General features: G+C 44.3%; 6 protein-coding genes, 3 long non-coding RNA genes and 3 pseudogenes across 16 annotated transcripts; 6 read left to right on the top strand and 6 right to left on the bottom strand.

Annotated features, from left to right (window-relative positions):
- Positions 1–6,496: 6,496 nt before the first annotated feature.
- Positions 6,497–16,482, bottom strand: LOC115206091 (bifunctional polynucleotide phosphatase/kinase). Of its 3 annotated transcripts, none has more exons than XM_029772681.1 (18): positions 12,341–12,447; positions 11,900–12,023; positions 11,535–11,581; positions 11,127–11,414; positions 10,671–10,937; positions 10,330–10,409; positions 10,130–10,187; positions 9,887–9,994; positions 9,685–9,756; positions 9,220–9,268; positions 8,984–9,054; positions 8,583–8,675; positions 8,361–8,457; positions 8,220–8,281; positions 8,022–8,131; positions 7,751–7,838; positions 7,407–7,474; positions 6,497–7,092 (listed from the first exon to the last, which is right to left on the bottom strand). In XM_029772681.1, exons 2-18 carry the CDS (start codon positions 12,021–12,023, stop codon positions 6,972–6,974), a joined length of 1,803 nt encoding a protein of 600 aa, XP_029628541.1. In that variant the 5' UTR covers positions 12,341–12,447; the 3' UTR covers positions 6,497–6,971. The 3 variants fall into 3 exon arrangements, with proteins under 3 accessions (XP_029628541.1, XP_029628539.1, XP_029628540.1); XM_029772679.1 differs by lacking the exon at positions 12,341–12,447 and adding an exon at positions 16,404–16,482 and having other exon boundaries at positions 6,589–7,092; XM_029772680.1 differs by lacking the exon at positions 12,341–12,447 and adding an exon at positions 16,071–16,170 and having other exon boundaries at positions 6,589–7,092.
- Positions 16,385–27,391, top strand: LOC115206090 (TRPM8 channel-associated factor homolog). 4 transcript variants are annotated; one of them, XM_029772674.1, is made up of 10 exons: positions 16,385–16,520; positions 19,529–19,582; positions 21,580–21,684; positions 21,896–22,551; positions 22,819–23,810; positions 24,066–24,160; positions 24,323–24,536; positions 25,434–25,670; positions 26,125–26,462; positions 26,647–27,391. In XM_029772674.1, exons 4-10 carry the CDS (start codon positions 21,920–21,922, stop codon positions 26,887–26,889), a joined length of 2,751 nt encoding a protein of 916 aa, XP_029628534.1. In that variant the 5' UTR covers positions 16,385–16,520; positions 19,529–19,582; positions 21,580–21,684; positions 21,896–21,919; the 3' UTR covers positions 26,890–27,391. The 4 variants fall into 4 exon arrangements, with proteins under 4 accessions (XP_029628534.1, XP_029628538.1, XP_029628536.1 ...); XM_029772678.1 differs by having other exon boundaries at positions 16,437–16,520; positions 19,537–19,582; XM_029772676.1 differs by lacking the exon at positions 16,385–16,520 and adding an exon at positions 17,435–18,586.
- Positions 27,384–29,238, bottom strand: LOC115206092 (endonuclease domain-containing 1 protein-like; annotated as a pseudogene).
- A 17,088-nt stretch (positions 29,239–46,326) lies between these two features.
- On the top strand, positions 46,327–53,172 carry LOC115206093 (uncharacterized). Its single transcript, XR_003880739.1, has 4 exons — positions 46,327–46,634; positions 46,995–47,218; positions 47,480–47,482; positions 53,138–53,172. It is a non-coding gene; the product is annotated as an uncharacterized LOC115206093 (long non-coding RNA).
- A 3,491-nt stretch (positions 53,173–56,663) lies between these two features.
- Positions 56,664–63,649, top strand: LOC115206095 (TRPM8 channel-associated factor homolog). 2 transcript variants are annotated; one of them, XM_029772685.1, is made up of 8 exons: positions 56,664–56,751; positions 58,489–59,144; positions 59,414–60,405; positions 60,661–60,755; positions 60,926–61,139; positions 62,025–62,261; positions 62,716–63,053; positions 63,238–63,649. In XM_029772685.1, the coding sequence occupies exons 2-8, from the start codon at positions 58,513–58,515 to the stop codon at positions 63,478–63,480; spliced, it is 2,751 nt and encodes a 916-aa protein (XP_029628545.1). In that variant the 5' UTR covers positions 56,664–56,751; positions 58,489–58,512; the 3' UTR covers positions 63,481–63,649. The 2 variants fall into 2 exon arrangements, with proteins under 2 accessions (XP_029628545.1, XP_029628546.1); XM_029772686.1 differs by lacking the exon at positions 56,664–56,751 and adding an exon at positions 57,777–57,851.
- Positions 57,374–57,742, bottom strand: LOC115206099 (uncharacterized). The gene is made up of 2 exons (XR_003880740.1): positions 57,686–57,742; positions 57,374–57,556 (listed from the first exon to the last, which is right to left on the bottom strand). It is a non-coding gene; the product is annotated as an uncharacterized LOC115206099 (long non-coding RNA).
- A 321-nt stretch (positions 63,650–63,970) lies between the features above and the next one.
- LOC115206097 (endonuclease domain-containing 1 protein-like) lies at positions 63,971–65,816 on the bottom strand. The gene is made up of 3 exons (XM_029772687.1): positions 65,300–65,816; positions 64,896–65,052; positions 63,971–64,543 (listed from the first exon to the last, which is right to left on the bottom strand). Exons 1-3 carry the CDS (start codon positions 65,594–65,596, stop codon positions 64,149–64,151), a joined length of 849 nt encoding a protein of 282 aa, XP_029628547.1. The 5' UTR covers positions 65,597–65,816; the 3' UTR covers positions 63,971–64,148.
- Positions 65,817–91,032: 25,216 nt separating this feature from the next.
- LOC115206096 (TRPM8 channel-associated factor homolog) lies at positions 91,033–100,695 on the top strand (annotated as a pseudogene).
- Positions 100,696–101,036: 341 nt separating this feature from the next.
- Positions 101,037–108,297, bottom strand: LOC115206786 (endonuclease domain-containing 1 protein-like; annotated as a pseudogene).
- A 17,411-nt stretch (positions 108,298–125,708) lies between these two features.
- LOC115206100 (uncharacterized) lies at positions 125,709–127,010 on the top strand. Its single transcript, XR_003880741.1, has 2 exons — positions 125,709–126,261; positions 126,786–127,010. It is a non-coding gene; the product is annotated as an uncharacterized LOC115206100 (long non-coding RNA).
- Positions 127,011–128,078: 1,068 nt separating this feature from the next.
- On the top strand, positions 128,079–138,096 carry LOC115206094 (TRPM8 channel-associated factor homolog). Of its 2 annotated transcripts, XM_029772682.1 has the most exons (9): positions 128,079–128,124; positions 130,302–130,406; positions 132,145–132,800; positions 133,070–134,061; positions 134,317–134,411; positions 134,574–134,787; positions 136,142–136,378; positions 136,832–137,169; positions 137,352–138,096. In XM_029772682.1, the coding sequence occupies exons 3-9, from the start codon at positions 132,169–132,171 to the stop codon at positions 137,592–137,594; spliced, it is 2,751 nt and encodes a 916-aa protein (XP_029628542.1). In that variant the 5' UTR covers positions 128,079–128,124; positions 130,302–130,406; positions 132,145–132,168; the 3' UTR covers positions 137,595–138,096. The 2 variants fall into 2 exon arrangements, with proteins under 2 accessions (XP_029628542.1, XP_029628544.1); XM_029772684.1 differs by lacking the exons at positions 128,079–128,124; positions 130,302–130,406 and adding an exon at positions 131,425–131,506.
- On the bottom strand, positions 138,085–139,926 carry LOC115206098 (endonuclease domain-containing 1 protein-like). Its single transcript, XM_029772688.1, has 3 exons — positions 139,411–139,926; positions 139,007–139,163; positions 138,085–138,657 (listed from the first exon to the last, which is right to left on the bottom strand). Exons 1-3 carry the CDS (start codon positions 139,705–139,707, stop codon positions 138,263–138,265), a joined length of 849 nt encoding a protein of 282 aa, XP_029628548.1. The 5' UTR covers positions 139,708–139,926; the 3' UTR covers positions 138,085–138,262.
- Positions 139,927–142,268: the final 2,342 nt, after the last annotated feature.

The raw sequence follows: 142,268 nt of genomic DNA on the forward strand, positions 1-142,268 counted from the left end.
ACAGATTTCCACCGGTCTAATGTCCATTGCTCATGCTTCTTGGCCCAAGCAAGTCTCTTCTTATTGGTGTCCTTTAGTAGTGGTTTCTTTGCAGCAATTCGACCATGAAGGCCTGATTCACACAGTCTCCTCTGAACAGTTGATGTTGAAATGTGTCCGTTACCTGAACTCTGTGAAGCATTTATTTGGGCCGCAATTTCTGAGGCTGGTAACTCTAATGAACTTATCTTCTGCAGCAGAGGTAACTCTGGGTCTTCCTTTCCTGTGGCGGTCCTCATGAGAGCCAGTTTCATCATATCGCTTGATGGTTTTAGTGACTGCACTTTAAGAAACGTTCAAAGTTCTTGAAATTTTACGTATTGACTGACCTTCATGTCTTAAAGTAATGAAGGATTGTCGATTCTCTTTGCTTATTTGAGCTGCTCTTGCCATGATATTGGCTTGGTCTTTTACCAAATAGGGCTATTTTCTGTATACCACCACTACCAGTCTGCCAGTCACATTCTGTTAAAAGTCCCATAAAGCACACACATCTCTGGGTCGCTTCTCTTTTCAGTTCGCTGCAGCTAGCGACTGGAACGAGCTGCAACAAACACTCAAACTGGACAGTTTTATCTCAGTCTCTTCATTCAAAGACTCAGTCGTAGACACTCTTACTGACATTTGTGACTGCTTTGCATGATGTCTTGTTGTCTCTACCTTCATGCCCTTTGTACTGTTGTCTGTGCCAAATAATGTTTGTACCATGTTTTGTGCTGCTACCATGTTGTTTTCATTTTGTGTTGCTACCATGCTGTGTTCTCATGTGTTGCTGCCTTGCTATGTTGTTGTCTTAGGTCTCTCTTTTTGTAGTGTTGTGTTGTCTCTCTTGTTGTGATGTGTGTTTTGTCCTATATTTATATATACAGTTGAAGTCGGAAGTTTACATACACTTAGGTTGGAGCCATTAAAACTCGTTTCTCAACCACTCCACAAATTTCTTGTTAACAAACTATAGTTTTGGCAAGTCGGTTTGGACATCTACTTTGTGCATGACACAAGTAATTTTTCCAACAATTGTTTACAGACAGATTATTTCACTTATAATTCACTGTATCACAATTCCAGTGGGTCAACAATGTACATACACTACGTTGACTGTGCCTTTAAACAGCTTGGAAAATTCCAGAAAATTAGGCCATGGCTTTAGAAGCTTCTGATAGGCTAATTTACATAATTTCAGTCAATTGGAGGTGTACCTGTGGATGTATTTCAAGGCCTACCGTCAAACTCAGTGCCTCTTTGCTTGACATTTGACATCATGGGAAAATCGAAAGAAATCAGCCAAGACCTCAGAAAAAGAATTGTAGACCTCCAAATGTCTGGTTCATCCTTGGGAGCAATTTCCAAATGCCTGAAGGTACCACGTTCATCTGTACAAACAATAGTATGCAAGTATAAACACCATGGGACCACGCAGCCGTCATATCGCACAGGAAGGAGACGCGTTCTGTCTCCTAGAAAGGAACGTATTTTGGTGCAAAAAGTGCAAATCAATCACAGAACAACAGCAAAGGACCTTGTGAAGATGCTGGAGGAAACAGGTACAAAAGTATCTATATCCACAGTAAAAGGAGTCCTATATTGACATAACCTGAAAGGCCGCTCAGCAAGGAAGAAGCCACTGCTCCAAAACCGCCTTAAAAAAGCCAGACTACGGTTTGCAGCTGCACATGGTGACAAAGATTGTACTTTTTGGAGAAATGTCCTCTGGTCTGATGAAACAAAAATAGAACTGTTTGGCCATAATGACCATTGTTATGTTTGGAGGAAAAAGGGGGAGGCTTGCAAACCGAAGAACACCATCCCAACCGTGAAGCACGGGGGTGGCAGCATCATGTTGTGGGGGTGCTTTGCTGCAGGAGGGACTGGTGAACTTCACAAAATAGATGGCATCATGAGGTAGGAAAATTATGTGGATATATTGAAGCAACATCTCAAGACATCAGTCAGGAAGTTAAAGCTTGGTCGCAAATGGGTCTTCCAAATGGACAATGACCCCAAGCATAATTCCAAAGTTGTAGCAAAATGGCTTAAAAACAACAAAGTCAAGGTATTGGAGTGGCATCACAAAGCCCTGACCTCAATCCTATAGAAAATTTGTGGGCAGAACTGAAAAAGCGTGTGCGAGCAAGGAGGCCTACAATCCTGATTCAGTTACATCAGCTCTGTCAGGAGGAATGGGACAAAATGCACCCTACTTATTGTGGGAAGCTTGTGGAAGGCTACCCAAAACGTTTGACCCAAGTTAAACAATTTAAAGGCAATGCTACCAAATACTAATTGAGTGTATGTAAACTTCTGACCCACTGGGAACATGATGAAAGAAATAAAAGCTGAAATAAATCATTCTCTCTACTATTATTCTGACATTTCACATTATCAAAATAAAGTGGTGATCCTAACTGACCTAAGACAGGGAATTTTTACTAGGATTAAATGTCAGGAATTGTGAAAAACTGGGTTTAAATGTATTTGGCTAAGGTGTATGTAAACTTCAGACTTCAACTGTATATATATATATTTATTTATTTTTATCCCAGCCCCCGTCCCCGCAGGAGGCCTTTTGGTAGGCCATCATTGTAAATAAGAATTTGTTCTTAACTGACTTGCCTAGATAAATAAAGGTTAAATAAAATAAAATACCTTGTCACAACACAACTGATTGGCTCAAACGCAATAAGAAGGAAAGAAATTAATTGAAATACATTCCAGGTGATTATCCAGGTGATTATCTCATGAAGCTGGTTGAGAGAATTCCAAGAGTGTGCAAAGCTGTCATCAAGGCAAAGGGTGGCTACTTTGAAGAATATAAAATATAAAATATATTTTGATTTGTTTAACACTTTTTTGGTTATTACATGATTCCATATGTGTTATTTCATAGTTTGATGTCTTCACTATTATTCTACAATGTAGAAAATAGTAAAAATAAAGAAAAACCCTTGAATGAGCAGGTGTGTCCAAACTTTTGACTAGTACTGTATGTCTATATTTCAGTCACGTGTCTGTATTTCAGTAATGTGTGTGGGTCGTTCCACCGACTAGGTGCCTTTGAAGAAGTGTAACTTGGTCCAAAAAAACTTTGGATTTCACCTATTTTTTACATTTTGTCATGAAGAGCACATGTTCAACTTCATAAAAAACAAGGTTTCCCATCTGAAGATGTTAAATAAAAAAATGTCAATTGTAAGGACCTGTTAAAAGTGCCAAATAAAGTAACAGGGTTGATCGTAACAGGGTTGACCGTAACAAGGTGGATGATTTCATCTTAAATCAGTCATAAATCCCCTTGTGACAGGGGGAAAGGGAGCTTGTTGTGTGCAACAGGGAGTGGCAATTTAACGATTTCTAGCCTGCCTATCTATGAATAACAGGGTAGACCTGTTATGCTCGATCCACTCAGTTTTCTGACACTAAACACCAGAAAATGGCCAAAAATAGTAGAACCAGCTCACCTGCTTTTACATGATTTGACTATTAGATGTTCAATGTTTCTTTAAAAAAAAAAAAAATTTAAAAGGAAGCTTTCACCATATAAAAACAAGAGTTCAGTTCACGTCACAGGGTTGACCTTAAAATGAGGAACATTAGCAAGTATTTATTCATTAAAAAAATGGATTTATTGAATTCCCGATGTGGTCTATATTAAAGGGCACTTTATTTAATATAACAGGCTTTTAAAATGCAATATTGGTGCACAATTGCTACGTAAAATATCAAAGTGACTGTATTTCAGTAATGTGTCTGTATTTCAGTAATATGTGACTATATTTCAGTGATATTCCTGTATTTCAGTGACAAGTGCATTTTATAATTTTTTTAAAAACAAATTCTGTTTTAAATTCTTTGTATGTGGTATATTTAGCATTAGAATGGCAGAACCAGGTAGAATGAAGTCAAAAATGTAATAGTGATGACACAAAAGTGTTTGGATCCACCAAGAAAGGCTAAACCAGACCGTGGCATGTGAATGTCATCACTGTAAGCCTTATTTAACATAACATGAAAGACTGTACCCAATAAACACTATCAAAGACATACCTAAATACAGTACCAATAAATCTACAGTAAAACGAAATCCTCCATTCATCCCTCTACTCTCAGGTTCAGACTGGCGCTAAGTCTGAGACCTGCCAAGGCTCCATCGGGACCCAGAACTGGATCCTGACCACAGCTCACTGCTTTTCTGCCATCAGATTTTAGGAGAAAGTGGACCAAGAAAAAGTGACTGTGAAGCATGGTCAGTACCCTACCTAATTGCACATTGGTCTCTGCATTGACCTCAAAATGTTTATGGGTCATTTGGCAATGTGTCTGCCCATTTAGAAATACCAATCTATAACACAGATTATAGATAACAGATAACTGATTATTTCGATCAGACTAGTGATTATTCAGATTATTAAAAAGGTGATGTCTATTCTGCCTTTCATCCCTAAGTAATGCTTACTAGTAAGTATCAAACTCATGCCAATGTCCCCCAGGTTATGAAGGAAAGGTGGTAGCGAAGGTGTTGTCTGTAATCCCGCACCCACAGTACAACATTGATGGACTCAGCAACAAGAACGTGAAAGACTTCTATGACTACAACATTGCTCTGGTTAAGGTTGAAACAATCAAGCTGTCATGGACAGCAAGGTGGGTTGAACAGCAACACTAGCTCATGAAATAATTCCTTTATGAATCGCTCTCATTCCAAACCACCACGATTCCATCTACTTGGCCAAATCATTCACCAGCAATGACATTGTTACGCACTGTTACAATATTAACATGAGTACTTTATTGCACTCTATTCTTGTGTAACTACATGACTTCTTGTACCTCCCGGTGTTGTTTATCTGGTATGTGTTCTCTACAGGCCCATCTCCTTGACGTGTACCAAGCCCGCCAGCCGAGCCATGAAGATGAGTCCCAACTCTGTGAACAACACGGTCAGATGACTGCTCCTCCTCCTCAACAAGTAGACGGAATGCAATAACTTTTTAGCTTGACAAGCCCAACTCAACTAGTTATCCAAGTTGAACTCGTTCCTGATAGAGCAAAAACAATCACAGTACTGCTGGACATGACAGGTGTCATCCACCCATGAATCAGATCATGTCTAGGCTTGACTCAAGTTCTATGTCGAGTATATACACCCACCACCCCGTTCATGAAAATGGATCGCTCAGGCAGTGAATGACGTGGCCGTTGCTTGCTATATAAAGCAGGCAGACTGGCATTGAGGCATTCAGTTACTGTTCGATTGAACGTTAGAATGGGCAAAGTGACCTAAGCGACGTTGAGCGCGGGGTGATCTTTCCAGTACCAAACCAAAAACATATGGTCAGCGGCAGTCCTGTGGGCGAAACAGCTCGTTGATGTGAGTGGTTGAATAAATAAACTGCCAAGTGTATGACAACTGGTTAGTGTGTGTGTCTGCAGAAAGAACCCTGCTATGCCTGGAGGAGACCGGAGCCTACTTCATCAACAATGGGTCTACAGTCAAGGATGCGAAACGCAAGCAAACACACATTCATACAGGGAGAAGGTCAGCGGTGCTCAACAACCAAACACATTCACAAAGGTCATAGGTCAAATCTAACAGGCCTTCTACAGTGTAATCTCTATCGTTGGCTCTACATTTAACACTATTTGTATATGAAGAGTGAACAGTTGTACAACTGTACTTTGTAAATACGTTTTGTTTGTCTTCATGTACTGTATGCCTGTAAATGTCTAATTGATGTGCATGTTTGTGAAGGGTGGAGTGTTAATTAGCAGCACCATTGTTTGATGCTCCTATTTGCAGAGGAGGCCTGACTGTATTAAACAGGCTGAGAACACACTTCTAACTCCTCACAATGCAACTTTGAATGAATACGTGCCAGACAGGTTTCTCTGTTCGGGCGGATCATATAGATGCTGTAACGTGCAAAGGTATGTTTGTAGGAATACACAATGGGAAGCCACATTACACAACTCGGAACACATACATTCATATACAAATAATATGATAAACCTTTATATTATTCTCATGCATGATATGATCCAACTTTTCCCAACAAGTGACTCTGAAGGCGCTCTGTTCCTTCTTAACACACTGCGGTATTTTCAAGTGAGGAACTCCCCTTCCACTAAATCTTCTCCATGATAAGCATACAGAACAATCCACCGGTATCTGGTGTTTGGTTCCATTAGGCAAAGCTGAGTCTACTTTTTGTATGACTCTATTCAATGACCAGGCATAACTGGAATGAATCCACACCCGCAGTTCTATTCGATCTTTCCTGCAGGCTGGAGTAGTGAGCTGGGACACCAAGAATGTGTGTGAAGCCCAAGACAGAAGTAACAGGCCCCCTCCTGATGCAAGGGACTTCCACATTAGTGCCATGGCTAAAACAGCACCTGGGGAAGGAGTTGGAGTTTCTACCCATGTGGGCGGCTGAGTTTCAACTAGGATTGTCATGAAAAGCTTCAAATATTGCTTTATGGTGGCATACTAGCAGAAAAACATGCATTCAGTTTCCCTACTTTACAGAATAGGATCCATTGTAAAACAAATGAAATTAATAACAATTTATTAAAATAGACAATTAATAAAACATTGCTCATGGTTTTTTACTTTTTAGGCTTTCTGGAAACAAGTACTGTATATCTGACCAGAAAACATGATACGAAAATATGAAACTCAAGCCAATCAAACAAAAATACTGATGTGTGCTGTCTGCTGTGGTTACATTCAGTTAAAACATCTGCACCTTCAAAATGTATGTAGCGTAATAGCAATGATTTGTTGATTAGCAGAAGGAAACTAAATAGTTTGTCTACATACAGCCACAGCATAGAAAAATGTTGGACTGGTACGACTGCAAGATTATTTTCCTGAAATGACTCTGCACCAATAACAATCTGATGAATCTTAGGTTAGGATCCCAGCCACCCAATCAGCCTTCAGAGAACTGCCTGAAGAGGGCCTCTGATTGGCTGTCTGTAAAGGTTGGAACAAAATGAACTTGCAGGATTTCTGAAAAGCCTTCCGAGAGACTGGGTGCCACAAACTTCTTCCTGTGTGGAGAGAAAGTCTGTTCAAAGTGGGAAAATACATTCAGACATGCATTTATTTTACATGACATACGTATATGCTGCGTTTATACAGGCAACCCAATTCTGGTCAAAAGACCAATTAGTGGAAAAAGATCAATCAGATCAGCTCTTTTGCCAAAAGATGAGAATTAGGCTGGCTCTGTAAACACAGCCATAAAGACATATTTGTTATATTAGTGTGCTCTGATCCTTTCAACCCAATGTAGAAGCCAGTGAATCCCTACTTTGAGAATGTGATGCTGTGAAGTCCCTTGATAATATCCAGTGTCACTTACTTGTAACTGTGGAAGATCATGTCATTGACTTTGAGGTGCTTAGTGGTGGAGGGGGCCATCTCACGGAACTGTACAGCACAGGAAGAGCCCAATAATGAACAACACTATGCATCAGGGCAGTACATCAGAGCCTATATTGAACAGGGTGTATCTCATGGCCTGTACATTATAAGGTTTAAGAAGTGTACATTGAACCAGATGGTTGTCGTTTAAGTCCCAGGTTGGGCTATTCTGTGTGAACGATCAGGTCGCAAGTTCGCGTCACCCTCTACTCTGAACTGATGAAGAATTAATCATGTGTAGTCTGGTATATACAGTTCAGTAGAGGGAGAGAGGAAACCTACTCTGTTGTTGTGCTTGGCCTGCTCCAGGGAGGCAGAGAAGTTGAAGCACCGACAGGACACACCCAAACTCTGGCTGACGTCAACATACCTGGAGGGGGACAGCGGATAGAATTTACATGCTATTCCCTACAAACACACTCAATCAAATGTCTCTGGTTTGGTTCATGCATGTAGCAGATTTACCACTCTCTGATATGCAAGTGGCTTAGGTTGCTCATGAACTGCAAACCAAAAGTGCTCCACACACTAGTAGGAGCACAGAGACGGGTACCGTTTGCGAGACTCAGGGTCTGGGTTGGTGTTATCCACCGCCACGCTGCGCCCCTCCTTCAGAGCCCGCTCACAGGCCGAAACACAGCTCTGCCATGAGCCCAGGGTGTCCTGACAAACACAGGTCAGGTCAGTGTGTGTATATGCGTGTGTGTGTGTGTGGATGTTAAGAGAGCCAACAGCACACTGATCCACTCACCCTGTTGACGTACACGTAACCTTTGGGGACGATGTGTGTGTGGAAAAAGGTTGATTTCCCGGCTGGATAAAAAAAGGGATAGGGTCGTTAGTAAAGAGAGAGGGAGGATGGCAGAAAAATAAGGAATGCACGTCCACTTACAAGCAGGGAAACCCACGGCAATGATTACTTCCTGCTTAGTGGAGGTGAGGGAGGCACTGGGCGGGTCATATAGACGGGCGTTAGAGTCACATTTCCTCTGGAGAGAGACACACACACACAGTCAGATGTGCAAGTGCACACACATACATACAGAGGCTTCAAAAGCTTCACATACGTATTCTGTGCAGACAGAATACCACAGATATCCACCCGGTTACTCACAGGGTCAAATGGAGGAAGACTGAAGGGGGCGGTCTTCCAGCCCAGGAAGAACTCCTCTGGAGTGTGGAACTGCAGTCCAAGGTTCAGAGCAAACTAGTCGAGGTCGAGAGAGAGAGAGAAATCAGCGTCAGGCATTATTAAGATATGCAATGCCTGCAGGTACAACACCTGGTCATAAACTTTATCTACACCATAGCAAGAATGACCTTTCATACAGTCAGTAGACACAGAACATTATTCTCTGCCGATTTGTCTCTAATGAGTTTTATTATATTGAAATTCCTAATTTCAACCCACTATTTGGGACATTTTTGTGTTTGGTGTGTATGAAGATGCGCTGGAACTAGAGGTCAGGACAGACCGGTGAACAAGTGAACAGAGGTTAGTACAGGTCCTCTCACCAGTCGGTCACTGCAGGAGAAGTCCTTCTTCTTCTTGCCAGGAGCCCAGTTAACAGGCCGTCCCGCTGCGTCTGTGGCAGAGGAGAGAGAAAGTTCTCAGGCTCTCAGGTGCTGGACTGCGAGTTCATCAAACGTGACCATAAGCAGCACATCACTTACAAGAGTCAGGATAAGAATAGGCTAAGTAAGAGGAAGATGTTACGTTGCTATGGGTTGTTCTGTTGTTGTTGACTCACCTCCCACATAGAGACTCTGGCTTTTGTCTACAGCCACACCGCCATTTTCCTGCGAGAGGAAAAACATGTTGAACCATGTTTGTAGTTTGGGGGGGGGGGGTTGGGAGCAATACATTTCTAGCTGGAAGCAGATGGACAAATTTCTATTCCCATTCTATTTCCCACACCATGTCCTTGTTGAAGTATGAAAATGTAAACACTCACTATTGTAAATTTCTCTGGATAAGAGTGTCTGCTAAATGACTTAAATGTAATGTAAATGTTGAAGCAGTGACTGGTCTATGTCATGACTCACCAGGGTAATGTGGCTGAGTGGATGACAAACAACTAGACAATGCTAAAGGGAGCTGGCTTTGTGAACCTGTTGCGACACACCTGTGTTGAGGTGGTTTGTAGGACACAATCATCATCTACATGTAATCCCTATTCACAATGTCTGATATGATGAGTGCCTTATGGTCTCACCTTCTCACACAGGTGCTCCCACATCCCCATCACTGGCTTCCTGTAGATCCCAGGACCAGACGCCACAAAGACCTGAGACACACACACAGTTAAAAGGTGTCCACATCTGAATTACACACAATAAAACACTGACAAACACATAGATACAATAGTGAATCTGCTTTCAAGCGCCATCTGTGTGTTTAAATGTTTCTTGACTGACCTGTACGGGGAGCTGTAATGTCTTCAGAATGTTCTCCACTTTAGACTTGAAGTCCTCAGGCTTCAGTTTCCCCCTAGATATACCCATCTGATTAGTGAAAAACACAACCTGGGAGGGGCAACAGAGACATCGTTAGCTATTCATCAAGCCACATATTACCATTAAAAGGATGGATAAGAAATATTTCTCATAGAACAGCTTTGCCGTGTCCATGCTTGACAATACATGCATGTTCGCTTCTACCTTGTAGCCTTTCTTTAATAAGCTGGCCAGTTTGGGTTGGATCTCAGGGAAGAGAACCCTGTAAAGGAGATAAGAGAACAAATAAAGGCAAGGAAATGACTCAAGTCAAGAGATGAGGAAGAGGGATGAGGAGAGAGCAAGCAAAGTGAGAGGAGGCCATACGCAAAGCCGGAACTTGACAGAACAGCAGACTGACTGACCTCCAGTCATCTGGGCTGGTGGGAAACACTTTTCCAGAATTGGTGGTGATGATACACCCGTCAATGTCGAATCCAGCAATCTGGACCAGAAACAAAGATGGGTCGGCTTTAAAATGATGTTACTAAAAGTAATTGTGTTTGTACTGCTTGGTTGAAAGCAAACTTCGACACAATTAGATTGTTGGTGGAAACAATATGTTCAAAGCGCTCAAATGTAGGCCTAAAACGTTTTCATCCTTGGATGGACAAAGTAAAATTATATTCAGCATCTCATTCAAACAACAGACTCATTGGCTTAAATCAAATATTGAGTTTTACAGAATTACCTAGTTAGCTCTTACCTTGGTGCTTCCAGTGACGCCAACAGCAGTGTAGAGCATGAGGTTTCCAATCTGCTGCCAGTGGCTTCGAGAACAGGCTGAGACTGATGCCTGCTGCTGGACACCGTCTCTGCTAGCCCCTGAAGCCCTCTCAGACATCTCCTGGAGCTGTCGGAGCTTCTCCTCAGCAAGCTTCTCAGCCTCGTCCTCACCCCCACTGTCTGAGCCTGTAGTCCTCCTACGCTTCTCCTGCGGGTCCTCCTCAGAACTGTGTGGCCTCTTGGATGCCTGCGTGAAAACCAAAAATGCAACCATGGTCAAACTAAACTTCACATAAATTGGAGGTTGGCGTTGAGAAAACATGGTGTATTTTGAACAGTTGAAGTGATACGTTAGGTCCTTTTGGTTACTGTAAATATTGCTAGACAAATTAAAATGCATGCCATTTCCTCAGTTAAGATGAACATGTTCTCATACCTTCTTGGGAGAGGAAGCAAAAAAGTATTGGATGCTGTGTTTGGGACCTGTGCTTTGAACCTCCCTCCCTCTGTCGTTCTTTCCTCCTTTCGTCTTATCCAATGCTTTCAACCTTTCTACAACCTTCCCCTTATGGGCAGAGGATGAGGAGGTTTCGTTGGAAGCAGAGAACTGCACTCTGAAGGGGTGGCTCTGGTTAACCAGGTAGAGGGTGCTGTCATGGGTCAGTCGGCCAGACTGGCCTCTACCAAGACTCTCACTGCCCAAGGATGAGGGGTTGGGACCAAGCTGAAGAGGAAAACTATACTTTGATAGCAGTTACAGACAGGTTAAGCAGTAGTGTTGAGTGTAAAACTAAGATAAGAGAGCGTTGGCCTCAACAACAGGCACAATGTAATAATTTCATACCTGTGTTACAAGTACCTCCTTGTCTGCATAACAGGCCACCAGCTTCACTAGAAGGAATATGACACATTTTAGATAGTTGTGCAGTTTAGATAGCTGGCTGGAGTGATCCCACCGGACACCGCATTTAAAAAGCAGCATCCCAATAATCTCTCCTTTCTCCTGAAGCCTACACTCATTCACTACTCTTCACACATTTAAACACATTGAATTGGTGTACACATGGGCTAGAGGGAGTTTCCATATTCCATTCATTTCTTTTTAAATTCATGAAGGAAAGTGAACAGGTGCACACTTTGGGAGGTAAGATAAATAATTAGAACATGGCCATTGGTACATATTTAACGTTAGCTAGCTAGTCCTCTTACCCTGGTGTCGGGAGCACTTCTTGTCAATAACTCCAGTCTCTGGACCACGACCTAGGATCACGGCTCGGCCATCGGCTAGTGTGACACGAGCGCCGGATGCACTGAGTAATGTGCACTGCTGCATCTGCAAAGACAAGAGACAGTAGGATGTAGGGAAAAACAAATAACGTAAGGTGTCCATAACATATCGGTTTACAATGGGTGTAACATTAATTAGGCATGTCAAATGTTGCTTAAGTCAAGAGCCGAGCAGCAATTCTAAACGTAACTTTACGAAGTGTTGAACGATTATAGCTAGCTTTATAAGTTAAAAAGCTAGCTACTGGCTAGCCATGTATGAGTAAGAGGATTCTTCTCTTCTAAATCATCCATGGTTAAAAGCCAAAGCCAAGCTTTGCATGGTGAACACATCCACATCAGTCATTCAAAAGTGTACTCAACGTTTTCAGTTCACAATCACAACCAGACAAGAGCAGGAATGGAATATTGCCGAGAAATAGGCGGAACACTTTAAAGGTTGCACGTTCCAATTTTCATTGGTCCGTCACAAAAACACTTTCGTTTAGAAACATCCATCTCATATTTGATTCCGACCCTAGTCTGGGCTTGTCTTTCCCCATGTTAATTGGGATAAACTCCTAAAATAGATTCTATGGGAAACAGGTTAGATTGTATACGTTTTGTTCTATGAGATGATCATCAGCTAATGTCACTTTTTGTGAATTTTCAAGAATGTATGTTGTAAAAAAAAAGCACAAAGGCTCATAATTCATTAAGGTCATGTTAATTGACTGCTATTATCTCATAGGACAAAACTTATAAGATCTCCGAAACCTGTGTTAACCTCAGACCTTATTTTCAGCATTTATTCAAAAACCCTATTCTTTCCCCATTCAATTTCCCCATAGGGATTGCTGAACGAACCTGAGGTAATTTATTCCGGGTTTAGGACTAAAGGTGTCGAGCTCGATTGTGTTGGGAAGAAAAGTGCAAGCATCACCTTGAAATGTAAGATTAAGGGCTCAATTCAATCCAACCCACATTGCAGTATTTACGCAGTAGCTCTTTTTCCAGTGGTCAAATTAACTCACAGATTGGGTCTTGGTTACTGTATAAAAACCTACAACTACAACCAGGGTGACCCTCTCACAGGTATGCTTTCACTTTTTCAAATTAGAAGTGTGTGGGCACGGGTTTAATATAGAAATAAAGGACTTTTTTTTAAGAACATAAAAAGATATCTGCCCCATGTGGGATTAGAACTCACAATTGTTTTAGCAGACTGCACCACCAGTCATAGCATTTGGGAAACAAATACAACTATTTCTTGTTAAAATGGATGTAGCTACGACTATAGACGTATAATCCTCATCCTCCTTGACATAGTAGAGCATATTTATAGGATATGTTTCTTCATTTGTAACATTGTGTGATTTCAGTGGTAGCACCACAGGTCCAAGATGTGATGGGGGATAGGCTAACCCAGTGGTTCTCAAACCTCTCGTTGTGGACCCCCAGCCGGTTCATGTATTTGATCTATTACAGAACTAGCACACCTGATTAAATGTGTCAACTAACCCTTGATTAGGTGGATCAGGTGAACTAGTTCAGGGCTAAAACAAAATTATTACATGTCTGAGGTCCCTGAGGAGAACCACTGGGCTAACCTAACCAGGTAAAACTAGTTGGAGGGTATGACATAGTAATACATCAGCTGTAAAACTGTTTTATATAGGCTATGATGGGACCATATTTTTTCTAATCAGGTCATATGTTTTTTTTTTTATAGACAACAACTGATTGGACAATAGAACTAACAGGGCTGAGTTTTCTTTATGCAGGGTTACATTGTGTTGGCCTTTGCATCTGTAATTAAAAAGTTAATCACACAGTATGTCATCACTATTGTGTTGATTGATTAATTTCAGTCAATAATTTTGGATTGATAAGGTCTAGGTAGCCTAGCCACACAAAGTTTGTTCACATTCTCTTAAAACAAATACAGGCCTATTTTAGGCTATAAATACATGACTTCACTGCTTCGTTTCCCCTGGCCAGAGGGGATCAGAGCGCATAGGCTTCTCTAGGCTACCTGCAGCTGTGGTTGTTATCAGTAGGCTACAGTTGATCAAACTGAAGCACAGATTAATTGTGCAAGGGTTGGCACATCATGAGGCAAATCACTATTTTAGGCAAATCACTACAATCACTATTTTAGTAGTTATTCAAAGTAAATAAGGCATACTTTTCTGACTGCTGAATTCCAGTGGGGGAAAAAGTACCCAATTGTCATACTTGAGTAAAAGTAATACCTTAATAGAAAATGTAAAAGTGAAAGTCACCCAGTAAAATACTACTTGAGTAAAAGTCTTTAAGTATTTGGCTTAAAATATACTTAAGTATGAAAAGTAAATGTAATTGATAAAATGTACTTAAGTATCAAAAGTAAAAGTATAAAATCATTTCAAAGTCCTTATATTAAGCAAACCAGACGGTATCATTTTATAGTATTTTTTAAATGTATTTGTGGATAGCCAGGGGCACACTCCAACACTCAGACATAATTTACAAACAAAGCATATGTTTAGTGAGTCCACCAGATAAGAGGCTGTAGGGATGACAAGGGATGTTCTTTTGATAAGTGTGTGAATTAAACATTTTATTGTCCTGCTATAAGCATTGAAAATGTAATAAGTACTTTTGGTTGTCAGGGGAAATGTATGAAAAAAAAGTATATCATTTTCTTTGGGAATGTAGTGAAGTAAAAGTTGTAAAAAATATAAAGAGTAAAGTACAGATACCCCCCAAAAAACTACTTAAGTAGTACTTTCAAGTATTTTTACACCACTGCTGAATACCAATACTTCGCAAAGCAACTGCTCTCTACAGTACGTATCCCCTCTTGATCTCGCATTATTCTCTCTTACATAGCAGGCGTAAAAGAATCAGACCAGACAAGTAACCACGCAATCGATTATGGTCATTGTAGTTAATAATCACGTTTTCTGCACTATGTAGAACATTGGCCTTTTGGAAACTACAACTCCCTATTACATTGCACAGTTCGGGCATGATCGGATCTATTTCTGCAGCGCAATGTGCATTGAGCTCACAGAAAGGAACGAAATGAAATTCAAATAATTTAACTGACGTCAGTCAATTATTTGTTTAAAAACGTAAAAATAACCTACATTTAGGTTAATCCCTCAGCACAATGAGTTGGTTTAGGGGAAGAGTTCGCTAAAAGGGTTACATTTAGGGGAAGGGTTAGTTAACATGCCTAAAGCAACCTATTTTATTTGAGCGTACCGGATTCACGTTTACTATGTTACGTCTAGTCTATGTGCCCATCTGTGAGATGAGGTTGAAATCACGATTTCATTTCAGTGGTAGAGTTGAACAGATATGGGGCAAGATGTGCTAGATTTACTACTATAATAAATATAACCTTTGCAAGAACTGTCAAAAAGACCAGAATTGATGTGTTTGACTAAAACTAAGCCTAAAACATCAGGTATTTTTTTCATTAAATTTAGTCTCGAAAGGGTAGGTATAATTTGTGGAATGTTCCAACAGGAATATGTTCCAAAAACGTCGTAAAGTACAAGGTTGCCAACAAACAACGCATACAAAGTATCACGATCAATTCACCTAGCTAACTAGCTGCCGAATAGGAAACAACTCACCACGTAGCTTATTCTTAATGTTTGTCCATAGGCTACCAGAGTGAAGACAGAATTTTTTTCGGAATAAACGTGGTGAGTGACAAATTTAATGAAATAGCCCACTCCCTAACTTTGTATGCGTTGTTGTCGGCAACCGTGTTATTTACGAAGCTTCTGGAACAGATTCCTGTTGGAACGTTCCACAAATTATACCCACCCCTCTTGAAACGTTAGAAATCAATGTTTTTTGTTTGGCCTTCATTTTAGGGAGACATGCGTATGTCCATTACAGTGGAATTGCCCATGTACATTAACTTGGATAGTCAGATGTCTGTTTTGATAAACCTATTTTTGGGGGGCAGGCAGGGTATTCTAATAGCCCATCTGGTAGTCCCTGTTATAATCCGAGAGTGGAAGACACTCATGTCTAACATGTAGGCGCAACGTTTCCGAACAGTCCCCCATTAGTCAGGATGTTGAATAAACTTCATGTGGATTTACTCTACCTGGTTTCCGCTGATTGTGTCCGTATGTCGGAGGTAATCAGAGCCAAAATATCCACAGGAAATGTTATTAACTCGACTTTCAGTAACTGGTCTGTATGGTTCTGTCGATTTGTATTTTCAGTTTGTTGTTTCAATTCAACACTTGTACAATTTGTAAACAATTGCTGAGTCTAACCGAGCTACAGACCGAAAGTTGCCGACTTTTAATTGGCAGTAAGACTTTTAATTTATAGTAAACTGCAAGGAAACGTGCTTCGGTCGACGACAATGTTCGTTTACATTCGGCTATTGTTTACATAATGTGCAATGCGTCAGGAGACTGAAAATACTTACCGGAAATACAAGCTGACAGCCAGACCAGTGCCCCAAAAAGTCTGGTTGATAGTTCTTTCCTGCGGACATTTTATCTCCACTTCCTTTCGTCAAAAGGACAAACAGCACAGACAACTGGTAAGATAAGTATACATATAATTGTATTCAACATTCTCGCTTGTAGAGACTCATGCGTCTTTTTTAGGGCGACTTTTTTTCCCAGTCTGATTGATTTATTGCACCAGAATTGATGTGTTTGACTAAAACTAAGCCTAAAACATCAGGTATCTATCTGTTCATGGGGGGCGGTACAGAGTCAATGTGCGAGGGCACCAGTTAGTCGAGGTAATTGAGGTAATGTAGGTAGGGTTATTAGATTATTACATGTAGGTAGGGTTATTAAAGTTACTTATGCATATATAATAATAGAGTAGCAGCAGTGTAAAAAGGGGGGGGGGGGGCAATGCAAATAGTCTGGGTAGCCATTTGATTAGATGTTCAGGAGTCTTATGGCTTGGGGGGTAGAAGCTGTTTAGAAGCCTCTTGGACCTAGACTTGGCGCTCCGGTACCGCTTGCCGTGCGGTAGCAGAGAGAACAGGCTATGACTAGGGTGGCTGGAGTCTTTGACAATTTTTAGGGCCTTCCTCTGACACCGCCTGGTATAGAGGTCCTGGATGGCAGGAAGCTTGGCCCCAGTGGACCATGTTAATTTGTTGGTGATGTGGACACCAAAGAACTTGAAGCTCTCAACCTGAACCACTACAGCCCCGTCGATGAGAATGGGAGCGTGCTCAGTCCTCCTTTTCCCATAGTCCACCCTTACCACCTGGGGTGGCCCAGGATCCAGTAGCAGAGGTTTAGTCCCAGGGTTCTTAGCTTAGTTATGAGCTTTGAGGGCACTATGGTGTTGAACGCTGAGCTATAGTCAATGAATAGCATGCTGACATAGGTGTTCCTTTTGCCCAGGTGTGAAAGGGCAGTGTGGAGTGCAATAGAGATTGCGTCATCTGTGGATCTGTTGGGCAGGTATGCAAATTGGAGTGGGTCTAGGTTTTCTGGGATAATGGTGTTGATGTGAGCCAAATACTGAGCTCTTGAACTTTAAATTGAATTCAAGCCATAATTTGAGTTTGACGACCATCACAGTTAAAGTTACGTTTCTTACTGTATTTTTTTTTCTTATTTCAATTAGTTTGGTGGTTTACCGAACATCACTTTTCCACTTTGTTAAACTTCAAGCAAGTTCAGCGAAGACTAGCTAGCAAGAAATCAGTGTTAGCTAGCTCGTAACATTAGCTGGAAGCTAGCAAAATGTAGAGGGAGCTGTCGTAACCGAGGTAGATACTCTCAACTATATGGAAGATTTTGACACTCCCCCAGAAGTAACGGTACCGACGTCGGAGTAAATTCGTTTTCGGTACAGGTGTCCAATAACCCCTTCGAAACCCCCCAACCTGAAGAGATTACGAGGAAGTGACGCCAGGCAGACTCAACCACCCCAGCCTATCACCAACGAAGGCACTCCAGGGTTTAAACAAGACATTTGACGAACAAGCTATTCGGTTGAATGGCTTTAATGAGAGGATTCATAAAAAGACCCTCTAAATTGCAGACGTTTCCAAAACGACAGATTTGAATGTAGCAGGCATTAAGGGTATCACCACTGTTGAAAAATTACATTGATGCCCTGACAAAAGAAAACAAGGAGTTGCGCATAAGCCAGTGCTGAACAGGACCGATACAAGCGCAGATGGGGGCTGAGACTGAACGGTTACCTGAAACTGATGGTGAGAATATCAGAGGGCTTGTGCTTGTCATTATTGGGACGTTTGTTCCATATCACTCTGCTACCCTGAACATCGCGGTATATGTTGTACACAGTCTCGGAAACAAGAGAAAGGAGAAGAACAGACAGGTCATCATTATGTTTGCGTTGAGCGGTTGAGGAACGTGAGAGACGAGGTTTGGAGAGCTGCGAAGCTGGCGCCGATCTGCAGGGAGAAAGGCATGCGCTTTGCAGAAGAATTGAGCAAGCGCGACAGGGATGCCCGTGCGAAGCTGTGGCCACAAGTCGATGAGGAGAGACGCAGGTGGTAAAAGCATTCTTTCACCAGGGGTTTGCTGTCATTGACCGCCGCAGGGTGGAGGCACGTGACTGACTGATTCACGCTTTACGAGTTGAAGCCGTATACTTTTTCAACTGGTGAGTTTATTCATGCAATCGTTTATCTGAACACGGCATATAGGTGATATTGCGTAGGGCGGTAATGTTTGCAGTGGCGAGTTTTGGATGTGAGCATTAACCAACGTAAGCATACTAAGTGTGGTTTTTGTTCGTCATTTTGTTTCAAGATCGATATTATTATGTAAGTACATCTCCATTTATTTTTAATATGGCTTGATTAGCCTTCAGATATGTATTTATTTTAAGTTTGAGAGTTCAATTGAAGATGTAAACTATTGATATAAGATGTGTTATTACACGATCTATCCATTTATTTTCCTTTGTATGGTCGTTACTGTTCGTCAAGTTAATTTTGATGGGCATATGCTACTTTAATATTATTCAGGGTCCCTGTTTATTTAACTCTTTTTCTAGGATACTCTTCAATATTTATCTTTCCTTTTTATCCTTGAACACCAAGGGTTTACGTAACAATATAAAACGCAAGGCAATTTTTAGTTTTTGTAAAGATTCATTAAAGGCCAATTGTTTTTTATTTCTAGAGACACATTCCTCAGATGCTGACTTAAAATGTGGTGACAAGATCATTTTTAGCCATGGCTCATCTCATTCTGCTGGTGTGGCAATACTTTTCAGACGTTTTCCAGGTACAGTTTGAGAAAGCAGGTGTGATGATGAGGGTCACTGGATATCTATTGTTTTTGAATATAAAGGGTCACGTTACATATTGGTAAATATGTATGGTTATAACATACAGTAAAAAAAAAAGTATCTTCTAATATCTAGTAAAGTCTTAACTGAGTTAAAAACAAATATTCAACAGATATCATTATTGTTGGAGGTGATCATGTTGTTCCTGATGACTGGATGGATAGGTATCCCACCAAGCATTCAGCCTATTGTGTCAGGAATCCCGCTTCCTGAGTCTGTTTTCTGCCTGAGCTGACTTTTTTTGTTTAGGGTTCCAGGCGACGAAGCTAGGCGGGACAAGGTGCCTTCATCCGATTGAGAAAGGTAAAAAAAAAACACAGGCTAGGAATAGTATTTCATCCATTTATGTAAATGACACTATCTGATGATCTTGAAGTGATTAATAAGAAAATACACTCTTTCTACAGTACGCTGTATCAATCTCATCTTTCGGAAGGCGACTTGGATTCCTTTTCTTTGGTTTCAGTTAATATCTCTGTTAAGCCTATAGAAGAAAGGTTTAAGAAACTGTGATTCTGATATAGATATGACTGAGTTGGACCAAGCAATTAAACAAATGCCTATAGGTAAATCTCCTGCACCGGATGGTCTGACTCCTGAATTCTATTGACATTTCTGGCTTGATATTAGAGAGTTATTGCTTTCGGTCTACAAAGAGGGTATTGTTAATGCTATCTTACCACCTTCTTTGAGACAGGGACTAATAGTTCTTATTCCCAAACCAAAGAATGACTCTTTTTACCTGGACACCAATTACATTGTTGGCAACTGGCTATAAGTTACTAGCCCATGTCTATGCCAAACGTTTCAGATAGAGACTCTTTAAACAGCGATAATAGGATTAATTCCATAAGAGTTTCATGAAGTCAGTGGCTGCAACGTGATATCTCAATTTTGGGTTGCATTATTTTGTCCAAGACTGATTGTTTATCTAGAATCATATACCCAAGTCAGTCCCTTTTTCTTTCTTCTAATAACATTTTTTTTAAGTCAATTCTGTAATATTTAGATTTGTTTGGAGGAATACAACACGTTATATTCAGAAATCTCAATTTGTGAAAGACAAGATCGTGGAGGTTAACAGGCTATTGATTTTTAGTTGTTAGTGGGTACTTTTAGAATGAAATGGTTGAATTTATGTCTGTCTAATCCTATTTCTATGTGGTATCATATCCCTAACAGTCAATTTAATAAACTTGGTGGACTTGAGAATTCCTAATGAAATGGGACTTTGACCCTCCAAAATTACCTGTGAAATTGTCAAAGTTTCACCAGCAAATTGTATTTGCCTGGAAAATGATATTCACGCACAATTTTTCACTCCACAAAACATTGATTTGGAATAATAGAGTCATTTTAAAATGAATAGGAAATCCATTTTCAAAGGCCTTTGGTTTGACAAGGGTATTACTTTTGTATGTGATTTGTTAGACAACACTGGGGAGTTTCTGCCGTTTGATGAGTTCATTGGTAAATTTCAGGTTAATATTAGTCAGAGAGAATATATTTATGGTTTGCAAAGTAATTCCACTTCCTTTACTTGGACTTATTAAGAACACTTTGTTATATTATGAGGTTGTTCCCTCTTTTCTAAGTTTACAAATGAATGACTTGAACCATTTGGATAAAATATTCAACAATAAGTGGATACGATTGGGAGTTAATTAAGTCATTTTTGGTGATTATAATTCAATATATTGCTATGGAAGTGACCAACCCATGCTATGGTTAAAAACGACTACCTTTTACCTTAATTGTCCAGTTATCCCAAAAGTTAAAGAAACCAATTTTTGAATATTTTCTTACATATGATTAATGATTTCTTGCACAAAATATAACATTTTGACAAAATGCCTTGTTTTTTTTGTTCCTCTGATTCAGAATCTATAGAGCATTTTTTTTTTCATGCCGCCATTCTAGTAAACTATGGCTTGAAATTCATGAATGGTTGTGTATAAAATCTCCAGAATTCCCTAAGTTTACCTTTGATGATGTTAAATGGCATTATGCTTATTCTTGTATTTCTGATCATAACTGTTTTATTAACATTATTATTGTTATTTTTGCAATAAATAAAACAAATAAGCATTAGGCAACCCTTCTGGTATCTGACGGACTCCACCCATGTGAGCACGCTATAAGCTATTCATACAGACTCACTGTTGACAGATGCCTCCCTTTCCCCTGCCCCGCCTTGTCTGCTCAGGTCACAGTTGCCAGTCATTGGCCACACACACACCCCTCCCCTTTCCTTTCGCTTGGTTTGCTGATATGATGATCTCTTTATTCCCTTCATTCAGACTGTATGCTAAGTGGAATGTAACACAGCTTGCTGCTCTGCTCGCTCTGAACTCCATTTTCCTCTTGATTCTGATCTTCAGCGGTTGGTTTTCCTTTGTATCTAGGTAGGTTTTACAGATGCCTTCGTTTGTTCTGAACTATTTATCATACTTTTGTTGTAGAGATTACCGCAACGTAAAATTCAGAAACTTGTTTTTGTCATAACAACAGTTTAAAGAGTTAAATGCATGTACATGGACTGTCAGCCTCCAGTACAATACTGTTTAATATATATCTGTCTTTTAAAATCCTTTTTTTCTTCTCCATCACCTACAGGATCGTCAGCATACTGACTAAGCCATGACCCAAACCAACATGTCCCGTGAGGAGGCCTACACTGCCCTGATGAGGGGGGTCAAGGAGCTGGACCTCAGCGGACCAAACATACCCAGCAACTTAGTTCTGATCGGCGACCAAGCCTTCCCACTGGCCATGAACGCCTGTGGCCAGGTCCTGATGGCTGCCTCATTCTACGGCCGAGGCCGTGTGGTGGTGCTGGGCCACGAGGGCTACCTCACCGCCTTTCCTACCCTAGTGGAGAATGCCCTTACCTGGCTGACAGGCTCCTCCTGTGACAGCACTACCGTGGGCGTCCACCAGAGCTGTAAGGCCTTAGCCGACAACCTCAGCCACTCCAGTCTCCAACCCAAGGTGGGGGGCTTCTGCGAGGGCCTGGGAGTGTATGTGACAGATGCATACTGCGTGGGACCAGAGGTGAAGGAGCTGGTGGGGTTCCTGAAGGTGGGGGGCGGGCTGCTGATTGCTGGTCAGGCGTGGAGCTGGGCGGAAGAACACCCCAAACAGAACACCCTGCTGGGTTTCCCTGGGAACAAGGTTTCCAGCGTGGCTGGCATCTACTTCTCGGAGCACCTTGGGGAGCTGGGTACTCTCCCTGTGCCTCCACAGATCCCTTCCAACTGGCTGGCTGTGGCGTAAGTATTGGGCACTTCATAGAGAGAAGAGAAGGTGGCATATTAATATAGAGATACTGTTGTAAAATGGAAATGTGTACATGGTGTTATTTTGTGCCTCATCACCTCCTAGAACCAGGTGTGAAGAAAACAAAGAAGGGTTTTTATTTAACTCCAGAAATCACCTGGTTAAATAAATGTAAAAAAAAGGGGTTATTTGAGGTATTTTTATGTGTCTAAGTTCTCTTGTCAAATTATACCTACCCTTTCACTCTCTTCTTTCCCTAGGATAGGCAAGGACTTCAAGGATGACCTGGAGTTCCTGCTGGAGGGCGTGACTGAGTTTGATATCCAGGGCGGGGCTATTTGCTCAGAGGTGCTGGTACACGGCCCTCTTGCATTCCCCATCGGCACCACAAAGGACGGCAGGGCCTTTCTGGCCGGGGCATACTACGGCCAGGGCCGAGTCATCGTGATCACCCACGAGGGATACTTGGGCCGAGAGCAGATGTCCCCCTTCATGCTCAATGCTGTGCGCTGGTTAGACGAGGGCCGTAACGGCTTGGTAGGCGTCGTGCCCCAGCTTGGCTCCGCCCACACCCTGCTGAGCAAGTCGGGCCTGCCCTGTGAGAAGAGCGGCTTCAGGAAGGAGCTTAGCGTCTACGTCTGCACCTCCTACAGCGACGCCCAGGCCGATGAAATCCAGGACTTTGTGGCCGAGGGCGGGGGTCTGCTGATCGGGGGCCACGCCTGGTACTGGGCCCAGACAAATCCGGGCCACAACACCATGACAGGGTACGCAGGCAACCACATCCTCAACAAGATGGGCCTCAGCCTGATGGGGAACACTCTGGACGCAGGCTGCTACAAGGCCCCAGTCCCGGGTCAGACCTGCTCCGAGGGCTTCCACTTCCGCCACCTGCTGCGCCGCTTTGCCAGCCACGTGACCCAGGGCGAGACGCTGACGGAGCATGAGGAGGCGGGTCTGAAGAAGCTTGGCAGCGACTGCGCCAATTACCTGCACATGCGGGCGCACGACTGTGCCTCGTACACCTCGGTGCTGGCCATGCTCACTGACGTGCTGAAGGAGACGGGCCTCCCCCAGGTGTGCCACAGCTGCCCGGTGATAAGCGCCAAGGACCACCTTCTGCTCAATGTTGGAGCGGAGGTGTACAAGGTGTGCCAGGATCCAGACGCCCTACTGCCTTACCTGATCAAGGACCAGCCCATGATGCCCGCCTTGTCCAATGCCAGGGTTAGGATCAACTGTAATACAGCAGGTCAGTTAGCTCTCATTTGCACTCTAAAATGGAGGATCATGGGTCTAATGGAGATGGTTTAGTCTTGGGAAGCAATATGAAACACCAGGAGTAATGGCTTTGCTAAAACGGGTGCATGAAAATACCTTTTGCCATAGCTACTCTGCTTATGTGCAAGCCCATTGGTTAGTGTGGGAATACATGTTTCTAACCATACACTCAATATTATTCTATACAGTTGTGTTTGAATATAACCACTGCTTAACATTGTCTTAGGAGGAGAGGAGTGGCTCAGCACTGGTCTGTACCTTTCCCCTGGGATGAGGACGTACATGGCCATGCCACCACAAATCGTCAACCAGGGCTGGAAGGTATCCATTACTGCTTTTTGTTATGTCTTATCATTCTAAAGTCTATTGAATCAAATAATGCTTTATTTGTTTTGAGATCAAGCACTTTAGATGTTGATGCAAAAGCATTTTGTGGATTGATTGATTGATTGACTGACTGACTGATGCCCCGGTTACAATCAGGTCCAGATAGGCTGTCAGACTGACAACATTGGGAATTCGAACGAGCTGAGGCGAGCGCCAGTGGTTCATGAGCGCTTCCCCATAGACTCAGAGATGATGCAGGTGTGGAACCTGTGGGGCGGTCTCCTCTATCTCATCGCCCCTCCTCAGACCCAAGTGGAGGGGGTGGAGGTCATCATTCAGGGGGCTGTGCCGGCCCCCTACTACAAGACTGGTAAGTTGGGTGGGTGGGAGAGGGAGGGAGGGAGGTGGGGCTCTATGATGCATTTTACACTTTAGTCTTGTAATGCAGCCAAGTGATGTATTACAAGGGTGTTACAACTATGAGTTGTTATAACTCACGACGGCTAATAGCAAGTGTTATAATGCGCCAAGTGTGCCATTATTATATGTGCGTGCCTCATAGAAAGTGTTACAGAGAGGGTATTTCAATGAGACTAACCTGGATGAATAACAGGTGAATAAAAGATAATACAAAGTACATACACCATAAAGAGAACAAAGTACATTACTTCATCCAGCCCCCTCATTTACTCATTTACAATATCTCTGTCTGGGAGCCTTTTGACTTCATCCAGGCAGAATTTATCTTTTCACCTCTTTTTTTTATTCATTTCCCAGAGTTGTATTCATGTATTCTGATCTGCTATTCATGTATTCCTAATACATAATTGAGTTGCTTCCTGCTCGCTGTTGCCATTTTGAATGTACGATGATGACGGCTGCCACAGATTAAAGAGGAAATGACAGAGCCTTTGTTCTGCGTGAAACATCTGTACAATACAGAGATACACTACGCTTAGAACAGCGATGCTCTCAGATACTGTGTAATTGCAGCTATGTTACTAAAACTGAACTCCCTGCTGTTATGAGAATTGATTTTCAATGTGCTACTCATCATTGTGGTAGGAAATCACACTGTACCAAATGTTTGTCTGGTAATATTCATCTTGAAGGCCATTTAATGTATGTTGCTCACCTATGCTAGACCGATGGATTTCATGATTGATTATGAAGATGTGCACAGCCTAGTCATAACACTTCGTGAAAATAATAAATTCTGTGAAATGATCCAGGATTTTCCTCCAACCCTTGCCTCTCTCCTCTCTAGGCATGACCACACCTGCAGACTGGGCAGTTCTGCGGACTGCCCCTTCCCCCTGGGCAGAGATGGAGTTTGAGAACATCATCCTGACCGTCCACTCTGACGTGGTCCGAGGTCTGGACCGGCCTGACCTGGTGGCAGCTCTCTGGGATGACATCATGAGGGGGGTAGCTGACCTGGCCTCCATCCCCGCCAAGTTCCCCCGCAAGGAGCGCTTTGTGGCCGACGTCCAGATTTCCCATGGTCAGCGTCTGTTCCTCTAATTTCTTAGCATGGACAAACTGTCATGACTGGAATTGACTATGGTAGGGGACTAGGGATTGTGGAATTGCTGGATATGAACAGGAAAAAGAGAGATTATCTGAAAAGACATTGACCCAAATATTAAAAAAATGTATTTTGAGTCAGGTAGGACAGTCCCTATACAGTTTCTAAGGGAGCGAGTTGTTGTGCTGTAGAAAACGTGTGGTACGCAAGAGTGACCTACACTCTTAGACAAATAGCTTCTATCTAGAACCAAAAAGGGTTCTTCAGCTGTCCTCATAGGAGAACCCTTTTGGTTCCAGGTAGAACCATTTTTGCTTCAATATAGAACCCTATATAGAACCATTTTTTAAAGAGTATACTGGAGTGGACTGCACAACCTCTGCCCTGCAAGTATCCAGACATTGAGCTGACCCTCTCCCCCCACCCACAGGATTCATGCATGCAGGCTACCCTATCATGATACAATCCTCCTCCGCCCCAGACCTGGTGAACCCTGAGGCAGCCCGCAGCTCGGGCCTGTGGGGAGCAATCCACGAGCTGGGCCACAACCAGCAGAGAGGAGTCTGGGAGTTCCCCTCACACACCACTGAGTGCACGTGTAACCTGTGGTCCGTGTACGTGCACGAGGAGGTGTTGGGGGTGAAACGGGATCAGGCCCACCCCAACATGGCGCTGGCCAACCGACAGAGCCGTGCCGAGGGGTACGCTAAAGGGGGCAGGAATCTGGCCAGCTGGGACATGTGGGTGGCACTGGAGACCTACATGCAGGTGACAGGAGATTCTAGTGATGTATACTGTGTAGTACGCCCTGCTGCAGAGTATGTTGTGCACACACCCTACAGTTAGTGCTTGTGAAAGACCGATAGGAAAATATAGATGCTTAAAAAAAGTGACTTTATCTCGGGTTGAGTTTGTGTAAGCAGTTTCTCTTTGTCGTCCTCCTTCCCACCAGCTCCAGGACCAGTTTGGCTGGGACGCCTTCAAGAAGGTGTTTGCTGCCTACCACACCATGCAGAACGTACCCAAGGACAACCAGGGAAAGATGAACCTGTATGCTGAGACCTTCTCCCTTACGGTCAATAGGAACCTGGCTTCCTTCTTCAAGGCCTGGGGCTGGCCCATTGAGCCTGCTACAGAGGAAAAGCTCTCTAACATGCTGGTGTGGAGCGACCACCCTATGACCCAGTATGGTTGAAATATAGAGGAGGTCACCCCCTTATATTGGGGGGTCACAGGTCAGGGATTGCTGGTGAAGGGTAGGTACCGTTTGGTGATGGGTTAAGGTAAAGGAGTGGTGACTACGAGTTTGCTGGCCTGGTGTAGATATGCTACTGCAAGAATCATGGTTGTGTCTGCTGTGCAAAGAAATAAATAATTGTAATGGTTTTTGAAGTCATCACAAAGGGCTGGCTGAGGAGATTGGGGGTCTATTGTTGGCTATAAATGCAGTTGTATATTCTAGTGAACTTCAGAAGAGTCCTTGCAAGTGCCTTATTTATAATAAGTTGGATGTTTTACAGGGACTTTCATTCCAAATGTAGTTACGTGCACAGTAAGGCACCTTATTCTGAAGTCTCATGTGTTTTGATACTGTATACAAAGCTAAAGAAATGTACCTCTTGTTATATACTTTATATTATTCTCACTTATTCCTTGAAAGCATATATAAAGAATAATAAAAGATGTATCTCTCCAAACATAGTTCTTTATTTATCCACTGTAGTTCATGTCATTTTCACAGTAGGAAGCACTTGACTTGGCTGAAAGACTGTTACTGATATGTGAACTGAAGTTTTAGCTCACGTTGCCACTGTCAAATCATGATTAGAAACCCATGAGTGGGAGATACTACTCAGTGTCTCAGTGCGCCTGGCAGTTGTTGTGAAACAACTCCCCTACTGGTGCGTTGGAGTACTGCTGCAGGAAACCGTTGAGCTCCAGCAGTGAGCGCTGGTCCACTCGGTTCTGCTCGGTGTTGAGGGCTGTGGCGCCACCGCTACGGACAGGCTCACCGTTGTTGTCCACACAGCAGTAGGCGTTCCAGATGTACTCTGGGATATTGACGCGTCGGACGTTGTCCTTGACAATCCAGTTGTATGTGGAGGGGATGGCGCCCACCAGCACGTAGGCCTGGGCGCACTGGGCCTTGAACAGGTCGGTGAGCTGGGACTCGTGGCGGACCCAGGCGTTCTGGTTGAGCTTGGGGTTCTGGGGCACCACGTTGGTCAGGGTGAAGGTGGCGTTACGACTGGGGACTTGGGGTTGAAAGGAAGGGGGGTGACCGTGTGAGATTAAGAAGGAGAGAGAAAGAGGAGGAATATACTGTAGGTTTAATAATTTGTCATGAGATTAAATAGTAAGTGTTACAAAGTAGCAATGGTATGTTGAGGCCCACTTGGAGTCAACTTTGAAGCAACGTTGTGTGTTTGCTGGGTTGTGTATATAAACTTGGGTTTACCTTGTACTTAACTTTCAGCTCAATAGTTGACCATCACAGTAGTCCACACTGAACTAAGAAACAATTCTAAGAATCCTAACAACATTGGAATTGAAATGTTGTTGCATGAAATCTGTTCAAAGCAGAGCCGGTATTGTGGAGTAGACTACCTGCATGGTGTCCATTGGGGTTGAGATGGCCACGGTCGAAGCCAGAGTGGGTGTAATCCTCATTGAGTGCCTGTCTCTCGCCCAGGTAAACCCCAGGGTGATCTTTCCCCAGCCAGTACCCGTCCTTCATCTCTGCACCCCACGTAAGGTTCACGAGCTGGGAGGGACAGTAAACTGCTGTTACAACCCCAAGCTTCAGAGCAATTCAAACATAAAATATCATTGATCTTTCTCAACTTTTTAGGCATCTAATAAAAAATGTTCCCCAATTTATTTTGGTGACAATCTGCGTTTTTTAATTTGGGTCACCAACGTAGAGTTATTGATGTGAGTTGTTGAGGAGACTGTCCTATGGCATGTCTGTTTCTAGCCACAGACACATCTGCCCTGTTCTCATGACCCACCTGTGGCTCCACAAACCAGCGCTTCTCCCTGCCTCCTCCGTTGCTGGGCTGGAAGCGGTAGGCTGAATACACAGCAATGCGGTGGTTGGTGTCATACAGCGTGGCAAAGTGGTACCTGTTGTAGAAGCGCTGGCACAGCGGGCAGCGCCGGGGGTGGCAGCACCCCAGCCCGGTACCTTCCCCTGGTAGAAATACTCAACACACTCCGGGATGTCCTCGAAGTTGGCCACCACGTCCCCCTCAACAAGGGACAGGGTTCCAGCCAGGAGAACACACAGAGCTACCGGGACCGTCATTATTGGATGGGACGTTCCTACTTCCTAGCTGATTGCTTTCTCCTCGTGTTCTCTGGTCACGACTAGCTGTGTCTATCCACTCACCTGTCCAGCACCAAGCTGTGCCTCTGAAGTAGAGCCCAATGGTTGAACCCGTATAGCCCGTTTAACCAGCACTGCCCCTTTTAACCTGCTTTTCCACTTGTTACACTCTCATTTCCTCTATCTCTGCCCGCTTGACACTTGAAGGTTACAGGGACTGGATAGATCCAAATGTACATGGTTCTCTCAGGTGGTGTGTATGTGACATAGACCAGCTGTTATGCGTTTGCTGTGTGTACTCTGTTTATCTGCAACTTTTGTAATGCTGTATTTTCGCTGTATTTCATTGGTGGTGAGGAGAACGTTGATGTGAGGAGAACTTGACTTGCTCTGTCAGGCCGTCTGTCTCTCCAGAGTGAGATACAGGGGATATAGTTGGTTTGATATAATGATCGCCGATCTTCAATAGGAAGCCCAGTACTCAGAATTTGGGCACTGAGATTTGTGTATACTGTTTTGTGATTGGAAGGTGTATACAGTACAGTGTGTGTTCATGTTAGTCATCAGTATGATGTCCTTGTGGTGTCATGCCTCCTATACAGGAAGCAGCTGTCTTAACACAAGCAGTCTGCCCTAGGAACAATAACAATCAATACCTATATCAACAAATCTAATTGTATTCATGACATGCACCGAATACAACTGGTGTTGACTACAGTGAAATGCTTGCTTACGAACCTTTCCCAACAAAGCAGAATTTAAAAGGAATAATATATTTTTTTAACTAACACAAGGAATAAAATCAAATACACAAGAATGGAGTTATATACAGGAAGTACCAGATCAATGTGCAACAAAGCATCCTTCTGTCACGCTCACTATCTTCAAACTCCCTGTCATAAATAAGCCAAGGCGCAACGTGCATGGAATTCCACATCCTTTAATCGAAGTGAAACCAAAAACAATACAGAAAGGAAATGGAACGTGGCGTTCTGGGCTGCTCACAGGCAGCTACACAAAAACAAGATCCCACAATCACAGGTGGGAAAAGGCTGCCTAAGTATGATTCCCAATCAGAGACAACAATAGACAGCTGCCTCTAGGAACCACAATCGGCCAAAAACAAAGAAACAGACAACATAGAATGCCCACCCCACATCACACCCTGACCTAATCAAATAGAGAATTAAAACTACTCTCAAAGGTCAGGGCATGACACCTTCACTCATGCTGCCAAACATACCCTCGTAAAACTGACCATCCTACCGATCCTCGACTTCGGTGATGTCACCTATAAAATAGCCTCAAACGCTCTACTCAACAAATTGGATGCAGTCTATCACAGTGCCATCCGTTTTGTCACCAAAGCCCCATATACTACCCACCATTGCGACCTGTACGCTCTCGTTGGTTGGCCCTCGCTTCATACTCGTCGCCAAACCCACTGGCTACAGATTATCTACAAGTCTCTGCTAGGTAAAGCCTCGCCTTATCTCAGCTCACTGGTCACCATAGCAGCACCCACTCGTATCACGCGCTCCAGCCGGTATATCTCACTGGTCACCCCCAAAGCCAATTCCTCATTTGGTCGTCTTTCCTTCCAGTTCTCTGCTGCCAATGACTGGAACGAACTGCAAAAATCTCTGAAGCTGGAGATTCATATCTCCCTCACCAACTATAAGCACCAGCTGTCAGAGCAGCTCACAGATCACTGCACCTGTACGTAGCCCATCTGTAAACAGCCCATCTGTCTACCTACCTCATCCCCATACTGTATTTATTTATTTATCTTGCTCCTTTGCACCCCAGTATCCCTACTTGCACATTCATCTTCTGCACATCTACCATTCCAGTGTTTTAATTGCTATATTATAATTACTTCGCCACCATGGCCTATTTATTGCCTTAACTCCCTTATCTTACCTCATTTGCTCTCTCTGTATATAGACTTTTTGTTTTCTTTTGTTCTACTGTATTATTGACTATGTGTCACGTCCTGACCAGCAGATGGAGCTGTTGTAGTAGTTTTGGGGTCAGGACGTGGCAGTCTTGTGTGTGTGAATGTTCTGTGTTGGTCTTGTGACTCCTGATCAGGAACAGCTGGGGATCGTTGTTCCTGATTGGGAGTCATATATGTAGGAGTATGTTTGTCACTTGCTTTTGTGGGTAGTTGTTTTTGCACTGCGTTTGTAGAGCCTGTAAAACTGTTGCTGTCGTGATCTTTATTGTTTTGTCAAGTGGATGCTATACTCCTTTTTTTGTGAATTCAAAGAATGAGTATCCATATTCCCGCTGCGTCTTGGTCCTCTTCTCTCCAGTACGACATTGTTTGTGACACTATGTTTTTGTTGCACTGCTTTGCTTTATCTTGGCCAGGTCGCAGTTGCAAATGAGAACTTGTTCTCAACTAGGCTACCGGGTTAAATAAAGGTGAAATAAATTAATACATTTAAAAAAGAGGACAGAGGTATTTGATATAAATAAGTACATGAAGGTAGGGTTAAGTGACACTAGGCATTAAGTATAGATAATAAGAATAAAATGAAGAGCAAGCTAGCAGCAGCAAATGAGTGTAAAAGTGTGTGTATGTGAGTTTGTGCTCTGTGTGTGCTCTGTGTGTGTGTGTGTGTGTGTGTGTGTGTGTGAGAGAGAATGTGTCAGGGTTTTATGTGTGTATATGGTGTGTATATAAAGTCTATTGAGTGTGTTGGGCCAGTGCAAGACAGTCAGTGCAGATCGTTTGGGTACCATTAATTGACTATTTAGCTGAGAAATGAAAATCAGAAATTAGATGGCAACGTACAGTGCCAGTCAAACTTCTAAATGACACATACATTTCTCCTTCTGGTCCCAATCTTACAGTAGAGCTTTGAAGTAGTCAAAGCCAATGGCTAAGTCTTGGTTGTGTAACGCTAGTCTCATATGTTGGTTTCCCAGGCAAGGGTCAACCTGGCTAGATTCCTGGTCTGGTCCCACCCACTTGGCACACGCGCTCGCCCACGAACCCCAAGAGTCACGAGAGAAGTCAATGGGGGATGCAGGTCACCAACAGTTTGTGTGTAAATGCATGTGCGTAAGTAAGCAAGAACTATAAAATGACTGTTTTGTTATCCTGACCTCAGAACGTTCTCATGAATAAAGCTACAGAAACCTTTTGCAGAAAGCTGAGTCCTTGCCTAATTATTTAACCCATTGTCTTACCAACCTTGGACATTAGTCAAGGCGAATTGATTATTGATTATTATCATCGAGATATAAAATTCCTTTAACAATTGGTCGTTCGAGCCGGATCTCAAAAACTGCCGCTGTCGTTCCAAAGAGACACCGAAACCGTGCACGGGCGAATGAAAAATCCGTAAATCAAAGACCTGGCCCTTTCTGTGGATTCTTTACAGGCCGGTGGCAAACTGGTACACGACAGAGGTGGTGATGAGATTCAACGAACATTGAAAAACTCAGCTGCAAATAACAAGGTTAGTAAGCTTTATTCATACTTTTGGGGAATAGCACCTGTATGATTACATTAAATAAGGAGTGAGTGATACACCTGTGTGTCTGCATTGCATGATGAATTGAGTGAAGCACCTATAAGTCTGCATTGCATGATGAAATGAGTGAAGCACCTATAGGTCTGCATTGCATGATGAAATGAGGAATACACCTGTATGTCTGCATTGGATGATGGAATAAGGGACACAATTGGGTGTTGGCATTAAATGAGGAAAAGCGATTGATGTGAGAGTGAAAGGCAAAAGCGATTGATGTGAGAGTGAAACGCAAAAGCGATTGATGTGAGAGTGAAAGGCGGGAGCAAGTAGAGGATTTTAATGTACTCTGGGTGTTAGACGCTGTAATTGGTGAATGTTATAGCTAGTGACCTGGCTTCAGAAGTTCACGTGTAGAAAACGGTTTTAAAGGGAATCAAGTATTCTGCGCGAATGGAAGGCAGGAATTAGTTGTAAATTCAAAACGACGAATTCGAAAACGAAGCAGGCCTGGGCAACTGTGGCCACTGCATAAAACTAAACTAGGGCTTATGGTGAGACCTGATAACGTAGCAAAAGGGTCAAAAAACCATAAGGGGATAGTCGGTACCTAAATATTGTTATTTAGGTCTGATATCTATGGGAGAAGTGAGACCTAATATGGCGGAGTGAGAAACAGATATTATTGTCAACAATTACATGAATCAACAGATAAATAGGCTGTTAACTAGGGCTTTACGACCCCTGGAAAATAGTTTATAGTTGCATACCTATGCGACCTAATGTCTGATCGACAGTCCCCTCTATAGATAAAGTTTCGAGAGAGATAGAGTAACTATGCTGGCATGAGTGATTGCATGTGAGGAGAATTCTGTCAACAATCGCGAGAAAAAGACAGGCAGTAAAACCTAAAAATAAAACGGGTTGCAGTGTTTGTCTATGAGTGAGATAAAGACAGGGTTTTAGGATAGATACGTATGATCATTCTAGCAGAATAACTCTATATTGTGAGAAGGAAAATTAATGGGTGTTGATACACATAGAAAACATATTGCTCAAATCAATAGTCGAAATAGAACAAAAAAGCTGTTTTTTTTTTTAAACGTGGTATAGAAACAATTACGAATAATTATTCCCCAAATTCTAGGTTAATAACGAAAACATAGTTAAAATCAACAGTCGCGAAAAAAGCTGGTTTGTTCTTTTAAGCGTGAGATAGAAGCAATGTGTCACATAGCATGCGAATAATTATTCTTCAAGTCTAGCTTAACAACGGTAAATAGCATACACAAAGATTAACAACGAGTACTGATTGTATTTGATCCAGAGTTTTTATAAATTAAAGCACATAGTTTAAGGTTCTTACGAATAATCCTTCTAAAAGACTAGATTGGGAAAACAAGCGAAATAACTAGTACAAACATGGGTAGTAAATCCTCCAAGGAGGTGCAGGAATTTACGGGAGATGAGCGATACATGGAGTTAAATGTTATAAAATAAATATTTATTTCGGTCCAATGTGGAGAAGGAAGTATGAATTTGATGGAAGTTTGGATGTGGAAAAGTTGGGACTAATGGTAAGAAAGATGCATAAGGTATGTGGGGACAAGACAGGGAAACAGCAATGTCGAGGGTAACACATAGCCAGGGTGTGGTTGTCTGAACCCCGCAGAAGAAGGCAAGTGTAGAAAGAGAGAGAGGCAGAGTCAACGGTCGCAGGAGAAAGGCTTAGACATTTACATTGGGGCTATGTTCTGGAAATTGTATCGATAGTACGTGCCTAATTTTACGACTACAGACATTGATAAATAGGGTTATTTGTGAGGAGTCACAATTAGTTCATTAGCATTGTGGTTCAGTGGTTGAATTCTTGCCTGCCATGCGGGGGACCCGGGTTCGGTTCCCAGCCCATGCACCATAGGACTAAACAATAATTAAATTAAATTTATGTTATGACTGGAACCATACGGTTATTAGTGTTTGTTTAAGATAGATAGCTTGTTTAGTTTAAATGGAAAGACAGAGTCGATAAAGTACGTTGTTTGTGGTCTAAATGGCCTGCTTAAAGGATTTATAGAGAATGGGAGTTGTATTTGAATGACAGAATCAAGGAAAAGGCAGTTACTTAAATGTAATGAATTATAAGGAGCGGAAATTAATAATTGCGACAGAATTGTGGCGATATACATTGTCTTTTTTTAACCCTTCGACATTTCATAAGACTATAAGCCAATACCTAGAGAGATTAAAGGACGTGTCCAACGCAAATAGTGGGTTAATAGAACCCCGGTAGTGGATGGATTTGATGCCCCGTATTTTCAGCAATTAAAATGTGCTTTCCTCAGTGGAAAGCGTCCTGAGATAAGTCGTGCCATCAAACAGAACCTCGTAGGGTGGGGGCTAGCAGATCTGAGTGAAGTAAGAGAGGCCAGAAAGGGGGTCGAGACAAATACAGAGAGAACAAGGTCAGGCGCCCACAGCCAGACTCAGAGGAGGGAGGAAGGAAAGGCATGTTCAATCACATAAACCATTGAGGAAGTTTAAAACAAATGATTGGAGGGAGTACAATGGAATTATAAGTATTATTAGGTTTTGTTTATAGTCAACTTTTGGGTTTTTGAATCAGTGTAGTAGGATGAAACGACCAAGTGGTTATTTTATGGAAAAAGAAGCGCTTAGCTCTCTTTGGAAAGAAAAAAAGAATAATTCCTAGGGACATGATATCTTAACCTGTTGGGGGTAGGGGGCAGTATTTACACGGCCGGATATAAAACGTACCCGATTTAATCTGGTTACTACTCCTGCCCAGTAACTAGAATATGCAAATAATTATTGGCTTTGGATAGAAAACACCCTAAAGTTTCTAAAACTGTTTGAATGGTGTCTGTGAGTATAACACAACTCATATGGCAGGCAAAAACCTGAGAAGGTTTCATGCAGGAAGTGGCCTGTCTGACAAGGAGTCGTTCTTCTTGTCTCTGTTAATTGAAGAGTGGGGATCTTAGCTGTAACGTGACACTTCCTACGGCTTCCATAGGCTCTCAGAGCCCGGGAAAAAACTGAACGATGACGAGGCAGCCTCTGGCTGAAACACATAATCGCCTTTGCCAAGTGGCCGATAAGAGGACAAAGGAATTAGGCGCGTGCCTGATTTGACCCCGTGCTGTATTTTCTTTCGGCTGTTTACCTAATTGCAGATTCCCGGTTGGAATATTATCGCTTTTTTACGAGAAAAATTGCATAAAAATTGATTTTAAACAGCGGTTGACATGCTTCGAAGTACGGTAATGAAATATTTAGAAATCTTTTGTCACGAAATGCGCCGTGCGCGTGACCGTTATTTACCATTGGGATAGTGTCTTGAACGCACGAACAAAACGCCGCTGTTGGAACATAACTATGGATTATTTTGGACCAAACCTACATTTGTTATTGAAGTAGAAGTCCTGGGAGTGCATTCTGACGAAGAACAGGAAAGGTAATCAAACTTTTCTAATAGTAAATCTGACTTTGGTGAGTGCTAAACTTGCTGGGTGTCTAAATAGCTAGCCCTGTGATGCCGGGCTATCTACTTAGAATATTGCAAAATGTGCTTTCACCGAAAAGCCATTTTAAAATCGGACATATCGAGTGCATAGAGGAGTTCTGTATCTATAATTCTTAAAATAATTGTTATGCTTTTTGTGAACGTTTATCGTGAGTAATTTAGTAAATTGTTAGTAAATTCATCGGAAGTTTGCGGGGGGTATGCTAGTTCTGAACGTCACATGCTAATGTAAAAAGCTGGTTTTTGATATAAATATGAACTTGATTGAACAAAACATGCATGTATTGTATAACATAATGTCCTAGGTGTGTCATCTGATGAAGATCAAAGGTTAGTGCTGCATTTAGCTGTCTTCTGGGTTTTTGTGACATTATATGCTAGCTTGAAAAATGGGTGTCTGATTATTTCTGGCTGGGTACTCTGCTGACATAATCTAATGTTTTGCTTTCGTTGTAAAGCCTTTTTGAAATCGGACAGTGTGGTTAGATTAACGAGAGTCTTGTCTTTAAATAGCTGTAAAATAGTCATATGTTTGAGAAATTGAAGTAATAGCATTAAGGTATTTGAAAATCGCGCCACAGGATTCAACTGGCTGTTACGTAGGTGGGACGATTTCGTCCCGCCTGCCCTAGAGAGGTTAAAGGGGTACACACATGGCATTTTGGAAGTTTGTTTTCTGAGTTTTAATTAAACACGTGAAATTCTTTTGATAGGGAATGTTCTGGGAACCTGGGATACAAAATGTGGATAAAGTTCTTAGCTTTAATTTGTTTAATGTAGTAAGAAACACGCTTCTGAAAGGGTGGTATGACTTTTGACCCCTCTGGTGGCTTCCCTGTGTGGTCTGATCAGCCACATTGAAAAGCCATTTGGATGGTGAATTTAAGGTCATTGGTGATATTGATTTTAAGGGAATTTGTAGAACTGATAATTATGATGGAGTTAAAGTTCTTAGACACAATTGATAATTTCAACCAATGAGAGGACTAAAAGGGCAAAGCCTTAGACTAAGGGTAGGCTTCCTTAAGTCTATTTTCCTAGAACAATAAGGGTAAAATAATCTCTTGGTGGAGTAAATCAGATTAGTCATTTTGATCTGATTATGTTATTTGAAAATATTTTGACCAGTAGCAGGGATATTTTTTACATGATCTAGATAAGTTTATTTTCCCCTTAGGAAGTCAGCTGTTGTTGAAAGCAGTGTAAGAGATTTAACACAACAAGGCTGTGGAATTGATATAATAGTATTACTATATTTTGTTGTGAATAAGTTTAATAATGGTAGACTTGGGTCAACAGGACAGGGATATATGACATCTGTAGGTGATCTAGGATCATTGAGGGTATTGTGATACATTTAAGTAGATATGCAATATCTAGACAGGTTGATTTTTCTAAAATTCAGGAGTGCAACCAAGGAGACAATGAGACATTTAGTCAATATTTGGAAACAACCCATATTATGAGAAAAAGCTGGAGACAGGTAGATAGAAGGGCAGACGGAGAAATCCTCCCCTACACTGCTGAAACCTTGAGGGTTGGGGAGTAGCAGGAAGAAAGGAGGGGGGCCAGCAGGAGTAGAGAGGAAGAGAATTTGGTTCGCTTAGCTTTAGGATATTAATTCATGGAGAGACTAGCGGCTCTGTTGGCAGGCATGTATTTTAGTTTTGATTTTAAGTTTGTTTGGTAAATTCGCTAGGAGGAGATATGATCATTTTGTTGAAAGTAATTGAAAGTAAGACTCAACCACCCCAGCCTATCACCAACGAAGGCAATCCAGGGTTTAAACAAGACATTTGACGAACAAGCTATTCGGTTGAATGGCTTTAATGAGAGGATTCATAAAAAGACCCTCTAAATTGCAGACGTTTCCAAAACGACAGATTTGAATGTAGCAGGCATTAAGGGTATCACCACTTGTTACGCACGCCTCTAGAAAGAGGGAACGCAACACCCTGCCACAACTTAACTTCTCTGGCGCAGGTGGGACGAATTTGTCCCACCTACGTAACAGCCACCTGAATTCAGTGGCGCGATTTTTGAATCGTTTGAAATACTATTACTTCAATTTCTCAAACATGACTATTTTACAGCTATTTAAAGACAAGACTCTCCTTAATCTAACCACACTGTCCGATTTCAAAAAGGCTTTACAACGAAAGCAAAACATTAGATTATGTCAGGAGAGTGCCCAGCCAGAAATAATCAGACACCCATTTTTCAAGCTAGCATATAATGTCACATAAACCCAAACCACAGCACTAACCTTTTATGATCTTCATCAGATGACACACCTAGGACATTATGTTATACAATACATGCCTGTCTGTTCAATCAAGTTCATATTTATATCAAAAAACAGCTTTTTACATTAGCATGTGACGTTCAGAAAAAGCATACCCCCCGCAAACTTCCGGGGAATTTACTAACAGTTTGCTAAATTACTCACGATAAACGTTCACAAAAAGCATAACAATTATTTTAAGAATTATAGATACATTACTCCTCTATGCACTCGATATGTCCGATTTTAAAATAGCTTTTCGGATGAAGCACATTTTTGCAATATTCTAAGTACATAGCCCAGCCATCACGGGCTAGCTATTTAGACACCCACCCAGTTCAGCCTTCACCAAAATCACATTTCCTATAAGAAAAATGTTCTTACCTTTCCTGTTCTTCGTCAGAATGCACTCCCAGGATTTCTTCTTCAATAACAAATGTAGGTTTGGTCCCAAATAATCCATCGTTATATCCCAACAGCGACGTTTTGTTCGTGAGTTCTAGACACTATCAGAATGCTACATCACGGTCACGAGCATGGCGTGACAAAAAATGTCTAAATATTCCATTACCGTACTTTGAAGCATGTCAACCGCTGTTTAAAACCAATTTTTATGCCATTTATCTCGTAGAAAAGCGATAATATTCCGACCGGGAATCTGCAATGAGCCTAAACAGCCGAATGAAATTTCTCCACGGGGGCGAATCGTGCACGCGCCTCATTCAATGGTCCTCTGATCGGCCACTTACCAAAGGCGATAATCTGTTTCAGCCAGAGGCCGCCTCGTCATCGTTCAGGTTTTTTCCGGGTTCTGAGAGCCTATTGGAGCCCTAGGAATTGTCACGTTACAGCTAAGATCCTTACTCTTCAATAAACAGATGCAAGACGCACGACTCCTTGTCAGACAGGCCACTTCCTGCATGAAACCTTGTCAGGTTTTTGCCTGCCATTGGAGTTCTGTTATACTCACAGACACCATTCAAACAGTTTTAGAAACTTTAGGGTGTTTTCTATCCAAACCTGAACAATAATATGCATATTCTAGCTTCTGAGTTGGTGTAGGAGGCAGTTAAAAATGGGAACATATTTTTCCCAAAATTCTCAATACTGCCCCCTAGCCCAAACAGGTTAACTCTCCGTGGTGTGAAAAAGGTATGGAAGTGTAGGTGTGAGCAAGGATGACAAAAAGGCAGAGAATACCATTTACTGGGAATTTATTCCTTCACGCGGTAAATTGGGGAAAAGGGGCTGGACAGAACCAAAGCAAAGAAACTAAATATCAAAGCCCCCTCTCCTACCTTACCTGCCTACCCACTACTTACCTAACTAGCACCACCTGGTGCACTAACCAAAATACAGGGGATGGTCCGCCCAGGTCTTTCCTAGTGTGCATAGACAATAAATTACTACGGGTATATGTATGCCCGCGGGCCTCTTGCCTAAGCACACCCTAGGTGCCTTCCCCTTCCCCCCTGGGAACAAATGAAACAGAATATTCCAAATGTCTTCACAACAAACTGAGAAAAAACTATTAACTCAGGACATTAAAGAAGCTCTCTGAGCAACAACTACACAGTACATACCAAATGTCTTAGCAACCACCAACATGCTATAACTCTCAACCATTATCTCTGGGTCTCCCAACAAATATCTCTGCAATCATCTCTCTTTCTGAGCAACAGAACTGGGGCTTATATAGCTTCAGAAGAAGTTAGTAATTGGAGACAGCTGCGTCCTGACGAGGGGGCGGGGTCAGCTCTCCAATCATCAATGTTGATTGACCAATCAGCTGCTCGTAGAGAATTTCAGGAATCCATTTCCTGAAATACATACATGATAATACACAAACCACAACACAGAAACTGGGGAACGTAACACGCCCACCACAAAAAAATGCAAACAGAGTTTGCAATAACAAAAACCAACGCATCCCCAGTTATTAAACCCGTGATAGAGCGTCGGCAACCACATTTGCCGAGCCCTTCACATAGGCTATCTGTACATTATATCTTTGTACAATCAGAGCCCACCGCATAAGGCGTCGGTTCTGATTGTACATTTGTTTCAAGAACACCAAAGGATTATGGTCCGTGAAGACCATTACAGGCAAGGCACTGGAACCCACATATACCTCAAAGAACTGTAATGCTAGCAATAAAGCCAGCGTTTCCTGTTCAATTGTGGAGTACCTTGACTGACATGAGTTGAACTTACGGGAGAAGAAACTGACGGGTCGATCCACTCCATCTTCATCTTCCTGCAAGAGAACCGCACTCACCCCCACTATACTAGTGTCTACCTCCAACTTAAAAGGTTTGTCAAAGTTGGGGGCCGCAAGCACTGGGGCACTACAAAGTAGCGCTTTAGCGGACTCAAAAGCATAGTTACAGTCCTGGGACCACTTAAATGGTACCTTCGGACTAAGCAGAGATGAAAGGGGAGCTACTACCGTCGAGAAATTCTTACTGAATGTACGATAGTAACCTACCATCCCCAGGAATCTGCGCAACTGGCGGCGAGTCGTGGGAGCAGGAAAAGCAACAATTGCTTCCACTTTGCCAGTTACTGGGCGCACTTGACCTCGTCCCACTTGTTTCCCTAAGTAAGTCACTGTAGCCTTTCCAAACTCACACTTGGCCAAATTGAGGGTTAAAGAAGCATTCTACAACCGTTGAAACACACTTTTCAAGGAGGCGAGATGATCAGACCAAGTAGCCGAATGAATCACCACATCGTCAAGATAAGCTGTACAATTCGGCACATCCACGAACACAATGTTAACTAGCCGCTGAAAAGTAGCAGGTGCATTACACATTCCAAAGGGCATCACAGTATATTGTACGAAGTTCTGGCGTAACGAAAGCCGAGATGTCAGAAGCTCGAGAGGTCAGAGGCACCTGGCAATAACCTTTTAGCAAATCTAATTTACTAACGTAAGCAGCAGAGCCAATTCTATCAATGCAGTCATCTAAGCGAGGTAGAGGAAAAGAATCAGACTTTGTAACGGCATTTACTCGACGATAGTCCGTACATAAGCGAGACGTACCGTCAGGCTTAGGAACAAGAATACACGGAGAACTCCAGGAGCTGTTACTGGGTTTCGCCATGTCATTCTGTAATAAATAAGCTACCTCACTTTTCATTGCTTCCCTTTTCTTTGCATTAACCCGGTACGGATGCTGACTTATAGGAACAGCGTTCCCCACATCCACGTCATGTTCCAAGATGGACGTGCGACTTGGAACATCCTGAAACAGTGAGAAAACTGTTTATCAATAAGACAAGATCCTTAGTTTGATCTTTATCCAAATGTTCCATTTGAGAGGGTAACTTTTTCAGCATCTCTGAATTACATAAGCGTTCACACTGCTGTAGCGTATGGCGTAACTCCAACCCGTCCTCCTTATCCTCCTCTAGATCCCAGCCAGGCTTCAGCACCACCGCAGCCACACTGGAGACGGCGGACTGGACCGGCTTACTTGAGGAGCTGTTGGGAGAATCACGCACATATGCTTTCAGCATGTTAACATGACACATTCGGGAAGAACGCCTCCGATCTGGGGTCTTTATCACATAATTGGTGTCACTGAGTTTCTTTTCCACAAGATATGGTCCAGAAAAACGTGCTGACAGAGATGAGCCAGGGATTGGCAACAAAACTAAAACTTGATCCCCTGGTGCAAAAGAACGGCCTTCAGCCTTTTTGTCATAATGCAACTTCATGCGTTTTTGAGTAGAGGAGAGAGACTTTTGGGCTAACGCACATGCAGCGTGCAGTCTCTCCCGCATTTTACTGACATAATCCAACACATTTTTAGGGGCGCTACTGGGTGTAGGAGATAAGATATGCTCCTTCAAAACTTTTAGCGGACCCCGTGGGGTGTGTCCAAACACAAGGTCAGCAGGGCTGAACCCTAAGGACTCTTGTATTGTTTCCCTAATAGCAAATAGGACAAAGGGCACCCCCTCATCCCAATCGGTACTGGTATCCATGCAATACTTGCGTAGCATTGCCTTCAGCATCTGATGCCAGCGTTCGAGAGCCCCTTGACTCTCCGGATGATACGAACTGGAGACCTGATGGGAAATACACAGCGTCTTTAACACATTAGAGAACAGCTTTGACATAAAGTTGGATCCCTGATCAGTTTGGATTACTTTAGGGAGTCCAAACGTAGAGAAGAACTTCACAAGTGCCTTCACCACAGTCTTAGCCGTTATTTTACGGAGAGGTATAGCCTCTGGGTATCGAGTAGCACTGCACATTATTGTTAGTAAGAACTGGTTACCTGACCTGGTTTTCGGCAATGGACCTACACAATCAATTATCACTTTTTCAAACGGTTCCCCCACCATAGGAATCGGGCAGAGCGGCGCACGAGGAACTGTTTGATTCGCTTTCCCAGTGAGTTGACATACATGCCATGTTTTACAAAATTGGACAACGTCAGACTTCAAACCTGGCCAAAAGAAATGTCGAAGGACTCGGTTATAAGTCTTCGTGATCCCTAAGTGTCCGGACCACGCCTGGTCATGGGCGAGTGACAACACCTGCTGTCGGAACGGTGTAGGAACAACCACTTGACACACTTCACGCCAGTCACTAACGGTGTCATGAGCTGCCCATTTACGCATCAAAACTCCTGCTTCCATAAAGTAGGCAGTCTCTTTAGTTTTAGCTTCCTCAATGGAAATTACCGAAGCAAAACACTTGCGAAGACTGATGTCTCCCTTTTGACATTCAATCACCTTCTCGGGGTTGACAGACAAAAGAATGTCAAGTAATTGGGGCGCGATTTCGCTTTCCCCTGCCTTAGTTTTACGGGGGTAAAAACTGTCGGCATTTCAGAAGGAATACTCGGTGCATTGTCTTCTACCTCAACCTTCTCAAAAATGGAACTGGCCAAATCCACCACATCTCCTAGCTTGCGAGATTGTGCCCTCGTTAACACACAAGCTGGAAAAACATGTGGAAATGCTTGAACCAATTTCTCATCTGTAGTTCTGATTTCTGGGTTGTCTACTACCTCTAACACAGGAGTGGCGTTACCACCAGCAATATCATTCCCTAGTAACAATGTGACTCCTTTTACTGGCAGTGTAGACACTACACCAACACAGAAACATCCTGATACCAAGTCTGACACTAAGTGGACCCAGTGTAATGGTACAGGTACTGTTTTTGTCTCTATCCCCTGTAATATGACATGAGAGCCACAATACGTTTCAGGAGACCAGGGTAAAGCATCAGTAACGATTACTGACTGCGCCGCCCCGGTGTCTCGTAAGATTCGTATAGGCTTTTGATCAGCTTGTTCTCCAGTTAATGAAACACAACCGGCAGATATAAACGGAGCATAGACAGGATCCGGTTTCTCAAATGCTGAATCAATATCTCGGTCCAACGGACGAGCCATAGACTTGACTAAACCCACACTTTTCATTTTTGGTGACAGGAACTGTTTCGATTTATTTTTCAAAACCGGGCAGTCCGCAATCACATTACCCTTTTGGTGACAGTAAAAACATTCACGGATTTCATGAAAAGACTTAGGGTTATCAGAGGAAAAGCGACCTGAACGAGGCACTGATGACGTAATCGTTCGGCCTTCAAAACGAGGTGCACCAAAGACAGTCTTGTGTGTCAAAGCGTACTCATCTGCCAACACTGCTGCCTGGGCCAACGTCACCACTTTCTGTATATTTAAATGAACTACAATTCTATTAGGGAGGTTGCTTTTAAAATCCTCCAACAGCATCAACTCCCGAATATCAGCAAAGGTGTTAGCTTTGCTGGCTGAACACCAGCGATTAAACAGAGACTCTTTGTCCCTAGCAAACTCAACAAAAGTACGTTGAGATGTTTTTTTGTGGTTCCTGAAGTGCTGTCTATAAGCTTCAGGCACTAACTCATAAGCCCGCAACACAGTAGTTTTAACTATATCATACTGTAAACTGTCTTCCAGGGAGAGAGCAACTACTACTTCCTGGGCTTTCCCAGACAATTTACATTGTAGCAGGAGCGGCCAAACCTCGGGTGGCCAATGTAGCGCAGCGGCCACACGCTCAAAAGCAGAGAAATAGGAATCAACTTCCGACTCTCGGAATGGAGGGACTAAAGCTATATTTTTACTTACATCAAAGTGGGCTTGATGATAAGCAGCTTGTGGAGTCGCACTGGAGCCAGCGTCTAGCTCCAGTTGTCGGATCCTCACCTCCTTGTCAATTTCCATTCTCCTAATTTCAAGTTCAAACTTCATCTGTCTCTCTATCTTTTTGCTCCACTTCTAACCGGGCCAGCCTCACCTTCAGCCTAGCGGTCCCGCCTGAACAACCTGAAGCAGAAGATAAAGGATCGAATCGGGGCAATGTAAAGGGGGTACGAGCAACCCCTTCCTCCACCCTGTCCGCCGACTTGGCGTCGGAAGGTCTACCCGTCTCCTCTCCTGAAGCCTCCCTCATCATCTTTCAACGAAAGAATGTGTTCTCACTAAACCCTCCCTGACTAGCACCAAAAGCTCAGCCTTTAGGGCTTTCTCAGGGATAACAAACCCATAATGGTCAGCTACAGCTAAAAGGTCTACTTTCCAAAACCTCAAAGAATCAATAGAGGGCGCTTCAAAAAAACTTGGATGGCTGAGGCAGCCATCTTGTACACAGAAGTCCACTGAACACACAAACTAAACTAGTCACCCAAACTCACAACCTACCATCACACTTCAATCACAAATCACAGAGAGCTCAGTGCAGCAGGGTTCGGTGGGTTTAATGGAATCCCGGATGAGCCCCCATTATGTTACGCACACCTCTAGAAAGTGGGAACGCAACACCCTGCTACAACTTAACTCTCTGTGGTGTGAAAAAGGTATGGAAGTGTAGGTGTGAGCAAGGATGACAAAAAGGCAGAGAATACCGTTTACTGGGAATTTATTCCTTCACGCGGTAAGTTGGGGAAAAGGGGCTGGACGGAACCAAAGCAAAGAAACTAAATATCAAAGCCCCCTCTCCTACCTTACCTGCCTACCCACTACTTACCTAACTAGCACCACCTGGTGCACTAACCAAAATACAGGGGATGGTCCGCCCAGGTCTTTCCTAGTGTGCATAGACAATAAATTACTACGGGTATATGTATGCCCGCTGGCCTCTTGCCTAAGCACACCCTAGGTGCCTTCCCCTTCCCCCCTGGGAACAAATGAAACAGAATATTCCAAATGTCTTCAAAACAAACTGAGAAAAAACTATTAACTCAGGACATCAAAGAAGCTCTCTGAGCAACAACTACACAGTACATACCAAATGTCTTAGCAACCACCAACATGCTATAACTCTCAACCATTATCTCTGGGTCTCCCAACAAATATCTCTGCAATCATCTCTCTTTCTGAGCAACAGAACTGGGGCTTATATAGCTTCAGAAGAAGTTAGTAATTGGAGACAGCTGCGTCCTGACGAGGGGGCGGGGTCAGCTCTCCAATCATCAATGTTGATTGACCAATCAGCTGCTCGTAGAGAATTTCAGGAATCCATTTCCTGAAATACATACATGATAATACACAAACCACAACACAGAAACTGGGGAACGTAACACCACTGTTGAAAAATTACATTGATGCCCTGACAAAAGAAAACAAGGAGTTGCGCATAAGCCAGTGCTGAACAGGACCGATACAAGCGCAGATGGGGGCTGAGACTGAACGGTTACCTGAAACTGATGGTGAGAATATCAGAGGGCTTGTGCTTGTCATTATTGGGACGTTTGTTCCATATCACTCTGCTACCCTGAACATCGCGGTATATGTTGTACACAGTCTCGGAAACAAGAGAAAGGAGAAGAACAGACAGGTCATCATTATGTTTGCGTTGAGCGGTTGAGGAACGTGAGAGACGAGGTTTGGAGAGCTGCGAAGCTGGCGCCGATCTGCAGGGAGAAAGGCATGCGCTTTGCAGAAGAATTGAGCAAGCGCGACAGGGATGCCCATGCGAAGCTGTGGCCACAAGTCGATGAGGAGAGACGCAGGTGGTAAAAGCATTCTTTCACCAGGGGTTTGCTGTCATTGACCGCCGCAGGGTGGAGGCACGTGACTGACTGATTCACGCTTTACGAGTTGAAGCCGTATACTTTTTCAACTGGTGAGTTTATTCATGCAATCGTTTATCTGAACACGGCATATAGGTGATATTGCGTAGGGCGGTAATGTTTGCAGTTGCGAGTTTTGGATGTGAGCATTAACCAACGTAAGCATACTAAGTGTGGTTTTTGTTCGTCATTTTGTTTCAAGATCGATATTATTATGTAAGTACATCTCCATTTATTTTTAATATGGCTTGATTAGCCTTCAGATATGTATTTATTTAAATTTGAGAGTTTAATTGAAGATGTAAACTATTGATATAAGATGTGTTATTACACGATCTATCCATTTATTTTCCTTTGTATGGTCGTTACTGTTCGTCAAGTTAATTTTGATGGGCATATGCTACTTTAATATTATTCAGGGTCCCTGTTTATTTAACTATTTTTCTAGGATACTCTTCAATATTTATCTTTCCTTTTTATCCTTGAACACCAAGGGTTTACGTAACAATATAAAACGCAAGGCAATTTTTAGTTTTTGTAAAGATTCATTAAAGGCCAATAGTTTTTTATTTCTAGAGACACATTCCTCAGATGCTGACTTAAAATGTGGTGACAAGATCATTTTTAGCCATGGCTCATCTCATTCTGCTGGTGTGGCAATACTTTTCAGACGTTTTCCAGGTACAGTTTGAGAAAGCAGGTGTGATGATGAGGGTCACTGGATATCTATTGTTTTTGAATATAAAGGGTCACGTTACATATTGGTAAATATGTATGGTTATAACATACAGTAAAAAAAAGTATTGTAGCGACCCGCACAGACAGTCGTGGGTTAGGTGTTAGGCTATTAGTGGGTTGTGTCGTACTTACCAGTGTTCGCGGGGTCATGCCAATCAACCTGCTATCTGCCAATCACGGGAATGCCTGGAATGTTCAGATACCGGGCAGCCTGGTGGTTGGCGGAGTGGCGTGAAGGGGGGTTGGGCAGGGGGATGGAGCATTGGAAGTTAAGACCGGGTTTTAGCCATTGTTCTCTCTCTTACGTCTGGGCTTCACAAGAGAAGGTCACGGTTCGTTTGTAGTGTACCGTTCATTTATTTGGCGTGGGCTACGGCCAAACAGTAGCCTGTGTTAAGTTGTGTTAATAAACCGTCCATTCGTTAACTCCATCCTCTGTCTGGACAATTGTTCCTTCATGATCTAGTCAGGTCATTACACTGGTGTCAGAAGTAAAAACGTGTATAAAAGTTAGCCAGCTAGCTGACTTCGGTGGCTAGCTAACATTGGTGAGAACGGGGTTGAAAATGCTTCAAGGGAATCCAAAAGTGAAGGTGGAGGTAGGGGACGATTATGGCCAAGGAGGTGCGTGTGCATGGACGTCGGAGGATCTGGCTGAGGAGATCGCCAGGGCGTCGGATCCCAGAGGCCGCTTGAGGGAGGACGTTAGAGTGATGGCGGCTGAAGCGGGCATGAGTGCTTCGTCTAACGTGTTTCGCGCGGATTCTGGTGGGCGGACCGAAGGGGTGACGTCGACGCGGCGGGACGAGGAATCTGGGGCTCAGGATGTAAACAAACATGGCGGCGCCCAGCCCCCGGCTGCGTCCGTATCCGTTAAGACCCCAGAGTATTCCGGTAAGGCGGATTGGGAAGCTTTTCATGCTCAGTTTGAACTGTTAGCTCATTTTAGGGGGTGGTCGAATGAAGATAGGGCACTGCAGTTGGCTTTATGCCTGACGGATGATGCTCTGGCCTGTTTGTTATTGATTAGCCCCGAGGACAGACGCGATTATGGTGCCTTAGTGGGAGCGCTGAGGAGGCGCTATGGACAGTGTGTACAGCCCGGGCTGCTGCGCTCCGAACTGAGTAATAGACGCAGGCAGCCTGGAGAGCCTCTACGGGTGCTAGCTAATGACATTGAGAGCCTCTCTCGGCGGGCATATGCTCACATGCCCCCCTACGTGCAGAGCGAGCTAGCACGGGACCAGTTCATACAGGCGCTTTCTCCTACGGAGCTGCGCATACAGACCCAGCTGGCTCATCCTGAGTCATTGCAGATAGCCTTGGAGATGGCTTTGGAGAGGGAGCTGGTGTGGGCTGGGGCTTCAGCTGGGTCTTTGGTGGGGGCGCAGGGAGGCAGACCCTCTGGGAGAGCTGGGGGGCAGAGCAGCCCAGAGCCGGAAAAGCCTGCGTGCGTGGCTGATATGACAGAACTCATTCGGGCTGTGGCGCTACAGGTGGAACGAAACACACGCCGTGGTCCCCGGGTCTGCTGGGGTTGTGGCCAGACAGGCCATCTGCGCCGAGATTGCCCCAAGTTCCCCGGAGCTCAGGGAAACGGCTCGGGGTCCGCATTGACCGGGTAGTGCGGACCCCTGGCTTCCTATCCCAACCACCACCATCTTCTTCAGGAGGAGCCCACCGGCCCAGACGGGGAAGCAAGGCTCCACTTCCCCCAGAAGCAGACGTGGGCAAGCGGACGGAGCCTGTTGTCGTGGTGGGCCGGACCTGTGTTGGGGACTTTTGTCATGTCCCTGTCACTGTGGAGGGGGTGCCCTGCTCTGCCCTGGTGGACACTGGGTCCACAGTAACCCTGGTGAGGCCAGATATTGTACCAGGTTGGATTCAGTGTGAGCCCACAACTGTGCAGCTCCGCACAGTCACAGGTGAGCTGGCACCCATGAAAGGGAAGGGAATAATGACTCTGACAGTAGGGGGCAGGACTGTGCGTCATCCCGTGTGGGTGGCGGCTGTGCAGGACCCTTGTATCCTGGGGTTGGACTTTCTTAGGAGCACAGGCTGCCAGTTAGACCTAAATGGGGGCACACTGAGCTTCCAGGGAGGGCCTGCAGTCACCATGGCCCCCCCTAATATCACATACACTCAACCCAACAAACCCTTTACTCCAACAGTTAAAGCAGCAGAGACTCATGGCTGCCCCCCCTCCCCCACATCTGTGTGTGACTTTTCTCCAGTCCCCCTGTCACCTACGGCTGTGTGTTACATTCCCCCAGCTACCCCCACGACACAGCCCTCCGTGAGCCCGGGCCGCACCCCCCCAGTCCAGCTACCCCAGATGGGAGAGGAGAGGACACTGTCTGCAGTGAGGGAGATATGGGGGAGGAACTGTGTTGGTCTTGACCCTGAGCAGCAGGAACGGTTGTGGCAGTTGCTGTTTGAATTCAGAGACAGCTTTGCGCTGAGTGAGGGAGAGGTGGGTCAGACTCATCTGGTGCAGCATGAGATCGACACAGGTGATGCTCGACCCATCAAGATGCGTCCCCGCCGTATCCCGCTGGCACGCCAGGAGGCGGCAGACAAGGCTGTGTTGGAGATGCAGCGGGCAGACTTCATCGAGCCCTCAGACAGCCCCTGGGCGGCGCCGGTTGTCATGGTTCCTAAGAAGGGGGGCAAGCTGAGGTTCTGTGCGGACTACAGGCGGCTGAATGAGGTAACCAGGAAGGACTCATACCCCATACCACGTATCGATGAGTCACTGGACCTGGTTAGGGGGTCCTCCTGGTTCTCCTCACTAGACCTCCGCAGTGGCTACTGGCAGGTGCCCCTCTCCCCAGAGGCCAGAGCCAAAACTGCGTTCTCCACTAACAGAGGACACTGGCAGTTCAAGGTCCTGTGCTTCGGCCTGTGCAACGCTCCAGCTACTTTTGAGCGTTTGATGGACAGGGTGCTGGATGGCATCCCCCGACAGCAGTGTCTGGTATACCTCGATGACATCCTGGCCCATGGCAGCTCCTTCCAGTCAGCTCTGGTGGCGCTACGGAGTGTGCTGGAGCGGGTGGCTGCCGCAGGTCTGAAGCTCCACCCCGAGAAGTGCCACTTCATGAGGAGAGAGGTGTCCTTCCTGGGCCACCGAGTGGGGAAGGAGGGGATCAGCACCATGGAGGACAAGGTAGGGGCTGTCCGGGACTGGCCCACCCCCACCGACCAGCGTCAGTTGAAGAGCTTCCTGGGCCTGGCCTCGTACTACAGGAGGTTTGTACGGGGCTTCTCAAGCGTCGCTGCTCCCCTGAACCGCCTGCTGCCGAAGGACAAGGCCTTCACTTGGACAGGGGAGTGTGAGGAGGCCTTCAACACCCTCAAATGTGCACTGATCAAGGCCCCTGTGCTCGCCCCCCCTGACCTCACCTTGCCCTTTATCCTGGACACAGACGCGAGCAATGTGGGCATGGGTGGGGTGCTGGCCCAGGTGGGGCCAGAGGGGGAGAGAGTGGTGGCGTACTTCAGCAGAACATTTAACAAACATGAGCGCCGCTACTGTGTCACCCGGCGGGAGCTCTTGGCTGTTGTGGCTTCCATCAAACACTTCAAGTACTACCTGGGTGGCCTGCCATTTACTGTGAGGACTGACCACTCTGCTCTCCAGTGGCTCATGTCTTTCAGAGAGCCAGAGGGGCAGGTGGCACGCTGGTTGGAGGAGCTTCAGCCGTATGACTTCACAGTGGTGCACAGGGCAGGGGCACGCCACTCCAACGCCGACGCCATGTCCCGTCGGCCCTGTACTGCAGATGGCTGCCGCCACTGTGAACAGAGAGAGGGACGGGAGAGAGCGCTGAGTGCAGAGGAGGGGGTCTGTGCCACAGTGTGTCGGGTGAGCGGCCCTGTCTGCTGTGAGCTGCAGACTGTCGACGTGGCTGAATGGGGGCAGCAGCAGGGACGGGACACAGACCTACAGCCAGTGCTACAGTGGGTAGAGGCGCAGGTGAGGCCACCATGGGAAGAGGTGACAGCGCTCTCACTCGCGACCAAAGGGTTGTGGTCAAAGTTTGAGAGACTGCGGCTGGCTGATGGCGTGCTACAGCGGGCATGGAAGGAGTCAGCTACGGGAGAGGAGAGGTGGCAGGTGGTGGTCCCAAAAGCATTGCGGGAGGCTGTGCTCCAGAGTACTCATGGGGGGGTGGGGACTGGACACTTTGGGGTCACAAAAACACTCCGCCGCCTCCGTCAGGGCTTTTACTGGGGGCAGCACAAGAGGGATGTGGAGGACTTTTGCCGCCGCTGTGACAACTGCACAGCGAGAAAGGGCCCCCCAGGCCGCTCTCATGCTCAGCTCCAACAGTTCCCAGTGGGGGCTCCCATGGAGAGGGTGGGAGTGGATGTAGTTGGGCCATTCCCCACCACAGACAGTGGAAACCGCTGGGTGCTCACGGCTATGGACTATTTCACAAAATGGCCTGAGGCCTATGCTCTGCCTGACCAGGAGGCAGAGACCATCGTCGACGCCCTGACAGCGGGGATGTTCAGCAGGTTTGGAGCTGCGGAGTCCATCCACAGCGACCAAGGCAGAAACTTTGAGTCCCGTGTGTTCGCCACCATGTGTGAGAGGCTGGGTATGCACAAGACCCGCACTACTCCTCTCCATCCTCAAAGTGATGGCCTTGTGGAGCGCTTCAACAAAACGCTTGGACAGCAGCTGGCCATCGTCTCTGCCAAACACCAGCGTGACTGGGACAAGCACCTGCCTATGGTCCTCATGGCATGCCGTTCCGCTGTCCAAGACTCCACCTCCTGCACGCCTGCCCTCCTCATGCTGGGGAGAGAGATCCGCACCCCTGCGGAGATGGCGTTTGGTCGTCCCCTGGATAGCCCTCATGTTCCCCCGGGGCCGGAGTATGCCCGGAGACTCCAGGACCGCCTGGAGACAGCCCACAACTTCGCCAGAGAGCAGCTGGTGAATGCAGGTGTGAGGCAGAAGAGGAACTATGACGTGCACACCCGAGGAAGGCACTTTGTGGCTGGGGAGCTGGTCTGGGTCTACAGCCCCCTAAGGAAAAAAGGCAGATGCCCCAAGTTGGACAGTCACTGGGTGGGGCCCTGCAGCATCCTGGAGAGGGTAGGGGAGGTTGTGTACCGGGTGCAGCTTCCTTCCAGGGGGAGAAAGGTGGCACTGCACCGGGACAGGTTAGCCCCATACAGAGGGGCCGCTTCTCCCCAAACCCCAGGGACCCCCACAATTCCCCTCTCTGGCAAGGACATTCTCCAGGCACCCACCCCCAGGTGCCGTCGACAAGGCTCCAGACGGCCCACTCCCCCTGTCTCCCTCCCTGTGTCACCGCGTGGTTCCCCGGTGCCACGGACTGTATTCCCCATTCCCGCTTCCTTGTCCCCCATATCCCTTCCTTCATCCCCTGGGTCCCAGAGGGGCAGCCCCCTGCCACGGGTGGAGCCCCCTGTTTCACATCTGGACACTCTGCGACCATCACGGCCACGCAGGCAAAGGAGACCTCCGGGTCGCTTCAGAGACTTTGTTTGTTCCCTCGGGGACGAGGGACTTTGTGGTGGGGGGGCTGTGTAGCGACCCGCACAGACAGTCGTGGGTTAGGTGTTAGGCTATTAGTGGGTTGTGTCGTACTTACCAGTGTTCGCGGGGTCATGCCAATCAACCTGCTATCTGCCAATCACGGGAATGCCTGGAATGTTCAGATACCGGGCAGCCTGGTGGTTGGCGGAGTGGCGTGAAGGGGGGTTGGGCAGGGGGATGGAGCATTGGAAGTTAAGACCGGGTTTTAGCCATTGTTCTCTCTCTTACGTCTGGGCTTCACAAGAGAAGGTCACGGTTCGTTTGTAGTGTACCGTTCATTTATTTGGCGTGGGCTACGGCCAAACAGTAGCCTGTGTTAAGTTGTGTTAATAAACCGTCCATTCGTTAACTCCATCCTCTGTCTGGACAATTGTTCCTTCATGATCTAGTCAGGTCATTACAGTATCTTCTAATATCTAGTAAAGTCTTAACTGAGTTGAAAAACAAATATTCAACAGATATCATTATTGTTGGAGGTGATCATGTTGTTCCTGATGACTGGATGGATAGGTATCCCACCAAGCATTCAGCCTATTGTGTCAGGAATCCCGCTTCCTGAGTCTGTTTTCTGCCTGAGCTGACTTTTTTTTTGTCTTTTGTCTGAGGTTCCTGAACGCACCCTGTCTGGTTGCCAGGCGACGAAGCTAGGCGGGAGAACCTTTGATTACCCGCTGAGCTGACTTCCATTCCCTGCCGGATCGTTAGCAACGAACAGTATTGTAACGACCCTGGGTTTATAAGCGCGGAAGTCGACTCTGCCGCTCGAGCATGCTTTTGCGGCACAGTCGATAGCGCGCCGGACTTGGGGCTTGAAGGTCGAGGGTTCGAGACCTGCTCCCTGCTTGCCTGTTTCATTACATTGGTGTCAGAAGTGGGATTTGCCTGTTTCATTACAGTATGTTGTGCCAGCGTATCAGCCTCATGTTTCCTGAGTTTGTTTTGTTATTCTGTACTTGTTGCCGGTTACTCACTCCCGTTTACTGTTTACAATCATTCTCCCGGAACATTCAACTCCCTTGCCTGGCCGTCGGTGGATTCAGTGACATCATTGGATCAACCCATTCACTCTCATCAACTCACCTCCGCTGCTGCTCCGTCTCCTGGATTATTCAATTTACACATCAAGACTACCAATAAATACTCACCTTCATTTTACTCACCTTGTCCTGGTCTGCTTCTGTGTTCTGTCTTAGAGAATCGTGACATATTGTTGTAGTAAATTAACTCTTCATTTCTGCTCCAACTTTCAACTTTCCAATATTTGGCATTCTCAGAATCCAACTTTTCTTGGTTTAACTCTACAACTAGGTACAGACAATTCAAATGTACAATTGATTATTGGTTGGTATCTTCCAGTCTTATGGATCTTGTCAGTGAATGTAGTATTTCCTCAGCTCCTCTGACAGACCATTGTTCCATTATTCTTTCCTTTTGTTTCGATAAATACAAGATTTTCTAAAGCATACTGGACATTTAACTCTTCTTTTAAAGAATGACTCATTTTGTTTACAGTCTAAAACTCTTATCAGAGAGACCTGTCTCGATTCTGCTAGCTCGGAAAAGATTCTCCAAGCACATATTATTATTGTTGATATTAACAGGCTGAGCAATAAACTTGATTTAAATGAAGATGAAAAAGCCAAGCTTGCTAAATGCCAATGTGAACTGGACGACATATACAACGATAAGGCACAAGGTGCCTTCATCCGATTGAGAAAGGTTAAAAAAAACACAGGCTAGGAATAGTATTTCATCCATTTATGTAAATGACACTATCTGATGATCTTGAAGTGATTAATAAGAAAATACACTCTTTCTACAGTACGCTGTATCAATCTCATCTTTCGGAAGGCGACTTGGAGTCCTTTTCTTTGGTTTCAGTTAATAACTATGTTAAGCCTATAGAAGAAAGGTTTAAGAGACTGTGATTCTGATATAGATATGACTGAGTTGGACCAAGCCATTAAACAAATGCCTATAGGTAAATCTCCTGCACCGGATGGTCTGACTCCTGAATTCTATTGACATTTCTGGCTTGATATTAGAGAGTTATTGCTTTCGGTCTACAAAGAGGGTATTGCTAATGCTATCTTACCACCTTCTTTGATACAGGGACTAATAGTTCTTATTCCCAAACCAAAGAATGACTCTTTTTACCTGGACACCAATTACATTGTTGGCAACTGGCTATAAGTTACTAGCCCATGTCTATGCCAAACGTTTCAGATAGAGACTCTTTAAACAGCGATAATAGGATTAATTCCATAAGAGTTTCATTAAGTCAGTGGCTGCAACGTGATATCTCAATTTTGGGTTGCATTATTTTGTCCAAGACTGATTGTTTATCTAGAATCATATACCCAAGTCAGTCCCTTTTTCTTTCTTCTAATAACATTTTTTTTTAAAGTCAATTCTGTAATATTTAGATTTGTTTGGAGGAATACAACACGTTATATTCAGAAATCTCAATTTGTGAAAGACAAGATCGTGGAGGTTAACAGGCTATTGATTTTTAGTCGTTAGTGGGTACTTTTAGAATGAAATGGTTGAATTTATGTCTGTCTAATCCTATTTCTATGTGGTATCATATCCCTAACAGTCAATTTAATAAACTTGGTGGACTTGAGAATTCCTAATGAAATGTGACTTTGACCCTCCAAATTACCTGTGAAATTGTCAAAGTTTCACCAGCAAATTGTATTTGCCTGGAAAATGATATTCACGCACAATTTTTCACTCCACAAAACATTGATTTGGAATAATAGAGTCATTTAAAATGAATAGGAAATCCATTTTCAAAGGCCTTTGGTTTGACAAGGGTATTACTTTTGTATGTGATTTGTTAGACAACACTGGGGAGTTTCTGCCGTTTGATGAGTTCATTGGTAAATTTCAGGTTAATATTAGTCAGAGAGAATATATTTAAGGTTTGCAAAGTAATTCCACTTCCTTTACTTGGACTTATTAAGAACACTTTGTTATATTATGAGGTTGTTCCCTCTTTTCTAAGTTTACAAATGAATGACTTGAACCATTTGGATAAAATATTCAACAATAAGTGGATACGATTGGGAGTTAATTAAGTCATTTTTGGTGATTATAATTCAATATATTGCTATGGAAGTGACCAACCCATGCTATGGTTAAAAACGACTACCTTTTACCTTAATTGTCCAGTTATCCCAAAAGTTAAAGAAACCAATTTTTGAATATTTTCTTACATAAGATTAATGATTTCTTGCACAAAATATTACATTTTGACAAAATGCCATGTTTTTTTTGTTCCTCTGATTCAGAATCTATAGAGCATTTATTTTTTCATGCCGCCATTCTAGTAAACTATGGCTTGAAATTCATGAATGGTTGTGTATAAAATCTCCAGAATTCCCAAAGTTTACCTTTGATGATGTTAAATGACATTCCCTGTGGCTCAGTTGGTAGAGCATGGTGTTTGCAACGCCAGCAGGGTGTGTGCAACGCCAGGGCTGTGGGTTCGATTCCCACGGGAGGCCAGTACAAAAAAAAAAGAAATGCATGAAATGTATGTATTCACTACTGTAAGTCGCTCTGGATAAGAGCGTCTGCTAAATGACTAAAATGTAAAAAAAAAAAAAATGTAAATGTAATTATGCTTATTCTTGTAATTCCGATCATAACTGTTTTATTAACATTATTGCTGTTATTTTTGCAATAAATAAAACAAATAAGCATTAACCCTTCTGGTATCTGATGGACTCCACCCATGTGAGCACGCTATAAGCTATTCATACAGACTCACAGATGCCTCCCTTTCCCCTGCCCTGCCTTGTCTGCTCAGGTCACAGTTGCCGGTCATTGGCCACACACACACCCCTCCCCTTTCCTTTCGCTTGGTTTGCTGATATGATGATCTCTTTATTCCCTTCAATCAGACTGTTATGCTAAGTGGAAAGTAACACAGCTTGCTGCTCTGCTCGCTCTGAACTCCATTTTCCTCTTGATTCTGAACTTCAGCGGTTGGTTTTCCTTTGTATCTAGGTAGGTTTTACAGATGCCTTCGTTTGTTCTGAACTATTTATCATACTATTGTTGTAGAGATTACCGCAACGTAAAATTCAGAAACTTGTTTTTGTCATAGCAACAGTTTAAAGCAGGGGTCGGCAACCCAAAATGTTGAAAGAGCCATATTGGACCAAAAAAACAAAAAACAAATCTGTCTGGAGCCGCAAAAAATGTAAAGCCTTATATAAGCCTTATAATGAAGGCAACACATGCTGTAAGTGTCTATATTAGCTATATTAGCCTACTATCAAAATGATAAGTAGGCTACAAATACATAATGAGCATTCATGATTAAACGTTTATTTTACATGCAGCGCTGGAGAGAATGACGCACCACGTGACTACTCTGCTGTACGATGGTGCTTTAAGTTTAACTTCCATTATAATATTAATGTATTATGTTTCGTTGCATTGATGAAATTATAGAAATACAATACAGAAATCCGATTTTTGATGTCATTTTTATTTTAGGATTCGAAAAAACAAAATGTGCAACGTGCATAATAGGCCTCCTGTAATTTCAGACCTCCCCATGGAAATAAAATGCAGTCCTTTTCAATCCTCAATAATACGATACAATCCTCTTCTCTTTTCCCCCTTATCTGGGCAACAGACAGAGTGCAATAAAACAGCAGCCTTTTGAAAAGGTAAAGTATATAAAATTAAAATACAGTTTAAGTTCGATTTCTGTGCATTATCCTCTTCTCTTTAGTTTTCTGCAAATGTGCAGCAGCACCTCTTCTCTTTTGACACGCACAACACAATGCAGCCATCCTCGGACCTGAGCAACAAAACACAATAATATCCCTATGTATCATTCCAAATATATACTGACAAAAATCAGAAATCACTTTATAATAACAGCCACTTTGTTACTAAATATGTGCCTATGACAGGATTGTGTTCTTACCCGTTTAATGTGACTTCTGTTTTCGGACATCACTGGACAGCTTCTCAACATCGGACATGTAAGATGTAACTTTAATCTTCACGCAGGAAAGCAAGCTCTCATCTGTGAGGCGGGTGCGGTATTTGGATTTTATGTAGTTCATGTTTGAGAATATCTGCTCGCACAGGTATGTTGATCCAAAGATGGATAATACTCCAAATGCATATTTCTTCATGTTCCTATAACTGTCAGGAAGAATGGAAATGTCTTTCCACGTTACTCTTTTTGTTATTTGACAACTTCTCATTACAAAGCAAACATGCAGGCAATCCTTCCGCATTGGCAATGAAAGCAAACGATTCGGTCCAAGAACTGTGGAATCCTCTGTTCTCCTCAGCCATCTTTCTCTTTTTCCCTTTGGGATGCATGGCCCATGACACACCCGCCGGTTTGTTTGCAACAGCCACCTGTCTGGCACTACGCAGAGCTGAAAGAAACGTGTGTTTCTATGACGTAAATCTTCGTTGACAGAAATGTTGAAATTAAATATTTATTATACACATTTTTACAGTATTGGATAATAAATTATATTTATATATAAAAATATATTCACACCATCTTTTTCCATTTTCATATTTTTGAAAAAGCTCCAGGGAGCCACTAGGGCGGCGCTAAAGAGCCGCATGCGGCTCTAGAGCCGCGGGTTGCCGACCCCCGGTTTAAAGAGTTAAATGCATGTACATGGACTGTCAGCCTCCAGTACTTATACTGTTTAATAAATATCTGTCTTTTAAAATCCTTTTTTTCTTCTCCACCACCTACAGGATCGTCAGCCTACTGACTAAGCCATGACCCAAACCAACATGTCCCGTGAGGATGCCTACACTGCCCTGATGAGGGGGGTCAAGGAGCTGGACCTCAGCGGACCAAACATACCCAGCAACTTAGTTCTGATCGGCGACCAAGCCTTCCCACTGGCCATGAACGCCTGTGGCCAGGTCCTGATGGCTGCCTCATTCTACGGCCGAGGCCGTGTGGTGGTGCTGGGCCACGAGGGCTACCTCACCGCCTTTCCTACCCTAGTGGAGAATGCCCTTACCTGGCTGACAGGCTCCTCCTGTGACAGCACTACCGTGGGAGTCCACCAGAGCTGTAAGGCCTTAGCCGACAACCTCAGCCACTCCAGTCTCCAACCCAAGGTGGGGGGCTTCTGCGAGGGCCTGGGAGGGTATGTGACAGATGCGTACTGCGTGGGACCAGAGGTGAAGGAGCTGGTGGGGTTCCTGAAGGTGGGGGGCGGGCTGCTGATTGCTGGTCAGGCGTGGAGCTGGGCGGAGGAACACCCCAAACAGAACACCCTGCTGGGTTTCCCTGGGAACAAGGTTTCCAGCGTGGCTGGCATCTACTTCTCGGAGCACCTTGGGGAGCTGGGTACTCTCCCTGTGCCTCCACAGATCCCTTCCAACTGGCTGGCTGTGGCGTAAGTATTGGGCACTTCATAGAGAGAAGAGAAGGTGGCATATTAATATAGAGATACTGTTGTAAAATGGAAATGTGTACATGGTGTTATTTTGTGCCTCATCACCTCCTAGAACCAGGTGTGAAGAAAACAAAGAAGTGTTTTTATTTAACTCCAGAAATCACCTGGTTAAATAAATGTAAAAAAAAAGTGGGTTATTTGAGGTATTTTTATGTGTCTAAGTTCTCTTGTCAAATCATACCTACCCTTTCACTCTCTTCTTTCCCTAGGATAGGCAAGGACTTCAAGGATGACCTGGAGTTCCTGCTGGAGGGCGTGACTGAGTTTGATATCCAGGGCGGGTATATTTTCTCAGAGGTGCTGGTACACGGCCCTCTCGCATTCCCCATCGGCACCACAAAGGACGGCAGGGCCTTTCTGGCCGGGGCATACTACGGCCAGGGCCGAGTCATCGTGATCACCCACGAGGGATACTTGGGCCGAGAGCAGATGTCCCCCTTCATGCTCAATGCTGTGCGCTGGTTAGACGAGGGCCGTAACGGCTTGGTAGGCGTCGTGCCCCAGCTTGGCTCCGCCCACACCCTGCTGAGCAAGTCGGGCCTGCCCTGTGAGAAGAGCGGCTTCAGGAAGGAGCTTAGCGTCTACGTCTGCACCTCCTACAGCGACGCCCAGGCCGGTGAAATCCAGGACTTTGTGGCCGAGGGCGGGGGTCTGCTGATCGGGGGCCACGCCTGGTACTGGGCCCAGACAAATCCGGGCCACAACACCATGACAGAGTACGCAGGCAACCACATCCTCAACAAGATGGGCCTCAGCCTGATGGAGAACACTCTGGACGCAGGCTGCTACAAGGCCCCAGTCCCGGGTCAGACCTGCTCCGAGGGCTTCCACTTCCGCCACCTGCTGCGCCGCTTTGCCAGCCACATGACCCAGGGCGAGACGCTGACGGAGCATGAGGAGGCGGGTCTGAAGAAGCTTGGCAACGACTGCGCTAATTACCTGCACATGCGTGCGCACGACTGTGCCTCGTACACCTCGGTGCTGGCCTTGCTCACTGACATGCTGAAGGAGACGGGCCTCCCCCAGGTGTGCCAGGGCTGCCCGGTGATAAGCGCCAAGGACCACCTGCTGCTCAGTGTTGGCGCGGAGGTGTACAAGGTGTGCCAGGATCCAGACGCCCTACTGCCTTACCTGATCAAGGACCAGCCCATGATGCCCGCCTTGTCCAATACCAGGGTTAGGATCAACTGTAATACAGCAGGTCAGTTAGCTCTCATTTGCACTCTAAAATGGAGGATCATGGGTCTAATGGAGATGGTTTAGTCTTGGGAAGCAATATGAAACACCAGGAGTAATGGCTTAGCTAAAACGGGTGCAAGAAAATACCTTTTGCCATAGCTACTCTGCTTATGTGCAAGCCCATTGGTTAGTGTGGGAATACATGTTTCTAACCATACACTCAATATTATTCTATACAGTTGTGTTTGAATATAACCACTGCTGAACATTGTCTTAGGAGGAGAGGAGTGGCTCAGCACTGGTCTGTACCTTTACCCTGGGATGAGGACGTACATGGCCATGCCACCACAAATCGTCAACCAGGGCTGGAAGGTATCCATTACTGCTTTTTGTTATGTCTTATCACTCTAAAGTCTATTGAATCAAATAATGTTTTATTTGTTTTGAGATCAAGCCCTTTAGATGTTGATGCAAAAGCATTTTGTGGATTGATTGATTGATTGACTGACTGACTGACTGACTGATGCCCCGGTTACCATCAGGTCCAGATAGGCTGTCAGACTGACAACATTGGGAATTCGAACGAGCTGAGGCGAGCGGCAGTGGTTCATGAGCGCTTCCCCATAGACTCCGAGACGATGCAGGTGTGGAACCTGTGGGGCGGTCTCCTCTATCTCATCGCCCCTCCTCAGACCCAAGTGGAGGGGGTGGAGGTCATCATTCAGGGGGCTGTGCCGGCCCCCTACTACAAGACTGGTAAGTTGGGTGGGTGGGAGAGGGAGGGAGGTGGGGCTCTATGATGCATTTTACACTTTAGTCTTATAATGCAGCCAAGTGATGTATTACAAGGGTGTTACAACTATGAGTTGTTATAACTCACAACGGCTAATAGCAAGTGTTATAATGCCCCAAGTGTGCCATTATTATATGTGTGTGCCTCATAGAAAGTGTTACAGAGAGGGTATTTCAATGAGACTAACCTGGATGAATAACAGGTGAATAAAAGATAACACAAAGTACATACACCATAAAGAGAACAAAGTACATTACTTCATCCAGCCCCCTCATTTACAATATCTCTGTCTGGGAGCCTTTTGACTTCATCCAGGCAGAATTTATCTTTTCACCTCTTTTTTTAATTCATTTCCCAGAGTTGTATTCATGTATTCTGATCTGCTATTCATGTATTCCTAATACATAATTGAGTTGCTTCCTGCTCGCTGTTGCCATTTTGAATGTACGATGATGATGGCTGCCACAGATTAAAGAGGAAATGACAGAGCCTTTGTTCTGCGTGAAACATCTGTAGAATACAGAGATACACTACGCTTAGAACAGCGATGCTCTCAGATACTGTGTAATTGCAGCTATGTTACTAAAACTGAACTCCCTGCTGTTATGAGAATTGATTTTCAATGTGCTACTCATCATTGTGGTAGGAAATCACACTGTACCAAATGTTTGTCTGGTAATATTCATCTTGAAGGCCATTTAATGTATGTTGCTCACCTATGCTAGACCGATGGATTTCATGATTGATTATGAAGATGTGCACAGCCTAGTCATAACACTTCGTGAAAATAATAAATTCAGTGAAATGATCCAGGATTTTCCTCCAACCCTTGCCTCTCTCCTCTCTAGGCATGACCACACTTGCAGACTGGGCAGTTCTGCGGACCGCCCCTTCCCCCTGGGCAGAGATGGAGTTTGAGAACGTCATCCTGACCGTCCACTCTGACGTGGTCCGAGGTCTGGACCGGCCTGACCTGGTGGCAGCTCTCTGGGATGACATCATGAGGGGGGTAGCTGACCTGGCCTCCATCCCCGCCAAATTCCCCCGCAAGGAGCGCTTTGTGGCCGACGTCCAGATTTCCCATGGTCAGCGTCTGTTCCTCTTATTTCTTAGCATGGACAAACTGTCATGACTGGAATTGACTATGGTAGGGGACTAGGGATTATGGAATTGCTGGATATGAACAGGAAAAGAGAGATTATCTGAAAAGACATTGACCCAAATATTAAAAAAAATGTATTTTGAGTCAGGTAGGACAGTCCCTATACAGTTTCTAAGGGAGCGAGTTGTTGTGCTATAGAAAACGTGTGGTACGCAAGAGTGACCTACACTCTTAGACAAATAGCTTCTATCTAGAACCAAAAAGGGTTCTTCGGCTGTCCTCATAGGAGAACCCTTTTGGTTCCAGGTAGAACCATTTTTGCTTCAATATAGAACCCTATATAGAACCATTTTTTAAAGAGTGTATTGGAGTGGACTGCACAACCTCTGCTCTGCAAGTATCCAGACATTGAGCTGACCCTCTCCCCCCACCCACAGGATTCATGCATGCAGGCTACCCTATCATGATACATTCCTGCTCCGCCCCAGACCTGGTGAACCCTGAGGCAGCCCGCAGCTCGGGCCTGTGGGGAGCAATCCACGAGCTGGGCCACAACCAGCAGAGAGGAGTCTGGGAGTTCCCCTCGCACACCACTGAGTGCACGTGTAACCTGTGGTCCGTGTACGTGCACGAGGAGGTGTTGGGGGTGAAACGGGATCAGGCCCACCCCAACATGGTGCTGGCCAACCGACAGAGCCGTGCCGAGGGGTACGCTAAAGGGGGCAGGAATCTGGCCAGCTGGGCCGTGTGGGTGGCACTGGAGACCTACATGCAGGTGACAGGAGATTCTAGTGATGTATACTGTGTAGTACGCCCTGCTGCAGAGTATGTTGTGCACAAACCCTACAGTTAGTGCTTGTGAAAGACCGATAGGAAAATATAGATGCTTAAAAAAAGTGACTTTATCTCGGGTTGAGTTTGTGTAAGCAGTTTCTCTTTGTCGTCCTCCTTCCCATCAGCTCCAGGACCAGTTTGGCTGGGACGCCTTCAAGAAGGTGTTTGCTGCCTACCACACCATGCAGAACGTACCCGAGGACAACCAGGGAAAGATGAACCTGTATGCTGAGACCTTCTCCCTTACGGTCAATAGGAACCTGGCTTCCTTCTTCAAGGCCTGGGGCTGGCCCATTGAGCCTGCTACAGAGGAAAAGCTCTCTAACATGCTGGTGTGGAGCGACCACCCTATGACCCAGTATGGCTGAACTATAGAGGAGGTCACCCCCTTATATTGGGGGGTCACAGGTCAGGGATTGCTGGTGAAGGGTAGGTACCGTTTGGTGATGGGTTAAGGTAAAGGAGTGGTGACTACGAGTTTGCTGGCCTGGTGTAGATATGCTACTGCAAGAATCATGGTTGTGTCTGCTGTGCAAATAAATAAATAATTGTAATGGTTTTTGAAGTCATCACAAAGGGCTGGCTGAGGAGATTGGGGGTCTATTGTTGGCTATAAATGCAGTTGTATATTCTAGTGCACTTCAGAAGAGTCCTTGCAAGTGCCTTATTTATAATAAGTTGGATGTTTTACAGGAACTTTCATTTCAAATGTAGTTACGTGCACAGTAAAGCACCTTATTCTGAAGTCTCATGTGTTTTGATACTGTATACAAAGCTAAAGAAATGTACCTCTTGTTATATACTTTATATTATTCTCACTTATTCCTAGAAAGCATATATAAAGAATAATAAAAGATGTATCTCTCCAAACATAGTTCTTTATTTATCCACTGTAGTTCATGATGTCATTTTCACAGTAGGAAGCACTTGACTTGGCTGAAAGACTGATACTGATATGTGAACTGAAGTTTTAGCTCACGTTGCCACTGTCAAATCATGATTAGAAACCCATGAGTGGGAGATACTACTCAGTGTCTCAGTGCGCCTGGCAGTTGTTGTGAAACAACTCCCCTACTGGTGCGTTGGAGTACTGCTGCAGGAAACCGTTGAGCTCCAGCAGTGAGCGCTGGTCCACTCGGTTCTGCTCGGTGTTGAGGGCGGTGGCGCCACCGCTACGGACAGGCTCACCGTTGTTGTCCACACAGCAGTAGGCGTTCCAGATGTACTCTGGGATATTGACGCGTCGGACGTTGTCCTTGACAATCCAGTTGTCTGTGGAGGGGATGGCGCCCACCAGCACGTAGGCCTGGGCGCACTGGGCCTTGAACAGGTCGGTGAGCTGGGACTCGTGGCGGACCCAGGCGTTCTGGTTGAGCTTGGGGTTCTGGGGCACCACGTTGGTCAGGGTGAAGGTGGCGTTACGACTGGGGACTTGGGGAGGAAAGGAAGGGGGGTGACCGTGTGAGATTAAGAAGGAGAGAGAAAGAGGAGGAATATACTGTAGGTTTAATAATTTGTCATGAGATTAAATAGTAAGTGTTACAAAGTAGCAATGGTATGTTGAGGCCCACTTGGAGTCAACTTTGAGGCAACGTTGTGTGTTTGCTGGGTTGTGTATATAAACTTGGGTTTACCTTGTACTTAACTTTCAGCTCAATAGTTGACCATCACAGTAGTCCACACTGAACTAAGAAACAATTCTAAGAATCCTAACAACATTGGAATTGAAATGTTGTTGCATGAAATCTGTTCAAAGCAGAGCCAGTATTGTGGAGTAGACTACCTGCATGGTGTCCATTGGGGTTGAGATGGCCGCGGTCGAAGCCAGAGTGGGTGTAATCCTCATTGAGTGCCTGTCTCTCGCCCAGGTAAACCCCAGGGTGATCTTTCCCCAGCCAGTACCCGTCCTTCATCTCTGCACCCCACGTAAGGTTCACGAGCTGGGAGGGACAGTAAACTGCTGTTACAACCCCAAGCTTCAGAGCAATTCAAACATAAAATATCATTGATCTTTCTCAACTTTTTAGGCATCTAATAAAAAATGTTCCCCAATTTATTTTGGCGACAATCTGTGTTTTTGAATTTGGGTCACTAACGTAGAGTTATTGATGTGAGTTGTTGAGGAGACTGTCCTATGGCATGTCTGTTTCTAGCCACAGACACATCTGCCCTGTTCTCATGACCCACCTGTGGCTCCACAAACCAGCGCTTCTCCCTGCCTCCTCCGTTGCTGGGCTGGAAGCGGTAGGCTGAATACACAGCAATGCGGTGGTTGGTGTCATACAGCGTGGCAAAGTGGTACCTGTTGTAGAAGCGCTGGCACAGGCGGGCAGCGCCGGGGGTGGCAGCACCCCAGCCCGGTACCTTCCCCTGGTAGAAATACTCAACACACTCCGGGATGTCCTCGAAGTTGGCCACCACGTCCCCCTCAACAAGGGACAGGGTTCCAGCCAGGAGAACACACAGAGCTACCGGGACCGACATTATTGGATGGGACGTTCCTACTTCCTAGCTGATTGCTTTCTCCTCGTGTTCTCTGGTCACGACTAGCTGTGTCTATCCACTCACCTGTCCAGCACCAAGCTGTGCCTCTGAAGTAGAGCCCAATGGTTGAACCCGTATAGCCCGTTTAACCAGCACTGCCCCTTTTAACCTGCTTTTCCACTTGTTACACTCTCATTTCCTCTATCTCTGCCCGCTTGACACTTGAAGGTTACAGGGACTGGATAGATCCAAATGTACATGGTTCTCTCAGGTGGTGTGTATGTGACATAGACCAGCTGTTATGCGTTTGCTGTGTGTACTCTGTTTATCTGCAACTTTTGTAATGCTGTATTTTCGCTGAATTTCATTGGTGGTGAGGAGAACGTTGATGTGAGGAGAACCTGACTTGCTCTGTCAGGCCGTCTGTCTCTCCAGAGTGAGACAGTGGATATAGTTGGTTTGATATAATGATCGCCGATCTTCAATAGGAAGCCCAGTACTCAGAATTTGGGCACTGAGATTTGTGTATACTGTTTTGTGATTGGAAGATGTATACAGTACAGTGTGTGTTCATGTTAGTCATCAGTATGATGTCCTTGTGGTGTCATGCCTCCTATACAGGAAGCAGCTGTCTTAACACAAGCAGTCTGCCCTAGGAACAATAACAATCAATACCTATATCAACAAATCTAATTGTATTCATGACATGCGCCGAATACAACTGGTGTTGACTACAGTGAAATGCTTGCTTACGAACCTTTCCCAACAAAGCAGAATTTAAAAAGAATAATATATTTTTTTAACTAACACAAGGAATAAAATCAAATACACAAGAATGGAGCTATATACAGGAAGTACCAGATCAATGTGCAAGAAAGCATCCTTCTGTCACGCTCACTATCTTCAAACTCCCTGTCGTAAATAAGCCAAGGCGCAACGTGCATGGAATTCCACATCCTTTAGTCGAAGTCAAACCAAAAGCAATACAGAAAGGAAATGGAACGTGGCATTCTGGGCTGCTCACAGGCAGCTACACAAAAACAAGATCCCACAATCACAGGTGGGAAAAGGCTGCCTAAGTATGATTCCCAATCAGAGACAACGATAGACAGCTGCCTCTGATTAGGAACCACACTCGGCCAAAAACAAAGAAACAGACAACATAGAATGCCCACCCCACATCACACCCTGACCTAATCAAATAGAGAAATAAAACTGCTCTCAAAGGTCAGGGCATGACACCTTCACTCATGCTGCCAAACATACCCTCGTAAAACTGACCATCCTACCGATCCTCGACTTCGGTGATGTCACCTATAAAATAGCCTCAAACGCTCTACTCAACAACTTGGATGCAGTCTATCACAGTGCCATCCGTTTTGTCACCAAAGCCCCATACACTACCCACCATTGCGACCTGTACGCTCTCGTTGGTTGGCCCTCGCTTCATACTCGTCGCCAAACCCACTGGCTACAGATTATCTACAAGTCTCTGCTAGGTAAAGCCTCGCCTTATCTCAGCTCACTGGTCACCATGGCAGCACCCACTCGTATCACTCGCTCCAGCAGGTATATCTCACTGGTCACCCCCAAAGCCAATTCCTCCTTTGGTCGTCTTTCCTTCCAGTTCTCTGCTGCCAATGACTGGAACGAACTGCAAAAATCTCTGAAGCTGGAGATTCATATCTCCCTCACCAACTATAAGCACCAGCTGTCAGAGCAGCTCACAGATCACTGCACCTGTACATAGCCCATCTGTAAACAGCCCATCTGTCTACCTACCTCATCCCCATACTGTATTTATTTATTTATTTATCTTGCTCCTTTGCACCCCAATATCCCTACTTGCACATTCATCTTTTGCACATCTACCATTCCAGTGTTTTAATTGCTATATTATAATTACTTCGCCACCATGGCCTATTTATTGCCTTAACTCCCTTATCTTACCTCATTTGCTCTCTCTGTATATAGACTTTTTGTTTTCTTTTGTTCTACTGTATTATTGACTATGTGTCACGTCCTGACCAGCAGATGGAGCTGTTGTAGTAGTTTTGGGGTCAGGACGTGGCAGTCTTGTGTGTGTGAATGTTCTGTGTTGGTCTTGTGACTCCTGATCAGGAACAGCTGGGGATCGTTGTTCCTGATTGGGAGTCATATATGTAGGAGTATGTTTGTCACTTGGTTTTGTGGGTAGTTGTTTTTGCACTGCGTTTGTAGAGCCTGTAAAACTGTTGCTGTCGTGATCTTTATTGTTTTGTCAAGTGGATGCTATACTCCTTTTTTTGTGAATTCAAAGAATGAGTATCCATATTCCCGCTGCGTCTTGGTCCTCTTCTCTCCAGTACGACATTGTTTGTGACACTATGTTTTTGTTGCACTGCTTTGCTTTATCTTGGCCAGGTCGCAGTTGCAAATGAGAACTTGTTCTCAACTAGGCTACCGGGTTAAATAAAGGTGAAATAAATTAATACATTTAAAAAAGAGGACAGAGGTATTTGATATAAATAAGTACATGAAGGTAGGGTTAAGTGACACTAGGCATTCAGTATAGATAATAAGAATAAAATGAAGAGCAAGCTAGCAGCAGCAAATGAGTGTAAAAGTGTGTGTATGTGAGTTTGTGCTCTGTGTGTGCTCTGTGTGTGCTCTGTGTGTGTGTGTGTGTGTGTGTGTGTGTGTGTGTGTGTGTGTGTGTGTGTGTGTGTGAGAGAGAATGTGTCAGGGTTTTATGTGTGTATATGGTGTGTATATAAAGTCTATTGAGTGTGTTGGGCCAGTGCAAGACAGTCAGTGCAGATCGTTTGGGTACCATTAATTGACTATTTAGCTGAGAAATGAAAATCAGAAATTAGATGGCAACGTACAGTGCCAGTCAAACTTCTAAATGACACATACATTTCTCCTTCTGGTCCCAATCTTACAGTAGAGCTTTGAAGTAGTCAAAGCCAATGGCTAAATCTTGGTTGTGTAACGCTAGTCTCATATGTTGGTTTCCCAGGCAAGGGTCAACCTGGCTAGATTCCTGGTCTGGTCCCACCCACTTGGCACACGCGCTCGCCCACGAACCCCAAGAGTCACGAGAGAAGTCAATGGGGGATGCAGGTCACCAACAGTTTGTGTGTAAATGCATGTGCGTAAGTAAGCAAGAACTATAAAATGACTGTTTTGTTATCCTGACCTCAGAACGTTCTCATGAATAAAGCTACAGAAACCTTTTGCAGAAAGCTGAGTCCTTGCCTAATTATTTAACCCATTGTCTTACCAACCTTGGACATTAGTCAAGGCGAATTGATTATTGATTATTATCATCGAGATATAAAATTCCTTTAACAATTGGTCGTTCGAGCCGGATCTCAAAAACTGCCGCTGTCGTTCCAAAGAGACACCGAAACCGTGCACGGGCGGATGAAAAATCCGTAAATCAAAGACCTGGCCCTTTCTGTGGGTTCTTTACAGGCCGGTGGCAAACTGGTACGCGACAGAGGTGGTGATGAGATTCAACGAACATTGAAAAACTCAGCTGCAAATAACAAGGTTAGTAAGCTTTATTCATACTTTTGGGGAATAGCACCTGTATGATTACATTAAATAAGGAGTGAGTGATACACCTGTGTGTCTGCATTGCATGATGAAATGAGTGAAGCACCTATAAGTCTGCATTGCATGATGAAATGAGGAATACACCTGTATGTCTGCATTGGATGATGGAATAAGGGACACAATTGGGTGTTGGCATTAAATGAGGAAAAGCGATTGATGTGAGAGTGAAAGGCAAAAGTGATTGATGTGAGAGTGAAAGGAGGGAGCAAGTAGAGGATTTTAATGTACTCTGGGTGTTAGACGCTGAAATTGGTGAATGTTATAGCTAGTGACCTGGCTTCAGAAGTTCACGTGTAGAAAACGGTTTTAAAGGGAATCAAGTATTCTGAGCGAATGGAAGGCAGGAATTAGTTGTAAATTCAAAACGACTAATTTGAAAACGAAGCAGGGTCCGAAACGACCCTGGGCAACTGTGGCGACTGCATAAAACTAAACTAGGGCTTATGGTGAGACCTGATAACTGTTATGGGTGTAAGATGGCACAGTGATGCCATCTGTTGGTAAATGTTAATTACTGCAACTCCAGTGTTTTACCGGTGTGCTTGAAATACCCGGATGTATTGCAATATACTGAACAAGACTGGTTACTCGCATCCATGCCTCTGTCTCGTCATTTAACATTCAAACATGGTGTCAGAGTCGGATAACTAACCATGCTTTCCGCAAATTAGAGTCACCTGTTCTGGTTTACCCCCTAAAAATGCTTTTTTTGAGGTAAACTTCGCCTGACGCCGGAATTGTCCTTAGCTAGAGTGAGTTTGCTAGTTAGCTTCAGTGTTGTTAGCACCGATTAGACATGGCAGCGAACATTCCCCCTCCCGCCGTTATGAAGCTTAGCGGAGACTGGAGCACAAACTGGGATACGTTTAGAGGTGAATGGGAGGACTATGCACTAGCAACGGGACTTCTGGAAAAGGACGATGAGGTAGTGGCTGCCACTTTGAGGACTATAATGGGAACAGAATGCCGACACGTATACAAACACAACCTGAACCTAACAGCAGCTCAGCAAGGTAACGCTACAGCTATTCTTGATGCTCTTGAACATTACTTCAAGCCAGCAAAGAACGTTATCTACGAGCGTTATGTTTTCGGTTGTTGCAAACAGGAGGACGGGGAGTCCATTGACAGCTTTGTCACTAGGCTAAGGGAAAAGGCAGCTACATGTGACTATGGTGCTTTAAGAGATGAACTGATCAGAGATAAGCTAGTGCTTGGCATAACTGATGAGGGCACCCGCAGACGTTTGCTGAGAGAACGCGACCTGACGCTGGTCTTGGCGGTGGAGACATGCCGTGCAGCAGAGCTTACTGATATACGGGTAAGGTCCATGGAACTAGAAAGACAACATATGGACAATGTCAATGCTACATTCAGGCAGCCAGTAAGGAAATTCCCCTTTGCCACTGCTAATGCTAATACTACAGCCAACTCTGCAGCAGACAACCACAATACGTGCAGATATTGTGGCATTTCTCATGGACGAGGAAAAGAATACTGCCCAGCCTATGGAAAAATATGCAAATCCTGTGGTACAGCTAATCACTTCGCAAGGGTCTGCATGAAAAGCAAGAGAAAGGAGGGTAAAGTGCACTCCATTGAAACAAACACAGATGAAGGGAACAACAGCACAGAGGATGTATATGCTAGCGAGTGCATAGGGGCAGTGAGGGCAAAAGGACAAAAGTGGTTTGTCACTCTGCTACTTAATAATAAACCACAGCAATGCCAGCTAGATTCAGGGGCCACATGTAATGTTATGAGCCTTAGAGACAAAAGGAGGCTCGCGCCCAGAGACAAACTCACACAGAGTAGCACCAAGCTGAAACTGTATTCGGGACAGTTCATGACCTCTTTAGGCCTGTTTGTGACAGAGTGTGTTTTACGTGGCCAGAAACACACCCTTGAGTTTGAAATAGTTGAGGCTAGTCAACAGCCATTACTGTCAGGTTCTACATGCGAGCGCCTTGGACTCATTAACTTCACCATCCCAGCTGATCTTAACATTGTAGACAATGTCCAGGCTGGGCCCCTGAGCAAGGAGACACTCCTGAGCAAGTACCATGATGTCTTCAATGCACCGGTCGAGTCAGTTCCCGGCGAAGTCCACTTTGAGTTGGACGCAGCAATCCAGCCTGTCCAGTGTGCACCCCGCAATGTACCAGTGGCCATGAAAGCAGCTACAAAGGCTCAGCTTGACAAATACGAAGCAGATGGCCACATGATATCCGTCACCGAGCCTACAGACTGGATAAGTAATATGGTCATCGTCAAGAAACCAGACAAGCTACGGATATGCATTGATCCTAAACACCTCAACCGGGCTCTGAGACGCTCACATTACATTATGCCCACGTTGGAGGATGTTCTTTACAAGCTCCCAAAGGCCAGAGTCTTCACGCTCGTGGACGCCAGAGATGCCTTCCTGCAGTGCAAGCTCGACGAGCCCAGCAGCTACATGACCACCTTTTGGACACCCTGGGGCAGGAAGAGGTGGTTGAAGCTCCCGTTTGGTGTCTCCGTGGCTCCAGAGGTGTATCAGCGGAAACAGCATGAGCTGTTGATGGGACTCAGTGGCGTGGAACCCATAGCAGATGACATCCTCGTAGTGGGCTGTGGGGACAGTGATGAGGAGGCAGAATGTGACCATGATGCCAAGCTGCTGGCCCTGATGGTCAGATGCAGACAGGTCAAGCTAAGGCTAAGCATAAAAAAGCTTCAGTTTAAAGTGCCAGAGGTCCGCTTTCATGGGCACATCTTGTCCTCCACTGGATTGAAGGCGGATCCTGAAAAAGTGAAGGCTGTCTTGGAAATGCCCCACCCATCTGACGTGAAGGCAGTGCAGCGCTTCGTCGGATTCGTCACCTACCTGGCCAAGTTCCTACCGCGGCTCTCTGAAGTGTGTGAGCCACTAAGGAGGCTCATGGACAAGGACACCATCTGGCATTGGCTCCCAAAACATGACGCAGCGGTGAGGGAAATAAAACAACTGGTCACCCAGACACCTGTACTGCGATACTACGATGTGTCAAAACCTGTCACGATTCAGAGTGACTCAAGCCAGTATGGACTTGGCTGTTGCCTCATGCAGGAGGGCCAGCCTGTGGCATTCGCCTCTAGGGCACTCACCCCAACAGAGCAGAACTATGCCCAGATAGAGAAGGAGTGCCTCAGCATTGTGTTTGCATGCCAACGCTTCCACCACTATCTGTACGGGCGCGACAATATTACCGCAGAGACAGATCACAAGCCCCTTATTGCTATATTCAGCAAGCCTCTCCTGAATGCCCCGAAACGACTGCAGAGCATGCTACTGGCCCTACAAAACTACAACCTCAAGGTGGTGTATAAGCCAGGGCCAGAGATGTATGTGAGTGACACGCTCAGCAGGGCTACTGCATCAGGCACTCACACACGCTCCATGCATGAACGACACGCAGTGTGCAGCTTACAAACAGAGCAAGTGGATGTTGAACACATCAACCAGGCTGACTACCTCAATGTCACGGACCAGCGCCTGATACAAATCAGACAGCACACAGACAGGGACGAGCAACTCCAGGCATTGAGGTCTGTGATTCTGATGGGCTGGCCCGACTGCAAGGAAGAAACTGCTTTAGCCGTCAGAGATTATTGGCCAGTCAAAGAGGAGCTCAGTGTTCAAAACGGAGTAATATTCAAGGGTCAGAGAGTCGTTATTCCCCGGTCTCTGCGCCCTGAGATGTTGGCGCGCGTGCACTCAAGTCACATAGGAGGTGAGGCCTGTTACAGACAAGCACGTGACACACTGTATTGGCCAGGAATGCAGAGTGAAATCAAAGACTATGTCAGTAAATGCACAATCTGCAATGAATATGCCACTGAGCAACAGAGAGAGACGATGATGTCCCACGAGCTACCGATGCGCCCCTGGCAGATAGTAAGTCTAGATCTCTTCCAGCACAGTGGCAAAGACTTTCTGCTGGTAGTCGATCATTACTCAGACTTCTGGGAGATTGACCTCCTCCCCGACCTCTCAGCAGAGACAACAATCAAACGCTGCAAGGCTCAGTTTGCCCGCTATGGCCAGCCAGATAGGGTAATTTCAGACAATGGACCCCAATTCTCCGGGGTTGAGTTCCGAAAATTTGCTGCAGATTGGGAATTCGAGCACGTCACTTCATCACCACGACACCCAAAAGCTAATGGGAAGGCGGAGTCCGCAGTCAAAATCGCAAAGAACCTCTGCAAAAAAGCTCTGCGAGAGGGCAAAGATGCCTGGAAAGCAATCCTGCAGTGGCGCAATACCCCGACAGAAGGCATGGATAGCAGCCCGGCCCAGCGCCTCATGGCACGGCGCTTAAAAGCAGCTCTGCCAGTAGCCAGCACTCTCCTGGAGCCATGTGTGGTGACAGACGTGCTGGTGAAGCTACGTCACAGAAGACAGGTCTCCAAGTTCATCTATGACAAATCAGCAAAAGACTTACCTGAGCTCAGGGTGGGTGAAACGGTGCGGATGAAGCCACTACCAGGGGACCGGACTGGCCTCTGGAGACTCGGATCCTGTGTACAGAAAGTGGCACCACGCTCCTACTTGGTCGAGGTGAATGGATCACGGTACCGTCGTAACAGGGTTGACCTTCGGATTGCTGAGCCAGCACCTACTCAGAACCCTGATGGTCAAAGGGGTCGCATGACAAAAGACAGAACCCCAGCAAGTCACATGGGGCCTGAGGCACTGGGCGAAGAGCCAGGGGATCACAGGTCGGCCGCTCCCTCGCCCATCAATACTCCCCTTAGACAGTCAGGTGACACGCCTGTGCGGGAACCCGCAGTCCTCGCAGACAAGCCCCCTGTCTTTTCACGCTGTGGGCGTCTGTCCCAGCCACCAAAAAGACTTAATCTGTAGGTTTCCCATTAGGGATTGTTGACAGACAGAGATAAAAGTGAAGAGAGTATCAAAATGTGTTAAGTTGTTACCTGAAAAAAAAAAAAAAAAAAAATACTAAACTGTTCATGTTGGAAATTATTACTAGGTTTGTTTTGTTAGTGAATTGACAGCTCCTGTCCTATTTTATAAAAGGAAAGATGTTATGGGTGTAAGATGGCACAGTGATGCCATCTGTTGGTAAATGTTAATTACTGCAACTCCAGTGTTTTACCGGTGTGCTTGAAATACCCGGATGTATTGCAATATACTGAACAAGACTGGTTACTCGCATCCATGCCTCTGTCTCGTCATTTAACATTCAAACAATAACGTAGCAAAAGGGTAAAAAAAACATAAGGGGATAGTCGGTACCTAAATATAGTTTAGGTCTGATATCTATGGGAGAAGTGAGACCTAATATGGCGGAGTGAGAAACAGATATTATTGTCAACAATTACATGAATCAACAGATAAATAGGCTGTTAACTAGGGCTTTACGACCCCTGGAAAATAGTTTATAGTTGCATACCTATGCGACCTAATGTCTGATCGACAGTCCCCTCTATAGATAAAGTTTCGAGAGAGATAGAGTAACTATGCTGGCATGAGTGATTGCATGTGAGGAGAATTCTGTCAACAATCGCGAGAAAAAGACAGGCAGTAAAACCTAAAAATAAAACGGGTTGCAGTGTTTGTCTATGAGTGAGATAAAGACAGGGTTTTAGGATAGATACGTATGATCATTCTAGCAGAATAACTCTATATTGTGAGAAGGAAAATTAATGGGTGTTGATACACATAGAAAACATATTGCTCAAATCAATAGTCGAAATAGAAAAAAAAAGCTGTTTTTTTTTTTAAACGTGGTATAGAAACAATTACGAATAATTATTCCCCAAATTCTAGGTTAATAACGAAAACATAGTTAAAATCAACAGTCGCGAAAAAAGCTGGTTTGTTCTTTTAAGCCTGAGATAGAAGCAATGTGTCACATAGCATGCAAATAATTATTCTTCAAGTCTAGCTTAACAACGGTAAATAGCATACACAAAGATTAACAACGAGTAGACACTGATTGTATTTGATCCAGAGTTTTTATAAATTAAAGCACATAGTTTAAGGTTCTTACGAATAATCCTTCTAAAAGACTAGATTGGGAAAACAAGCGAAATAACTAGTACAAACATGGGTAGTAAATCCTCCAAGGAGGTGCAGGAATTTACGGGAGATGAGCGATACATGGAGTTAATAAATGTTATAAAATAAATATTTATTTCGGTCCAATGTGGAGAAGGAAGTATGAATTTGATGGAAGTTTGGATGTGGAAAAGTTGGGACTAATGGTAAGAAAGATGCATAAGGTATGTGGGGACAAGACAGGGAAACAGCAATGTCGAGGGTTAGACATAGCCAGGGTGTGGTTGTCTGAAGCCCGCAGAAGAAGGCAAGTGTAGAAAGAGAGAGAGGCAGAGTCAACGGTCGCAGGAGAAAGGCTTAGACATTTACATTGGGGCTATGTTCTGGAAATTGTATCGATAGTACGTGCCTAATTTTACGACTACAGACATTGATAAATAGGGTTATTTATGAGGAGTCACAATTAGTTCATTAGCATTGTGGTTCAGTGGTTGAATTCTTGCCTGACATGCGGGGGACCCGGGTTCGGTTCCCAGCCCATGCACCATAGGACTAAACAATAATTAAATTAAATTTATGTTATGACTGGAACCATACGGTTATTAGTGTTTGTTTAAGATAGATAGCTTGTTTAGTTTAAATGGAAAGACAGAGTCGATAAAGTACGTTGTTTGTGGTCTAAATGGCCTGCTTAAAGGATTTATAGAGAATGGGAGTTGTATTTGAATGACAGAATCAAGGAAAAGGCAGTTACTTAAATGTAATGAATTATAAGGAGCGGAAATTAATAATTGCGACAGAATTGTGGCGATATACATTGTCTTTTTTTAACCCTTGGACATTTCATAAGACTATAAGCCAATACCTAGAGAGATTATAGGACGTGTCCAACGCAAATAGTGGGTTAATAGAACCCCGGTAGTGGATGGATTTGATGCCCCGTATTTTCAGCAATTAAAATTTGCAGAATCAAACAGAACCTCGTAGGGTGGGGGCTAGCAGATCTGAGGGAAGTAAGAGAGGCCAGAGAGGGGGTCGAGACAAATACAGAGAGAACAAGGTCAGGCGCCCACAGCCAGACTCAGAGGAGGGAGGAAGGAAAGGCATGTTCAATCACATAAACCATTGAGGAAGTTTAAAACAAATGATTGGAGGGAGTACAATGGAATTATAAGTATTATTAGGTTTTGTTTAGTCAACTTTTGGGTTTTTGAATCAGTGTAGTAGGATGAAACGACCAAGTGGTTATTTTATGGAAAAAGAAGCGCTTAGCTCTCTTTGGAAAGAAAAAAAGAATAATTCCTAGGGACATGATATCTTAACCTGTTGGGGGTAGGGGGCAGTATTTACACGGCCGGATATAAAACGTACCCGATTTAATCTGGTTACTACTCCTGCCCAGTAACTAGAATATGCAAATAATTATTGGCTTTGGATAGAAAACACCCTAAAGTTTCTAAAACTGTTTGAATGGTGTCTGTGAGTATAACAGAACTCATATGGCAGGCAAAAACCTGAGAAGGTTTCATGCAGGAAGTGGCCTGTCTGACAAGGAGTCGTTCTTCTTGTCTCTGTTAATTGAAGAGTGGGGATCTTAGCTGTAACGTGACACTTCCTACGGCTTCCATAGGCTCTCAGAGCCCGGGAAAAAACTGAACGATGACGAGGCAGCCTCTGGCTGAAACACATAATCGCCTTTGCCAAGTGGCCGATAAGAGGACAAAGGAATTAGGCGCGTGCCTGATTTGACCCCGTGCTGTATTTTCTTTCGGCTGTTTACCTAATTGCAGATTCCCGGTTGGAATATTATCGCTTTTTTACGAGAAAAATTGCATAAAAATTGATTTTAAACAGCGGTTGACATGCTTCGAAGTACGGTAATGAAATATTTAGAAATCTTTTGTCACGAAATGCGCCGTGCGCATGACCGTTATTTACCATTGGGATAGTGTCTTGAACGCACGAACAAAACGCCGCTGTTGGAACATAACTATGGATTATTTTGGACCAAACCTACATTTGTTATTGAAGTAGAAGTCCTGGGAGTGCATTCTGACGAAGAACAGGAAAGGTAATCAAACTTTTCTAATAGTAAATCTGACTTTGGTGAGTGCTAAACTTGCTGGGTGTCTAAATAGCTAGCCCTGTGATGCCGGGCTATCTACTTAGAATATTGCAAAATGTGCTTTCACCGAAAAGCTATTTTAAAATCGGACATATCGAGTGCATAGAGGAGTTCTGTATCTATAATTCTTAAAATAATTGTTATGCTTTTTGTGAACGTTTATCGTGAGTAATTTAGTAAATTGTTAGTAAATTCATCGGAAGTTTGCGGGGGGTATGCTAGTTCTGAACGTCACATGCTAATGTAAAAAGCTGGTTTTTGATATAAATATGAACTTGATTGAACAAAACATGCATGTATTGTATAACATAATGTCCTAGGTGTGTCATCTGATGAAGATCAAAGGTTAGTGCTGCATTTAGCTGTCTTCTGGGTTTTTGTGACATTATATGCTAGCTTGAAAAATGGGTGTCTGATTATTTCTGGCTGGGTACTCTGCTGACATAATCTAATGTTTTGCTTTCGTTGTAAAGCCTTTTTGAAATCGGACAGTGTGGTTAGATTAACGAGAGTCTTGTCTTTAAATAGCTGTAAAATAGTCATATGTTTGAGAAATTGAAGTAATAGCATTTCTAAGGTATTTGAAAATCGCGCCACAGGATTCAACTGGCTGTTACGTAGGTGGGACGATTTCGTCCCGCCTGCCCTAGAGAGGTTAAAGGGGTACACACATGGCATTTTGGAAGTTTGTTTTCTGAGTTTTAATTAAACACGTGAAATTCTTTTGATAGGGAATGTTCTGGGAACCTGGGATACAAAATGTGGATAAAGTTCTTAGCTTTAATTTGTTTAATGTAGTAAGAAACACGCTTCTGAAAGGGTGGTATGACTTTTGACCCCTCTGGTGGCTTCCCTGTGTGGTCTGATCAGCCACATTGAAAAGCCATTTGGATGGTGAATTTAAGGTCATTGGTGATATTGATTTTAAGGGAATTTGTAGAACTGATAATTATGATGGAGTTAAAGTTCTTAGACACAATTGATAATTTCAACCAATGAGAGGACTAAAAGGGCAAAGCCTTAGACTAAGGGTAGGCTTCCTTAAGTCTATTTTCCTAGAACAATAAGGGTAAAATAATCTCTTGGTGGAGTAAATCAGATTAGTCATTTTGATCTGATTATGTTATTTGAAAATATTTTGACCAGTAGCAGGGGTATTTTTTACATGATCTAGATAAGTTTATTTCCCCTTAGGAAGTCAGCTGTTGTTGAAAGCAGTGTAAGAGATGTAACACAACAAGGCTGTGGAATTGATATAATAGTATTACTATATTTTGTTGTGAATAAGTTTAATAATGGTAGACTTGGGTCAACAGGACAGGGATATATGACATCTGTAGGTGATCTAGGATCATTGAGGGTATTGTGATACATTTAAGTAGATATGCAATATCTAGACAGGTTGATTTTTCTAAAATTCAGGAGTGCAACCAAGGAGACAATGAGACATTTAGTCAATATTTGGAAACAACCCATATTATGAGAAAAAGCTGGAGACAGGTAGATAGAAGGGCAGACGGAGAAATCCTCCCCTACACTGCTGAAACCTTGAGGGTTGGGGAGTAGCAGGAAGAAAGGAGGGGGGCCAGCAGGAGTAGAGAGGAAGAGAATTTGGTTCGCTTAGCTTTAGGATATTAATTCATGGAGAGACTAGCGGCTCTGTTGGCAGGCATGTATTTTAGTTTTGATTTTAAGTTTGTTTGGTAAATTCGCTAGGAGGAGATATGATCATTTTGTTGAAAGTAATTGAAAGTAAGACTCAACCACCCCAGCCTATCACCAACGAAGGCAATCCAGGGTTTAAACAAGACATTTGACGAACAAGCTATTCGGTTGAATGGCTTTAATGAGAGGATTCATAAAAAGACCCTCTAAATTGCAGACGTTTCCAAAACGACAGATTTGAATGTAGCAGGCATTAAGGGTATCACCACTTGTTACGCACGCCTCTAGAAAGAGGGAACGCAACACCCTGCCACAACTTAACTACTCTGGCGCAGGTGGGACGAATTCGTCCCACCTACGTAACAGCCACCTGAATTCAGTGGCGCGATTTTTGAATTGTTTGAAATACTATTACTTCAATTTCTCAAACATGACTATTTTACAGCTATTTAAAGACAAGACTCTCCTTAACCTGTCTGGGCTAGGGGGCAGTATTGAGAATTTTGGAAAAAATATGTTCCCATTTTTAACTGCCTCCTACACCAACTCAGAAGCTAGAATATGCATATTATTGTTCAGGTTTGGATAGAAAACACTCTGAATTTTCTAAAACTGTTTGAATGGTGTCTGTGAGTATAACAGAACTCCTATGGCAGGCAAAAACCTGACAAGGTTTCATGCAGGAAGTGGCCTGTCTGACAAGGAGTCGTGCGTCTTGCATCTTTTTATTGAAAAGTAAGGATCTTAGCTGTAACGTGACAATTCCCAGGGCTCCAATAGGCTCTCAGAGCCCGCGAAAAACCTGAAGGTTTACGAGGGAGCCTCAGGTTGAAACAGATTATCGCGTTTTGTAAGTGGATGCTCAGAGGACCTTTGAATGAGGCGCGTGCACGAGTCGCTCCCGAGGAGAAATTTTATTCGGCTGTTTAGGCTCAATGCATACTCCCGGTCGGAATATTATCACTTCTCTACGACATAAATGGCATAAAAATTGGTTTTAAACAGCGGTTGACATGCTTCGAAGTACGGTAATGGAATATTTAGACATTTTTGACACGCCAATGCGCCATGCGCAGGACCGTGAAGAAGCATTCTAGAACTCACGAACAAAACGTCGCTGTTTGGATATAACGATGGATTATTTGGGACCAAACCAACATTTGTTATTGAAGTAGAAGTCCTGGCAGTGTATTCTGATGAAGAACAAGCAAGGTAAGAACATTTTTCTTATAGGAAATGTGATTTTGGTGGAGGCTGACCTGGGTGGGTATCTAAATAGCTAGCCCTGTAATGCCGGGCTATGTACTTAGATTATTGCAAAATGTGCTTCATCCGAAAAGCTATTTTAAAATCGGACATATCGAGTGCATAGAGGAGTAATGTATCTATAATTCTTAAAATAATTGTTATGCTTTTTGTGAACGTTTATTGTGAGTAATTTAGCAAACTGTTAGTAAATTCAACGGAAGTTTGCCGGGGGTTATGCGTTTTCTGAACGTCACATGCTAATGCAAAAAGCTGTTTTTTGATATAAATATGAACTTGATTGAACAGACATGCATGTATTGTATAACACAATGTCCTAGGTGTGTCATCTGATGAAGATCAAAGGTTAGTGCTGCATTTAGCTGTGGTTTGGGTTTGTGTGACATTATATGCTAGCTTGAAAATGGCTGTCTGATTTTTTCTGGCTGGGCACTCTGCTGACATAATCTAATGTTTTGCTTCGTTGTAAAGCCTTTTTGAAATCGGACAGTGGGGTTAGATTAACGAGATTCTTGTCTTTAAATAGCTGTAAAATAGTCATATGTTTGAGAAATTGAAGTAATAGTATTTCTAACGATTCAAAAATCGCGCCACTGGAATTTCAGTAGCTGTTACGTAGGTGGGACGAAATCGTCCCACATACCCCAGAGAGGTTAATCTAACCACACTGTCCGATTTCAAAAAGGCTTTACAACGAAAGCAAAACATTAGATTATGTCAGGAGAGTGCCCAGCCAGAAATAATCAGACACCCATTTTTCAAGCTAGCATATAATGTCACATAAACCCAAACCACAGCTAAATGCAGCACTAACCTTTTATGATCTTCATCAGATGACACACCTAGGACATTATGTTATACAATACATGCCCGTCTGTTCAATCAAGTTCATATTTATATCAAAAAACAGCTTTTTACATCAGCATGTGACGTTCAGAAAAAGCATACCCCCCGCAAACTTCCGGGGAATTTACTAACAGTTTGCTAAATTACTCACGATAAACGTTCACAAAAAGCATAACAATTATTTTAAGAATTATAGATACATTACTCCTCTATGCACTCGATATGTCCGATTTTAAAATAGCTTTTCGGATGAAGCACATTTTGCAATATTCTAAGTACATAGCCCAGCCATCACGGGCTAGCTATTTAGACACCCACCCAGTTCAGCCTTCACCAAAATCACATTTCCTATAAGAAAATGTTCTTACCTTTCCTGTTCTTCGTCAGAATGCACTCCCAGGATTTCTTCTTCAATAACAAATGTAGGTTTGGTCCCAAATAATCCATCGTTATATCCCAACAGCGACGTTTTGTTCGTGAGTTCTAGACACTATCAGAATGCTACATCACGGTCACGAGCATGGCGTGACAAAAAATGTCTAATATTCCATTACCGTACTTTGAAGCATGTCAACCGCTGTTTAAAACCAATTTTTATGCCATTTATCTCGTAGAAAAGCGATAATATTCCGACCGGGAATCTGCAATGAGCCTAAACAGCCGAATGAAATTTCTCACGGGGGCAAATCGTGCACGCGCCTCATTCAATGGTCCTCTGATCGGCCACTTACCAAAGGCGATAATCTGTTTCAGCCAGAGGCCGCCTCGTCATCGTTCAGGTTTTTCCCGGGTTCTGAGAGCCTATTGGAGCCCTAGGAATTGTCACGTTACAGCTAGATCCTTACTCTTCAATAAACAGATGCAAGACGCACGACTCCTTGTCAGACAGGCCACTTCCTGCATGAAACCTTGTCAGGTTTTTGCCTGCCATAGGAGTTCTGTTATACTCACAGACACCATTCAAACAGTTTTAGAAACTTTAGGGTGTTTTCTATCCAAACCTGAAAAAATAATATGCATATTCTAGCTTCTGAGTTGGTGTAGGAGGCAGTTAAAAATGGGAACATATTTTTCCCAAATTCTCAATACTGCCCCCTAGCCCAAACAGGTTAACTCTCCGTGGTGTGAAAAAGGTATGGAAGTGTAGGTGTGAGCAAGGATGACAAAAAGGCAGAGAATACCATTTACTGGGAATTTATTCCTTCACGCGGTAAATTGGGGAAAAGGGGCTGGACAGAACCAAAGCAAAGAAACTAAATATCAAAGCCCCCTCTCCTACCTTACCTGCCTACCCACTACTTACCTAACTAGCACCACCTGGTGCACTAACCAAAATACAGGGGATGGTCCGCCCAGGTCTTTCCTAGTGTGCATAGACAATAAATTACTACGGGTATATGTATGCCCGCGGGCCTCTTGCCTAAGCACACCCTAGGTGCCTTCCCCTTCCCCCCTGGGAACAAATGAAACAGAATATTCCAAATGTCTTCACAACAAACTGAGAAAAAACTATTAACTCAGGACATTAAAGAAGCTCTCTGAGCAACAACTACACAGTACATACCAAATGTCTTAGCAACCACCAACATGCTATAACTCTCAACCATTATCTCTGGGTCTCCCAACAAATATCTCTGCAATCATCTCTCTTTCTGAGCAACAGAACTGGGGCTTATATAGCTTCAGAAGAAGTTAGTAATTGGAGACAGCTGCGTCCTGACGAGGGGGCGGGGTCAGCTCTCCAATCATCAATGTTGATTGACCAATCAGCTGCTCGTAGAGAATTTCAGGAATCCATTTCCTGAAATACATACATGATAATACACAAACCACAACACAGAAACTGGGGAACGTAACACGCCCACCACAAAAAAATGCAAACAGAGTTTGCAATAACAAAAACCACGCATCCCCAGTTATTAAACCCGTGATAGAGCGTCGGCAACCACATTTGCCGAGCCCTTCACATAGGCTATCTGTACATTATATCTTTGTACAATCAGAGCCCACCGCATAAGGCGTCGGTTCTGATTGTACATTTGTTTCAAGAACACCAAGGATTATGGTCCGTGAAGACCATTACAGGCAAGGCACTGGAACCCACATATACCTCAAAGAACTGTAATGCTAGCAATAAAGCCAGCGTTTCCTGTTCAATTGTGGAGTACCTTGGACTGACATGAGTTGAACTTACGGGAGAAGAAACTGACGGGTCGATCCACTCCATCTTCATCTTCCTGCAAGAGAACCGCACTCACCCCCACTATACTAGTGTCTACCTCCAACTTAAAAGGTTTGTCAAAGTTGGGGGCCGCAAGCACTGGGGCACTACAAAGTAGCGCTTTAGCGGACTCAAAAGCATAGTTACAGTCCTGGGACCACTTAAATGGTACCTTCGGACTAAGCAGAGATGAAAGGGGAGCTACTACCGTCGAGAAATTCTTACAGAATGTACGATAGTAACCTACCATCCCCAGGAATCTGCGCAACTGGCGGCGAGTCGTGGGAGCAGGAAAAGCAACAATTGCTTCCACTTTGCCAGTTACTGGGCGCACTTGACCTCGTCCCACTTGTTTCCCTAAGTAAGTCACTGTAGCCTTTCCAAACTCAACTTGGCCAATTGAGGGTTAAAGAAGCATTCTACAACCGTTGAAACACACTTTTCAAGGAGGCGAGATGATCAGACCAAGTAGCCGAATGAATCACCACATCGTCAAGATAAGCTGTACAATTCGGCACATCCACGAACACAATGTTAACTAGCCGCTGAAAGTAGCAGGTGCATTACACATTCCAAAGGGCATCACAGTATATTGTACGAAGTTCTGGCGTAACGAAAGCCGAGATGTCAGAAGCTCGAGAGGTCAGAGGCACCTGGCAATAACCTTTAGCAAATCTAATTTACTAACGTAAGCAGCAGAGCCAATTCTATCAATGCAGTCATCTAAGCGAGGTAGAGGAAAAGAATCAGACTTTGTAACGGCATTTACTCGACGATAGTCCGTACATAAGCGAGACGTACCGTCAGGCTTAGGAACAAGAATACACGGAGAACTCCAGGAGCTGTTACTGGGTTTCGCACATGTCATTCTGTAATAAATAAGCTACCTCACTTTTCATTGCTTCCCTTTTCTTTGCATTAACCCGGTACGGATGCTGACTTATAGGAACAGCGTTCCCCACATCCACGTCATGTTCCAAGATGGACGTGCGACTTGGAACATCCTGAAACAGTGAGGAAAACTGTTTATCAATAAGACAAGATCCTTAGTTTGATCTTTATCCAAATGTTCCATTTGAGAGGGTAACTTTTTCAGCATCTCTGAATTACATAAGCGTTCACATGCTGTAGCGTTATGGCGTAACTCCAACCCGTCCTCCTTATCTCCTCTAGATCCCAGCCAGGCTTCAGCACCACCGCAGGCCACACTGGAGACGGCGGACTGGACCGGCTTACTTGAGGAGCTGTTGGGAGAATCACGCACATATGCTTTCAGCATGTTAACATGACACATTCGGGAAGAACGCCTCCGATCTGGGGTCTTATCACATAATTGGTTGTCACTGAGTTTCTTTTCCACAAGATATGGTCCAGAAAAACGTGCTGACAGAGATGAGCCAGGGATTGGCAACAAACTAAAACTTGATCCCCTGGTGCAAAGAACGGCCTTCAGCCTTTTTGTCATAATGCAACTTCATGCGTTTTTGAGTAGAGGAGAGAGACTTTTGGGCTAACGCACATGCAGCGTGCAGTCTCTCCCGCATTTTACTGACATAATCCAACACATTTTTAGGGGCGCTACTGGGTGTAGGAGATAAGATATGCTCCTTCAAAACTTTTAGCGGACCCCGTGGGGGTGTGTCCAAACACAAGGTCAGCAGGGCTCTGAACCCTAAGGACTCTTGTATGTTTCCCTAATAGCAAATAGGACAAAGGGCACCCCTCATCCCAATCGGTAATGGTATCCATGCAATACTTGCGTAGCATTGCCTTCAGCATCTGATGCCAGCGTTCGAGAGCCCCTTGACTCTCCGGATGATACGAACTGGAGACCTGATGGGAAATACACAGCGTTCTTTAACACATTAGAGAACAGCTTTGACATAAAGTTGGATCCCTGATCAGTTGGATTACTTTAGGGAGTCCAAACGTAGAGAAGAACTTCACAAGTGCCTCACCACAGTCTTAGCCGTTATTTTACGGAGAGGTATAGCCTCTGGGTATCGAGTAGCACTGCACATATTTGTTAGTAAGAACTGGTTACCTGACTGGTTTTCGGCAATGGACCTACACAATCAATTATACTTTTTCAAACGGTTCCCCCACCATAGGAACTCGGGCAGAGCGGCGCACGAGGAACTGTTTGATTCGCTTTCCCAGTGAGTGACATACATGCCATGTTTTACAAAATGGGACAACGTCAGACTTCAAACCTGGCCAAAGAAATGTCGAAGGACTCGGTTATAAGTCTTCGTGATCCCTAAGTGTCAGGACCACGCCTGGTCATGGGCGAGTGACAACACTGCTGTCGGAACGGTTGTAGGAACAACCACTTGACACACTTCACGCCAGTCACTAACGGTGTCATGAGCTGCCCATTTACGCATCAAAACTCCCTGCTTCCATAAAGTAGGCAGTCTCTTTAGTTTAGCTTCCTCAATGGAAATTACCGAAGCAAAACACTTGCGAAGACTGATTGTCTCCCTTTTTGACATTCAATCACCCTTCTCGGGGTTGACAGACAAAAGAATGTCAAGTAATTGGGGGCGCGATTTCGCTTTCCCCTGCCTTAGTTTTACGGGTGGGTAAAAACTGTCGGCATTTCAGAAGGAATACTCGGTGCATTGTCTTCTACCTCAACTTCTCAAAATGGAAACTGGCCAAATCCACCACATCTCCTAGCTTGCGAGATTGTGCCCTCGTTAAACCACACAAGCTGGAAAAACATGTGGAAATGCTTGAACCAATTTCTCATCTGTAGTTCTGATTTCTGGGTTGTCTACTACCTCTAACACAGGAGTGGCGTTACCACCAGCAATATCATTCCCTAGTAACAATGTGACTCCTTTTACTGGCAGTGTAGGACACTACACCAACACAGAAACATCCTGATACCAAGTCTGACACTAAGTGGACCCAGTGTAATGGTACAGGTACTGTTTTTGTCTCTATCCCCTGTAATATGACATGAGAGCCACAATACGTTTCAGGAGACCAGGGTTAAAGCATCAGTAACGATTACTGACTGCGCCGCCCCGGTGTCTCGTAAGATTCGTATAGGCTTTTGATCAGCTTGTTCTCCAGTTAATGAAACACAACCGGCAGATATAAACGGAGCATAGACAGGATCCGGTTTCTCAAATGCTGAATCATATCTCGGTCCAACGGACGAGCCATAGACTTTGACTAAACCCACACTTTTCATTTTTGGTGACAGGAACTGTTTCGATTTATTTTCAAAACCGGGCAGTCCGCAATCACATTACCCTTTTTGGTGACAGTAAAAAACTTCACGGATTTCATGAAAAGACTTATGGGTTATCAGAGGAAAAGCGACCTGAACGAGGCACTGATGACGTAATCGTTCGGCCTTCAAACGAGGTGCACCAAGACAGTCTTGTGTGTCAAAGCGTACTCATCTGCCAACACTGCTGCCTGGGCCAACGTCACCACTTTCTGTATATTTAAATGAACTACAATTCTATTAGGGAGGTTGCTTTAAAATCCTCCAACAGCATCAACTCCCGAATATCAGCAAAGGTGTTAGCTTTGCTGGCTGAACACCAGCGCATTAAACAGAGACTCTTTGTCCCTAGCAAACTCAACAAAAGTACGTTGAGATGTTTTTTTGTGGTTCCTATGAAGTGCTGTCCTATACGCTTCAGGCACTAACTCATAAGCCCGCAACACAGTAGTTTTAAACTATATCATACTGTAAACTGTCTTCCAGGGAGAGAGCAACTACTACTTCCTGGGCTTTCCCAGACAATTTACATTGTAGCAGAGCGGCCAAACCTCGGGTGGCCAATGTTAGAGCAGCGGCCACAGCTCAAAAGCAGAGAAATAGGAATCAACTTCCGACTCTCGGAATGGAGGGACTAAAGCTATATTTTTACTTACAATCAAAGTGGGCTTGGATGATAAGCAGCTTGTGGAGTCGCACTGGAGCCAGCGTCTAGCTCCAGTTGTCGGATCCTCACCTCCTTGTCAATTTCCATTCTCCTAATTTCAAGTTCAAACTTCATCTGTCTCTCTTTATCTTTTTGCTCCACTTCTAACCCGGGCCAGCCTAACCTTCAGCCTAGCGGTCCCGCCTGAACAACCTGAAGCAGAAGATAAAGGATCGAATCGGGGCAATGTAAAGGGGGTACGAGCAACCCCTTCCTCCACCCTGTCCGCCGACTTGGCGTCGGAAGGTCTACCCGTCTCCTCTCCTGAAGCCTCCCTCATCATCTTTCAACGAAAGAATGTGTTCTCACTAAACCCTCCCTGACTAGCACCAAAGCTCAGCCTTTAGGGCTTTCTCAGGGATAACAAACCCATAATGGTCAGCTACAGCTAAAAGGTCTGCTTTCCAAAACCTCAAAGAATCAATAGAGGGCGCTTCAAAAAACTTGGATGGCTGAGGCAGCCATCTTGTACACAGAAGTCCACTGAACACACAAACTAAACTAGTCACCCAAACTCACAACCTACCATCACACTTCAATCACAAATCACAGAGAGCTCAGTGCAGCAGGGTTCGGTGGGTTTAATGGAATCCCGGATGAGCCCCCATTATGTTACGCACGCCTCTAGAAAGTGGGAACGCAACACCCTGCTACAACTTAACTCTCTGTGGTGTGAAAAAGGTATGGAAGTGTAGGTGTGAGCAAGGATGACCAAAAGGCAGAGAATACGTTTACTGGGAATGTATTCCTTCAGCGGTAAGTTGGGGAAAAGGGGCTGGACGGAACCCAAAGCAAAGAAAGTAAATATCAAGCCCCCTCTCCTACCTTACCTGCCTACCCACTACTTACCTAACTAGCACCACCTGGTGCACTAACCAAAATACAGGGGATGGTCCGCCCAGGTCTTTCTAGTGTGCATAGACAATAAATTACTACGGGTATATGTATGCCCGCGGGCCTCTTGCCTAAGCACACCCTAGGTGCCTTCCCCTTCCCCTGGGAAAACTATTAACTCAGGACATTAAAGAAGCTCTCTCTGAGCAACAACTACACAGTACATACCAAATGTCTTAGCAACCACCAACATGCTATAACTCTCAACCATTATCTCTGGGTCTCCCAACAAATATCTCTCTGCAGTCATCTCTCTTTCTGAGCAACAGAACTGGGGCTTATATAGCTTCAGAAGAAGTTAGTAATTGGAGACAGCTGCGTCCTGACGAGGGGGCGGGGGTCAGCTCTCCAATCATCAATGTTGATTGACCAATCAGCTGCTCGTAGAGAATTTCAGGAATCCATTTCCTGAAATACATACATGATAATACACAAACCACAACACAGAAACTGGGGAACGTAACACCACTGTTGAAAAATTACATTGATGCCCTGACAAAAGAAAACAAGGAGTTGCGCATAAGCCAGTGCTGAACAGGACCGATACAAGCGCAGATGGGGGCTGAGACTGAACGGTTACCTGAAACTGATGGTGAGAATATCAGAGGGCTTGTGCTTGTCATTATTGGGACGTTTGTTCCATATCACTCTGCTACCCTGAACATCGCGGTATATGTTGTACACAGTCTCGGAAACAAGAGAAAGGAGAAGAACAGACAGGTCATCATTATGTTTGCGTTGAGCGGTTGAGGAACGTGAGAGACGAGGTTTGGAGAGCTGCGAAGCTGGCGCCGATCTGCAGGGAGAAAGGCATGCGCTTTGCAGAAGAATTGAGCAAGCGCGACAGGGATGCCCGTGCGAAGCTGTGGCCACAAGTCGATGAGGAGAGACGCAGGTGGTTAAAAGCATTCTTTCACCAGGGGTTTGCTGTCATTGACCGCCGCAGGGTGGAGGCACGTGACTGACTGATTCACGCTTTACGAGTTGAAGCCGTATACTTTTTCAACTGGTGAGTTTATTCATGCAATCGTTTATCTGAACACGGCATATAGGTGATATTGCGTAGGGCGGTAATGTTTGCAGTGGCGAGTTTTGGATGTGAGCATTAACCAACGTAAGCATACTAAGTGGGGTTTTTGTTCGTCATTTTGTTTCAAGATCGATATTATTATGTAAGTACATCTCCATTTATTTTTAATATGGTTTGATTAGCCTTCAGATATGTATTTATTTAAAGTTTGAGAGTTTAATTGAAGATGTAAACTATTGATATAAGATGTGTTATTACACGATCTATCCATTTATTTTCCTTTGTATGGTCGTTACTGTTCGTCAAGTTAATTTTGATGGGCATATGCTACTTTAATATTATTCAGGGTCCCTGTTTATTTAACTCTTTTTCTAGGATACTCTTCAATATTTATCTTCCTTTTTATCCTTGAACACCAAGGGTTTACGTAACAATATAAAACGCAAGGCAATTTTTAGTTTTGTAAAGATTCATTAAAGGCCAATTGTTTTTTATTTCTAGAGACACATTCTCAGATGCTGACTTAAAATGTGGTGACAAGATCATTTTTAGCCATGGCTCATCTCATTCTGCTGGTGTGGCAATACTTTTCAGACGTTTTCCAGGTACAGTTTGAGAAAGCAGGTGTGTGATGAGGGTCACTGGATATCTATGTTTTTGAATATAAAGGGTCACGTTACATATTGGTAAATATGTATGGTTATAACATACAGTAAAAAAAAGTATCTTCTAATATCTAGTAAAGTCTTACTGAGTTAAAACAAATATTCAACAGATATCATATTGTTGGAGGTGATCATGTTGTTCCTGATGACTGGATGGATAGGTATCCCACCAAGCATTCAGCCTATTGTGTCAGGAATCCCGCTTCCTGTGTCTGTTTTCTGCCTGAGCTGACTTTTTTTTTGTCTTTTGTCTGAGGTTCCTGAACGCACCCTGTCTGGTTGCCAGGCGACGAAGCTAGGCGGGAGAACCTTGATTACCCGCTGAGCTGACTTCCATTCCCATGCCGGATCGTGCCAGCGTATCAGCCTCATGTTTCCTGAGTTTGTTTTGTTATTCTGTACTTGTTGCCGGTTACTCACTCCCGTTACTGTTTACAACTCATTCTCCCGGAACATTCAACTCCCTTGCATGGCCGTCGGTGGATTCAGTGACATCATTGGATCAACCTTATTCACTCTCATCAACTCACCTCCGCTGCCTGCTCCGTCTCCTGGATTATTCTATTTACCACATCAAGGACTACCAATAAATACTCACCTTCATTTTACTCACCTTGTCCTGGTCTGCTTCTGTGTTCTGTCTTAGAGAATCGTGACATATTGTTGTAGTAAATTAACTCTTCATTTCTGCTCCAACTTTCAACTTTCCAATATTTGGCATTCTCAGAATCCAACTTTTCTTGGTTTAACTCTACAACTAGGTACAGACAATTCAAATGTACAATTGATTATTGGTTGGTATCTTCCAGTCTTATGGATCTTGTCAGTGAATGTAGTATTTCCTCAGCTCCTCTGACAGACCATTGTTCCATTATTCTTTCCTTTTGTTTCGATAAATACAAGATTTTCTAAAGCATACTGGACATTTAACTCTTCTTTTAAAGAATGACTCATTTTGTTTACAGTCTAAAACTCTTATCAGAGAGACCTGTCTCGATTCTGCTAGCTCGGAAAAGATTCTCCAAGCACATATTATTATTGTTGATATTAACAGGCTGAGCAATAAACTTGATTTAAATGAAGATGAAAAAGCCAAGCTTGCTAAATGCCAATGTGAACTGGACGACATATACAACGATAAGGCACAAGGTGCCTTCATCCGATTGAGAAAGGTTAAAAAAACACAGGCTAGGAATAGTATTTCATCCATTTATGTAAATGACACTATCTGATGATCTTGAAGTGATTAATAAGAAAATACACTCTTTCTACAGTACGCTGTATCAATCTCATCTTTCGGAAGGCGACTTGGATTCCTTTTCTTTGGTTTCAGTTAATAACTCTGTTAAGCCTATAGAAGAAAGGTTTAAGAAACTGTGATTCTGATATAGATATGACTGAGTTGGACCAAGCCATTAAACAAATGCCTATAGGTAAATCTCCTGCACCGGATGGTCTGACTCCTGAATTCTATTGACATTTCTGGCTTGATATTAGAGAGTTATTGCTTTCGGTCTACAAAGAGGGTATTGTTAATGCTATCTTACCACCTTCTTTGATACAGGGACTAATAGTTCTTATTCCCAAACCAAAGAATGACTCTTTTTACCTGGACACCAATTACATTGTTGGCAACTGGCTATAAGTTACTAGCCCATGTCTATGCCAAACGTTTCAGATAGAGACTCTTTAAACAGCGATAATAGGATTAATTCCATAAGAGTTTCATTAAGTCAGTGGCTGCAACGCGATATCTCAATTTTGGGTTGCATTATTTTGTCCAAGACTGATTGTTTATCTAGAATCATATACCCAAGTCAGTCCCTTTTTCTTTCTTCTAATAACATTTTTTTTTAAAGTCAATTCTGTAATATTTAGATTTGTTTGGAGGAATACAACACGTTATATTCAGAAATCTCAATTTGTGAAAGACAAGATCGTGGAGGTTAACAGGCTATTGATTTTTAGTCGTTAGTGGGTACTTTTAGAATGAAATGGTTGAATTTATGTCTGTCTAATCCTATTTCTATGTGGTATCATATCCCTAACAGTCAATTTAATAAACTTGGTGGACTTGAGAATTCCTAATGAAATGTGACTTTAACCCTCCAAATTACCTGTGAAATTGTCAAAGTTTCACCAGCAAATTGTATTTGCCTGGAAAATGATATTCACGCACAATTTTTCACTCCACAAAACATTGATCTGGAATAATAGAGTCATTTTAAAATGAATAGGAAATCCATTTTCAAAGGCCTTTGGTTTGACAAGGGTATTACTTTTGTATGTGATTTGTTAGACAACACTGGGGAGTTTCTGCCGTTTGATGAGTTCATTGGTAAATTTCAGGTTAATATTAGTCAGAGAGAATATATTTAAGGTTTGCAAAGTAATTCCACTTCCTTTACTTGGACTTATTAAGAACACTTTGTTATATTATGAGGTTGTTCCCTCTTTTCTAAGTTTACAAATGAATGACTTGAACCATTTGGATAAAATATTCAACAATAAGTGGATACGATTGGGAGTTAATTAAGTCATTTTTGGTGATTATAATTCAATATATTGCTATGGAAGTGACCAACCCATGCTATGGTTAAAAACGACTACCTTTTACCTTAATTGTCCAGTTATCCCAAAAGTTAAAGAAACCAATTTTTGAATATTTTCTTACATAAGATTAATGATTTCTTGCACAAAATATTACATTTTGACAAAATGCCTTTTTTTTTTGTTCCTCTGATTCAGAATCTATAGAGCATTTATTTTTTCATGCCGCCATTCTAGTAAACAATGGCTTGAAATTCATGAATGGTTGTGTATAAAATCTCCAGAATTCCCTAAGTTTACCTTTGATGATGTTAAATGACATTCCCTGTGGCTCAGTTGGTAGAGCATGGTGTTTGCAACGCCAGCAGGGTGTGTGCAACGCCAGGGTTGTGGGTTCGATTCCCACGGGAGGCCAGTACAAAAAAAAAAAGAAATGCATGAAATGTATGTATTCACTACTGTAAGTCGCTCTGGATAAGAGCGTCTGCTAAATGACTAAAATGTAAATGTAATTATGCTTATTCTTGTAATTCCGATCATAACTGTTTTATTAACATTATTGTTGTTATTTTTGCAATAAATAAAACAAATAAGCATTAACCCTTCTGGTATCTGATGGACTCCACCCATGTGAGCACGCTATAAGCTATTCATACAGACTCACAGATGCCTCCCTTTCCCCTGCCCTGCCTTGTCTGCTCAGGTCACAGTTGCCGGTCATTGGCCACACACCACCCCTCCCCTTTCCTTTCGCTTGGTTTGCTGATATGATGATCTCTTTATTCCCTTCATTCAGACTGTATGCTAAGTGGAATGTAACACAGCTTGCTGCTCTGCTCGCTCTGAACTCCATTTTCCTCTTGATTCTGATCTTCAGCGGTTGGTTTTCCTTTGTATCTAGGTAGGTTTTACAGATGCCTTCGTTTGTTCTGAACTATTTATCATACTTTGTTGTAGAGATTACCGCAACGTAAAATTCAGAAACTTGTTTTTGTCATAGCAACAGTTTAAAGCAGGGGTCGGCAACCCAAAATGTTGAAAGAGCCATATTGGACCAAAAAAACAAAAAACAAATCTGTCTGGAGCCGCAAAAAATGTAAAGCCTTATATAAGCCTTATAATGAAGGCAACACATGCTGTAAGTGTCTATATTAGCTATATTAGCCTACTATCAAAATGATAAGTAGGCTACAAATACATAATGAGCATTCATGATTAAACGTTTATTTTACATGCAGCGCTGGAGAGAATGACGCACCACGTGACTACTCTGCTGTACGATGGTGCTTTAAGTTTAACTTCCATTATAATATTAATGTATTATGTTTCGTTGCATTGATGAAATTATAGAAATACAATACAGAAATCCGATTTTTGATGTCATTTTTATTTTAGGATTCGAAAAAACAAAATGTGCAACGTGCATAATAGGCCTCCTGTAATTTCAGACCTCCCCATGGAAATAAAATGCAGTCCTTTTCAATCCTCAATAATACGATACAATCCTCTTCTCTTTTCCCCCTTATCTGGGCAACAGACAGAGTGCAATAAAACAGCAGCCTTTTGAAAAGATAAAGTATATAAAATTAAAATACAGTTTAAGTTCGATTTCTGTGCATTATCCTCTTCTCTTTAGTTTTCTGCAAATGTGCAGCAGCACCTCTTCTCTTTTGACACGCACAACACAATGCAGCCATCCTCGGACCTGAGCAACAAAACACAATAATATCCCTATGTGTCATTCCAAATATATACTGACAAAAATCAGAAATCACTTTATAATAACAGCCACTTTGTTACTAAAAATGTGCCTATGACAGGATTGTGTTCTTACCCGTTTAATGTGACTTCTGTTTTCGGACATCACTGGACAGCTTCTCAACATCGGGCATGTAAATGTAACTTTAATCTTCACGCAGGACTGCAAGCTCTCATCTGTGAGGCGGGTGCGGTATTTGGATTTTATGTAGTTCATGTTTGAGAATATCTGCTCGCACAGGTATGTTGATCCAAAGATGGATAATACTCCAAATGCATATTTCTTCATGTTCCTATAACTGTCAGGAAGAATGGAAATGTCTTTCCACGTTACTCTTTTTGTTATTTGACAACTTCTCATTACAAAGCAAACATGCAGGCAATCCTTCCGCATTGGCAATGAAAGCAAATGATTCGGTCCAAGAACTGTGGAATCCTCTGTTCTCCTCAGCCATCTTTCTCTTTTTCCCTTTGGGATCCATGGCCCATGACACACCCTCCGGTTTTTTGCAACAGCCACCTGTCTGGCACTACGCAGAGCTGAAAGAAACGTGTGTTTCTATGAAGTAAATCTTCGTTGACAGAAATGTTGAAATTAAATATTTATTATACACATTTTTACAGCATTGGATAATAAATTATATTTATATATAAAATATATTCACACCATCTTTTTCCATTTTCATATTTTTGAAAAAGCTCCAGGGAGCCACTAGGGCGGCGCTAAAGAGCCGCATGCGGCTCTAGAGCCGCGGGTTGCCGACCCCCGGTTTAAAGAGTTAAATGCATGTACATGGACTGTCAGCCTCCAGTACTTATACTGTTTAATACATATCTGTCTTTTAAAATCCTTTTTTTCTTCTCCACCACCTACAGGATCGTCAGCCTACTGACTAAGCCATGACCCAAACCAACATGTCCCGTGAGGATGCCTACACTGCCCTGATGAGGGGGGTCAAGGAGCTGGACCTCAGCGGACCAAACATACCCAGCAACTTAGTTCTGATCGGCGACCAAGCCTTCCCACTGGCCATGAACGCCTGTGGCCAGGTCCTGATGGCTGCCTCATTCTACGGCCGAGGCCGTGTGGTGGTGCTGGGCCACGAGGGCTACCTCACCGCCTTTCCTACCCTAGTGGAGAATGCCCTTACCTGGCTGACAGGCTCCTCCTGTGACAGCACTACCGTGGGAGTCCACCAGAGCTGTAAGGCCTTAGCCGACAACCTCAGCCACTCCAGTCTCCAACCCAAGGTGGGGGGCTTCTGCGAGGGCCTGGGAGTGTATGTGACAGATGCATACTGCGTGGGACCAGAGGTGAAGGAGCTGGTTCCTGAAGGTGGGGGCGGGCTGCTGATTGCTGGTCAGGCGTGGAGCTGGGCGGAGGAACACCCCAAACAGAACACCCTGCTGGGTTTCCCTGGGAACAAGGTTTCCAGCGTGGCTGGCATCTACTCTCGGAGCACCTTGGGGAGCTGGGTACTCTCCCTGTGCCTCCACAGATCCCTTCCAACTGGCTGGCTGTGGCGTAAGTATTGGGCACTTCATAGAGAGAAGAGAAGGTGGCATATTAATATAGAGATACTGTTGTAAAACGGAAATGTGTACATGGTGTTATTTTGTGCCTCATCACCTCCTAGAACCAGGTGTGAAGAAAACAAAGAAGGGTTTTTATTTAACTCCAGAAATCACCTGGTTAAATAAATGTAAAAAAAAAGTGGGTTATTTGAGGTATTTTTATGTGTCTAAGTTCTCTTGTCAAATCATACCTACCCTTTCACTCTCTTCTTTCCCTAGGATAGGCAAGGACTTCAAGGATGACCTGGAGTTCCTGCTGGAGGGCGTGACTGAGTTTGATATCCTGGGCGGGTATATTTTCTCAGAGGTGCTGGTACACGGCCCTCTCGCATTCCCCATCGGCACCACAAAGGACGGCAGGGCCTTTCTGGCCGGGGCATACTACGGCCAGGGCCGAGTCATCGTGATCACCCACGAGGGATACTTGGGCCGAGAGCAGATGTCCCCCTTCATGCTCAATGCCGTGCGCTGGTTAGACGAGGGCCGTAACGGCTTGGTAGGCGTCGTGCCCCAGCTTGGCTCCGCCCACACCCTGCTGAGCAAGTCGGGCCTGCCCTGTGAGAAGAGCGGCTTCAGGAAGGAGCTTAGCGTCTACGTCTGCACCTCCTACAGCGACGCCCAGGCCGATGAAATCCAGGACTTTGTGGCCGAGGGCGGGGGTCTGCTGATCGGGGGCCACGCCTGGTACTGGGCCCAGACAAATCCGGGCCACAACACCATGACAGAGTACGCAGGCAACCACATCCTCAACAAGATGGGCCTCAGCCTGATGCAGAACACTCTGGACGCAGGCTGCTACAAGGCCCCAGTCCCGGGTCAGACCTGCTCCGAGGGCTTCCACTTCCGCCACCTGCTGCGCCGCTTTGCCAGCCACGTGACCCAGGGCGAGACGCTGACGGAGCATGAGGAGGCGGGTCTGAAGAAGCTTGGCAACGACTGCGCCAATTACCTGCACATGCGGCGCACGACTGTGCCTCGTACACCTCGGTGGTGGCCATGCTCACTGACGTGCTGAAGGAGACGGGCCTCCCCCAGGTGTGCCACAGCTGCCCGGTGATAAGCGCCAAGGACCACCTGCTGCTCAGTGTTGGCGCGGAGGTGTACAAGGTGTGCCAGGATCCAGACGCCCTACTGCCTTACCTGATCAAGGACCAGCCCATGATGCCTGCCTTGTCCAATGCCAGGGTTAGGATCAACTGCAATACAGCAGGTCAGTTAGCTCTCATTTGCACTCTAAAATGGAGGATCATGGGTCTAATGGAGATGGTTTAGTCTTGGGAAGCAATATGAAACACCAGGAGTAATGGCTTAGCTAAAACGGGTGCAAGAAAATACCTTTTGCCATAGCTACTCTGCTTATGTGCAAGCCCATTGGTTAGTGTGGGAATACATGTTTCTAACCATACACTCAATATTATTCTATACAGTTGTGTTTGAATATAACCACTGCTGAACATTGCCTTAGGAGGAGAGGAGTGGCTCAGCACTGGTCTGTACCTTTACCCTGGGATGAGGACGTACATGGCCATGCCACCACAAATCGTCAACCAGGGCTGGAAGGTATCCATTACTGCTTTTTGTTATGTCTTATCATTCTAAAGTCTAATGAATCAAATAATGTTTTATTTGTTTTGAGATCAAGCCCTTTAGATGTTGATGCAAAAGCATTTTGTGGATTGATTGATTGATTGACTGACTGACTGATGCCCCGGTTACCATCAGGTCCAGATAGGCTGTCAGACTGACAACATTGGGAATTCGAACGAGCTGAGGCGAGCGCCAGTGGTTCATGAGCGCTTCCCCATAGACTCCGAGACGATGCAGGTGTGGAACCTGTGGGGCGGTCTCCTCTATCTCATCGCCCCTCCTCAGACCCAAGTGGAGGGGGTGGAGGTCATCATTCAGGGGGCTGTGCCGGCCCCCTACTACAAGACTGGTAAGTTGGGTGGGTGGGAGAGGGAGGGAGGTGGGGCTCTATGATGCATTTTACACTTTAGTCTTATAATGCAGCCAAGTTGTATTACAAGGGTGTTACAACTATGAGTTGTTATAACTCACAACGGCTAATAGCAAGTGTTATAATGCGCCAAGTGTGCCATTATTATATGTGCGTGCCTCATAGAAAGTGTTACAGAGAGGGTATTTCAATGAGACTAACCTGGATGAATAACAGGTGAATAAAAGATAACACAAAGTACATACACCATAAAGAGAACAAAGTACATTACTTCATTCAGCCCCCTCATTTACAATATCTCTGTCTGGGAGCCTTTTGACTTCATCCAGGCAAAATGTATCTTTCACCTCTTTTTTTAATTCATTTCCCAGAGTTGTATTCATGTATTCTGATCTGCTATTCATGTATTCCTAATACATAATTGAGTTGCTTCCTGCTCGCTGTTGCCATTTTGAATGTACGATGATGACGGCTGCCACAGATTAAAGAGGAAATGACAGAGCCTTTGTTCTGCGTGAAACATCTGTAGAATACAGAGATACACTACGCTTAGAACAGCGATGCTCTCAGATACTGTGTAATTGCAGCTATGTTACTAAAACTGAACTCCCTGCTGTTATGAGAATTGATTTTCAATGTGCTACTCATCATTGTGGTAGGAAATCACACTGTACCAAATGTTTGTCTGGTAATATTCATCTTGAAGGCCATTGTCACGTCCTGGCCAGTATAAGGGTTAATTAGTATTGTAGTTTGGTCAGGACGTGGCAGAGCGTATTCGTTTTATGTGGTTCGGGGTGGTGTGTTTTGTTGAAGGGGCATTTGGTTTAAGTATTCCGGGGTTTTTGGGCACTGTTTGGTTTTCAGGTATTCTATGTTAGTCTAGTATGTCTGTTTCTATGTTTGGTTAATTGGGGTTGGGACTCTCAGTTGAAGGCAGGTGTTGTCTATCTGCCTTTGATTGAGAGTCCCATATATTAGGGTGTGTTTGTGTTTGTTATTTGTGGGTGATTGTTCCGTGTTTAGTGGTGTGTGTCAACATTACAGGACTGTCAGTTTATCGTTCGTTCTCTTTTGTTATTTTTAAGTTCATTTTGGAGTTAATAAATCTCAAGATGAGCTTACTCATACCTGCTGCGTTTTGGTCCTCCTTCACCGACGTAAACTGTGACAGCCATTTAATGGTATGTTGCTCACCTATGCTAGACCGATGGATTTCATGATTGATTATGAAGATGTGCACAGCCTAGTCATAACACTTCGTGAAAAATAAATTCAGTGAAATGATCCAGGATTTTCCTCCAACCCTTGCCTCTCTCCTCTCTAGGCATGACCACACTTGCAGACTGGGCAGTTCTGCGGACTGCCCCTTCCCCCTGGGCAGAGATGGAGTTTGAGAACGTCATCCTGACCGTCCACTCTGACGTGGTCCGAGGTCTGGACCGGCCTGACCTGGTGGCAGCTCTCTGGGATGACATCATGAGGGGGGTAGCTGACCTGGCCTCCATCCCCGCCAAGTTCCCCCGCAAGGAGCGCTTTGTGGCCGACGTCCAGATTTCCCATGGTCAGCGTCTGTTCCTCTTATTTCTTAGCATGGACAAACTGTCATGACTGGAATTGACTATGGTAGGGGACTAGGGATTGTGGAATTGCTGGATATGAACAGGAAAAGAGAGATTATCTGAAAAGACATTGACCCAAATATTAAAAAATGTATTTTGAGTCAGGTAGGACAGTCACTATACAGTTTCTAAGGGAGCGAGTTGTTGTGCTGTAGAAAACGTGTGGTACGCAAGAGTGACCTACACTCTTAGACAAATAGCTTCTATCTAGAACCAAAAAGGGTTCTTCGGCTGTCCTCATAGGAGAACCCTTTTGGTTCCAGGTAGAACCATTTTTGCTTCAATATAGAAACCTATATAGAACCATTTTTTAAAGAGTGTATTGGAGTGGACTGCACAACCTCTGCCCTGCAAGTATCCAGACATTGAGCTGACCCTCTCCCCCCACCCACAGGATTCATGCATGCAGGCTACCCTATCATGATACATTCCTGCTCGCCCCCCAGACCTGGTGAACCCTGAGGCAGCCCGCAGCTCGGGCCTGTGGGGAGCAATCCACGAGCTGGGCCACAACCAGCAGAGAGGAGTCTGGGAGTTCCCCTCGCACACCACTGAGTGCACGTGTAACCTGTGGTCCGTGTACGTGCACGAGGAGGTGTTGGGGGTGAAACGGGATCAGGCCCACCCCAACATGGTGCTGGCCAACCGACAGAGCCGTGCCGAGGGGTACGCTAAAGGGGGCAGGAATCTGGCCAGCTGGGCCGTGTGGGTGGCACTGGAGACCTACATGCAGGTGACAGGAGATTCTAGTGATGTATACTGTGTAGTACGCCCTGCTGCAGAGTATGTTGTGCACAACACCTACAGTTAGTGCTTGTGAAAGACCAATAGGAAAATATAGATGCCTTAAAAAAGTGACTATCTCGGGTTGAGTTTGTGTAAGCAGTTTCTCTTTGTCGTCCTCCTTCCCACTCAGCTCCAGGACCAGTTTGGCTGGGACGCCTTCAAGAAGGTGTTTGCTGCCTACCACACCATGCAGAACGTACCCAGAGGACAACCAGGGAAAGATGAACCTGTATGCTGAGACCTTCTCCCTTACGGTCAATAGGAACCTGGCTTCCTTCTTCAGGCCTGGGGCTGGCCCATTGAGCCTGCTACAGAGAAAAGCTCTCTAACATGCTGGTGTGGAGCGACCACCCTATGACCCAGTATGGCTGAACTATAGAGGAGGTCACCCCCTTATATTGGGGGTCACAGGTCAGGGATTGCTGGTGAAGGGTAGGTACCGTTTGGTGATGGGTTAAGGTAAAGGAGTGGTGACTACGAGTTTGCTGGCCTGGTGTAGATATGCTACTGCAAGAATCATGGTTGTGTCTGCTGTGCAAATAAATAAATAATTGTAATGGTTTTTGAAGTCATCACAAAGGGCTGGCTGAGGAGATTGGGGGTCTATTGTTGGCTATAAATGCAGTTGTATATTCTAGTGCACTTCAGAAGAGTCCTTGCAAGTGCCTTATTTATAATAAGTTGGATGTTTTACAGGAACTTTCATTTCAAATGTAGTTACGTGCACAGTAAAGCACCTTATTCTGAAGTCTCATGTGTTTTGATACTGTATACAAAGCTAAAGAAATGTACCTCTTGTTATATTACTTTATATTATTCTCACTTATTCCTAGAAAGCATATATAAAGAATAATAAAAGATGTATCTCTCCAAACCATAGTTCTTTATTTATCCACTGTAGTTCATGATGTCATTTTCACAGTAGGAAGCACTTGACTTGGCTGAAAGACTGATACTGATATGTGAACTGAAGTTTTAGCTCACGTTGCCACTGTCAAATCATGATTAGAAACCCATGAGTGGGAGATACTACTCAGTGTCTCAGTGCGCCTGGCAGTTGTTGTGAAACAACTCCCCTACTGGTGCGTTGGAGTACTGCTGCAGGAAACCGTTGAGCTCCAGCAGTGAGCGCTGGTCCACTCGGTTCTGCTCGGTGTTGAGGGCGGTGGCGCCACCGCTACGGACAGGCTCACCGTTGTTGTCCACACAGCAGTAGGCGTTCCAGATGTACTCTGGGATATTGACGCGTCGGACGTTGTCCTTGACAATCCAGTTGTCTGTGGAGGGGATGGCGCCCACCAGCACGTAGGCCTGGGCGGCACTGGGCCTTGAACAGGTCGGTGAGCTGGGACTCGTGGCGGACCCAGGCGTTCTGGTTGAGCTTGGGGTTCTGGGGCACCACGTTGGTCAGGGTGAAGGTGGCGTTACGACTGGGGACTTGGGAGGAAGGAAGTGGGGTGACCGTGTGAGATTAAGAAGGAGAGAGAAAGAGGAGGATATACTGTAGGTTTAATAATTTGTCATGAGATTAATAGTAAGTGTTACAAAGTAGCAATGGTATGTTGAGGCCCACTTGGAGTAAACTTTGAGGCAACGTTGTGTTTTGCTGGGTTTGTGTATATAAACCTGGGTTTACCTTGTACTTAACTTTCAGCTCAATAGTTGACCATCACAGTAGTCCACACTGAACTAAGAAAACAATTCTAAGAATCCTAACAACATTGGATTGAAATGTTGTTGCATGAATCTGTTCAAAGCAGAGCCAGTATTGTGGAGTAGACTACCTGCATGTGTCCATGGGGTTGAGATGGCCGCGGTCGAAGCCAGAGTGGGTGTAATCCTCATTGAGTGCCTGTCTCTCGCCCGTAAACCCCAGGGTGATCTTTCCCCAGCCAGTACCGTCCTTCATCTCTGCACCCCACGTAAGGTTCACGAGCTGGGAGGGACAGTAAACTGCTGTTACAACCCCAAGCTTCAGAGCAATTCAAACATAAAATATCATTGATCTTTCTCAACTTTTTAGGCATCTAATAAAAATGTTCCCCAATTTATTTTGGCGACAATCTGTGTTTTTGAATTTGGGGTCACTAACGTAGAGTTATTGATGTGAGTTGTTGAGGAGACTGTCCTATGGCATGTCCTGTTCTAGCCACAGACAATCTGCCCTGTTCTCATGACCCACCTGTGGATCCACCAACCAGCGCTTTCTCCCTGCCTCCTCCGTTGCTGGGCTGGAAGCGGTAGGCTGAATACACAGCAATGCGGTGGTTGGTGTCATACAGCGTGGCAAAGTGGTACCTGTTGTAGAAGCGCTGGCACAGGCGGGCAGCGCCGGGGTGGCAGCACCCCAGCCCGGTACCTTCCCCTGGTAGAAATACTCAAACACACTCCGGGATGTCCTCGAAGTTGGCCACCACGTTCCCCCCTCAACAGGGACAGGGTTCCAGCCAGGAGAACACACAGAGCTACCGGGACCGACATTATTGGATGGGACGTTCCTACTTCCTAGCTGATTGCTTTCTCCTCGTGTTCTCTGGTCACGACTAGCTGTGTCTATCCACTCACCTGTCCAGCACCAAGCTGTGCCTCTGAAGTAGAGCCCAATGGTTGAACCCGTATAGCCCGGTTTAACAGCACTGCCCCTTTTAACCTGCTTTTCCACTTGTTACACTCTCATTTCCTCTATCTCTGCCCGCTTGACACTTGAAGGTTACAGGGACTGGATAGATCCAAATGTACATGGTTCTCTCAGGTGGTGTGTATGTGACATAGACCAGCTGTTATGCGTTTGCTGTGGTTACTCTGTTTATCTGCAACTTTTGTAATGCTGTATTTTCGCTGAATTTCATTGGTGGTGAGGAGACACGTTGATGTGAGGAGAACTGACTTGCTCTGTCAGGCCGTCTGTCTCTCCAGAGTGAGACAGTGGATATAGTTGGTTTGATATAATGATCGCCGATCTTCATAGGAAGCCCAGTACTCAGAATTTGGGCACTGAGATTTGTGTATACTGTTTTGTGATTGGAAGATGTATACAGTACAGTGTGTGTTCATGTTAGTCATCAGTATGATGTCCTTGTGGTGTCATGCCTCCTATACAGGAAGCAGCTGTCTTAACACAAGCAGTCTGCCCTAGGAACAATAACAATCAATACCTATATCAACAATCTAATTGTATTCATGACATGCGCCGAATACAACTGGTGTTGGACTACGTGAAATGCTTGCTTACGAACCTTTCCCAACAAAGCAGAATTTAAAAGAATAATATATTTTTTTAACTAACACAAGGAATAAAATCAATACACAAGAATGGAAGCTATATACAGGAAGTACCAGATCAATGTGCAAGAAAGCATCCTTCTGTCACGCTCACTATCTTCAAACTCCCTGTCGTAAATAAGCCAAGGCGCAACGTGCATGGAATTCCACATCCTTTTAGTCGAAGTCAAACCAAAAGCAATACAGAAAGGAAATGGAACGTGGCATTCTGGCGCTGCTCACAGGCAGCTACACAAAAACAAGATCCCACAATCACAGGTGGGGAAAGGCTGCCTAAGTATGATTCCCAATCAGAGACAACGATAGACAGCTGCCTCTGATTAGGAACCACACTCGGCCAAAACAAAGAAACAGACAACATAGAATGCCCACCCCACATCACACCCTGACCTAATCAAATAGAGAAATAAAACTGCTCTCAAAGGTCAGGGCATGACACCTTCACTCATGCTGCCAAACATACCCTCGTAAAACTGACCATCCTACCGATCCTCGACTTCGGTGATGTCACCTATAAATAGCCTCAAACGCTCTACTCAACAACTTGGATGCAGTCTATCACAGTGCCATCCGTTTTGTCACCAAAGCCCCATACACTACCCACCATTGCGACCTGTACGCTCTCGTTGGTTGGCCCTCGCTTCATACTCGTCGCCAAACCCACTGGCTACAGATTATCTACAAGTCTCTGCTAGGTAAAGCCTCGCCTTATCTCAGCTCACTGGTCACCATGGCAGCACCCACTCGTATCACTCGCTCCAGCAGGTATATCTCACTGGTCACCCCCAAAGCCAATTCCTCCTTTGGTCGTCTTTCCTTCCAGTTCTCTGCTGCCAATGACTGGAACGAACTGCAAAAATCTCTGAAGCTGGAGATTCATATCTCCCTCACCAACTATAAGCACCAGCTGTCAGAGCAGCTCACAGATCACTGCACTGTACATAGCCCATCTGTAAACAGCCCATCTGTCTACCTAACTCATCCCCATACTGGTATTTATTTATTATTTATCTTGCTCCTTTGCACCCCAATATCCCTACTTGCACATTCATCTTTTGCACATCTACATTCCAGTGTTTTAATTGTATATTATAATTACTTCGCCACCATGGCCTATTTATTGCCTTAACTCCCTTATCTTACCTCATTTGCTCTCTCTGTATATAGACTTTTTGTTTTCTTTTGTTCTACTGTATTATTGACTATGTGTCCGTCCTGACCAGCAGATGGAGCTGTTGTAGTAGTTTTGGGGTCAGGACGTGGCAGTCTTGTGTGTGTGAATGTTCTGTGTTGTCTTGTGACTCCTGATCAGGAACAGCTGGGGATCGTTGTTCCTGATTGGGAGTCATATATGTAGGAGTATGTTTGTCACTTGGTTTTGTGGGTAGTTGTTTTTGCACTGCGTTTGTAGAGCCTGTAAAACTGTTGCTGTCGTGATCTTTATTGTTTTGTCAAGTGGATGCTATACTCCTTTTTTGTGAATTCAAAGAATGAGTATCCATATTCCCGCTGCGTCTTGGTCCTCTTCTCTCCAGTACGACATTGTTTGTGACATATGTTTTGTTGCACTGCTTTGCTTATCTTGGCCAGGTCGCAGTTGCAAATGAGAACTTGTTCTCAACTAGGCTACCGGGTTTAAATAAAGGTGAAATAAATTAATACATTTAAAAAAGAGGACAGAGGTATTTGATATAAATAAGTACATGAAGGTAGGGTTAAGTGACACTAGGCATTCAGTATAGATAATAAGATAAAATGAAGAGCAAGCTAAGCGCAGCAAATGAGTGTAAAAGTGTGTGTATGTGGTTTGTGCTCTGTGTGTACTCTGTGTGTGCTCTGTGTGTGTGTGTGTGTGTGTGTGTGTGTGTGTGTGTGTGTGTGTGTGTGTGTGTGTGTGAGAGAGAATGTGTCAGGGTTTTATGTGTGTATATGGTGTGTATATAAAGTCTATTGAGTGTGTTGGGCCAGTGCAAGAACAGTCAGTGCAGATCGTCTTTGGGTACCATTAATTGACTATTAGCTGAGAAATGGAAATCAGAAATTAGATGGCAACGTACAGTGCCAGTCAAACTTCTAAAATGACACATACATTCTCCTTCTGGTCCCAATCTTACAGTAGAGCTTTGAAGTAGTCACTAAGCCAATGGCTAAATCTTGGTTGTGTAACGCTAGTCTCATATGGTTGGTTTTCCCAGGCAAGGGTCAACCTGGCTAGATTCCTGGTCTGGTCCACCCACTTGGCACACGCGCTCGCCCACGAAACCCCAAGGTCACGAGAGAAGTCAATGGGGATGCAGGTCACCAACAGTTTGTGTGTAAATGCATGTGCGTAAGTAAGCAAGAACTATAAAATGACTGTTTTGTTATCCTGACCTCAGAACGTTCTCATGAATAAAGCTACAGAAACCTTTTGCAGAAAGCTGAGTCCTTGCCTAATTATTTTAACCCATTGTCTTACCAACCTTGGACATTAGTCAAGGCGAATTGATTATTGACTATTATCATCGAGATATAAAATTCCTTTAACAATATGGTCGTTCGAGCCGGATCTCAAAAAACTGCCGCTGTCGTTCCAAAGAGACACCGAAAACGTGCACGGGCGGATGAAAAATCCGTAAATCAAAGACCTGGCCCTTTCTGTGGGTTTCTTTACAGGCCGGTGGCAAACTGGTACGCGACAGAGGTGGTGATGAGATTCAACGAACATTGAAAAACTCAGCTGCAAATAACAAGGTTAGTAAGCTTTATTCATACTTTTGGGGATAGCACCTGTATGATTACATTAAATAAGGAGGTGAGGTGATACACCTGTGTGTCTGCAATTGCATGATGAAATGAGTGAAGCACCTATAAGTCTGCATTGCATGATGAAATGAGGAATACACCTGTATGTCTGCATTGGATGATGGAATAAGGGACACAATTGGGTGTGGCATTAAATGAGGAAAAGCGATTGATGTGAGAGTGAAAGGCAAAAGTGATTGATGTGAGAGTGAAAGGAGGGAGCAAGTAGAGGATTTTAATGTACTCTGGGTGTTAGACGCTGAAATTGGTGAATGTTCTAGCTAGTGACCTGGCTTCAGAAGTTCACGTGTAGAAAACGGTTTTAAAGGGAATAAGTATTCTGAGCGGAATGGAAGGCAGGAATTAGTTGTAAATTCAAAACGACTAATTTGAAAACGAAGCAGGGTCCGAAACGACCCTGGGCAACTGTGGCGACGCATAAAACTAACTAGGGCTTATGGTGAGAACCTGATAACTGTTATGGTTGTAAGATGGCACAGTGATGCCATCTGTTGGTAAATGTTAATTACTGCAACTCCAGTGTTTTACCGGTGTGCTTGAAATACCCGGATGTATTGCAATATACTGAACAAGGACTGGTACTCGCATCCATGCCTCTGTCTCGTCATTTAACATTCAAACATGGTGTCAGAGTCGGATAACTAACCATGCTTTCCGCAAATTAGAGTCACCTGTTCTGGTTTACCCCCTAAAAATGCTTTTTTGAGGTAAACTTCGCCTGACGCCGGAATTGTCCTAGCTAGAGTGAGTTTGCTATTAGCTTCAGTGTTGTTAGCACCGATTAGACATGGCAGCGAACATTCCCCCTCCCGCCGTTATGAAGCTTAGCGGAGGACTGGAGCACAAACTGGGATACGTTTAGAGGTGAATGGGAGGACTATGCACTAGCAACGGGACTTCTGGAAAAGGACGATGAGGTAGTGGCTGCCACTTTGAGGACTATAATGGGAACAGAATGCCGACACGTATACAAACACAACCTGAACCTAACAGCAGCTCAGCAAGGTAACGCTACAGCTATTCTTGATGCTCTTGAACATTACTTCAAGCCAGCAAAGAACGTTATCTACGAGCGTTATGTTTTCGGTGTTGCAAACAGGAGGACGGGGAGTCCATTGACAGCTTTGTCACTAGGCTAAGGGAAAGGCAGCTACATGTGACTATGGTGCTTTAAGAGATGAACTGATCAGAGATAAGCTAGTGCTTGGCATAACTGATGAGGGCACCCGCAGACGTTTGCTGAGAAGAACGCGACCTGACGCTGGTCTTGGCGGTGGAGACATGCCGTGCAGCAGAGCTTACTGATATACGGGTAAGGTCCATGGAACTAGAAAGACAACATATGGACAATGTCAATGCTACATTCAGGCAGCCAGTAAGGAAATTCCCCTTTGCCACTGCTAATGCTAATACTACAGCCACTCTGCAGCAGACAACCACAATACGTGCAGATATTGTGGCATTTCTCATGGACGAGGAAAAGAATACTGCCCAAGCCTATGGAAAAATATGCAAATCCTGTGGTACAGCTAATCACTTCGCAAGGGTCTGCATGAAAAGCAAGAGAAAGGAGGGTAAAGTGCACTCCATTGAAACAAACACAGATGAAGGGAACAACAGCACAGAGGATGTATATGCTAGCGAGTGCATAGGGGCAGTGAGGGCAAAAGGACAAAAGTGGTTTGTCACTCTGCTACTTAATAATAAACCACAGCAATGCCAGCTAGATTCAGGGGCCACATGTAATGTTATGAGCCTTAGAGACAAAAGGAGGCTCGCGCCCAGAGACAAACTCACACAGAGTAGCACCAAGCTGAAACTGTATTCGGACAGTTCATGACCTCTTTAGGCCTGTTTGTGACAGAGTGTGTTTACGTGGCCAGAAACACACCCCTTGAGTTTGAAATAGTTGAGGCTAGTCAACAGCCATTACTGTCAGGTTCTACATGCGAGCGCCTTGGACTCATTAACTTCACCATCCCAGCTGATCTTAACATTGTAGACAATGTCCAGGCTGGGCCCCTGAGCAAGGAGACACTCCTGAGCAAGTACCATGATGTCTTCAATGCACCGGTCGAGTCAGTTTCCCGGCGAAGTCCACTTTGAGTTGGACGCAGCAATCCAGCCTGTCCAGTGTGCACCCCGCAATGTACCAGTGGCCATGAAAGCAGCTACAAAGGCTCAGCTTGACAAATACGAAGCAGATGGCCACATGATATCCGTCACCGAGCCTACAGACTGGATAAGTAATATGGTCATCGTCAAGAAACCAGACAAGCTACGGATATGCATTGATCCTAAACACCTCAACCGGGCTCTGAGACGCTCACATTACATTATGCCCACGTTGGAGGATGTTCTTTACAAGCTCCCCAAAGGCCAGAGTCTTCACGCTCGTGGACGCCAGAGATGCCTTCCTGCAGTGCAAGCTCGACGAGCCAGCAGCTACATGACCACCTTTTGACACCCTGGGGCAGGAAGAGGTGGTTTGAAGCTCCCGTTTGGTGTCTCCGTGGCTCCAGAGGTGTATCAGCGGAAACAGCATGAGCTGTTGATGGGACTCAGTGGCGTGGAACCCATAGCAGATGACATCCTCGTAGTGGGCTGTGGGGACAGTGATGAGGAGGCAGAATGTGACCATGATGCCAAGCTGCTGGCCCTGATGGTCAGATGCAGACAGGTCAAGCTAAGGCTAAGCATAAAAAAGCTTCAGTTTAAAGTGCCAGAGGTCCGCTTTCATGGGCACATCTTGTCCTCCACTGGATTGAAGGCGGATCCTGAAAAGTGAAGGCTGTCTTGGAAATGCCCCACCCATCTGACGTGAAGGCAGTGCAGCGCTTCGTCGGATTCGTCACCTACCTGGCCAAGTTCCTACCGCGGCTCTCTGAAGTGTGTGAGCCACTAAGGAGGCTCATGGACAAGGACACCATCTGGCATTGGCTCCCAAAACATGACGCAGCGGTGAGGGAAATAAAACAACTGGTCACCCAGACACCTGTACTGCGATACTACGATGTGTCAAAACCTGTCACGATTCAGAGTGACTCAAGCCAGTATGGACTTGGCTGTTGCCTCATGCAGGAGGGCCAGCCTGTGGCATTCGCCTCTAGGGCACTCACCCCAACAGAGCAGAACTATGCCCAGATAGAGAAGGAGTGCCTCAGCATTGTGTTTGCATGCCAACGCTTCCACCACTATCTGTACGGGCGCGACAATATTACCGCAGAGACAGATCACAAGCCCCTTATTGCTATATTCAGCAAGCCTCTCCTGAATGCCCCGAAACGACTGCAGAGCATGCTACTGGCCCTACAAAACTACAACCTCAAGGTGGTGTATAAGCCAGGGCCAGAGATGTATGTGAGTGACACGCTCAGCAGGGCTACTGCATCAGGCACTCACACACGCTCCATGCATGAACGACACGCAGTGTGCAGCTTACAAACAGAGCAAGTGGATGTTGAACACATCAACCAGGTCTGACTACCTCAATGTCACGGACCAGCGCCTGATACAAATCAGACAGCACACAGACAGGGACGAGCAACTCCAGGCATTGAGGTCTGTGATTCTGATGGGCTGGCCCGACTGCAAGGAAGAAACTGCTTTAGCCGTCAGAGATTATTGGCCAGTCAAAGAGGAGCTCAGTGTTCAAAACGGAAGTAATATTCAAGGGTCAGAGAGTCGTTATTCCCCGGTCTCTGCGCCCTGAGATGTTGGCGCGCGTGCACTCAAGTCACATAGGAGGTGAGGCCTGTTACAGACAAGCACGTGACACACTGTATTGGCCAGGAATGCAGAGTGAAATCAAAGACTATGTCAGTAAATGCACAATCTGCAATGAATATGCCACTGAGCAACAGAGAGAGACGATGATGTCCCACGAGCTACCGATGCGCCCCTGGCAGATAGTAAGTCTAGATCTCTTCCAGCACAGTGGCAAAGACTTTCTGCTGGTAGTCGATCATTACTCAGACTTCTGGGAGATTGACCTCCTCCCCGACCTCTCAGCAGAGACAACAATCAAACGCTGCAAGGCTCAGTTTGCCCGCTATGGCCAGCCAGATAGGGTAATTTCAGACAATGGACCCCAATTCTCCGGGGTTTGAGTTCCGAAAATTTGCTGCAGATTGGGAATTCGAGCACGTCACTTCATCACCACGACACCCAAAAGCTAATGGGAAGGCGGAGTCCGCAGTCAAAATCGCAAAGAACCTCTGCAAAAAAGCTCTGCGAGAGGGCAAAGATGCCTGGAAAGCAATCCTGCAGTGGCGCAATACCCCGACAGAAGGCATGGATAGCAGCCCGGCCCAGCGCCTCATGGCACGGCGCTTAAAAGCAGCTCTGCCAGTAGCCAGCACTCTCCTGGAGCCATGTGTGGTGACAGACGTGCTGGTGAAGCTACGTCACAGAAGACAGGTCTCCAAGTTCATCTATGACAAATCAGCAAAAGACTTACCTGAGCTCAGGGTGGGTGAAACGGTGCGGATGAAGCCACTACCAGGGGACCGGACTGGCCTCTGGAGACTCGGATCCTGTGTACAGAAAGTGGCACCACGCTCCTACTTGGTCGAGGTGAATGGATCACGGTACCGTCGTAACAGGGTTGACCTTCGGATTGCTGAGCCAGCACCTACTCAGAACCCTGATGGTCAAAGGGGTCGCATGACAAAAGACAGAACCCCAGCAAGTCACATGGGGCCTGAGGCACTGGGCGAAGAGCCAGGGGATCACAGGTCGGCCGCTCCCTCGCCCATCAATACTCCCCTTAGACAGTCAGGTGACACGCCTGTGCGGGAACCCGCAGTCCTCGCAGACAAGCCCCCTGTCTTTTCACGCTGTGGGCGTCTGTCCCAGCCACCAAAAAGACTTAATCTGTAGGTTTCCCATTAGGGATTGTTGACAGACAGAGATAAAAGTGAAGAGAGTATCAAAATGTGTTAAGTTGTTACCTGAAAAAAAAAAAAAAAAAAAATACTAAACTGTTCATGTTGGAAATTATTACTAGGTTTGTTTTGTTAGTGAATTGACAGCTCCTGTCCTATTTTATAAAAGGAAAGATGTTATGGGTGTAAGATGGCACAGTGATGCCATCTGTTGGTAAATGTTAATTACTGCAACTCCAGTGTTTTACCGGTGTGCTTGAAATACCCGGATGTATTGCAATATACTGAACAAGACTGGTTACTCGCATCCATGCCTCTGTCTCGTCATTTAACATTCAAACAATAACGTAGCAAAAGGGTAAAAAAAACATAAGGGGATAGTCGGTACCTAAATATAGTTTAGGTCTGATATCTATGGGAGAAGTGAGACCTAATATGGCGGAGTGAGAAACAGATATTATTGTCAACAATTACATGAATCAACAGATAAATAGGCTGTTAACTAGGGCTTTACGACCCCTGGAAAATAGTTTATAGTTGCATACCTATGCGACCTAATGTCTGATCGACAGTCCCCTCTATAGATAAAGTTTCGAGAGAGATAGAGTAACTATGCTGGCATGAGTGATTGCATGTGAGGAGAATTCTGTCAACAATCGCGAGAAAAAGACAGGCAGTAAAACCTAAAAATAAAACGGGTTGCAGTGTTTGTCTATGAGTGAGATAAAGACAGGGTTTTAGGATAGATACGTATGATCATTCTAGCAGAATAACTCTATATTGTGAGAAGGAAAATTAATGGGTGTTGATACACATAGAAAACATATTGCTCAAATCAATAGTCGAAATAGAAAAAAAAAGCTGTTTTTTTTTTTAAACGTGGTATAGAAACAATTACGAATAATTATTCCCCAAATTCTAGGTTAATAACGAAAACATAGTTAAAATCAACAGTCGCGAAAAAAGCTGGTTTGTTCTTTTAAGCCTGAGATAGAAGCAATGTGTCACATAGCATGCAAATAATTATTCTTCAAGTCTAGCTTAACAACGGTAAATAGCATACACAAAGATTAACAACGAGTAGACACTGATTGTATTTGATCCAGAGTTTTTATAAATTAAAGCACATAGTTTAAGGTTCTTACGAATAATCCTTCTAAAAGACTAGATTGGGAAAACAAGCGAAATAACTAGTACAAACATGGGTAGTAAATCCTCCAAGGAGGTGCAGGAATTTACGGGAGATGAGCGATACATGGAGTTAATAAATGTTATAAAATAAATATTTATTTCGGTCCAATGTGGAGAAGGAAGTATGAATTTGATGGAAGTTTGGATGTGGAAAAGTTGGGACTAATGGTAAGAAAGATGCATAAGGTATGTGGGGACAAGACAGGGAAACAGCAATGTCGAGGGTTAGACATAGCCAGGGTGTGGTTGTCTGAAGCCCGCAGAAGAAGGCAAGTGTAGAAAGAGAGAGAGGCAGAGTCAACGGTCGCAGGAGAAAGGCTTAGACATTTACATTGGGGCTATGTTCTGGAAATTGTATCGATAGTACGTGCCTAATTTTACGACTACAGACATTGATAAATAGGGTTATTTATGAGGAGTCACAATTAGTTCATTAGCATTGTGGTTCAGTGGTTGAATTCTTGCCTGACATGCGGGGGACCCGGGTTCGGTTCCCAGCCCATGCACCATAGGACTAAACAATAATTAAATTAAATTTATGTTATGACTGGAACCATACGGTTATTAGTGTTTGTTTAAGATAGATAGCTTGTTTAGTTTAAATGGAAAGACAGAGTCGATAAAGTACGTTGTTTGTGGTCTAAATGGCCTGCTTAAAGGATTTATAGAGAATGGGAGTTGTATTTGAATGACAGAATCAAGGAAAAGGCAGTTACTTAAATGTAATGAATTATAAGGAGCGGAAATTAATAATTGCGACAGAATTGTGGCGATATACATTGTCTTTTTTTAACCCTTGGACATTTCATAAGACTATAAGCCAATACCTAGAGAGATTATAGGACGTGTCCAACGCAAATAGTGGGTTAATAGAACCCCGGTAGTGGATGGATTTGATGCCCCGTATTTTCAGCAATTAAAATTTGCAGAATCAAACAGAACCTCGTAGGGTGGGGGCTAGCAGATCTGAGGGAAGTAAGAGAGGCCAGAGAGGGGGTCGAGACAAATACAGAGAGAACAAGGTCAGGCGCCCACAGCCAGACTCAGAGGAGGGAGGAAGGAAAGGCATGTTCAATCACATAAACCATTGAGGAAGTTTAAAACAAATGATTGGAGGGAGTACAATGGAATTATAAGTATTATTAGGTTTTGTTTAGTCAACTTTTGGGTTTTTGAATCAGTGTAGTAGGATGAAACGACCAAGTGGTTATTTTATGGAAAAAGAAGCGCTTAGCTCTCTTTGGAAAGAAAAAAGAATAATTCCTAGGGACATGATATCTTAACCTGTTGGGGGTAGGGGGCAGTATTTACACGGCCGGATATAAAACGTACCCGATTTAATCTGGTTACTACTCCTGCCCAGTAACTAGAATATGCAAATAATTATTGGCTTTGGATAGAAAACACCCTAAAGTTTCTAAAACTGTTTGAATGGTGTCTGTGAGTATAACAGAACTCATATGGCAGGCAAAAACCTGAGAAGGTTTCATGCAGGAAGTGGCCTGTCTGACAAGGAGTCGTTCTTCTTGTCTCTGTTAATTGAAGAGTGGGGATCTTAGCTGTAACGTGACACTTCCTACGGCTTCCATAGGCTCTCAGAGCCCGGGAAAAAACTGAACGATGACGAGGCAGCCTCTGGCTGAAACACATAATCGCCTTTGCCAAGTGGCCGATAAGAGGACAAAGGAATTAGGCGCGTGCCTGATTTGACCCCGTGCTGTATTTTCTTTCGGCTGTTTACCTAATTGCAGATTCCCGGTTGGAATATTATCGCTTTTTTACGAGAAAAATTGCATAAAAATTGATTTTAAACAGCGGTTGACATGCTTCGAAGTACGGTAATGAAATATTTAGAAATCTTTTGTCACGAAATGCGCCGTGCGCATGACCGTTATTTACCATTGGGATAGTGTCTTGAACGCACGAACAAAACGCCGCTGTTGGAACATAACTATGGATTATTTTGGACCAAACCTACATTTGTTATTGAAGTAGAAGTCCTGGGAGTGCATTCTGACGAAGAACAGGAAAGGTAATCAAACTTTTCTAATAGTAAATCTGACTTTGGTGAGTGCTAAACTTGCTGGGTGTCTAAATAGCTAGCCCTGTGATGCCGGGCTATCTACTTAGAATATTGCAAAATGTGCTTTCACCGAAAAGCTATTTTAAAATCGGACATATCGAGTGCATAGAGGAGTTCTGTATCTATAATTCTTAAAATAATTGTTATGCTTTTTGTGAACGTTTATCGTGAGTAATTTAGTAAATTGTTAGTAAATTCATCGGAAGTTTGCGGGGGGTATGCTAGTTCTGAACGTCACATGCTAATGTAAAAAGCTGGTTTTTGATATAAATATGAACTTGATTGAACAAAACATGCATGTATTGTATAACATAATGTCCTAGGTGTGTCATCTGATGAAGATCAAAGGTTAGTGCTGCATTTAGCTGTCTTCTGGGTTTTTGTGACATTATATGCTAGCTTGAAAAATGGGTGTCTGATTATTTCTGGCTGGGTACTCTGCTGACATAATCTAATGTTTTGCTTTCGTTGTAAAGCCTTTTTGAAATCGGACAGTGTGGTTAGATTAACGAGAGTCTTGTCTTTAAATAGCTGTAAAATAGTCATATGTTTGAGAAATTGAAGTAATAGCATTTCTAAGGTATTTGAAAATCGCGCCACAGGATTCAACTGGCTGTTACGTAGGTGGGACGATTTCGTCCCGCCTGCCCTAGAGAGGTTAAAGGGGTACACACATGGCATTTTGGAAGTTTGTTTTCTGAGTTTTAATTAAACACGTGAAATTCTTTTGATAGGGAATGTTCTGGGAACCTGGGATACAAAATGTGGATAAAGTTCTTAGCTTTAATTTGTTTAATGTAGTAAGAAACACGCTTCTGAAAGGGTGGTATGACTTTTGACCCCTCTGGTGGCTTCCCTGTGTGGTCTGATCAGCCACATTGAAAAGCCATTTGGATGGTGAATTTAAGGTCATTGGTGATATTGATTTTAAGGGAATTTGTAGAACTGATAATTATGATGGAGTTAAAGTTCTTAGACACAATTGATAATTTCAACCAATGAGAGGACTAAAAGGGCAAAGCCTTAGACTAAGGGTAGGCTTCCTTAAGTCTATTTTCCTAGAACAATAAGGGTAAAATAATCTCTTGGTGGAGTAAATCAGATTAGTCATTTTGATCTGATTATGTTATTTGAAAATATTTTGACCAGTAGCAGGGGTATTTTTTACATGATCTAGATAAGTTTATTTTCCCCTTAGGAAGTCAGCTGTTGTTGAAAGCAGTGTAAGAGATGTAACACAACAAGGCTGTGGAATTGATATAATAGTATTACTATATTTTGTTGTGAATAAGTTTAATAATGGTAGACTTGGGTCAACAGGACAGGGATATATGACATCTGTAGGTGATCTAGGATCATTGAGGGTATTGTGATACATTTAAGTAGATATGCAATATCTAGACAGGTTGATTTTTCTAAAATTCAGGAGTGCAACCAAGGAGACAATGAGACATTTAGTCAATATTTGGAAACAACCCATATTATGAGAAAAAGCTGGAGACAGGTAGATAGAAGGGCAGACGGAGAAATCCTCCCCTACACTGCTGAAACCTTGAGGGTTGGGGAGTAGCAGGAAGAAAGGAGGGGGGCCAGCAGGAGTAGAGAGGAAGAGAATTTGGTTCGCTTAGCTTTAGGATATTAATTCATGGAGAGACTAGCGGCTCTGTTGGCAGGCATGTATTTTAGTTTTGATTTTAAGTTTGTTTGGTAAATTCGCTAGGAGGAGATATGATCATTTTGTTGAAAGTAATTGAAAGTAAGACTCAACCACCCCAGCCTATCACCAACGAAGGCAATCCAGGGTTTAAACAAGACATTTGACGAACAAGCTATTCGGTTGAATGGCTTTAATGAGAGGATTCATAAAAAGACCCTCTAAATTGCAGACGTTTCCAAAACGACAGATTTGAATGTAGCAGGCATTAAGGGTATCACCACTTGTTACGCACGCCTCTAGAAAGAGGGAACGCAACACCCTGCCACAACTTAACTACTCTGGCGCAGGTGGGACGAATTCGTCCCACCTACGTAACAGCCACCTGAATTCAGTGGCGCGATTTTTGAATTGTTTGAAATACTATTACTTCAATTTCTCAAACATGACTATTTTACAGCTATTTAAAGACAAGACTCTCCTTAACCTGTCTGGGCTAGGGGGCAGTATTGAGAATTTTGGAAAAAATATGTTCCCATTTTTAACTGCCTCCTACACCAACTCAGAAGCTAGAATATGCATATTATTGTTCAGGTTTGGATAGAAAACACTCTGAATTTTCTAAAACTGTTTGAATGGTGTCTGTGAGTATAACAGAACTCCTATGGCAGGCAAAAACCTGACAAGGTTTCATGCAGGAAGTGGCCTGTCTGACAAGGAGTCGTGCGTCTTGCATCTTTTTATTGAAAAGTAAGGATCTTAGCTGTAACGTGACAATTCCCAGGGCTCCAATAGGCTCTCAGAGCCCGCGAAAAACCTGAAGGTTTACGAGGGAGCCTCAGGTTGAAACAGATTATCGCGTTTTGTAAGTGGATGCTCAGAGGACCTTTGAATGAGGCGCGTGCACGAGTCGCTCCCGAGGAGAAATTTTATTCGGCTGTTTAGGCTCAATGCATACTCCCGGTCGGAATATTATCACTTCTCTACGACATAAATGGCATAAAAATTGGTTTTAAACAGCGGTTGACATGCTTCGAAGTACGGTAATGGAATATTTAGACATTTTTGACACGCCAATGCGCCATGCGCAGGACCGTGAAGAAGCATTCTAGAACTCACGAACAAAACGTCGCTGTTTGGATATAACGATGGATTATTTGGGACCAAACCAACATTTGTTATTGAAGTAGAAGTCCTGGCAGTGTATTCTGATGAAGAACAAGCAAGGTAAGAACATTTTTCTTATAGGAAATGTGATTTTGGTGGAGGCTGACCTGGGTGGGTATCTAAATAGCTAGCCCTGTAATGCCGGGCTATGTACTTAGATTATTGCAAAATGTGCTTCATCCGAAAAGCTATTTTAAAATCGGACATATCGAGTGCATAGAGGAGTAATGTATCTATAATTCTTAAAATAATTGTTATGCTTTTTGTGAACGTTTATTGTGAGTAATTTAGCAAACTGTTAGTAAATTCAACGGAAGTTTGCCGGGGGTTATGCGTTTTCTGAACGTCACATGCTAATGCAAAAAGCTGTTTTTTGATATAAATATGAACTTGATTGAACAGACATGCATGTATTGTATAACACAATGTCCTAGGTGTGTCATCTGATGAAGATCAAAGGTTAGTGCTGCATTTAGCTGTGGTTTGGGTTTGTGTGACATTATATGCTAGCTTGAAAAATGGCTGTCTGATTTTTTCTGGCTGGGCACTCTGCTGACATAATCTAATGTTTTGCTTTCGTTGTAAAGCCTTTTTGAAATCGGACAGTGGGGTTAGATTAACGAGATTCTTGTCTTTAAATAGCTGTAAAATAGTCATATGTTTGAGAAATTGAAGTAATAGTATTTCTAACGATTCAAAAATCGCGCCACTGGAATTTCAGTAGCTGTTACGTAGGTGGGACGAAATCGTCCCACATACCCCAGAGAGGTTAATCTAACCACACTGTCCGATTTCAAAAAGGCTTTACAACGAAAGCAAAACATTAGATTATGTCAGGAGAGTGCCCAGCCAGAAATAATCAGACACCCATTTTTCAAGCTAGCATATAATGTCACATAAACCCAAACCACAGCTAAATGCAGCACTAACCTTTTATGATCTTCATCAGATGACACACCTAGGACATTATGTTATACAATACATGCCCGTCTGTTCAATCAAGTTCATATTTATATCAAAAAACAGCTTTTTACATCAGCATGTGACGTTCAGAAAAAGCATACCCCCCGCAAACTTCCGGGGAATTTACTAACAGTTTGCTAAATTACTCACGATAAACGTTCACAAAAAGCATAACAATTATTTTAAGAATTATAGATACATTACTCCTCTATGCACTCGATATGTCCGATTTTAAAATAGCTTTTCGGATGAAGCACATTTTGCAATATTCTAAGTACATAGCCCAGCCATCACGGGCTAGCTATTTAGACACCCACCCAGTTCAGCCTTCACCAAAATCACATTTCCTATAAGAAAAATGTTCTTACCTTTCCTGTTCTTCGTCAGAATGCACTCCCAGGATTTCTTCTTCAATAACAAATGTAGGTTTGGTCCCAAATAATCCATCGTTATATCCCAACAGCGACGTTTTGTTCGTGAGTTCTAGACACTATCAGAATGCTACATCACGGTCACGAGCATGGCGTGACAAAAAATGTCTAAATATTCCATTACCGTACTTTGAAGCATGTCAACCGCTGTTTAAAACCAATTTTTATGCCATTTATCTCGTAGAAAAGCGATAATATTCCGACCGGGAATCTGCAATGAGCCTAAACAGCCGAATGAAATTTCTCCACGGGGGCAAATCGTGCACGCGCCTCATTCAATGGTCCTCTGATCGGCCACTTACCAAAGGCGATAATCTGTTTCAGCCAGAGGCCGCCTCGTCATCGTTCAGGTTTTTCCCGGGTTCTGAGAGCCTATTGGAGCCCTAGGAATTGTCACGTTACAGCTAAGATCCTTACTCTTCAATAAACAGATGCAAGACGCACGACTCCTTGTCAGACAGGCCACTTCCTGCATGAAACCTTGTCAGGTTTTTGCCTGCCATAGGAGTTCTGTTATACTCACAGACACCATTCAAACAGTTTTAGAAACTTTAGGGTGTTTTCTATCCAAACCTGAAAAAATAATATGCATATTCTAGCTTCTGAGTTGGTGTAGGAGGCAGTTAAAAATGGGAACATATTTTTCCCAAAATTCTCAATACTGCCCCCTAGCCCAAACAGGTTAACTCTCCGTGGTGTGAAAAAGGTATGGAAGTGTAGGTGTGAGCAAGGATGACAAAAAGGCAGAGAATACCATTTACTGGGAATTTATTCCTTCACGCGGTAAATTGGGGAAAAGGGGCTGGACAGAACCAAAGCAAAGAAACTAAATATCAAAGCCCCCTCTCCTACCTTACCTGCCTACCCACTACTTACCTAACTAGCACCACCTGGTGCACTAACCAAAATACAGGGGATGGTCCGCCCAGGTCTTTCCTAGTGTGCATAGACAATAAATTACTACGGGTATATGTATGCCCGCGGGCCTCTTGCCTAAGCACACCCTAGGTGCCTTCCCCTTCCCCCCTGGGAACAAATGAAACAGAATATTCCAAATGTCTTCACAACAAACTGAGAAAAAACTATTAACTCAGGACATTAAAGAAGCTCTCTGAGCAACAACTACACAGTACATACCAAATGTCTTAGCAACCACCAACATGCTATAACTCTCAACCATTATCTCTGGGTCTCCCAACAAATATCTCTGCAATCATCTCTCTTTCTGAGCAACAGAACTGGGGCTTATATAGCTTCAGAAGAAGTTAGTAATTGGAGACAGCTGCGTCCTGACGAGGGGGCGGGGTCAGCTCTCCAATCATCAATGTTGATTGACCAATCAGCTGCTCGTAGAGAATTTCAGGAATCCATTTCCTGAAATACATACATGATAATACACAAACCACAACACAGAAACTGGGGAACGTAACACGCCCACCACAAAAAAATGCAAACAGAGTTTGCAATAACAAAAACCAACGCATCCCCAGTTATTAAACCCGTGATAGAGCGTCGGCAACCACATTTGCCGAGCCCTTCACATAGGCTATCTGTACATTATATCTTTGTACAATCAGAGCCCACCGCATAAGGCGTCGGTTCTGATTGTACATTTGTTTCAAGAACACCAAAGGATTATGGTCCGTGAAGACCATTACAGGCAAGGCACTGGAACCCACATATACCTCAAAGAACTGTAATGCTAGCAATAAAGCCAGCGTTTCCTGTTCAATTGTGGAGTACCTTGACTGACATGAGTTGAACTTACGGGAGAAGAAACTGACGGGTCGATCCACTCCATCTTCATCTTCCTGCAAGAGAACCGCACTCACCCCCACTATACTAGTGTCTACCTCCAACTTAAAAGGTTTGTCAAAGTTGGGGGCCGCAAGCACTGGGGCACTACAAAGTAGCGCTTTAGCGGACTCAAAAGCATAGTTACAGTCCTGGGACCACTTAAATGGTACCTTCGGACTAAGCAGAGATGAAAGGGGAGCTACTACCGTCGAGAAATTCTTACAGAATGTACGATAGTAACCTACCATCCCCAGGAATCTGCGCAACTGGCGGCGAGTCGTGGGAGCAGGAAAAGCAACAATTGCTTCCACTTTGCCAGTTACTGGGCGCACTTGACCTCGTCCCACTTGTTTCCCTAAGTAAGTCACTGTAGCCTTTCCAAACTCACACTTGGCCAAATTGAGGGTTAAAGAAGCATTCTACAACCGTTGAAACACACTTTTCAAGGAGGCGAGATGATCAGACCAAGTAGCCGAATGAATCACCACATCGTCAAGATAAGCTGTACAATTCGGCACATCCACGAACACAATGTTAACTAGCCGCTGAAAAGTAGCAGGTGCATTACACATTCCAAAGGGCATCACAGTATATTGTACGAAGTTCTGGCGTAACGAAAGCCGAGATGTCAGAAGCTCGAGAGGTCAGAGGCACCTGGCAATAACCTTTTAGCAAATCTAATTTACTAACGTAAGCAGCAGAGCCAATTCTATCAATGCAGTCATCTAAGCGAGGTAGAGGAAAAGAATCAGACTTTGTAACGGCATTTACTCGACGATAGTCCGTACATAAGCGAGACGTACCGTCAGGCTTAGGAACAAGAATACACGGAGAACTCCAGGAGCTGTTACTGGGTTTCGCCATGTCATTCTGTAATAAATAAGCTACCTCACTTTTCATTGCTTCCCTTTTCTTTGCATTAACCCGGTACGGATGCTGACTTATAGGAACAGCGTTCCCCACATCCACGTCATGTTCCAAGATGGACGTGCGACTTGGAACATCCTGAAACAGTGAGAAAACTGTTTATCAATAAGACAAGATCCTTAGTTTGATCTTTATCCAAATGTTCCATTTGAGAGGGTAACTTTTTCAGCATCTCTGAATTACATAAGCGTTCACACTGCTGTAGCGTATGGCGTAACTCCAACCCGTCCTCCTTATCCTCCTCTAGATCCCAGCCAGGCTTCAGCACCACCGCAGCCACACTGGAGACGGCGGACTGGACCGGCTTACTTGAGGAGCTGTTGGGAGAATCACGCACATATGCTTTCAGCATGTTAACATGACACATTCGGGAAGAACGCCTCCGATCTGGGGTCTTTATCACATAATTGGTGTCACTGAGTTTCTTTTCCACAAGATATGGTCCAGAAAAACGTGCTGACAGAGATGAGCCAGGGATTGGCAACAAAACTAAAACTTGATCCCCTGGTGCAAAAGAACGGCCTTCAGCCTTTTTGTCATAATGCAACTTCATGCGTTTTTGAGTAGAGGAGAGAGACTTTTGGGCTAACGCACATGCAGCGTGCAGTCTCTCCCGCATTTTACTGACATAATCCAACACATTTTTAGGGGCGCTACTGGGTGTAGGAGATAAGATATGCTCCTTCAAAACTTTTAGCGGACCCCGTGGGGTGTGTCCAAACACAAGGTCAGCAGGGCTGAACCCTAAGGACTCTTGTATTGTTTCCCTAATAGCAAATAGGACAAAGGGCACCCCCTCATCCCAATCGGTACTGGTATCCATGCAATACTTGCGTAGCATTGCCTTCAGCATCTGATGCCAGCGTTCGAGAGCCCCTTGACTCTCCGGATGATACGAACTGGAGACCTGATGGGAAATACACAGCGTCTTTAACACATTAGAGAACAGCTTTGACATAAAGTTGGATCCCTGATCAGTTTGGATTACTTTAGGGAGTCCAAACGTAGAGAAGAACTTCACAAGTGCCTTCACCACAGTCTTAGCCGTTATTTTACGGAGAGGTATAGCCTCTGGGTATCGAGTAGCACTGCACATTATTGTTAGTAAGAACTGGTTACCTGACCTGGTTTTCGGCAATGGACCTACACAATCAATTATCACTTTTTCAAACGGTTCCCCCACCATAGGAATCGGGCAGAGCGGCGCACGAGGAACTGTTTGATTCGCTTTCCCAGTGAGTTGACATACATGCCATGTTTTACAAAATTGGACAACGTCAGACTTCAAACCTGGCCAAAAGAAATGTCGAAGGACTCGGTTATAAGTCTTCGTGATCCCTAAGTGTCCGGACCACGCCTGGTCATGGGCGAGTGACAACACCTGCTGTCGGAACGGTGTAGGAACAACCACTTGACACACTTCACGCCAGTCACTAACGGTGTCATGAGCTGCCCATTTACGCATCAAAACTCCTGCTTCCATAAAGTAGGCAGTCTCTTTAGTTTTAGCTTCCTCAATGGAAATTACCGAAGCAAAACACTTGCGAAGACTGATGTCTCCCTTTTGACATTCAATCACCTTCTCGGGGTTGACAGACAAAAGAATGTCAAGTAATTGGGGCGCGATTTCGCTTTCCCCTGCCTTAGTTTTACGGGGGTAAAAACTGTCGGCATTTCAGAAGGAATACTCGGTGCATTGTCTTCTACCTCAACCTTCTCAAAAATGGAACTGGCCAAATCCACCACATCTCCTAGCTTGCGAGATTGTGCCCTCGTTAACACACAAGCTGGAAAAACATGTGGAAATGCTTGAACCAATTTCTCATCTGTAGTTCTGATTTCTGGGTTGTCTACTACCTCTAACACAGGAGTGGCGTTACCACCAGCAATATCATTCCCTAGTAACAATGTGACTCCTTTTACTGGCAGTGTAGACACTACACCAACACAGAAACATCCTGATACCAAGTCTGACACTAAGTGGACCCAGTGTAATGGTACAGGTACTGTTTTTGTCTCTATCCCCTGTAATATGACATGAGAGCCACAATACGTTTCAGGAGACCAGGGTAAAGCATCAGTAACGATTACTGACTGCGCCGCCCCGGTGTCTCGTAAGATTCGTATAGGCTTTTGATCAGCTTGTTCTCCAGTTAATGAAACACAACCGGCAGATATAAACGGAGCATAGACAGGATCCGGTTTCTCAAATGCTGAATCAATATCTCGGTCCAACGGACGAGCCATAGACTTGACTAAACCCACACTTTTCATTTTTGGTGACAGGAACTGTTTCGATTTATTTTTCAAAACCGGGCAGTCCGCAATCACATTACCCTTTTGGTGACAGTAAAAACATTCACGGATTTCATGAAAAGACTTAGGGTTATCAGAGGAAAAGCGACCTGAACGAGGCACTGATGACGTAATCGTTCGGCCTTCAAAACGAGGTGCACCAAAGACAGTCTTGTGTGTCAAAGCGTACTCATCTGCCAACACTGCTGCCTGGGCCAACGTCACCACTTTCTGTATATTTAAATGAACTACAATTCTATTAGGGAGGTTGCTTTTAAAATCCTCCAACAGCATCAACTCCCGAATATCAGCAAAGGTGTTAGCTTTGCTGGCTGAACACCAGCGATTAAACAGAGACTCTTTGTCCCTAGCAAACTCAACAAAAGTACGTTGAGATGTTTTTTTGTGGTTCCTGAAGTGCTGTCTATAAGCTTCAGGCACTAACTCATAAGCCCGCAACACAGTAGTTTTAACTATATCATACTGTAAACTGTCTTCCAGGGAGAGAGCAACTACTACTTCCTGGGCTTTCCCAGACAATTTACATTGTAGCAGGAGCGGCCAAACCTCGGGTGGCCAATGTAGCGCAGCGGCCACACGCTCAAAAGCAGAGAAATAGGAATCAACTTCCGACTCTCGGAATGGAGGGACTAAAGCTATATTTTTACTTACATCAAAGTGGGCTTGATGATAAGCAGCTTGTGGAGTCGCACTGGAGCCAGCGTCTAGCTCCAGTTGTCGGATCCTCACCTCCTTGTCAATTTCCATTCTCCTAATTTCAAGTTCAAACTTCATCTGTCTCTCTTTATCTTTTTGCTCCACTTCTAACCGGGCCAGCCTAACCTTCAGCCTAGCGGTCCCGCCTGAACAACCTGAAGCAGAAGATAAAGGATCGAATCGGGGCAATGTAAAGGGGGTACGAGCAACCCCTTCCTCCACCCTGTCCGCCGACTTGGCGTCGGAAGGTCTACCCGTCTCCTCTCCTGAAGCCTCCCTCATCATCTTTCAACGAAAGAATGTGTTCTCACTAAACCCTCCCTGACTAGCACCAAAAGCTCAGCCTTTAGGGCTTTCTCAGGGATAACAAACCCATAATGGTCAGCTACAGCTAAAAGGTCTGCTTTCCAAAACCTCAAAGAATCAATAGAGGGCGCTTCAAAAAAACTTGGATGGCTGAGGCAGCCATCTTGTACACAGAAGTCCACTGAACACACAAACTAAACTAGTCACCCAAACTCACAACCTACCATCACACTTCAATCACAAATCACAGAGAGCTCAGTGCAGCAGGGTTCGGTGGGTTTAATGGAATCCCGGATGAGCCCCCATTATGTTACGCACGCCTCTAGAAAGTGGGAACGCAACACCCTGCTACAACTTAACTCTCTGTGGTGTGAAAAAGGTATGGAAGTGTAGGTGTGAGCAAGGATGACAAAAAGGCAGAGAATACCGTTTACTGGGAATGTATTCCTTCACGCGGTAAGTTGGGGAAAAGGGGCTGGACGGAACCAAAGCAAAGAAAGTAAATATCAAAGCCCCCTCTCCTACCTTACCTGCCTACCCACTACTTACCTAACTAGCACCACCTGGTGCACTAACCAAAATACAGGGGATGGTCCGCCCAGGTCTTTCCTAGTGTGCATAGACAATAAATTACTACGGGTATATGTATGCCCGCGGGCCTCTTGCCTAAGCACACCCTAGGTGCCTTCCCCTTCCCCTGGGAAAACTATTAACTCAGGACATTAAAGAAGCTCTCTCTGAGCAACAACTACACAGTACATACCAAATGTCTTAGCAACCACCAACATGCTATAACTCTCAACCATTATCTCTGGGTCTCCCAACAAATATCTCTCTGCAGTCATCTCTCTTTCTGAGCAACAGAACTGGGGCTTATATAGCTTCAGAAGAAGTTAGTAATTGGAGACAGCTGCGTCCTGACGAGGGGGCGGGGTCAGCTCTCCAATCATCAATGTTGATTGACCAATCAGCTGCTCGTAGAGAATTTCAGGAATCCATTTCCTGAAATACATACATGATAATACACAAACCACAACACAGAAACTGGGGAACGTAACACCACTGTTGAAAAATTACATTGATGCCCTGACAAAAGAAAACAAGGAGTTGCGCATAAGCCAGTGCTGAACAGGACCGATACAAGCGCAGATGGGGGCTGAGACTGAACGGTTACCTGAAACTGATGGTGAGAATATCAGAGGGCTTGTGCTTGTCATTATTGGGACGTTTGTTCCATATCACTCTGCTACCCTGAACATCGCGGTATATGTTGTACACAGTCTCGGAAACAAGAGAAAGGAGAAGAACAGACAGGTCATCATTATGTTTGCGTTGAGCGGTTGAGGAACGTGAGAGACGAGGTTTGGAGAGCTGCGAAGCTGGCGCCGATCTGCAGGGAGAAAGGCATGCGCTTTGCAGAAGAATTGAGCAAGCGCGACAGGGATGCCCGTGCGAAGCTGTGGCCACAAGTCGATGAGGAGAGACGCAGGTGGTAAAAGCATTCTTTCACCAGGGGTTTGCTGTCATTGACCGCCGCAGGGTGGAGGCACGTGACTGACTGATTCACGCTTTACGAGTTGAAGCCGTATACTTTTTCAACTGGTGAGTTTATTCATGCAATCGTTTATCTGAACACGGCATATAGGTGATATTGCGTAGGGCGGTAATGTTTGCAGTGGCGAGTTTTGGATGTGAGCATTAACCAACGTAAGCATACTAAGTGGGGTTTTTGTTCGTCATTTTGTTTCAAGATCGATATTATTATGTAAGTACATCTCCATTTATTTTTAATATGGTTTGATTAGCCTTCAGATATGTATTTATTTAAAGTTTGAGAGTTTAATTGAAGATGTAAACTATTGATATAAGATGTGTTATTACACGATCTATCCATTTATTTTCCTTTGTATGGTCGTTACTGTTCGTCAAGTTAATTTTGATGGGCATATGCTACTTTAATATTATTCAGGGTCCCTGTTTATTTAACTCTTTTTCTAGGATACTCTTCAATATTTATCTTTCCTTTTTATCCTTGAACACCAAGGGTTTACGTAACAATATAAAACGCAAGGCAATTTTTAGTTTTTGTAAAGATTCATTAAAGGCCAATTGTTTTTTATTTCTAGAGACACATTCCTCAGATGCTGACTTAAAATGTGGTGACAAGATCATTTTTAGCCATGGCTCATCTCATTCTGCTGGTGTGGCAATACTTTTCAGACGTTTTCCAGGTACAGTTTGAGAAAGCAGGTGTGATGATGAGGGTCACTGGATATCTATTGTTTTTGAATATAAAGGGTCACGTTACATATTGGTAAATATGTATGGTTATAACATACAGTAAAAAAAAAGTATCTTCTAATATCTAGTAAAGTCTTAACTGAGTTAAAAACAAATATTCAACAGATATCATTATTGTTGGAGGTGATCATGTTGTTCCTGATGACTGGATGGATAGGTATCCCACCAAGCATTCAGCCTATTGTGTCAGGAATCCCGCTTCCTGTGTCTGTTTTCTGCCTGAGCTGACTTTTTTTTTGTCTTTTGTCTGAGGTTCCTGAACGCACCCTGTCTGGTTGCCAGGCGACGAAGCTAGGCGGGAGAACCTTTGATTACCCGCTGAGCTGACTTCCATTCCCTGCCGGATCGTGCCAGCGTATCAGCCTCATGTTTCCTGAGTTTGTTTTGTTATTCTGTACTTGTTGCCGGTTACTCACTCCCGTTTACTGTTTACAATCATTCTCCCGGAACATTCAACTCCCTTGCCTGGCCGTCGGTGGATTCAGTGACATCATTGGATCAACCTATTCACTCTCATCAACTCACCTCCGCTGCTGCTCCGTCTCCTGGATTATTCTATTTACACATCAAGACTACCAATAAATACTCACCTTCATTTTACTCACCTTGTCCTGGTCTGCTTCTGTGTTCTGTCTTAGAGAATCGTGACATATTGTTGTAGTAAATTAACTCTTCATTTCTGCTCCAACTTTCAACTTTCCAATATTTGGCATTCTCAGAATCCAACTTTTCTTGGTTTAACTCTACAACTAGGTACAGACAATTCAAATGTACAATTGATTATTGGTTGGTATCTTCCAGTCTTATGGATCTTGTCAGTGAATGTAGTATTTCCTCAGCTCCTCTGACAGACCATTGTTCCATTATTCTTTCCTTTTGTTTCGATAAATACAAGATTTTCTAAAGCATACTGGACATTTAACTCTTCTTTTAAAGAATGACTCATTTTGTTTACAGTCTAAAACTCTTATCAGAGAGACCTGTCTCGATTCTGCTAGCTCGGAAAAGATTCTCCAAGCACATATTATTATTGTTGATATTAACAGGCTGAGCAATAAACTTGATTTAAATGAAGATGAAAAAGCCAAGCTTGCTAAATGCCAATGTGAACTGGACGACATATACAACGATAAGGCACAAGGTGCCTTCATCCGATTGAGAAAGGTTAAAAAAAACACAGGCTAGGAATAGTATTTCATCCATTTATGTAAATGACACTATCTGATGATCTTGAAGTGATTAATAAGAAAATACACTCTTTCTACAGTACGCTGTATCAATCTCATCTTTCGGAAGGCGACTTGGATTCCTTTTCTTTGGTTTCAGTTAATAACTCTGTTAAGCCTATAGAAGAAAGGTTTAAGAAACTGTGATTCTGATATAGATATGACTGAGTTGGACCAAGCCATTAAACAAATGCCTATAGGTAAATCTCCTGCACCGGATGGTCTGACTCCTGAATTCTATTGACATTTCTGGCTTGATATTAGAGAGTTATTGCTTTCGGTCTACAAAGAGGGTATTGTTAATGCTATCTTACCACCTTCTTTGATACAGGGACTAATAGTTCTTATTCCCAAACCAAAGAATGACTCTTTTTACCTGGACACCAATTACATTGTTGGCAACTGGCTATAAGTTACTAGCCCATGTCTATGCCAAACGTTTCAGATAGAGACTCTTTAAACAGCGATAATAGGATTAATTCCATAAGAGTTTCATTAAGTCAGTGGCTGCAACGCGATATCTCAATTTTGGGTTGCATTATTTTGTCCAAGACTGATTGTTTATCTAGAATCATATACCCAAGTCAGTCCCTTTTTCTTTCTTCTAATAACATTTTTTTTTAAAGTCAATTCTGTAATATTTAGATTTGTTTGGAGGAATACAACACGTTATATTCAGAAATCTCAATTTGTGAAAGACAAGATCGTGGAGGTTAACAGGCTATTGATTTTTAGTCGTTAGTGGGTACTTTTAGAATGAAATGGTTGAATTTATGTCTGTCTAATCCTATTTCTATGTGGTATCATATCCCTAACAGTCAATTTAATAAACTTGGTGGACTTGAGAATTCCTAATGAAATGTGACTTTAACCCTCCAAATTACCTGTGAAATTGTCAAAGTTTCACCAGCAAATTGTATTTGCCTGGAAAATGATATTCACGCACAATTTTTCACTCCACAAAACATTGATCTGGAATAATAGAGTCATTTTAAAATGAATAGGAAATCCATTTTCAAAGGCCTTTGGTTTGACAAGGGTATTACTTTTGTATGTGATTTGTTAGACAACACTGGGGAGTTTCTGCCGTTTGATGAGTTCATTGGTAAATTTCAGGTTAATATTAGTCAGAGAGAATATATTTAAGGTTTGCAAAGTAATTCCACTTCCTTTACTTGGACTTATTAAGAACACTTTGTTATATTATGAGGTTGTTCCCTCTTTTCTAAGTTTACAAATGAATGACTTGAACCATTTGGATAAAATATTCAACAATAAGTGGATACGATTGGGAGTTAATTAAGTCATTTTTGGTGATTATAATTCAATATATTGCTATGGAAGTGACCAACCCATGCTATGGTTAAAAACGACTACCTTTTACCTTAATTGTCCAGTTATCCCAAAAGTTAAAGAAACCAATTTTTGAATATTTTCTTACATAAGATTAATGATTTCTTGCACAAAATATTACATTTTGACAAAATGCCTTTTTTTTTTGTTCCTCTGATTCAGAATCTATAGAGCATTTATTTTTTCATGCCGCCATTCTAGTAAACAATGGCTTGAAATTCATGAATGGTTGTGTATAAAATCTCCAGAATTCCCTAAGTTTACCTTTGATGATGTTAAATGACATTCCCTGTGGCTCAGTTGGTAGAGCATGGTGTTTGCAACGCCAGCAGGGTGTGTGCAACGCCAGGGTTGTGGGTTCGATTCCCACGGGAGGCCAGTACAAAAAAAAAAAAGAAATGCATGAAATGTATGTATTCACTACTGTAAGTCGCTCTGGATAAGAGCGTCTGCTAAATGACTAAAATGTAAATGTAATTATGCTTATTCTTGTAATTCCGATCATAACTGTTTTATTAACATTATTGTTGTTATTTTTGCAATAAATAAAACAAATAAGCATTAACCCTTCTGGTATCTGATGGACTCCACCCATGTGAGCACGCTATAAGCTATTCATACAGACTCACAGATGCCTCCCTTTCCCCTGCCCTGCCTTGTCTGCTCAGGTCACAGTTGCCGGTCATTGGCCACACACACACCCCTCCCCTTTCCTTTCGCTTGGTTTGCTGATATGATGATCTCTTTATTCCCTTCATTCAGACTGTATGCTAAGTGGAATGTAACACAGCTTGCTGCTCTGCTCGCTCTGAACTCCATTTTCCTCTTGATTCTGATCTTCAGCGGTTGGTTTTCCTTTGTATCTAGGTAGGTTTTACAGATGCCTTCGTTTGTTCTGAACTATTTATCATACTTTTGTTGTAGAGATTACCGCAACGTAAAATTCAGAAACTTGTTTTTGTCATAGCAACAGTTTAAAGCAGGGGTCGGCAACCCAAAATGTTGAAAGAGCCATATTGGACCAAAAAAACAAAAAACAAATCTGTCTGGAGCCGCAAAAAATGTAAAGCCTTATATAAGCCTTATAATGAAGGCAACACATGCTGTAAGTGTCTATATTAGCTATATTAGCCTACTATCAAAATGATAAGTAGGCTACAAATACATAATGAGCATTCATGATTAAACGTTTATTTTACATGCAGCGCTGGAGAGAATGACGCACCACGTGACTACTCTGCTGTACGATGGTGCTTTAAGTTTAACTTCCATTATAATATTAATGTATTATGTTTCGTTGCATTGATGAAATTATAGAAATACAATACAGAAATCCGATTTTTGATGTCATTTTTATTTTAGGATTCGAAAAAACAAAATGTGCAACGTGCATAATAGGCCTCCTGTAATTTCAGACCTCCCCATGGAAATAAAATGCAGTCCTTTTCAATCCTCAATAATACGATACAATCCTCTTCTCTTTTCCCCCTTATCTGGGCAACAGACAGAGTGCAATAAAACAGCAGCCTTTTGAAAAGATAAAGTATATAAAATTAAAATACAGTTTAAGTTCGATTTCTGTGCATTATCCTCTTCTCTTTAGTTTTCTGCAAATGTGCAGCAGCACCTCTTCTCTTTTGACACGCACAACACAATGCAGCCATCCTCGGACCTGAGCAACAAAACACAATAATATCCCTATGTGTCATTCCAAATATATACTGACAAAAATCAGAAATCACTTTATAATAACAGCCACTTTGTTACTAAAAATGTGCCTATGACAGGATTGTGTTCTTACCCGTTTAATGTGACTTCTGTTTTCGGACATCACTGGACAGCTTCTCAACATCGGGCATGTAAAATGTAACTTTAATCTTCACGCAGGACTGCAAGCTCTCATCTGTGAGGCGGGTGCGGTATTTGGATTTTATGTAGTTCATGTTTGAGAATATCTGCTCGCACAGGTATGTTGATCCAAAGATGGATAATACTCCAAATGCATATTTCTTCATGTTCCTATAACTGTCAGGAAGAATGGAAATGTCTTTCCACGTTACTCTTTTTGTTATTTGACAACTTCTCATTACAAAGCAAACATGCAGGCAATCCTTCCGCATTGGCAATGAAAGCAAATGATTCGGTCCAAGAACTGTGGAATCCTCTGTTCTCCTCAGCCATCTTTCTCTTTTTCCCTTTGGGATCCATGGCCCATGACACACCCTCCGGTTTTTTTTGCAACAGCCACCTGTCTGGCACTACGCAGAGCTGAAAGAAACGTGTGTTTCTATGAAGTAAATCTTCGTTGACAGAAATGTTGAAATTAAATATTTATTATACACATTTTTACAGCATTGGATAATAAATTATATTTATATATAAAAATATATTCACACCATCTTTTTCCATTTTCATATTTTTGAAAAAGCTCCAGGGAGCCACTAGGGCGGCGCTAAAGAGCCGCATGCGGCTCTAGAGCCGCGGGTTGCCGACCCCCGGTTTAAAGAGTTAAATGCATGTACATGGACTGTCAGCCTCCAGTACTTATACTGTTTAATACATATCTGTCTTTTAAAATCCTTTTTTTCTTCTCCACCACCTACAGGATCGTCAGCCTACTGACTAAGCCATGACCCAAACCAACATGTCCCGTGAGGATGCCTACACTGCCCTGATGAGGGGGGTCAAGGAGCTGGACCTCAGCGGACCAAACATACCCAGCAACTTAGTTCTGATCGGCGACCAAGCCTTCCCACTGGCCATGAACGCCTGTGGCCAGGTCCTGATGGCTGCCTCATTCTACGGCCGAGGCCGTGTGGTGGTGCTGGGCCACGAGGGCTACCTCACCGCCTTTCCTACCCTAGTGGAGAATGCCCTTACCTGGCTGACAGGCTCCTCCTGTGACAGCACTACCGTGGGAGTCCACCAGAGCTGTAAGGCCTTAGCCGACAACCTCAGCCACTCCAGTCTCCAACCCAAGGTGGGGGGCTTCTGCGAGGGCCTGGGAGTGTATGTGACAGATGCATACTGCGTGGGACCAGAGGTGAAGGAGCTGGTGGGGTTCCTGAAGGTGGGGGGCGGGCTGCTGATTGCTGGTCAGGCGTGGAGCTGGGCGGAGGAACACCCCAAACAGAACACCCTGCTGGGTTTCCCTGGGAACAAGGTTTCCAGCGTGGCTGGCATCTACTTCTCGGAGCACCTTGGGGAGCTGGGTACTCTCCCTGTGCCTCCACAGATCCCTTCCAACTGGCTGGCTGTGGCGTAAGTATTGGGCACTTCATAGAGAGAAGAGAAGGTGGCATATTAATATAGAGATACTGTTGTAAAACGGAAATGTGTACATGGTGTTATTTTGTGCCTCATCACCTCCTAGAACCAGGTGTGAAGAAAACAAAGAAGGGTTTTTATTTAACTCCAGAAATCACCTGGTTAAATAAATGTAAAAAAAAAGTGGGTTATTTGAGGTATTTTTATGTGTCTAAGTTCTCTTGTCAAATCATACCTACCCTTTCACTCTCTTCTTTCCCTAGGATAGGCAAGGACTTCAAGGATGACCTGGAGTTCCTGCTGGAGGGCGTGACTGAGTTTGATATCCTGGGCGGGTATATTTTCTCAGAGGTGCTGGTACACGGCCCTCTCGCATTCCCCATCGGCACCACAAAGGACGGCAGGGCCTTTCTGGCCGGGGCATACTACGGCCAGGGCCGAGTCATCGTGATCACCCACGAGGGATACTTGGGCCGAGAGCAGATGTCCCCCTTCATGCTCAATGCCGTGCGCTGGTTAGACGAGGGCCGTAACGGCTTGGTAGGCGTCGTGCCCCAGCTTGGCTCCGCCCACACCCTGCTGAGCAAGTCGGGCCTGCCCTGTGAGAAGAGCGGCTTCAGGAAGGAGCTTAGCGTCTACGTCTGCACCTCCTACAGCGACGCCCAGGCCGATGAAATCCAGGACTTTGTGGCCGAGGGCGGGGGTCTGCTGATCGGGGGCCACGCCTGGTACTGGGCCCAGACAAATCCGGGCCACAACACCATGACAGAGTACGCAGGCAACCACATCCTCAACAAGATGGGCCTCAGCCTGATGCAGAACACTCTGGACGCAGGCTGCTACAAGGCCCCAGTCCCGGGTCAGACCTGCTCCGAGGGCTTCCACTTCCGCCACCTGCTGCGCCGCTTTGCCAGCCACGTGACCCAGGGCGAGACGCTGACGGAGCATGAGGAGGCGGGTCTGAAGAAGCTTGGCAACGACTGCGCCAATTACCTGCACATGCGGGCGCACGACTGTGCCTCGTACACCTCGGTGGTGGCCATGCTCACTGACGTGCTGAAGGAGACGGGCCTCCCCCAGGTGTGCCACAGCTGCCCGGTGATAAGCGCCAAGGACCACCTGCTGCTCAGTGTTGGCGCGGAGGTGTACAAGGTGTGCCAGGATCCAGACGCCCTACTGCCTTACCTGATCAAGGACCAGCCCATGATGCCTGCCTTGTCCAATGCCAGGGTTAGGATCAACTGCAATACAGCAGGTCAGTTAGCTCTCATTTGCACTCTAAAATGGAGGATCATGGGTCTAATGGAGATGGTTTAGTCTTGGGAAGCAATATGAAACACCAGGAGTAATGGCTTAGCTAAAACGGGTGCAAGAAAATACCTTTTGCCATAGCTACTCTGCTTATGTGCAAGCCCATTGGTTAGTGTGGGAATACATGTTTCTAACCATACACTCAATATTATTCTATACAGTTGTGTTTGAATATAACCACTGCTGAACATTGCCTTAGGAGGAGAGGAGTGGCTCAGCACTGGTCTGTACCTTTACCCTGGGATGAGGACGTACATGGCCATGCCACCACAAATCGTCAACCAGGGCTGGAAGGTATCCATTACTGCTTTTTGTTATGTCTTATCATTCTAAAGTCTAATGAATCAAATAATGTTTTATTTGTTTTGAGATCAAGCCCTTTAGATGTTGATGCAAAAGCATTTTGTGGATTGATTGATTGATTGACTGACTGACTGATGCCCCGGTTACCATCAGGTCCAGATAGGCTGTCAGACTGACAACATTGGGAATTCGAACGAGCTGAGGCGAGCGCCAGTGGTTCATGAGCGCTTCCCCATAGACTCCGAGACGATGCAGGTGTGGAACCTGTGGGGCGGTCTCCTCTATCTCATCGCCCCTCCTCAGACCCAAGTGGAGGGGGTGGAGGTCATCATTCAGGGGGCTGTGCCGGCCCCCTACTACAAGACTGGTAAGTTGGGTGGGTGGGAGAGGGAGGGAGGTGGGGCTCTATGATGCATTTTACACTTTAGTCTTATAATGCAGCCAAGTTATGTATTACAAGGGTGTTACAACTATGAGTTGTTATAACTCACAACGGCTAATAGCAAGTGTTATAATGCGCCAAGTGTGCCATTATTATATGTGCGTGCCTCATAGAAAGTGTTACAGAGAGGGTATTTCAATGAGACTAACCTGGATGAATAACAGGTGAATAAAAGATAACACAAAGTACATACACCATAAAGAGAACAAAGTACATTACTTCATTCAGCCCCCTCATTTACAATATCTCTGTCTGGGAGCCTTTTGACTTCATCCAGGCAAAATGTATCTTTTCACCTCTTTTTTTAATTCATTTCCCAGAGTTGTATTCATGTATTCTGATCTGCTATTCATGTATTCCTAATACATAATTGAGTTGCTTCCTGCTCGCTGTTGCCATTTTGAATGTACGATGATGACGGCTGCCACAGATTAAAGAGGAAATGACAGAGCCTTTGTTCTGCGTGAAACATCTGTAGAATACAGAGATACACTACGCTTAGAACAGCGATGCTCTCAGATACTGTGTAATTGCAGCTATGTTACTAAAACTGAACTCCCTGCTGTTATGAGAATTGATTTTCAATGTGCTACTCATCATTGTGGTAGGAAATCACACTGTACCAAATGTTTGTCTGGTAATATTCATCTTGAAGGCCATTGTCACGTCCTGGCCAGTATAAGGGTTAATTAGTATTGTAGTTTGGTCAGGACGTGGCAGAGCGTATTCGTTTTATGTGGTTCGGGGTGGTGTGTTTTGTTGAAGGGGCATTTGGTTTAAGTATTCCGGGGTTTTTGGGCACTGTTTGGTTTTCAGGTATTCTATGTTAGTCTAGTATGTCTGTTTCTATGTTTGGTTAATTGGGGTTGGGACTCTCAGTTGAAGGCAGGTGTTGTCTATCTGCCTTTGATTGAGAGTCCCATATATTAGGGTGTGTTTGTGTTTGTTATTTGTGGGTGATTGTTCCGTGTTTAGTGTGTGTGTGTCAACATTACAGGACTGTCAGTTTATCGTTCGTTCTCTTTTGTTATTTTTAAGTTCATTTTGGAGTTAATAAATCTCAAGATGAGCTTACTCATACCTGCTGCGTTTTGGTCCTCCTTCACCGACGTAAACTGTGACAGCCATTTAATGGTATGTTGCTCACCTATGCTAGACCGATGGATTTCATGATTGATTATGAAGATGTGCACAGCCTAGTCATAACACTTCGTGAAAATAATAAATTCAGTGAAATGATCCAGGATTTTCCTCCAACCCTTGCCTCTCTCCTCTCTAGGCATGACCACACTTGCAGACTGGGCAGTTCTGCGGACTGCCCCTTCCCCCTGGGCAGAGATGGAGTTTGAGAACGTCATCCTGACCGTCCACTCTGACGTGGTCCGAGGTCTGGACCGGCCTGACCTGGTGGCAGCTCTCTGGGATGACATCATGAGGGGGGTAGCTGACCTGGCCTCCATCCCCGCCAAGTTCCCCCGCAAGGAGCGCTTTGTGGCCGACGTCCAGATTTCCCATGGTCAGCGTCTGTTCCTCTTATTTCTTAGCATGGACAAACTGTCATGACTGGAATTGACTATGGTAGGGGACTAGGGATTGTGGAATTGCTGGATATGAACAGGAAAAGAGAGATTATCTGAAAAGACATTGACCCAAATATTTAAAAAATGTATTTTGAGTCAGGTAGGACAGTCACTATACAGTTTCTAAGGGAGCGAGTTGTTGTGCTGTAGAAAACGTGTGGTACGCAAGAGTGACCTACACTCTTAGACAAATAGCTTCTATCTAGAACCAAAAAGGGTTCTTCGGCTGTCCTCATAGGAGAACCCTTTTGGTTCCAGGTAGAACCATTTTTGCTTCAATATAGAAACCTATATAGAACCATTTTTTAAAGAGTGTATTGGAGTGGACTGCACAACCTCTGCCCTGCAAGTATCCAGACATTGAGCTGACCCTCTCCCCCCACCCACAGGATTCATGCATGCAGGCTACCCTATCATGATACATTCCTGCTCCGCCCCAGACCTGGTGAACCCTGAGGCAGCCCGCAGCTCGGGCCTGTGGGGAGCAATCCACGAGCTGGGCCACAACCAGCAGAGAGGAGTCTGGGAGTTCCCCTCGCACACCACTGAGTGCACGTGTAACCTGTGGTCCGTGTACGTGCACGAGGAGGTGTTGGGGGTGAAACGGGATCAGGCCCACCCCAACATGGTGCTGGCCAACCGACAGAGCCGTGCCGAGGGGTACGCTAAAGGGGGCAGGAATCTGGCCAGCTGGGCCGTGTGGGTGGCACTGGAGACCTACATGCAGGTGACAGGAGATTCTAGTGATGTATACTGTGTAGTACGCCCTGCTGCAGAGTATGTTGTGCACACACCCTACAGTTAGTGCTTGTGAAAGACCAATAGGAAAATATAGATGCTTAAAAAAAGTGACTATCTCGGGTTGAGTTTGTGTAAGCAGTTTCTCTTTGTCGTCCTCCTTCCCACCAGCTCCAGGACCAGTTTGGCTGGGACGCCTTCAAGAAGGTGTTTGCTGCCTACCACACCATGCAGAACGTACCCAAAGACAACCAGGGAAAGATGAACCTGTATGCTGAGACCTTCTCCCTTACGGTCAATAGGAACCTGGCTCCCTTCTTCAAGGCCTGGGGCTGGCCCATTGAGCCCGCTACAGAGGAAAAGCTCTCTAACATGCTGGTGTGGAGCGACCACCCTATGACCCAGTATGGCTGAACTATAGAGGAGGTCACCCACTTATATTGGGGGGTCACAGGTCAGGGATTGCTGGTGAAGGGTAGGTACCGTTTGGTGATGGGTTAAGGTAAAGGAGTGGTGACTACGAGTTTGCTGGCCTGGTGTAGATATGCTACTGCAAGAATCATGGTTGTGTCTGCTGTGCAAAGAAATAAATAATTGTAATGGTTTTTGAAGTCATCACAAAGGGCTGGCTGAGGAGATTGGGGGTCTATTGTTGGCTATAAATGCAGTTGTATATTCTAGTGAACTTCAGAAGAGTCCTTGCAAGTGCCTTATTTATAATAAGTTGGATGTTTTACAGGAACTTTCATTTCAAATGTAGTTACGTGCACAGTAAAGCACCTTATTCTGAAGTCTCATGTGTTTTGATACTGTATACAAAGCTAAAGAAATGTACCTCTTGTTATATACTTTATATTATTCTCACTTATTCCTAGAAAGCATATATAAAGAATAATAAAAGATGTATCTCTCCAAACATAGTTCTTTATTTATCCACTGTAGTTCATGATGTCATTTTCACAGTAGGAAGCACTTGACTTGGCTGAAAGACTGATACTGATATGTGAACTGAAGTTTTAGCTCACGTTGCCACTGTCAAATCATGATTAGAAACCCATGAGTGGGAGATACTACTCAGTGTCTCAGTGCGCCTGGCAGTTGTTGTGAAACAACTCCCCTACTGGTGCGTTGGAGTACTGCTGCAGGAAACCGTTGAGCTCCAGCAGTGAGCGCTGGTCCACTCGGTTCTGCTCGGTGTTGAGGGCGGTGGCGCCACCGCTACGGACAGGCTCACCGTTGTTGTCCACACAGCAGTAGGCGTTCCAGATGTACTCTGGGATATTGACGCGTCGGACGTTGTCCTTGACAATCCAGTTGTCTGTGGAGGGGATGGCGCCCACCAGCACGTAGGCCTGGGCGCACTGGGCCTTGAACAGGTCGGTGAGCTGGGACTCGTGGCGGACCCAGGCGTTCTGGTTGAGCTTGGGGTTCTGGGGCACCACGTTGGTCAGGGTGAAGGTGGCGTTACGACTGGGGACTTGGGGAGGAAAGGAAGGGGGGTGACCGTGTGAGATTAAGGAGAGAGAAAGAGGAGGAATATACTGTAGGTTTAATAATTTGTCATGAGATTAATTAGTAAATGTTACAAAGTAGCAATGGCATGTTGAGGCCCACTTGGAGTCAACTTTGAGGCAGCGTTGTGTGTTTGCTGGGTTGTGTATATAAACTTGGGTTTACCTTGTACTTAACTTTCAGCTCAATAGTTGACCATCACAGTAGTCCACACTGAACTAAGAAACAATTCTAAGAATCCTAACAACATTGGAATTGAAATGTTGTTGCATGAAATCTGTTCAAAGCAGAGCCGGTATTGTGGAGTAGACTACCTGCATGGTGTCCATTGGGGTTGAGATGGCCGCGGTCGAAGCCAGAGTGGGTGTAATCCTCATTGAGTGCCTGTCTCTCGCCCAGGTAAACCCCAGGGTGATCTTTCCCCAGCCAGTACCCGTCCTTCATCTCTGCACCCCACGTAAGGTTCACGAGCTGGGAGGGACAGTAAACTGCTGTTACAACCCCAAGCTTCAGAGCAATTCAAACATAAAATATCATTGATCTTTCTCAACTTTTTAGGCATCTAATAAAAAATGTTCCCCAATTTATTTTGGCGACAATCTGCGTTTTTGAATTTGGGTCACCAACGTAGAGTTATTGATGTGAGTTGTTGAGGAGACTGTCCTATGGCATGTCTGTTTCTAGCCACAGACACATCTGCCCTGTTCTCATGACCCACCTGTGGCTCCACAAACCAGCGCTTCTCCCTGCCTCCTCCGTTGCTGGGCTGGAAGCGGTAGGCTGAATACACAGCAATGCGGTGGTTGGTGTCATACAGCGTGGCAAAGTGGTACCTGTTGTAGAAGCGCTGGCACAGGCGGGCAGCGCCGGGGGTGGCAGCACCCCAGCCCGGTACCTTCCCCTGGTAGAAATACTCAACACACTCCGGGATGTCCTCGAAGTTGGCCACCACGTCCCCCTCAACGAGGGACAGGGTTCCAGCCAGGAGAACACACAGAGCAACCGGGACCGACATTATTGGATGGGACGTTCCTACTTCCTAGCTGATTGCTTTCTCCTCGTGTTCTCTGGTCACGACTAGCTGTGTCTATCCACTCACCTGTCCAGCACCAAGCTGTGCCTCTGAAGTAGAGCCCAATGGTTGAACCCGTATAGCCCGTTTAACCAGCACTGCCCCTTTTAACCTGCTTTTCCACTTGTTACACTCTCATTTCCTCTATCTCTGCCCGCTTGACACTTGAAGGTTACAGGGACTGGATAGATCCAAATGTACATGGTTCTCTCAGGTGGTGTGTATGTGACATAGACCAGCTGTTATGCGTTTGCTGTGTGTACTCTGTTTATCTGCAACTTTTGTTATGCTGTATTTTCGCTGTATTTCATTGGTGGTGAGGAGAACGTTGATGTGAGGAGAACTTGACTTGCTCTGTCAGGCCGTCTGTCTCTCCAGAGTGAGATACAGGGGATATAGCTGGTTTGATATAATGATCGCCGATCTTCAATAGGAAGCCCAGTACTCAGAATTTGGGCACTGAGATTTGTGTATACTGTTTTGTGATTGGAAGGTGTATACAGTACAGTACAGTGTGTGTTCATGTTAGTCATCAGTATGATGTCCTTGTGGTGTCATGCCTCCTATACAGGAAGCAGCTGTTTTAACACAAGCAGTCTGCCCTAGGAACAATAACAATCAATACCTATATCAACAAATCTAATTGTATTCATGACATGCGCCGAATACAACTGGTGTTGACTACAGTGAAATGCTTGCTTACGAACCTTTCCCAACAAAGAAGAATTTAAAAATAATAATATATTTTTTTAACTAACACAAGGAATAAAATCAAATACACAAGAATGGAGCTATATACAGGAAGTACCAGATCAATGTGCAACAAAGCATCCTTCTGTCACGCTCACTATTTTCAAACTCCCTGTCGTAAATAAGCCAAGGCGCAACGTGCATGGAATTCCACATCCTTTAATCGAAGTGAAACCAAAAACAATACAGAAAGGAAATGGAACGTGGCGTTCTGGGCTGCTCACAGGCAGCTACACAAAAACAAGATCCCACAATCACAGGTGGGAAAAGGCTGCCTAAGTATGATTCCCAATCAGAGACAACAATAGACAGCTGCCTCTGATTAGGAACCACACTCGGCCAAAAACAAAGAAACAGACAACATAGAATGCCCACCCCACATCACACCCTGACCTAATCAAATAGAGAAATAAAACTGCTCTCAAAGGTCAGGGCATGACACCTTCACTCATGCTGCCAAACATACCCTCGTAAAACTGACCATCCTACCGATCCTCGACTTCGGTGATGTCACCTATAAAATAGCCTCAAACGCTCTACTCAACAAATTGGATGCAGTCTATCACAGTGCCATCCGTTTTGTCACCAAAGCCCCATACACTACCCACCATTGCGACCTGTACGCTCTCGTTGGTTGGCCCTCGCTTCATACTCGTCGCCAAACCCACTGGCTACAGATTATCTACAAGTCTCTGCTAGGTAAAGCCTCGCCTTATCTCAGCTCACTGGTCACCATAGCAGCACCCACTCGTATCACGCGCTCCAGCCGGTATATCTCACTGGTCACCCCCAAAGCCAATTCCTCCTTTGGTCGTCTTTCCTTCCAGTTCTCTGCTGCCAATGACTGGAACAAACTGCAAAAATCTCTGAAGCTGGAGATTCATATCTCCCTCACCAACTATAAGCACCAGCTGTCAGAGCAGCTCACAGATCACTGCACCTGTACATAGCCCATCTGTAAACAGCCCATCTGTCTACCTACCTCATCCCCATACTGTATTTATTTATTTATCTTGCTCCTTTGCACCCCAGTATCCCTACTTGCACATTCATCTTCTGCACATCTACCATTCCAGTGTTTTAATTGCTATATTATAATTACTTCGCCACCATGGCCTATTTATTGCCTTAACTCCCTTATCTTACCTCATTTGCTCTCTCTGTATATAGACTTTTTGTTTTATTTTGTTCTACTGTATTATTAACTATGTGTCACGTCCTGACCAGCAGATGGAGCTGTTGTAGTAGTTTTGGGGTCAGGACGTGACAGTCTTGTGTGTGTGAATGTTCTGTGTTGGTCTTGTGACTCCTGATCAGGAACAGCTGGGGATCGTTGTTTCTGATTGGGAGTCATATATCTAGGAGTATGTTTGTCACTTGGTTTTGTGGGTAGTTGTTTTTGCACTGCGTTTGTAGAGACTGTAAAACTGTTGCTGTCGTGATCTTTATTGTTTTGTCAAGTGGATGCTATACTCCTTTTTTTGTGAATTAAAAGCATGAGTATCCATATTCCCACTGCGTCTTGGTCCTCTTCTCTCCAGTACGACATTGTTTGTGACAGAACTACCCACCACCAAACTGGGACCAAGCAGCAGAGGAACGAGGAGGAAGGATGGACATGGACAGAAATAAGGTTGAGCGTTTCCAGGGCTATGGAGGAGTTTAGGAAACTCGAGAGGCAGCCCCAATAATTTTTTTTAGGGCTGTTTGAAGGGGCAAGGATGGAGCCCCAGGCCAGCTCCCCGCACTAGCCC

Source organism: Salmo trutta, chromosome 13 (assembly GCF_901001165.1).
Source record: "Salmo trutta chromosome 13, fSalTru1.1, whole genome shotgun sequence".
NCBI lineage: Eukaryota > Metazoa > Chordata > Actinopteri > Salmoniformes > Salmonidae > Salmo > Salmo trutta.

Bases quoted from the DNA above. Each gene is read 5' to 3' on its own strand.
- LOC115206091 (XM_029772679.1), bottom strand. From the start codon at position 16,472: ATGTCCGCAGGAAAGAACTATCAACCAGACTTTTTGGGGCACTGGTCT. The intron at 9,269-9,684 runs GTGAGACCATAA...TTCCTCTCGCAG, and splicing joins GGGAGCACCTGTGTGAGAAG to GAAAATGGCGGTGTGGCTGT. The intron at 9,055-9,219 runs GTGAGTCAACAA...CCTCTGCCACAG, and splicing joins CCAGAGTCTCTATGTGGGAG to ACGCAGCGGGACGGCCTGTT.
- LOC115206090 (XM_029772674.1), top strand. From the start codon at position 21,920: ATGACCCAAACCAACATGTCCCGTGAGGAGGCCTACACTGCCCTGATG. The intron at 24,537-25,433 runs GTAAGTTGGGTG...TCTCCTCTCTAG, and splicing joins GGCCCCCTACTACAAGACTG to GCATGACCACACCTGCAGAC. The intron at 25,671-26,124 runs GTCAGCGTCTGT...CCCCACCCACAG, and splicing joins CGACGTCCAGATTTCCCATG to GATTCATGCATGCAGGCTAC.
- LOC115206095 (XM_029772685.1), top strand. From the start codon at position 58,513: ATGACCCAAACCAACATGTCCCGTGAGGATGCCTACACTGCCCTGATG. The intron at 59,145-59,413 runs GTAAGTATTGGG...TTCTTTCCCTAG, and splicing joins TCCAACTGGCTGGCTGTGGC to GATAGGCAAGGACTTCAAGG. The intron at 62,262-62,715 runs GTCAGCGTCTGT...CCCCACCCACAG, and splicing joins CGACGTCCAGATTTCCCATG to GATTCATGCATGCAGGCTAC.
- LOC115206097 (XM_029772687.1), bottom strand. From the start codon at position 65,596: ATGTCGGTCCCGGTAGCTCTGTGTGTTCTCCTGGCTGGAACCCTGTCC. The intron at 65,053-65,299 runs GTGGGTCATGAG...TGTCCCTCCCAG, and splicing joins GCTGGTTTGTGGAGCCACAG to CTCGTGAACCTTACGTGGGG. The intron at 64,544-64,895 runs GTAGTCTACTCC...TTCCTCCCCAAG, and splicing joins CCCCAATGGACACCATGCAG to TCCCCAGTCGTAACGCCACC.
- LOC115206094 (XM_029772682.1), top strand. From the start codon at position 132,169: ATGACCCAAACCAACATGTCCCGTGAGGATGCCTACACTGCCCTGATG. The intron at 134,062-134,316 runs GTCAGTTAGCTC...ACATTGCCTTAG, and splicing joins GATCAACTGCAATACAGCAG to GAGGAGAGGAGTGGCTCAGC. The intron at 137,170-137,351 runs GTGACAGGAGAT...CCTTCCCACCAG, and splicing joins CACTGGAGACCTACATGCAG to CTCCAGGACCAGTTTGGCTG.
- LOC115206098 (XM_029772688.1), bottom strand. From the start codon at position 139,707: ATGTCGGTCCCGGTTGCTCTGTGTGTTCTCCTGGCTGGAACCCTGTCC. The intron at 139,164-139,410 runs GTGGGTCATGAG...TGTCCCTCCCAG, and splicing joins GCTGGTTTGTGGAGCCACAG to CTCGTGAACCTTACGTGGGG. The intron at 138,658-139,006 runs GTAGTCTACTCC...TTCCTCCCCAAG, and splicing joins CCCCAATGGACACCATGCAG to TCCCCAGTCGTAACGCCACC.